The sequence below is a fragment of the Mirounga angustirostris genome, unplaced genomic scaffold (assembly GCF_029215605.1).
Source record: "Mirounga angustirostris isolate CCGP_5_RB_7025 unplaced genomic scaffold, mMirAng1.0.hap1 SCAF_3, whole genome shotgun sequence".
Classification (NCBI taxonomy): Eukaryota; Metazoa; Chordata; class Mammalia; order Carnivora; family Phocidae; genus Mirounga; species Mirounga angustirostris.
In genome coordinates this window covers 122,752,973-122,879,626 of record NW_026991711.1, presented here as the reverse complement: position 1 = coordinate 122,879,626, position 126,654 = coordinate 122,752,973, and the positions used below count along the sequence as shown (strand labels likewise).

Genomic DNA, 126,654 nt, shown 5'->3' with positions numbered 1-126,654 from the left:
GAAATATTTGGCCTACGAAGCCAAAGACACACAAATATGGCACTCTTTTTAGTAAATTTGTTTCTCACAGAGGTTTGTATTAGTAATTCTGAAACTAGATATATTCGAAAATTGAATAAATAAGTAAATTGTGGGTAGTGAGAGCCAATTTATTACTGTCAGAGAAAGGAGTTACAAATGAAGAAAGAGGGAAAGCTAGAATGAACTCTGTGGATTAGGAGCATAGGGATGAGTTTTAACTAGTGGTGTTCAGTATGTCTATAGAGAGGGAGATACAGAGATATACAGATGTGCATGTATTGGTGTATACTTGTATATATTTCCTGGCTCTGTTCAATTAGAGGACCTAGAAACAATGAAACCCCAGCAGCAATGAGTACACCTAATGCCCAAAATTTGGTTTCTAAGTACTATTTTTCAATGAAATAGCTGAGTCCAGGGCTGAGTGCCAGGTAAGCCTGGATCACCTTGTGGTGCCAGAAAGTGAATGTTCAGAAAATGATGGAAGCATATTGAAAAGGTCAGATACCAACCTGAAGTAGTTCCCAATTGCCAAAGCTGGGAATATTGGATTATAATTCAGAGGATAAAATAAATAGCCAAGTCTGTACTGATAAATCAGGTAATTGAACAAATAACTAAATACATATAAAAGAAAGGGCTGTTTTTCCTTACAGTGGAATTCCAATGAGTAAATGTAAAAGGAACAGTGGAAATATAAAATCACCATTTGGCAAATGCCACTGTAATAATTGTTTTAGGGAAGCCTCAATGGATGCTAAAATTAGTGGGCAAACATATAATTAGAAACAAGATATTTGCATAATCTCAGAATATCTCACCACAAGATACTAATTACAAAGAAAAAAGTAGTATCCTTACAGTGGAGAAACTTGGCAGACACTAACTTCACCAAGTAATCAAAATGAACGTCACCAACAGGGTGACACATTGACATCCTGGACTTCCTAATAGGATGGCCTGGGAAGGGCATGACATCATTTCTGTGGTTTCTTGTAAAAAATACATAACTTTCATTTAAACATGAAGAGACATCAGACAAACCCAAACTGAAGAACATTTTACAAAACAACTGACCAGTACTCTTCAGAAGTGTCAAGGTCATGAAAGACAAAGGAAAAGAGATTGAGGGCCTGTCCCAGACGGGAGGAGACTGAGAAGACGTAAGGGCCAAATGCAATGTGGGATCCTCAATTATGTCTTGTTTGGGGTTTGGGGAGGCTCTCTGGAGAGCCAGGCAGGACTCGGTGCTTTTGGAATAGGTGATTGCTTGAGTAATGGAAGAGATAGGGCCAAATGCACAATCCAGGATGTGGTACGAGTCATAGAGTTTAAGAATGGTCTTGTGTCACCCTGTACTTTTCCAGTGTAGCATTTATCAAACTATAATCACATGCCTGTTTCCCCTATAAGAATATAAGCTCCATGAACAGATAGGTGCCCATCTATCTCATTCACCACTCTGTCCTGGGGCTGAATCCATTATTCAATAAATGTGCAGAAAAACATACCCTTAATCTTCCTTTGCTGGTCAGGTCCCTGCAAGCACGTTCATCTCTCACCTTTGCTCCGAGTACCTCCAGCGGTTGGAATGCTCTGTTCATAGGTGAGTGAGGGCTCTATCCCTTTATTTAATGCCTCTCCTTCTTTTGGATTCAATGCAAGCCCCATTTTTATTGGGAAGCATCTTGGGCTTTGGAGACTAGATATAAGTATTCAGGTGCCTGTTCTTTCGTACTCCAGCCTACAGTCCACCTCAGGTCTTTCCCCCTTTCCAGGCTCAGTTATTCAACAGTAAGCAATGATTTTTGAGCAGTGATTTTCAAACTGCTTTTAAAATTTGTTCTTTTGTAATTATTGATGAGTAGATTGTTTATGTTTACAGGCCCCTTTTCTTTAAAAAAAAAAAATCATTGTATAATACCCAGAGTATACATAAGTAATACAGGTAAAAATGGAACTGCTTTCATCTGGTTGGAGGAGGGGGGGAAAGGAGGGGAGGGGAGTGGGGAATAATGCAGAACGTTCCCAACTGACCACCCCATTCCCAGCCGCCACTCCACTCTCGGAGCCTCTGAGGTATGGGTGACAAACATTTTGTCCATAGTTTGAAAACTCTGGGATAGGAGATTGCTACAGTTTCTCTGCCATCTTTAGAAGCACTGGTTGGGGTCTCCTGTGAACTCAGGCACTCATCCTGCTCCCTTCCATTTTGTATTTACTACACTACAACCTGGACTAGAAAGAACGTGTGTATCTTTTTAGACCCAAGACCTGGCACAAAGCCTTTACCTCTTGATTCACTTGGTGAAAATTTCTTGATGATGGTCGCAAGACCAGGATTTCCAGAAATTTTCCTGAGATGGCCCCAAAATCTGGCCTGGGGACAGAGAGAGGATTTGAATTAGTGGGCAGAGCTCACTTTCTTTCTTTCTTTCTTTTTTTTTTTTTTTTTTTTAAGATTTTATTTATTTATTTGACAGAGAGAGACACAGCGAGAGAGGGAACACAAGCAGGGGGAGTGGGAGAGGGAGATGCGGGACTCGATCCCAGGACCCCAGGATCATGACCTGAGCCATAGGCAGTTGCTTAACCGACTGAGCCATCCAGGCGCCCCAGAGCTCACTTTCTTTTATCAGTGGGGGCTGTGCAGTAATGTCAGACAGAGGAGGCCATTAAGTGAGGAACCATTAGGAGTTTCGGAGGACACAGGGAGACATCATAGGTGCAGGATGGGCTGGAGTGGGGGAGGGGCGCTGACAAGGCCCATGAGTGTAATGGCCCACTGCAACCCAAGATGGCCTAAATCTAGAAACAGAAATGCTCACGCTCTGTCTTACATTAATTCCCTACGGCGGCCTCTTCAGCGGGTTATTCCAGGAAGGTAATTGGAACTGGCTAGTTTCCAGGTACCTTAAAGATCAAATCCCAGCAAAACGTGGGCAGACTCCAAAGCAAAACTTTCCCCGACATTCCCCAGTCTTCATCCCGCAGCCCCTATCCTCGGCTCAAGCCCGAACTCTTTCTCAGATCCAGATGAGAAAATGACCGCGACTCTAATGCTGAGCACTCTCCGCTAGGTAGTTGTGCGGGCTTGATGGGCGGCGCCGGCGGCTCCCGGGCTGTTGGTGGGAGCATCCTGCCCTCTGCTGGATTTGGCAGGAAGAATGAATTTGCATTGCCTGCTAAGGAATTAATTAGATGGAAAGTTTTTGATTTTCTCTGAAAGCAAATATTTGCTTGCATGTTGATGAGGTCTAATTAATCAGGGAGCACATCCTTTAAATGATACGGTTTCTTAGGGGATTTCCAGGTATCCAGGACAAAATCATTTTCGAACGTCTACTTTCTGCTCAGTAAGCAGGGGTGTAAAATATGCAGTGCAGACATTTTTAAAGAACTGTGAAGAATCAAAGCCACGTCTCTAATAATTTTTAATGTATGCATATGGTCTGATGTGATAGAAAGAACTTCGGGAGTACCGTCAGATTGCTTGGGTTTAATTCTATAAGATACTAAATCTCCCTGAGACTGAGTCTCTTCATGTGTCAGGCGTCGAACCCACTTTGAAAGGTTGTCGTGAGGATCGAGTGAGCTAATCACATATGTGAAGGGACTTGACTGCGCCCACTAATGCTGTGGTATTTTATACGTATGCACTATGCACAGGTTTGCACAAGAGGACACAAGTGTGCACGCACACAAGCACACACACACACAGACACACACAAACGAGGTTCACACAAAAGTACCAGGCGACATTGTTTGATTATTGACTTCTATTGACTTCCTGAAATTGATTCTGGGTAAAACTAGAAAACAGACCAATATTTCAAATCTAGAGAATGAAAGCAGCCTTCTTAAACATATTGAAAGAAAGCAGGATGCCCTTAACATAACTTTTGCAAGAGGGCCGGGAGACAGAGCAATATTTTACTGAGTAGTATTTACCTTCGAGGGCCTATCGTCATGTTCTGTACAACCCATAAGAATGCCAGTATTTCTCACTTTCATAAACAGAAAAATGGCCAAAATGAATTCTAAGGAGAATCTTGTACAGGAATCCAATCCCCCCCTTCCCCCCTTCCTTCTTTTGTTCTGGGTCCTTCCCTATTCCTCTCTGTCCTGTTCTCCTCCTGTTTGATTTGAAACCAGAAATAAGTTGTGTCCACTAGCATTGTCATTGCTGGTGAGGCTGAGCCTTTTCTTATCCCCTATAGCCATTCCATAAGCATACCTACCCTTTTCTCTTCGGTGCTATTATTACCATTGGAGTAGAATATGGCCCCAGCTCTTAAGTCGTTGGTCATCCATAGGGTGAAAAGTTGAACGACAGTGATGTTGTAGTAGCTTTTTAATAAAAAAAAAGATTTCAACTGAAAATTTCTTGATTTTATCCTATTCATCAGCAGCTCTGCTTAATAAAGGGTTTTAAAACCTCCCATTTGTGCTTGCAGCTGAAGACTAAACCCAAGTGTAATTGATCTCCTTGCCAGCCTCAGTAAGTGCTCTACTGATGTTTTATAGAAAATTTAACTTCAAGAAAAATGTAATACTAGTTGCTGAAGATACAAAGGAATAAGATACGATCTTGATACATGAGATATTCAGGCTTTAGATACCTATATGAATAAGTATGTGATAAGGTGGTGATGTGGGAATTGAGGAAGAAATAACCAGAAGAAGTCATCTAATCTTGAAGAATGAAAAATTTTCCAGATGGGCAAAGTGTGTGCATGTGTGCGTGTGTGTGTGCGTGTGTGTGTGTGTGGTTGGAGTAGTAGGCAAGGAGCAGCCTTCAAGGCAGAGTGTACCAGAGAAGTATGATATAGTATTATGGAAATCTGTGCTGTCGCTAGAATAACAGGGAGGGTGTGCCTGAGGCCAGAAAGGTAGTTTGGGGCCAAATGAAAACCCTATTTAAGGGCTGAGATACGGAGCTTGAATCTCACTGGGTATGTGTGTTAACGAATACACGTGAGTGGCAAATCAATATTATAGCTCTATAATATTCTGTTAGTCAGAGAAATGTTTACTAGGGAGGAAAGTTGGGTTTAAAGTGGTATTATAATTCCCTAGTCTTTAAACACATGTGTAAGTTGCTGACTGAGAACTGCACTAGCCTCTATGTTCCGTGCAAACTGGGTTGAGTTAGTGACTCCCAGAACAGACTAGAATCCTTACTTAGCATCTTTAGAACACAACAGCTTAAATCCCTTCCGATGCATCAGAGAGTCATGCATTTTTAAGAAGTAGTTATGTCTAGTTAGTCTTAGATAACCATATACTCTAAAATATCTGGAATCCAGTGCCTGAAGAAAAGGGTTTACAATGGCATGTGTCATTTCCTATACCCGACCTGCCATTTTTTTTTTTCACATAAAATAAAAGAGAGGTCAGGAAAAGACCTGTGGATAAAGGCTCTCTGCTCCACCAAACATGCTTGCTCACCTGACTAATCATTTTTAAAAAGCCGGATTATTTATATAAACTGCTTGGCGTGATATTACTGATCTTAACTCTCCTTGTCTGACTATAGTAATCCCATAAACATCGCAAGAGACAGGATTGCTCCCAATAAAGCTTTGTTTATGGCATCTTAGGAGAAAGCACTTTGAATTGATATTCCCAGTCCCTATCCTCATAATGAGATTTACGTGTAACCTAAAAAATTTTTCTTTTGTGTGTTTGCTCAGCACTTAGCACGTTATAGACATTCTGAAGAATGGAGCACATTCCATTAAACTATTTGGACAAAAATAACGTGCAAATAAATGTAAGTAGTGTAGCCTGGAGCTTAGTGCCCCCACCGTGGCTGTAGGAGCACAGATCATGTCTGTCTTGTTTGTTCTTCTTCCTCTAGTACCTGGCACACAGCGGGTGCTCAACAAACATCTGAGGGATAACGAACACAATGCCTAGACTCCCTTTCCTCGTGACTTTGCTTGCTGTGGTTATCCTAAGGGCGCAATAAAGTAATACTCCCTCCATGACTGCTGGGGCTCATGAGTTAATGTTTGCAAAGCACTTTGAACTTCTTGGGAAAAAGAATGGTGTTTTTGTTGGCACTGTATCATGTTTGCAGTGGCACATGAATTACCCCTCCTTCTCTTCCTCCAGGTGCTCGCTCGGTGCCCTCCCCCAGCTCTATGCTAGGCCAGGATCTCGCCGAGGACAGCTGCATTGCTCCTCCAGCCACCTCCAGCCCTCCAGCCCTCCAGCAGAGGTAGGGGCAGAGCAAACACTGGAAAGATTTCTCTCAGGCCTCCTAAGAGACTCCGGGGAACTGGAATTCGGGTGGATCCTAAGGATTCTTAGGGCAATTGGGATTGAGAGGGATGCAGCTTCTTGGCCCACCATGGAGGGAGCTGTTAGGTTAGACAGGCTGATCCCTGAGGCCTAGATTCTTTTTTTTTTTTTTTTAAGATTTTATTTATTTTTTAGAGAGCGAGCGAGAGAGAAACAGCATGAGAGGGGAGAGGGTCAGAGGGAGAAGCAGGCTCCCTGCTGAGCCGGGAGCCCGATGTGGGACTCGATCCCAGGACCCTGGGATCATGACCTGAGCCGAAGGCAGTCGCTTAACCATCTGAGCCACCCAGGCGCCCTGAGGCCTAGATTCTGAAGGAGAACTAGAGGGCATCATACGGGCAACTGGGAGTATGTGCACAGGTGGTTTCTTTCGTGTATATAATTTTGTTTACGTTGGAATGATACCCATTTTTTTCAAGGATTTTATTTATCTGACAGAGAGAGAGCACAAGCAGGGAAAGCGGCAGGCAGAGGGAGAGGGAGAAGCAGGCACCCTGCAGAGCAAGGGAGCCCGATGCGGGGCTCGATCCCAGGATCCCGGGATCATGACTCGAGCCTAAGGCAGACGCTTAACCAACTGCACCACCCAGGCGCCCTTTTGTGAATATAATTTTTAAACACATAATACAAAGCCTTGACTAGTAACTGGCAGAAAATACAGTTTCATTACAAGGAACTCCTAAGACAAGCCCGATTGCTTTTACATGGGTAAAACTTTCAACTATTAGTACTCCTTTCTCCATAATTTTTAAATATTCGATAGTGGCACATAGAAGGGTTCTATTTCACAACAGATACAGGCTTCAATGTTTTCCAATGTATTTATGACTACAAAAATTGCCTTTATTTTTAGAAACTCAATAATTAAGCAGTTCAAGGTTGATTTGGGAAACAAGAATTTTTGTTTTCATTTTGTTTTGTTTTATTAAGAATGGCTGTCCCTTATGACCAAATTCGAGAAAGAGGTTTGTGTTTTTTTCAGGTTACAATATATTGACTTTCAGCTGATCACACACAACAAATATCTCAAAGTAATGCAGGGAGAGCTGGTTACAGGCAGAATAACCAAACTGACCATCAGCAGCAGCTTTTGCCTTAAAGGCAGGAACAGGTCCTATTTTCCACAACGTTGAAGTGACTTGTTTTCCAAACCAACTCATGAAGTTTCCTCTGTGTGTGGAAAATTTTCCACGATGTATATTTATTTTTTTCCATGATACACATTTATATGCTTGTTTCTGTACATGTAGCAAATATGTTCTCTCTATATATTGTTCCTAGGGCCTGGAAATGAATGTTATGTGGACAAAAACTAACCTGGTTTCCTGTTAAAAAAGAACACATAAACAATGACTGTTTTGCTTCAGAGAAAAATCTCAGGTAAGTCTGGTTTTAGTTGACAGCATGAAGTTAACCAAAAGTCTTACATTTTGTTTAAAAAAATTATGGCAGGAAACTTCTCTCCAATTAAATTAGGCTCATTAATCTGAAAACAAACACAAGCAGAGGATATTTTATAGTTACAGTAAGCAGCATTTGAAACTCTGAGAGCTTAGTGTACCCATAAAAGCCACATGTGAAACATTTATTTGGGAGTGACTCCAGATAAGAAATGGTTTCTTTCTCTACTTGATTCATTATAAAATGAAGAACGCTGGTTTTCCATTTGTTTGGGGCTTGAAAATCACATAGGTGTTATTGACTTTTTATTGTCCCCCCCCCCTTTATTTGTAAGTTATTTGATACTAGGCAGTTTGCCCAGGTCCTAAAATAAACAGATGGGATCCCCCTTCAGGAAAGAGGAGGAGGGCAGTATGAATTAGGGAGAGATCAAATTTCTTTTTCAGAACGTCAGTGTCCTGTGGTATTGCAGGGGACTGTAAGTTCATGTAGAGAAGACAGCAGGAAAACTCGGGTGCCCCGGCTCAGAGACCAGGAGGAGTCACTGCCTGAGATTTGCCAACCAAAGTTCTATGGTAAGTTTGAGTTTGGAATGTGTGGGTTGATTCTCATTTTGCGTTATTTTCTTGCGTTTGGGAGGGGAGGAAGTGAACAAGTTTTAATGAAGTGTTATATATTAAGGTAAATAAAATATTGAGGGAATTATTGCTGGGAATTCCTCATTCAAGTGTTTAATGAGTAAGCCGATTGGCTCTTTCTGGTTTCTCTCCTAAATATCTTGGACTTCTACTTTTTGTTACTCAGTCTCTCTTTTTTGTTTTTGTTATTCTTCTTACTAGAATTCTACTTTTTCTGTACTAATGGGGTCAGTGGATTTGGTGGTGGGAATGTCTTCTGTGAAAGGCAGATGTTGAGTTTGTGACAAACTGGACTATTTTTGGTCATAGCCGGAAGGTCCAATAAGTATGGGAGTGTGACATTACAGCAAGGAAAAGGGAAAAGAGAAAAGAATGGACTAGAACGTTGAAAGTTCTTATTAAGAGGAAAGAAAAGAAAGAGCTGGTTAGGAGCCAAGTTTAAGTTGGCTAAGCACTGGAGCTCAAGCCTGATACCGCCGTGATAAAAACAGTGTAGGACTGCTCATGGAAATTCACCGTGTGTGAGTGTGTGTGTGTGCGCGTCTCCTCAGCTCTGTATCATCTGCAAAGAATAAACAATCAAAATATTCATTGAACAAAAAGCCATCTCTTTTCGTAGCTGTGACAAGAAAAAAAAGGTCAGCAAACTAGTTGCTCTCAGGTCCTTTTTGTGTGATGGGCCTGAAGAAGGTAAGCAGAACTCAGACAGAGGCAGCTGAAGCTCAGTTGAATAAGTTGCAGCCAGAAGGTGAGCCGTGAGCAGATCACCAAGTGTTCCCTCAAATCGTCATGATGGCAGTCACCCTTTTGGGTTAGACCACCAGGGGTCAGCGCATTGTCGCCAGGACTGGGTGTCAAAGGTACAGGGCAATGGATCCCAAACTTTTAAGAATGACAAGTGTTCGAGTACTGGTTCCTGGGTCTTACCTGTAGCGATACTGACAGGAAGTCGGGGTGGGAGGTGGGGGAATATCCCTGGGAACGTTCATCTGGTAAAAGATGCAGGTATCGAAGGACCTTACCTTTGAGAAAGATGTGTCGGGTTTCTCTAGTTTGTTAATCTCATTAGAGGACTCTTGGTTTGGAGGACACCAGGAGCCTGGTTCTGAGAGAGACTCACGGCAGCTGAGATGAAGAGGAAGTGCCTTTGTCACACGGACCTGGGTTTGAATCCCTTGTAGCTTTGCACAAAGTGCTTTTCTTGTCTGAAATTCAGGTTTCTCCTTTCTAAAAGAGGACAACCATATGTCTACCTCTGGGATTTACAGAAATAATGCACACAAGGCGCTTAGGAGAGTGGCACAAAATAAGGCAATTAGTAAATACTACACTTGCGGTGGGGAGAGAAGGGAAATGTCAGTGCTAAGCCCTCTGTGGCCAGGAAAATGGTCTGGGGCAGACAGAGCTAAGGTGTGACCAACCAGGAGGCTAGTTCTTGGATCTTGGGGGACAACGTCTGAAGATAGATCGTAGACCAGAAAATGCATAAACATGAGGGTGGGAGACACACTTTCTCACCTTTACAAATGTTTCCCAAGAGTGGTAATAAGCAACCCAGATGGCACAGTTAATTGGAATTGTCATTGATCCCCAAATAGTATTTAAGTCAATAGTTAATTGATTTTCCTCAGGAAAACCTTTATAAGAACTTCTAGAAGGGAACAAAGAGAAATGCATCAAATTCAGTGATTTGTTCATATCTGCCACCCACTCCTCATGAAAGGAGTAATGAATGAGGAGAAAAATGGAAAGGAACAGGGACCACAAATCATAAGGCTGTAATGAAATGAAATCCTTTTCTGGTAATTCAGTGCGATGTCAGGTCGTACTGAACCGGCTGGCTCGCTTGCACCTGACTGTTGCCAGGTACTCTCCCAAGATGAAGCAGGAAGGGTAGAGGAAGCAGGCTGATACCTTAGTTAGGTGCCTTTCTTCAAAGACAAAGATAAAATTTAGAGGCACTTAAATGTATGCTGTAACTGAAACAGCTAACAAATTAATGGATGGGGGATATGAAGGACCGGTGGGGGTGGGATGCGACCAGACTGTCCCTAGGCAAATTAGTTAGCCTCTTTGGACCTTACTTTCCTCCCTAAGTGCCCTTCTGATCCTGATGCACTGTGATAAGGCATAGATGGTGGGACAAATCTCAATGCTTTCATATTTTCACCTGGGAAGTAGTCCCTAAACTAGGGTACCTAAGTTATTGCCGAACGCTAGCTATTTTGAAGATTTTTGTTTACTCTGAAATAGAAATTTTTCAGTGATTTTCCATAAACCCAAATTTCAACTTAAATATATTTTGACCAGTGCTGTTATTTCTCTGGATGCTACTGAGTATCTTCTCAGTAAATAACCCTGATAATGCATGGTAAGGACAAATAAATGATGAAGAAAGAAATGCTAACAGTAGCTACCGTTTTTTGAGCACTTAATGATCTCCTAGGTATTAGGCTTGGTATATTTCCTCTTTGATCCTTATACTGACTCTGTTAGGAGGCATCATTGTGGTGATTTTCTATGAGGATTTTAAGAAGTCACAGAGGTAGCAAATAGTAGAGTTGGGATTTGAATCCAGGTCTTTCTAACTCTAAAATCCATGTTTCCAGTCCTGTAATATACCACAAATCTGATATTCTAAGTGCATTCTTTTACTTTTCACTTGTGAGCACTTTAGGGGAGCACTTTTCCTAACAACAATATCATATACTGATATATATATATGTACATATACATATATATATGTATTTTTTTTTTTTTTTTTACTTTGAGCAGTGAGTTTACTGACTAGTGTGAACTTGCCTGTGGGCATATACATGAAAGTAACAATTTTTTCTTCTCCAGTTACTTAAGCTTGGTCAAATTTCCTTTTTCCTTGGGCAGATACCATGGTCTTTGTTTTTTCTATAAAAAAATGAAAACAAAACACTACTGACTCTGTGTTATAAAAATTCAATCTCAATCCAATTTAAAAGTATCTCCTTTGACATTATCCATTCATATAAGGTCTTAGAATGGAAGGATAGGCTGTGGTATGTCCCTGGGATACCATCTCTCTCTCCCTCTCCCAGGCTACTACAATTGGAGGAGATCTGGGGTAGGGAAGAAGGAGAAGAAAAGGACAAGTTTTTCACATTTCATGGTGAAGTTTTCATCCTTCCTCTAGTCAAGATTTTGATTCTTTTTCTGGTTAATGTTGAGTGGCGGGCTGAGGTCTGTGTATGGTAGGCATCCACATGACAGTTTTCAGAGTGTTCTTTGGGGGCCTCTCCAAATTATTGAGATGGGAGGTCCAGCTCCAGTAAGATCTTATCCATGTAACACCGCCCTTCCCCAACACTACCACCCAGCCTCTTGGGGCTGGGTCTGCTCAGTCAGCAGCCTGCGCTTGCTCATGGAATATGACAAGGTAACACAAACTGGCTTCTTCCCCTGAGTTTGCTTGCAAGTTGCCCCAGCGCTGTGCCCTCTCTCCACGGCTCTTTTTTCCCCTCAGTTCCAATAGATACAGTAAGTGAACTGGCAAGGCCACTGTCTATGCAGATGTCAAAGTTAGCCAGGACACGCTGGAACCCCCTTCCCACAGCCCCTAGCCCTGGCTTGAAGAATGCTTCTCTGGGTGGCCCCTGCACTGGGCTCAGTGGTGACAGGTGTGTCCTTGGGGAGTGGATGAAAAACCAGCAGAGTCACTCTCTTCCACCCTCGTCAAGGGCGCCTCACAGCTTTGAGGACTTGCTGCTTCTCTTTCCCTGCTCCAGTCGTGCTTTTAGACTTCCCCGGGGAAAGGGGGGGAGCACAGTTTGGGGTGGCAGTTGAGAGCAGCAGAGCCACTTACTCTTCCCTCAGGGAGCCTGGAAGGACATGGACACCACACTTGTTCTCCAGTTTCTTTATCCCAATATTGGGGCCCCCAGTGGCTCATTGCGGGGTGGCAGAAAAACTTGCACTTAACAGCTTTGTTACATTTGTGCACTTCTGGGAGCAAAAATTAATTGATATAAAATGAAAAACTTCTTCTTCGTAGAAGGCACTGTCAAGAGAATGAAGAGGCAAGCCACAGAATGGTAGAAAATACTGGCAAAAGACATATCTAATGATAAATTGTTATCCCTAAAGTACAGAGAACACTTAAAACTCAACAATAAGAAAATGAACAAACTGATGAAATAAGTGTGCAAAAGATTTGAACAGACTCCTGATCATGGAAGATATACAGATGGTGGATAAGCATTTGTATGATGCCCAATATCATATGTCATTAGGGAATTGCAAATTAAAACAACAATGAAATACTGCTACATACCCATTAGTACAATGAAATCCCAAATATTGACAACACTGAATGCTGGCCAGGATACGGAACAACAGGAACTCTCATTCATTGCTAGTGGGAATGCAAAATGGTACAGCCACTTTGGAAGACAGTTTGGCAGTTTTTTACAAAATTAAAAATACTCTTACCCTAAAAGACAATGATTTCACTCTTTGATATTTACCTAAATGAGTTAAAAAAAAACCTTATGTCCATAAAAAAAACCTGCATAAAGGTGTTTATAACAGTTTTATTCATAATTTTCAAAGCTTGGATACAACTAAGATGTCCTTTAGTGGGTGAATAGATAAACTGTGGTATGTCCGCACAATAGAATATTATTCAGTACTAAAAATAAATGAGCCATCAAATCATGAAAAGAAATGGAGGAACTATAAATGCATATTACTGAGTGAAAGAACCCAGTCTGAGAGGTTACATACTGTATGATTCTAACTCTATGACATTTTAAAAAGGCAAAACTATGGGGACCGTAAAGAGATCAGTGGTTTAGGAGGAGGGAAGGGTGAGTAGGTAGAGTGCAGAGGATATTTAGGGCAATGAAACTAATCCGTACTTATTACAATGGTGAATACATGTCATTATGTATTTTTTCCAACTCACAGAACATACAACAGCAAGCGTGAACCCTAATGTAAACTATGGACTTTCAGTGATAATGATGTGTCAGTGTAGGTTCAATAATTCTAACAAAGCCCCTGGTGTGGGATGTTGATAGTGGGAGACACTGCGCATGTGCAGGGGTAAGAGGAATGTGAGAACTCTATACCTCCTGTTCCGCTTTGCTGTAAACCTAAAACTGCTCTAAAAAGTAAAGTTTATTAAAAATTAATTTATATTAAAACTATTCTTTTTAAAAAGATTTTTGTTTATTTATTTATTTGAGAGAGAGTGGGTGTGAGAATGAGAGAGCAGGAGTGGGGAGAGAGGCAGAAGGAGAGGGAGAAGCAGACTTCCCGCCCAGCAGGGAGCCCGACCCAGGGCTCAATCCCAAGACCCTGGGATCATGACCTGAGCCGAAGGCAGATGCTCAACCGACTGAGCCACCGAGGTGCCCTATTGAAACTATTCTTATAAAGAGTCACAGGTAGCCAAAATAGAGAAATCTGCTTTCCAAATGGATAACAGATTTCTTCACATCTGTGTGGGACCAAGTAATCTGTTCTATGTTTGTCCATCCCTTGGACAGAGAATGCCTAGCAAATGATAGATGCAGTTTCATCTTCTACCTCCTGTCTGTATTTTATGCTAGGAGATACTGATCCTGAGATGACTAGACAGCAGCCCAGGTGGAGGGGTACAGATACCTCTTCCTGGAAGCCTTCTCCTAGATAGTGCAGCCACCTCAAGTCTGCAGAGAACTCTGCATCAGTTACGGTTCGGCATGATGTAACTCTATAGTGAGTCATTATTACCTAAAAAAACGACAGCTGGGATTCTGTTTTCTTAGAACACTCTTTTCTCTGTTCACGACTTTGGTTGGTCTTTAGTTGGTAGAAGAAGCAGAGAAAGACAAAACTGAAGCTGTCAAGTCAGACATGGAATAGCTCTGAGACATTTAGTCTCAGAGGGCAAAACCGGCATTTGGCTACTGTAGTGTCATTTGACGTTTAGTGTGGACATCCATTCTGTGCCTTGGTCTCTCAGACACCCGCTACCCACATAAGACGTCACACACAACTAACGAAGAGTTAATATTTGGCATTTTTCTCCCATGTGTTTCTAGGTGATGGGGTTATAAGTGATTTTAAATTACATTTATGCACTTTCTGAAAGTTGTTCTTATAATGAGTATGCATTGTTTATCATCAGAAAAAAATAAATCTATTTCCATATGAAAACTTGGATTACTCCCAAGAAAAATAGAGTAGTTATGAAAGCGTTGAAAGATGAGGGTTACATGGGCTTGTCCTGTTAACACAGAAGAAGGACGACAAATAGCCTGCACTTCTGTGGCACTCTGTATGTGCCCAGCACTGGTTCGAGCTCATTATTTTACAAACTAATGTAAGCTTCAGAACCTCATGAGGGAACTAACATTGATAGGCCCATTTTACAGAGAAGGAAACTGAATCACAGAAAGGCCATAACCAGCCCATTGTTAGATAGCTAGTCAGGGGTAGAGTTAAAATCTGAGAACAAGCGCTTAGCTTAGCTTAGCTTAGCTTTATCACTCTGCTGGGTTACAAAAAAACAAAATAGTAAGAACGACATTGCATTAGCTAAAGATCAGAGCTCTTAATGTAATAAAAATAAATAGACTGGAAATAGAATATAGAAAAGCTTAATAGGAAAAATGAAGCACCATAAATCAGTGAAACAGAAGGTGGGTAGTTTTACAGTGCTATTTGGGGAAAGTAGTTATTTAGACTTTAAAAATTCAGTTTAGCATACCCCCTCCATAAAAATAATTACCCATTTTATTCCACATAAATTCAGAAGTTAAATCTAAATAGTTAAGCCAAAATAACTCGGAAGAAATATAGATGGGTATCATCTGATCTCTGGATGAAGAAAGATTTTCTAAACTTAAAAGCAATTAAGAAAATCACAGAGGAAAATACTGATGGATAAAATAAAAATTTTCTGTATATCCTAAGACAAGAAAAATAAGATAAACAGTGAACGTATTTAAGAAATTGTTATTTTTCACACATACCTATAAGAAGACCACAAAAGAGGAATGGAAGTGGCTAGGAAATATTAAACATACTCTCTAATAATACAAGAGAGACAAATTTTCAAAAATTCAAATTACAGCAAAAATTAGGTGGCATTTTTCACAGAGCAAGTTTTAACTGGGAATAATCAAGGTTGTCAGGAGCTCTGCAGGGTGGATGGATGTACAACCTTTCTAAAAATAATTCACCAATAGCCACAGAAAGTTTGAAAACAGCCGTGTTTTTCAAATCAATATTTTTATATAAGGATTTATCCTAAGAAAATGGTTATGTGGACAAATATTTGTGTTCAAGTTTTCATCACATCATTATTTCTAATAGTGAGCTGTTAGAAACTACTTAATATTTAATAAAATTGGATTAGTTGGTAATAACTGGAAAATATGGCATAGCTTTAGGGTGGACTATCCCACCACAATTAAAATCATGTCATGAATAGTTCTTAGTGAGAAGAGAACATGGCTATTAGATAGTGCTTTATTTATTTATTTTAAGGATTTTATTTATTTATTTAACAGAGAGAGACACAGCGAGAGAGGGAACACAAGCAGGGGGAGTGGGAGAGGGAGAAGCAGGGGGAGTGGGAGAGGGAGAAGTAGACTCCCCGCTGAGCAGGGAGCCCGATGTGGGGCTCGATCCCAGGACCCTGGGATCATGACCTGAGCCGAAGACAGACGCTTAACGACTGAGCCACCCAGGCGCCCCTAGATAGTGCTTTAAGTGTAACCAAAGGGGATATATAATTATTTATGTATCTAGTTAAAAATAATAACAATGAAAAAGGACTTGAAAGATCATGACAAATGTTCACCATGGTTATAAGTAGTGGTAGGGATTTCTATCTCTTATAAGCTGCCTAAAACAGATAATAATGGAAAAAAGCTTATTTTCAATAAAAAGATAAAAAGTATAGGGGCAATACAGAGACAAAGGAAAAAGGGCAGATCATTGAAAATGGTGAGAGACACACAAATATGATCCTAAATCAGGGATGATGGCAGAGTGGGAGGAATTCTAGAATGAATAAAAATAATGAAACCATTAACGCTCTTGGACAACCCCTTCAAAGCAAGAGAGTCAATAGAAAAACTGCAAGGATAGTTGCCTCTCTCTCTAACTGTGGGAAGAGCTGCCAATCCATCTCCTGGGATATGTTGATAGAAGCCGATTTTTCTCTAAAACAAACCAGTTCTCTGCCCAAACTCATGTTTTTACAGATGTCACGTAGATTCTCAATGTTACCTCTAAAATGTCTGGCTAAGATGTTTTCAAAGGAATGAGTCTTGGAATTCAGTCGGTAGCATTTCTCTTTAAGTCTGTGAACTTTCCAATTCATACTCTATTATAAATTGGGGAGGGGTCAGCAACAAAGGTATATGTAATTGGTCTATTAGCTGTTGCCTTTATTTTTCTATAAATACACACGGAATTGTCCAACTTTTCCCACTGTCATTTCAACTGGACTTTCTAAAATGTCTTAGAGAAATTTGAAGCTCTGATTATTTTCTTCAAACGCTTGTCTCTCCCGGGAAGTTGGACATATCTATCTCTTGTAGGCTCTGCTCCTTGTCCAGGAGGATTTATTTCCCTGCATTTTTAGTTCTCATCTTGACCTCTTGGTTCCAATCAAACCCTTCCAGAATTGGGCCCTAACATGCTTGTCTTCAGCATACCAGATCCCTGGTCCACACTCAAGTTTATGCTCTCAGTTTCTGTCTCCTCAAATTACTCTGGGATCTCTTCCTATGTTCCCTTGCACTAGCCTGCCTACCACCACCTAATCCCAGATGTCCAAAGTGAGTGGCCATGTAGGTCGGCATTGTAGAAAAGAATATTGTTTTCTCATTCCTTTTTGGGAGGTATCAATGCATTTGGTTCAAACATGAATGTAATCATTTCTAATAAACTTGAACAGAAATTAGGTGCATTTCAAGCTGTATTTTCCATTGAGTCATCACTGTTTTATATAGAGAAGAACATTTTTTCTCCCTTCTCTTAGTAACATCCCGTGGGCTTCGCCATCAGCCCACAATAGGAGATTCTGGCTGTTGGATCTCAAAAGGTGATGTCACCGATTCCAGAGCCTGAATCATCATGGTATGTTCATTGTGTCACTGCTTTGTTCTGTGACTTCAAGCAGATGATGTGTGTGAATTCACACTCCGCCATGCTCTCTTTCTTTCCTCTCTCATCTCTCCTTTCTCTCTAAGGGCAGTTTTGGCTGTCACCAAACACTGTCCCCCAAGTGCCAAATTTTCAAATGCCTATTTATAGGAACATCTTGTCACTTGGGCCAGGTCATCTTTCAGCGAGCACATGCCTACTGGTAGTATAGCTATGATTTTAGCTGCTGTTTTGTAAATATAGAAGTCAGGAACAGAATTGTAAAATGCTAATTTAAAATCAGAATGTCTATAGGTAGGTTGAAATGCCCGTGGAGTCACTCAGTGTCTTCAGAAGTGTGGAGCCTGTTTAGTCTGGGGTTGTACTCCACGTCACATAAGCCCCTTTGTTTCCTCTTAGAAATCCTGGTGCTGTTAACCTCTCAGGTAACCCTGCCACTGCGTCTATCTCTAGCACTCAGTAACTCGTTTAGCAAATCTAAGGAGAGCACCAATCGCCAGGCATTCTGGTAGGTGTTACAGACACAAGTGAAAAAGAGTTGAGACCCTGCCCTGAGGGAGGGGCAACCTACTAGAAAATATGGAAAAGAAAGAGCCAGTTAATAATATGGTGTGGTAAGAAAAATCCCCCATGCTGTAGGACCATGAGTTCAAAAGAGGGATGCTCAGAATGGCTTTGGAGAGGGTTGGTCAGGGAAAATTTCCTGGAGAGGCAGTCTAGAATCTGAAGGAGAGAGGCAAAAACTGTGTGGGTCTGATGCTTTCAGGTCCCTCCTCCACGGGAGGCACCTTCCTGATGCGTGTGACCCAGGCACACACAGGGATTCCAGAAGCACTAGGGGGAGAGGGCAGTAAATCATGCAAACCAAACTTGGCCAAGCTCTGGGAAAATAACAACCATTCATCTCTGGTTCTGGGGATGTCTTGGTTTGTTAAAATTTGGGGGCGTTTTCTCAGTGTTACTAAATACACGTTCTACAAAAACTATATATAAATGGTGATTTCTTTTTTGTGAACAAAAATCTTGAATGTGTCTTGCTGGATCCCAGGGTTCTTCTGGTGCCCGACTGCAGATCTAACTTTCCTGGAAGTTAGCGTGAGGCCCAGACTGAGCTCTGAGGATGGACCCATCTCGTGAATAACCCATTTGAGAGGATCTGTGCCGGCAAGGCTGAAGCGACGCTGCCAGTTCCCCAGGATGCCCTCCATAAAGTTTTCTTTGTTCCCCTCATTTTCTTTGAACCTTTGTATCCTAACGCTGGCCACGACCGCTCTTCAACTTGATCTGCCTGTGATGTCCAGGGTCTCCACTTAACTCCTCCCTCCTCCTCATTCTCCCTGCAGCGTCCCGATATCCTTATTCATGTTATGACTAACCCCGCCCCCCCACTGCTATGACTTGCACAACTACAACCACCACCACCACGGTTTTTACTACTACTGCTGTTTGTACTTCTACTCCTCCCACTGCTGCTACTGCTAGTAAACTACTACTTGCACTACTACTACTACGACTACAGCTCGTACAGCAATAGCCACTTCTTCCGCTACTGCTTAGACTCCTACGCCTTCTACTTCTCCCCCTCCTCCTCCTATTGCTATTTGTACGTTTTAAAGATTTTTTAAATTTATTCATTTGAAACAGAGAGAGAGAGAGAGAGAGTGAACATGAGCAGGGGAGGAGCAAGGACAGAGAGAGAAGCAGACTCCCCGCTGAGCAGGGAGCCCGATGTGGGGCTCGATCCCAGGACCCTGGGATCATGCCTGAGCCAAAGGCAGACGCTTAATGACTGAGCCACCCAGGTGCCCCCACTTGTCTTTTCTTACAAAGGCACTAATCCCGTCACTAGGGTTCCACCCTTATGACGAAATTACCTCCCAAAGACTTCATCATCAACTACCACCTCGTTGCGTGTTAGGGTTTCAATATATGAATTTGGCGGGGGTGGGGATGTAAACACGCAGTTCATAATCCAAGGCAAACAAAGGGTCTTCTTGGGGGCAAGTGGGCCTCATTAGAGGAGAAACACAGTCCGGAGGACTCCAGAATCAGCAGTCAGTGAGGAGCCCTGAAGACTCCATCCTGACACTCCGGGAGTGTCCCTAGGCGTTCCTTTCCTGTTTTGTTCTCTTTTTGTTTTTGTTTGTACTGTCTGCTGAGTGCTGGTTGTCATGGGCTTAGAGATGTTATTTCTTGGCCAAAAAGATACCCTGAGGTACTGTAGTTGAAACCCCCCCCCACCCCCCACCCCCGCCTTGGGGACAGGGAAAGAGGTGCCTGGACTATGAGATCATTGTTAACATCAGCAATTCCTATGTAACCCAGCAAATATATGGACTCTTTGACATACTCTACAAGTTTTATTATTTTTTAAAAACCACTTTTTTTTTTATGGAAAAAATCTTACTTATTGTAAGACTACATAAAATAAAGAACACATAAACTAATTACAACGTTTTTGTCTATGCTAGTTGAGGGGCTGTGTGCGCGTGCGCACTTTAACAAATGGGTCAGAGAATGTAGAAATTCCTTACCTAGAGGGCATGAAGATAGAGCAGGTGTCAGATTGGTCTTAATCAGACCACTGAAGAGGCACTTTTAGTGATGGAGAAAGAGGTATGGCCTGTGTGGCTAAGAATAGAAGGTGTGTTCAGCCTCAGGCCATGAGTTAGTGGGGCTCTCTCTCTTGTTGTTTTGAAGTAATGTCAACCTCAGTAGACACCTTCCCCCCCAAATTTATTGAGGTAAAATTGACAAAATTGTAAGATATTTAAAATGTATAACACGACGATTTGACATATGTACACATTGTGAAAGGCTTTCCCTCCTTGAGTTAATTATCACATCCATCACCTCACCTCTTTATCCCTTTCTTTGGTGTGGGAGAACATTTAAGTTCTATTCTCCTGGCAAATTTCAATTATATAATATGGTGTTAGCAACTAGAGTCCCATGGAATATATGAGATCCTCAGACCTTATTCATCTTAGACAGAGAGCCTTCTTGTTGAGGCACCCTTTGTGCTAAAGACCTGTGATAAAAGGGTACTTAGGAGATAAAAAAGAGAATCACTGACTATTGATTACTATCTGAACATGACCTTCCTTTCACTTCCTTTTCCAGAATGTTGCCATAGACAGAGACAATGAAAAGCAGGGGAAAATGGTCTGGAGGAGGGCTGGGGATGACTGGGGTATCACACCAATCCCGTGTACAATGACTATTATTATTATTTTTGCTGGCAGCTTGAACCAACTTTCAGAAGTCCCTGCTAAGTGTTGCCACCAAATCTTTGTAGGTAATGCTTTTCCCCTTCAAGAACTTCAGATAGAGCTAATTAGGGATGCTTCGTGTCCCTATCCAATCCCGCCCTATGTGCTAGGGAGCACTCCGAGTATGCAGTTTGTACAGTCTGTATATTCATTACAATTCACGCGGACATTTGTTCATATTCGCTACCCAGTGATGGAATCAGCAAGATTTGTTTGTTACATAGTCATTCTCTTGGCTTATTTAATTTTATCCCTGTTTATACCAAAAGGGATTTAAAGTGGCTACATTTTAGTAAAATTGAATAAGCTGGCTCTTGACCACATTTAGCGTGATTTCTCTTTTCTTTTACTATTTTTGTTGTTGCTTAATTCATTGTGAGCATAGAGAGTTCTCTTGCGTTTGAGAAGCTGGTATCATCCCTAAGTAAGGAAAGGAAAATGGAGTTTTAAAACTGTGCCTGAAATGCCAGAAATTTGGAAGAGACGAAACACCAGATTCATAAGAAAAGACATCAAGCCCCGCCACCTTTAAGGAGCTGAAATAATAGTTCATCTGTTTCTAAGATACCGGGGGAAGTTAAATCAAACAGGAAACAACAGAAGTTTCTGAGTCAGAGAGGAACTGCTCGTTACTCATTTGACTCCGCAAGCATAATGATGATGCCATTGCCCTGAAACACACAGCACTTAAGATAACTCACTGTCGATTATGAAAATACTATGGTGATACTCTCGCATCATGTCATCTCATGGGCAACTTCGCCTTCTCCATTTCTTTTTGAGTCCGCCAACCCTTCATACCTTGAGAACTAGACTGTGTTTTCACAAACGTTTTAGAACATGGGGCACTCTGAGGAAGAAGGAGTTAGTTAACTTAACCCTCTCTGTCTTTGGGGTGACCTACCTCATCCTGTGTAACTCGAATGGGGAAACTACACAGAACAAATGGAAAGATCAGTATTCCTCTGGCATAACTGAGATGATGCCCAGCTTCTTAAAATACAGGCTAAAAATGAACGTTAGATGCAAAAGTGCTGTAAACACTAATCTTGGCCTCCTGCGGACGGCAGTCATCTGTAAGACGCAGACAACTTGTTACACCCGATGAAAACCGTGAAGGGGAAGCCAAATGGGGAAGTGGGATGGAAGGTTTTAAGTTAGTGGTCTCTTCACATTTTGGAAAAGGAGTAAGTCAGTGTGGGATTGGCAGAAGTCACACTGTAATCACTGCTGTCATATGCTCTCTTATAATGTACCTAAGAATGCTGGTTCCTTTTTACCCTTTAATCTTCATACGAGAGAGAAGGTCTCTCTTCCTAAAGCAACAGTCTGATTATTCTGTCCACACGCCACGGCAACGCTCAGCAGCTCAGGAATGCTTGGATCTTTGTATTCATGTTTGTTGAGGGCTTCCTCGTGGCAGGGACTTGTGCAGTGCTTGACTATCCACAGAATCCTACAAGGCTGGTACTATGTCCTACAGAGGTGAACACTGAGGCAGAGAGAGAAGATGAAGTTCTTCCTGATAGCTTTCATTGCTTCATTGCATTCGGACCCCATAAAGTGCATGTAGCACTCATTTATCTCCCCCCCCCACTTTATCATTATTTTAGACACTTAAACTGTTTTTGAAGTTACAGAAGTATGTGTATAAATAAGGCAAGGCGTAAAGCATACGCGGAGATAGACAAAAAGGAGTCTTCCCTCCCTTACACCTAAGGGCTACTCCACAGAGGTAACTACTATTAATTTTAATGTATTCAGAAATTGACTCTGCATAAACCAGGATGTACACACATAGGTGTGCACATTCATTTTCATTTGTGGCTCTCTTAAGGTCCTTGTGTTATACCTTGACATATTATGGTCATTTGTGAACGTGTTTATTTCCCTAAATTGACTGTGAGCGCTCTGAGGTCATGCTATGCCTGCTGTTCTGGTTATCTATTATGAAGTAACAAGTGATCCCAAGACTTAGAGGTTAAAACTAATGACAACATTTTTTTTTTTTCTTTTTGCTCATGGATCTGCAATTTGAGCAAGGCTAGGAGGGGGCATCATCTTTGCTCCACTCAGCATCGGTGGGGATGGCTCAGAGGCTAAGGCTGGAATGTGAAGGCTCACTTGCTCATTTGTGGGTGTTTGTGATGGCTTCCAGCGGGGACCTCAAGTGAGATGGTGGCCAGGACACCCACACATGGTCTTTCCGTGGAGCTGCTTGGCATCCTCAGAATATGGTGGCTGGGTTGCATACATCCCCAGAGAACAGGGCAGAAACTATATATTTTTTTATAATGTACCCTTGGATGTCACAGAGCCTCATTTCTGCAGTAGCCACAGCCTTACCCAGACTCAAGGGGATAGAATGTATAGCCTGCCTCTCAAAAATCACATTGTAAGGAAGCGTGTGGGATAGACTGTATCGATGAGGCCATCTTTAAAAAATACAACTTGCCTCAAGTAGCTTTCCATGCTAGGCTCATCCCTCTACTGTCCTGATTTATCTCATAGCTTTGTATATAGTAGATGCTCAGTTAATGTCCATGAAATTGAATTGTTGAATCCCAGTTAGGAAGAGGAAGAGGAAGAAGTTTTCTGCACTGAGCTGGGCTAACAAGGGTGGAGAGGTGGTGGCTGGTCCTTGTAAAGATACTTCCCCATTACCTCAAAAGGAAGATTCAGGTACAAAATCTCACTGGAGACAATTGTTAGGGGTTGCTGAAAAGGTGTTTATAAAATGACTCCCCTGTGGTAACCGGCAGATGCCTTTGAGCTGTCTTCTTTGTCCAAAAGGCGTGTGAAAAGTGTCATTTGACTGTGCAGGAGAAAATGGGACTAGTGTTGTGCTGAGTTTCATGTGAGCAGGTGCACTGGACCTGCATCCTCTAGGGACCACTGGCAGTGCATAAAGCCCTGCCCCTTCCTAGTGAAGCTCACCTGAATTGCTCAAAAGCCTGAGCAATGGTTTGGCAGTGGTTAAATGAGGATGAAAGTGAAAGTCTGGGTAGAAAAGATGAGGCCCAAGGTCCCGGCTATGTCCTACTGGCTCTTAGACTCCGTGAAAAGAGTTATTATAGGTGCCCATGAGAGAAAAGCCTGGACACGATGGTATCTCTGTTGGCCTTCTGGTACCAACACTAGGTCTATAACACCCACTGAGGTCTGGCATCAGAGAACACATCTCTTGACCAAGCAAAGCAGAGTAAGCTATGCATAGAGAGGTGTGGACACAAGAGGAATGTCCCTATTCACATAATTTGTTTCAAAACCCATTCCTATTATGTCTTATTTTGTCTTTTTTGTTTCTCTATCTTCTCCTCTGTCCCGCCCTTCATCCTCTCACACATGGCTTCCTCATTCAGCTCTCTACCTCGTCTGCTCACTAGACATTGACATGTTTATTGTCTCTTGGTGTCACATCACTCAAACCAAAACCCCCAAATGAGACCAGCGTGACCCCGGGGAATAATCTTTCTCCCACCTCCCGCCACGTTCACACGTACACCTGCAATACACATACTTGTAGTCTCTCTCATAGGGGTCTAATTGGGGCATTCAAGCTCCAAGTGTTCTGCTCTTCTTCCTAGTTTGAACTTGGTAGAGTGGGAGCATAGAATCATTAAGGTTCTGTGATGATGTGCTTATAAGAACTTAGACCCAGAGATATAACTTTAAAAGAGTTTGTGCTCATATTTAAGTGCATTTAGAAAAAATCTATCAGAGAGACAAGGGCAATATCTTTGGCCAAATGTTTCTGGCTACCTGTAGGAGCTTTCTGACATATTGCCTACGCTGAGTTCCCACCCATACGGGTACCCATTGTATTGTTTGACTCCATTTCCCCTTTAGTTTATTATTATTTTTAACATTTAAACTACTTTAATAAAACATTATTTTTGAATAGGTCATTAAAGGCCAACCTTCAGTTGCCTACCAATCACTGTCCACATTCTTCCTCTACTGATAAGATTCACTAGTAGAGTATGACTTCTTGGTAACCACTGGGAGTTGTCTCACATAGAAAGAGGAAGCAACTGAAACAAATTCAATGACAGTCTTTGGATGCTCAGGTCAGATTCTCTGGTTGGACAGTAGTCTGAAGGGATATACTATTATCTAGTATAGTTATTATACTATCTCTTGGCGTCAGTTATCAGTATAGTTATATACTAGATATCTAGTATAGTTATTATACTAGATAATAACTAGAATTATCTAGTGGAGTTCAAGACATATATTTAGGGTAGTTTTCAGAACTATTGTTTTTAGAAAACTACAGAATTTTAATACTTGTTGACCTCCAGAAATGGCTTCTGTAGTGTGGGATAAAGAGAGAATTAGATTTCCCAATGTGATTTAATTTTTGGACCTCAGAGTTTGAGCTGGAATTTACTGTTTACTGGAGTTTGGCTGCAGCGGTGGCAGTGAAATTGGAATCAGACAGTGGAGCAAAATCATTAGGCTCCTTACCATCACTGTCCATGTATCATCATCCTTCCTATCACCCAGTAGGTCTCAGAATTCAACTCTCACTCCCATTGCGCCTTACATCTAAGAGTCACTATGTAAGTCCTATTCCTATCCTTCTCCTGTGCTTCTGGCTTCTACTCTTTCCCCCTTTTCTCTATGGGCACTGCTCTAGTTCAAGACTTTATTGCCTATTTCTAAGATTATGGCAATAGTCAAACTGGACTTCAGCTTTCTCCCTTCCAATTATCTTATAATCAAGTCAATTTTCCTAAAATTTCCATTTAGTTGATGTATGCCTCTGCTCAAAAAATTAGTGATTCTCCTTTGATTATTGAGTCAAGTCCGAAGTATTTAGCATAGTTAATAGAGCCCTCACCCATCCAGTCTCGGTAAGGTGTTTGGTAGCTATCTCTTACCCAGCAGCCCACACTTCTGAAACACCAGCCTTGTTACCAGTCTCTGATCAATTCTCTGTGTTTTCTCCTCCTGACGACTCTCTTTGTACTCTCATCCATAAGCAGAATGTTGATTCTCCCATGACCACCATATCTAACTGTTGAAATTATACTAATATGTCTAAACTTGTCTTCCTCCTTCAAAGACAACTCCTGCCCCATCCCAAGGAGAAATTAATCCCTTGGCTTTGTCTTCTTGAAATTCTTTGTACCATTCTCTGTCTTTTATTCTGTGGAAGTGAGTATGTTGATCTCTCACTAGATTATAGGCTCATTCTGGGCAGAGATGATGCTTTAAAAACTTCAGCATCACTTTTCCTTAGCTTAGAGCCAGATATATAGTAGGCCTTTCCTAAAGGTTGTTGTTTTAAATTGAATTTTCACAGATTCTCTCTGGGGATAAAAGTTAAATTTAATCCCGACTATCAACTCAAGTTTTTCTCTATACAAAGTGTGTAAGGCAAGTGTGATGAAAATGTACAATTGGTTTGTTTTCTTATTACTATGATTATATGTTCCAAGTTAAAAATTTTAAATATGGTTGAGTAAAGAATGCTTAAGGGATATAATTGTTGAAGGACAATAGGGACAATAGGACTGTTTCCTCAAACCCTGGATGTACAGTGACTGCACTTGCGTGGTAGAATTGATCAACTCTTGTAGATACAAACTCCCAATATATAGTAATACCAATAGTTGCTCACCGGACATGCTGATATGGGAAGTCCTTAAATATCTTGGTATATATGCATATCTTATGCCTTTATTTTCCTCATCTCTTTTTAGAGGTGACTCTATTGTGTGGTGTGCTTATGAGACATGAGACCACCAATGTGTCTTTCCATCTTCAACTACACTATCAAGATCTAACTGATGTGTGAGCTAGCCTGAGAATTAGGGTCACAGAAAATTGCATACTAAAATTGCATAAAACTGCTATTTTTAAAGAAAAGCTGTTTTTGTGATTTGTTGTTCCGAATCTTTCTTCCCTTGCATTAAAAAAATGATCACTTTCAGAACTGATTCTCTTTGCACCTTGTAATAATATTTAGTTATCCTCTTTTCAGTTTTGAATAGTGCATCATTTTTCCATCACTACCTCCAGGTAATGTATACTTTCTTGGGGGTAATGTTATTCATAATGGACTTGCTTTTTCAGTCCCCACCACACATTTAACTATTTCTCTTGGGCACAGATCTTTTTTTTGAAGCCAGTGGGAACTTTGTTCACAGATGAAATATGTGGCAGGAAGGGGGACATTTCCCACCTTCCTCTCTCTCTCTGACTCTTTCATCATGTGTAACAATGTTTTCCACTCCTCTGTAGATAAGAATCTTTTTGTGAATTTTCTATATTTAACACCAACACTAAATGCTGTTAAGCAGCATCAGCCATTCTCACCACACCCACCCAGATTAAAAGTGAGTCAAAGACTATTAGGTTACTCTAGCAGGAACTGTCATGCCACAAACTGATAATTTTTGACAGTATCCTCCAGTCCTTATAGATGCAAACAACGTGCTCTCTTCTGCAAAGAGACAGACTAAGGCAATTTCCTTTTTTACCACTTAAAAAAAAAATGTTTTTTAAAAGAGAATAGAATATATTTTCTTTATTTTGCATTCTTGATCCTTTGCTTGACTTGTTAGGGCAAGAAAGGTACTTGATGATACTCAGTTCTTATGTGTAATCACTGTATTTCATCCAACCGCCTTCCCTAGATGTCTTGCCTAATTTTGTAAAGCTTCAGAAAAAGAGACTTCACAAATTCCTTGACGGTACATGCTAATGTTGAGTGCTCTTTCCTTTCTGGAAAATGTCACCTCAAGTAGTCACTTGAAGAGTAGTAATAACCAGATTGCTCTTGTCTGGACATCTGAGGATGTCAAGTCTAGTCCTCTTTTAGTCAATTGAAAGGCTAATATCAGGTCAGCTCTTGTGCTTTATCCAAACGGTGTCATTCAAGTCTTCGCTTCTTCCTGACTTCTTCTCTGCTTCTTCTTCCAAATATCCACAACTTAGGACAGGCTAAACCTGGGGCTTTCTTTACTCTAAAGTTAATCTCCATATTTAAGTATCTTCTTTATGAAATAAACCAAGTGGGGGAAGTTTGCTTTTCACCAACCAGTTCAACTCTGGCTCTTCTGGATAAGGAACTCAAGGCCCAGGAAGAATTACTCCTGTGACAAGTTTTAATAAAGGACATCCTTGGTCCTACAATTTAAGTGTTTTCATATGCATAAACACTTGAGGGCAGGCCATATATCTTTTCTGAATATTCAGCTGTAAATTACTGTTAAACTGATTTTAAAGCCCAGTGCCACCACTCTCTTACCCTGAGTAATTTTGTTTTGGAATTAATTTGTTTCTTCTAATTTATTTAGAATAATATTCTGTGTTCTTGGGCAAATCTAATACCGGATATGCTGACATGGGAAGTCCTTAAAAATTTTGATATATATACATATCTTATGCCTTTATTTTCCTCCTCTCTTTTACAGGCAAATTTCCTTGTCTGTAAAATGTAGCAGAGGAAGGGGATGTCCTGAGGACATTTTTGCTCTAATAACATTTTTTAAATTTTGTGACTTTAGGTGAACTTTAGTGTGGATAGAAGGGTGATTGGAAAGGATGGCGGGGTAGAAAGAGAAGAATTCTAAAGTTAAAAAAGATTTGGGTGTCAGGCAGAACCATCTTCCTCCCTCTGCGAGAGTCTTCCCATAACTCAGGAAGAGTCTGTGACTTCTCCTCTTCCTGCTGCTTTCTTTCTTATTCTTCTTTGTTTCCTATTTTCCTTCTCTTTCCCATTATGTTCTGCTTTCTCTTTCTTTCTTTTCATTTTATTCTTCCAGAGGTAAAAAGGCATAATTTTCCAAGCAGCACACTCGGAACATTTTGGGAATGACCACCCCAAGTTCTTATTCTTGTGTAGACTCATGTTGAACAAAAAGACTGTGGCAGTGTCCATGTGTATTTTTTACACTTTACTACTAGTATATTAAATTGAGTTTGCATTTCCCTAGTTTTCCACCTGAGACAAGAAAGGCTTTGGAGAGAGAATATTTATTAGAGCACGAGACGCCTTCCGTAGGCATAGCCTTTTTCCTTCTCATGAAGAAACGGCATGCTAATTCAGTGTGCACATTTAGTTCAATGGATTTTTATTGCTTTAATATGTTCATCTTATTTTCTAATGAAATTCCAGTTACCGTGGTTGAATCTATATTCTATCTCTTTTCCTACCCCACGTCAAATAATCAAGTACAAAAAGTATTTTAGTTTATTTAACTTAAAAGAACAGGCAAAAAGAAAATCAACATTTTATTTAGTGTTGTCTTATCTCAGACTTTTTCCAGGTACCAGAGGAGTGAATTTTTTTTTTTTTGCTTTCCTATAATTATGTTTTAGTATTGAGGGTTATTTTTTGTCAGAGTATATTTCTAACAATTTGGTTAAATGTTGTAAATCAGTCAGAGTCTTTAAAAAATTTGTCCTGCCAAGACTGTGAGATACATTCCTACATATTCATTTTTGAATTGATGGACGGCTGACAGGCCGTAGGCAGCAGGATTGAGTACTGAACGACTCTTGTGTCAGGCTTCAGAAATCGTAGCAGTCTGATCGGTAGCACATGAGAAGGAGTAGGAAAAGAGCAAAAACAGAAATACATATGAGAGTTTAAAGTCAGAAAATAGCAGTGAAGAACTATTTTTATTAAGAGGAACAGAAAAATAGTAAGGTTAGAGAGCTGGAACATTAGATACCATTATGAGCAAATGAGCTGATTGTTTTATAGTTTGTTGAAAAGTTACCTGCTCTCTTATGCCATGTCAGAGTCTTAGAGATTAGTTGAAAGACCGTAAAAATGGTGGAAGGTTTAGAATGCTAGACTTATGGGGAAAGAAGAGAAGAAGGTAAAGTAGGTTCTAATGATGATCTTCCCGTAAAAGGTGGTGCAGTTTGGCAGAAAGAACACTGGTCTGAGAAGTGGAAGGCCTGCGCCTTACTCTGTAGCTACGCCCAGGGGTCCACGTGTCTCTAGGCAAGTGGGTTTCAACTCTTTGGTCAAATTGTCCATAGCAGTGAAACGAGGGCATTTTACTGAGTTACTCTGAAGGTACCCCCAGCTCAAATTTTCTAATGGCTTTTCATCTACCAGGAATACAGAAGAAATGTGCAGAGTGTATGAAGTTAGCCTTGGTAACAAAAAATGTACAACATTTTTAAAGCTAGGGATGAAAGAGTCATAAAATTGGGGAAAATTTTATTCAATCCATGATGTCAGCATTTGGGTGCAATGCTTATCTTCTTTTCTTTCCCTTTGCAAAGCCCATTGTGTCTTGCTTATTCTTAGCAGTTTTCAAATACCAGCTGTAAAAAAAAAAAATAAAATAAAATAAAAAAAGAATGTAAATAGAAAAATTAATGCCAAGTGCAATTTCTTCTGGGGAGTCCACTGGTTTCCTCTCAGCCTGCCCCACTTTTTCTCAAAACTTGTTTGCATGCCAATTTTGTGTTTCTTTGTAAACCTTGTTAGAGTTTTTGCAAAAAAGTGGAGGCAAAAGGAAAAGACAGACAATTACAAAATTAAATAAAACTAGCAGACTACCAGTACTTAAAAGCAAAATAACACAGAATTACATTCCTCTCTGTACCTAAATCTGTCAGGCGCCCATGGAATTAAGTAAATAATTAACTTCTGCTTATTTGGGGACTGACAAAGAGGACCTCAGAGTTTGGTAAGCAAGGACTAGATGATCTTCAAAATCCCATTTAGTTCATAGTTTCCACGACAGGGAAATCACATTTCAAAAGTGGTGGAAAAGGGAAATTTACACTAAGCCAGGTGGTTCACCTGAAAAGGACTAAAGCCATATTACCTCCCAGTATGTCCCCAAACACTCCCAGAATTTTCAAGTACATTGTTTTTCCTGGGCAGTTCACTGATTTAGGCAGTTTGATTTTCCATTTGTTCCTTGGGAGAGTGAACCATGTTCTGAAAGCTAAACCATTAAGCAAAGGAGAGCAAACAGCAAACAAGGGATACAGTAGAGAGTGACAAATCTATAATGGTGTGCACTTGTGAACCATTTACTCTTTTTTTTTTTTTTAAGATTTTATTTATTTATTTGACAGAGAGAGATATAGCGAGAACAGGAACATAAGCGGGGGGAGTGGGAGAGGGAGAAGCAGGCTTCCTGCTGAGCAGGGAGCCCGATGTGGGGCTCGATCCCAGGACCCTGGGATCACGACCTGAGCCGAAGGCAGATGCTTAACGACTGAGCCACCCAGGCGCCCCAAGTGAATCATTTACTCCTGAAGGGAATTTTTACCCTTAGAAAAATTCAGAGACATATGTTTAATAAAGTCATCAGTTAGCAATTACTGGAAAACAAATCAAAGTTAATTGGAGTGAATACCATTGCTCATGTGATCCCTTCATTTTGGAAAGAATATTTCAAAAGCATTTATTCTAAAAAATCTCTTAGAGAAGTCAACTAGTAAACCAACTCTCTAGGCCAGGGGAAGGTGGGAGTGAACAGCCTGGCCAAAAAAACCCACCTTGTAATCCCTGGTTCTGGGAGTAAAACCTTGAGTCTGTTTTCTAGAGTGAAGAGGGAAGGAAAACATTCCATTTTTGACTACGTATCACTGTGGAACATGTACAGAATTTTTTTGCCAGGTGTATGAATGAGGCAAATATGTAACGCAAACCAAGTTTACCCCTGTGATTGCTATTATTTAGGAAGATGAAATGCAGCAGCATGAGAAAGACCTAGGGAATATTAACAATCTACTTACAGGCAGGGAAAGCGCTGTCCTACACACTGATTATGGAGTTGAATATCGTATCAGAGATAGCGACAGATCGATACAATCTGGCTCTTCCTTCATTCACTTTCTTAGCTTGTGGCTAGAAGCCAGTGATATATTTTGCTGTCTTTGTTCCTCACTCCACACGTGCTCTGGGAAGCAGTAACGATGCTTTCTTTCCTTTCTTTGCTGAGCCATGATCAGTGCTTCTCTGAGGTCCTAGTGAGAATTTTAATCAGTCCTGGCCAGTAATTACTGTCTCTCTCCAGATGCATCTCGAATACAAACTTCATTTTTATTCTTCTCCAGTGTTACAGAGGAGGGTGGTGCTGAAATTCTCCATGTTATAGAGCTTGTCGGCTGAAGTTGAACCACTAGCAGGGAAGACAGAAAAATGCTTCCTTTGCTTTTCCCATTAAATGGCATATTTTTTCTTCCTTTTCTCTTTTCTGTAAAATAGTGACATCTTTTTTCTGACATGGCTAAACTAAAGCAGGTATTTTGGTGATTACATACACTTTAGTGTTCCCCCTCCATGATCCAAGAATTTTTAATATTTTATCTCTTCTACTTTACATTTTTTCTACTTAGTCTGAACAAAAGAAATTGGTCAGGAACTATGGCTATTTTACCATGTAGTGCATCCTTAAGCATGTCAACTGTTCTACCACACTTCTGAGTGCCCCACCAAATGAACACATATGAGATAGCGTGAAATAAAATTCTTATTTTGAGTCATTTTTATCTGCTCTGACTCCCTCCATGTCACCTCAGAAACCTCCATGTGACATCCAATCAACTGAATTATCTGTTCTAAAAATCTTATTATCTCATTTGACATGTATTCGTTCAATTTTTACTAAACTAACATGTTGTTTAAGCCTATGAAGGTGACATATATATAATACGGGGTTCTCATCCTAATAGGAGGATGACTACTCAAATAAATACCTAGAATATATGGTGATGTGTCAAGGGCTGTGCGAATGGGGCAGACACTAAATTTTCGAGGAGTTCAGTAGTAGCAGTGAGGTATGCTGGCTGCCCTTATCAGGGAATATGTCACAGAGGACGTGGCAGTGGGGGAAATTTCAATGACTAGAAATGGGGATTGGGTTTTAGGAAGAGAGGGCACTTTGAACAAAGATGCAGAGGTATGACAGTGCTAGGTGTATTCTCAGGAGGAAGGCTTTTATGTCTTGGGGCCTCTAAATTTATTTAGATTAAAAGTTAAGACTGGAAAATTAGGTAAGAATTAGATTGTGAGTGATTTTAATGCAAGACGAAGAAGTCTAAACTCAAATTCAGTAGGACTGTGCTATGACACAGTTGGATAGGAATGGTTAGATTGGGAAGACTGTATATAGGGAGACCAGTTGCCTGCCTTTTGTTGTGTTGAGGGTTGAACCCAGGGCCTGGCTTGGAAGAGGCAGATAGGGAGTCAGATGTTAGACATTCTAGAGGCAGAAATGACAAAATATAAGGTTCAAGCAAGTAGAAAAAGAGAAGTCTGAGACAAATGAAATGAGAGGCTGTGTTCTGCAGCCTCTAGGCTAGGTGAGTCTAGTTTAACATGTGTCTAGCATGGAGCACTGAGGGGGCTATGTTGGGAGAAAAGAGCCCTAGCTGCACTTCTTCAGTTCTAATGCATATCTTTTCCATAGTTTACAATTCTGATATTAGGATGCTTCTTACCATCTATGGGTACATTTAAGGTGGAAGTTTTCCTTGAAAAGTATAGTAAATCAATGGTACATACTGTGGTTGATGGCACCTTATCATCATAGAAATAAGGTATAATATGTATATTATTGCTGTATTAAGTTTCCCCTTCAAACTACCGAATTATTTCATACTCATTACAATTAAGCCAAACAATTCAGAAAACCTAAATTACATTTGAATAATAAAAACACAGTAAATATTATTCATCAAATACCTACATTGCCCAAAGTAAAGAATCACCAGGAGAATAAATCAACTGCCAGAGCTTTGGGCAGGTTATGAATGTATTCATCAAATGCTTACTGAGAAGCTCTTATGAGAAAGTCACTCTTCCAAGTGCTAGGAGGTTACAAAGATGAATGAGGAAAGAACTCTGTCTTGGGGTTGCGGGTGGGGAGGGGAGCTCACAACTTATTAAGGGAGAAGAGAAAATGTGATTCATCATAAGAGAGATCCCCAAGTTGTGTTTTGGATGCCCTAGGGAGGTGGTGCTCATATATGCTTGGGGCTATCAGCAAGGCTTCATGAAGGATATGGCATTTAAGTCAGACCTGGGAAAATGGGTAGGAGTCTATCCTCCAGATAGAGCTAGAATAGATAAATTCAGGTGAACAATGCGTTGTGAACAAAGCCACCTAAGAAGGTGGAGAGAAACTATTTGTATAAAAGGAACACAGCAGCACAGGGTGGCTGGATGGCAAATATGAGTAACAATAATAACGATTGCAAGAAGCATTTATTGGGCAATATTATGTGCTGGGTACTCTTATGTTTTACTTGGTGATATGTGGTATACTTGGTCCTGTTTTATGGGTGAGGACAATAAAGCACAGATCAGTTCAGTAACTTGCCTAGGGGCCAAGAGCTCAAGCTGAACAGGCTGGCCTTACTCCTTTCATAGCAGTATACCTGTAGGGTCACACACAGGGATACACAGCTGGGAAAGGGTGCTAGACACAGGCCAAGGAAGGTGCTACAAACTACGTGAAGGACTCTGAAGTTTACTCTGTGGCTGATGTGATGGCATTCATACAACATCTCCACTGCAATGGTGAGTGTAATGGGATTGGACCAAAATGGTTTTTAGAAATATGGTACCAGAAGAGTGTAGGTTGTGTGTCAAAAGCCAGCACCCTCCAGGGAACTTTAAGATGCTTAAATTTTTACAAGACTATAATCTCATAGATCTTTTCCATTTCCTATGTCATTTATTTCAAACCTCATAATGATGTGGCCTTTCTCCCTGCGTTGGGTCCATGGAGAAACATACCCCAAATTGGCACTGGTTTTGCCAAAGCCCTAAAGCTGGTAAGTGGTAGAGCTGGGGAAGGAAACAAGATCTTCTGGAGCCTAGATCATTGCTATTGTCCTTACTCAGTCCTTGCTTACTTTTATCTTAACAATTCCTCTTTACAATCAGAGATGCAAATGGGCATACATATAGTAATTGATGGGCTTGCTCAACACTGGAAATCAGTACTGTTTTAAGTAGATTGTATCCTTGCCCAACAAGAGAAGTGGGCCCCTTTTTGGCTGCCACTAGCATGACCACATGATCATGTGCTCATCCAGAGAAGCAGTAGCTTCTGTATTTTTCCACTGGTGAGGAGGGAAAAGCCCTAGCTGGATGCCTCAGGAGACTTAGTGTCTAGACTTCATGGCAATTTCCCAAGGCTTTTGTTTTGGGAACTAGGCCAGCTGTCCACCTATCTTAGGTTAAATCATTCATTTCCACAACCTTCCTGCTGGCCCCACCCAGCTCATTAGTAAAAAAGAATGTTCAGTGCTTGGCTAAAGAGTAAGTATCATTGTTTCCAAGTTCTGCATAATTCTTTGTCATGAATTTGTGTATAAAATTTCAATACTTGTGACTTCAAAGACCTTTCACTGTGTTCTGAGTCAATATCCAGACCAAAGAGGTGCTGAATGATCACCTTTTCTTGAGATTGACAGCAATTTCACCTTTGATATTGTTATACGATCTCTAAATATAAGGAAGAATGGATGTGTAGGAATTTCCTAGGGCTGCCATGACAAATTACCACAAACTTAGTGGCTTAGCTCAGAATTTTTTTCTTTCGTATTTCTAGAAACTAGAAGTCTGAAGTCAAGGTGTCATCAGGGCCATGCACCCTCTGAGACTCTGGGTAGAATCCTTCCTTGCCTCTTCCCAGCTTCTGCTGTGGCCATTCATCCCTGTATTCATTGACTTGCAACTACAAAGCTTACTGTCTGAAATCTGCCTTTGTCACATTGTTTGATTCCTGTGTGTCTCCCTTCAACATGATGTTTTCTTCCTATAAGGACACCAGTCATAACAAGGGATTAGGGACCACCCTAAATCCTTATTTTATCTTGATTATATCTGCAAAGACCCTATTTTTTTAAAAATTTTTAATTGTTATGTTAATCCCCATACATTACATCATTAGGTTTAGATGTAGTGTTCCATGATTCATTGTTTGTGCATAACACCCAGTGCTCCATGCAGAACGTGCCCTCTTTAATACCCATCACCAGGCTAACCCATCCTCCCCCCCTCCCCTCTAGAACCCTCAGTTTGTTTTTCAGAGTCCATCGTCTCTCATGGTTCGTCTACCCCTCCAATTTCCCCCCCTTCATTCTTCCCCTCCTGCTATCTTCTTCTTTTTTTTTTTTCTTAACACATATTGCATTATTTGTTTCAGAGGTACAGATCTGAGATTCAACAGTCTTGCATAATTCACAGCACTTACCAGAGCACATACCCTCCCCAGTGTCTATCACCCAGTCACCCCATCCCTCCCCCCCCCACTCCAGCAACCCTCAGTTTGTTTCCTGAGATTAAGAATTCCTCATATCAGTGAGGTGCAAAGACCCTATTTTTAAATAAGGTCACAGGTACCAAAGGTTAGGACTTCAACATATCATTTTGGGAGACACAATTCAACCCATAACCAACAATCGGCACTCTTCCTTTTATTATGGTTAATATATACAAGTCATATCACTTTATCTGATTGTAAATTTCTTGGGGGAATGAGCTGAGCTATAGTAGAGGAAATACTTGGCCCCTCTTTGGTAAATCCATAGTATTTTTTAAAATTATTGTCTTAATTTCTATCATACTGAGACTTTTTTCTCTTAGCTACCTGGATTCTGATCTCCACGAGGGCAGAGGTCATATCTAGCTCATCTTTATGTCCTCACAGTGTTAGAGCAATTTTGCAGAAGCAATACTGCACAGTGGTTAACACTGTTGTCATTGGAAATGCATGATGTGGATTTTAATCCTGGGTGTCCTAGTTATTAGCTGTGTAACATTACACAAGTATGTTAGCTTCAGTATCTTCATCTGAAAGAGGATGACAAATATAATACTATTCTTATGGTTTTATGAGAGTGACTACTTTAGGACATCACTTAGCTGTTACTATGATTATATACTCAGTAAATGCTTGAGAATTGAAGGAGAGCAAGTAGTCTAGTCATAGTTCTTCTATGGAAATTACTCTGTCTCTTCAGTGAGGCTTACACATATGTTCTAGGCCTTCATGGGGTTTTGTTTGTTTTGTTGGTTGACTGTTTTTGTTTTTTTACCTGAAAACTGAGGGAGTTAGATGAGATGGCTCTGAGGTTCTTCCTATGACTTCAAGGGTATGTATTTTTCACTTCTGTATTTAGTTGATTGTATATTGAAGATTCTAACAAATACTATGGATTTACCAAAGAGGGATGCATTGTTATTGGTTTGTCTCCTATGCTCACTACCTTGTAGTATCTACTTGACTTTATTGTTTTAATTAAATAAAGCTAGGAAAAATGTATCAGTGCCCATTGTTAGGCTCTGTGCTAGATTATGGGCACATAGAAAGAAATGACTAATATATTGTTCTTCCCTATATTACATTTGAATCTCAGAGAAATTAAGATTTCATGTCTTTTCCTCTTATTGTAAGTAGACAGGGATAGAAGTAAGATAGAGGGTTCTGATATTCCAAGAGGCTACCTTATCTCTCTTCTGTGGTTCCTTCTTCTGCTCACATACACACACGTACACCCCACCTCTCAAGACTCTAAAGACAAAAATGGAGAAGGTGAGGAACATTCCATTAAGTTGCTTCCTTCTAGCTTTTCTCTGCTGACTTTCTTCCTCTTGTCAAAGGCAAGTCCCTTACAGGTGGCAGGGTGAATCCAGATGGCTCTGGGTGTTCAGTAGATTGGAGAGGTGTTACTTAGGGAACTCCAAGGTGAACACTGTCCCCAGAGTTATTCCATTTGGATGTGGCTTATTTAACTCCTTTATCCATTCAGTTGGGAATAGTTGGGGCCTCTCCAGTAGGTGATATTTGAGCTGACATTTGGAGAGAGAAAGAGAGAGAGAGAGAAGGACAAGACACTTGAAGTTTGGTGGGGAGAGCACTGTTTCAGGCAGAGGGAAGAGTGAGTGCAAAAAGCCCTGAGGAGAAACTGCTTTCTGTTAGAGGGTCAGAGGAAAGGCCCCTGTAACCAGGATGTGGTATGATATGAGGTCACAGGACCTACTAGAACGTACACGACCTCAAAGGACAGGCTAACGAGTTTGGATTTTATTCAAAGGCCAGGAGGAAATTACCTACCTGTCAGGTAGATATTTTATTGTTCTAAGTAGTACACAAAATTCCAGTCCCAAACAGGTTTCTGGTTTCCTAAGAAGCTCCTTTCTAAAACCCCCCAACCCCTCCCAACTCTGCGGGGGTGGCACTGCCCGCAGGCCCTGGGCAAGAGAAGAAGCTGAGCACCGAGGGTGACGCAGAGTGTTAGCTAAGGAAAGAGGAAGGAACACTGTCACTTGTTTACCTTGAATTTTGATGAAAGATTTGGATTTTGAAATGGAACTCTGCTTGTGTGGGGGGGGGAGGGGAGGGGTCATAAATGACTAATGAGAACTGAACTAGGCAGCTGAGAACTGCCGCTTCAGCATGCGTTTCCATAGGACAAACCAACGCCCTTTACCTGCATAACAATTAGTGGCCTGTGATTGTGTTCCTCTCCTTTGCCACACTGTTGTGGGGACTTTGGCAGTCCTTTCTGAGGGGGAAGTCTACTTGGTTGAAACAAAATGATAAAGAAATATGAAAGAATTTTCTAACTGGGTAAAAAAAAACCCATTAAGCAAAATGTTAGCTTCTTTTAAATGTTAGCCTATGAACAAACAGCAAACATCCAATAATTCTCATTGATAAGCATAAACAAGTAGGAGGACCTAGAAAATGCAAAGATATTATCAACAAAATGTGATTGGCTTCTTAAAATTCTCTGTGAATTATTGGTATTCTTAAAGCTGACTGACTAATATATGAATACATACTTATTATAAAAGGTTCATACCATACGTAGACTAAATTTTGTCAGTCCTGCTTCGCACCCCTCCCCACCTGTCCCCACTACTCCTTCTCCAGAGGTAACTACTACTCACAGGTTGATATATATCTGTGCAGTTTTTTAGGTTTATACATGTTAGAGTACATATACATACATGATCTTTCTTTAAGGAAAAAGCATGGGATTCTATTATGCACATTGTTCTTTCTCTTGCTTTATTTGCCTTAAAGATCTTTATGCATATGGATGTCTCTTTCATATTTTCTAACAGGTGCAGAATATTCCATCGAATTACCATCAGTTACTTAGACACTTCTCAATTGATAATACATTTAAAACTCCAGTTTTTCACAATTACAAACAATGCCACAAGAACCATTCTTGCACTGTTTTCTGCACATGTAAGAGTACTTCTGTAGGGTAAATTCTTAGAAGTAGAATTCCTAGTATGTATATTTTAATTTCAAAACTGTCAAATTACTAATAAAGCTTTATTGATTTATATTCCTACAAAGTGTGAAAAGCCCACTTAATTGTAACTTTACCTGTGACCCATTTTTATTTTTTGTTCATCTGGTGGGCAAAAATTTGTATCTCTTATTTCAAGTTTTACTTTCCTGCTTGCTAATATGTTTGAATATCCTTTAATAAATGTGTCGATGCTTTGTATTTCTTTTACAAATTATCTGTTCACAGCCTTTGCTCATTTAAAAGTACTTTTTTGTAAAGTGTAACTGTAAGCACTCTTTATATATTATGGCCTTAATCAATTGTACATCACAAGAAATTTCTTGTTATCTGCCACTTAGCTTTAACTTATGTACATTATAGCTTTCATTGAACACAAATTTTTAATCTTTATGTTGCTAATGCTGTCTGGACTTTTGTATTGTTAGAAAAACCATTCCCAACCTAATCTTACTAAAATATTCTATATTTTCTGCTATTATTTCATCTATGTAAAATTACTTTTACACTTAACTGTTTAAGCCATCTGGAATTTATTATTGTATTGTAATAAAAGACTATGACTTAATTTTTTTCCAGGTGGGTACCATCCCCATTTATTGAAAGGTCTATTTTTTCCTAATGAAATAAATTACCTGGATGATATGATACATTTCTGAATATACATGGATAAGTTTTGGGAATCTCTATTCATTTGACAATATTGTATTTGTTAATATTCTTTTTATTGACCTTTTCTATTCGACAGTTTTAACTCTTATAATATCTTTTGATACCCAAGTGGGGCAGTTTTCTCAATGCCCATACTCACCCACTACTATTATTTTCAAATTCTTTTTGGCTAGTCTTGTGCACTTTCTTGTTCAGATGAGTGTAAGAATGTATGTCAAATGTGATAAAGAAGCTAACCAAACCTGTGGGGATTTTGATTTGCAGTACACTGGATACCTTAGGAAATTTGGGGATAATAGCTTTACAAGAAGGACTCTTCTCATATAGGAATATGGTATTTCTTTTCCTTAGTTTGGAGTTTATAATGTTCTTCATCAAATCTTAAACATGTTAGGTTCATTCCTATTTTATGGCTTTTGGCTATTTTGATTATGTTTCTTTCCCCCATTAATACAGTTCTTTTCATCCATTGCTGCAGTATGATAAATTCATTTCTCTTTATATGTTGTCCTTTGAAACCTACACTTAAGAAAATCACTTCCTAAGTCTGTTCTTCAATGGATTGTGGATTGTCTTGGATATTCTAGTTATGCAACCATATCATCAATAAAGCTTACAGTTTTGTCTTTTTACACATTTTCTACCTCCTATCTGTGAAGCAGGGCACAACAGGGACAGGCATGAAGGCTATTGTCATCACTGTCTTCTTTCTCACTCCAGTTGAAATACAGGTCAACATTGAGGATGATATTTGGTGGCTGTTTCTGGCAGATACCCTTATGTTAAAAAAAAGTTTTCCTCCTATTCCTACTTGGATTTTTCAAATCCCTACTTGGGATTTTTCAAAGCAAAGATTAATCTTGATAGCTTTGGCATCTATTACATTGAAATTTTCTTTCATCCAGAAACTTAGTGATTTCTGTTAAAATTTTATGTCCTAAGGTTGAACAATCCTCATTTTCCTGGGATACAGCCTACTTGGTTGAGAGGCATTATTTTTCATTCACTAGTGGACTCAATTTGACTTAATTTCCTCCCTCCCCTTCATCCCTTCTGTTTTTTCCCCCTTCTTTCCCTCCTGTCTGTCCTTTCCTCCTTCCATTCTTCCTTACTTTTCACCCTCTATATCTAGTTTAAACTATATCTAGTTTAGATGCATTCTATAGCATCTTCTTTTATGCTCTGTGACAATTAAAATAAAGCTTATCCCTATCTTGGTAAGAGGTCGGTAACCTACAATGGCAGAAACATTAAATTGGCAGAGGACCTATTCACAGAAACCTGGCAGGCCAGAAAGGACTGGCATGATATATTCAGAGCACTAAATGAGAAAAATATGCAGCCAAGACTACTATATCCAGCTAGGCTGTCATTGAAAATAGAAGGAGAGATAAAAAGCTTCCAGGACAAACAAAAACTAAAAGAATTTGCAAACACCAAACCAGCCCTTCAAGAAATATTGAAAGGGGTCCTCTAAGCAAAGAGAGAGCCTAAAAGTAGCATAGACCAGAAAGGAATAGAGACAATATACAGTAACAGTCACCCTACAGGCAATACAATGGCACTAAATTCGTATCTTTCAATAGTTAACCTGAATGTAAATGGGCTAAATGCTCCAATCAAATGACACAGGGTATCAGATTGGATTAAAAAAACCAAGATTCATCGATATGCTGCCTGCAAGAGACTCATTTTAGGCCCAAAGACACCTCCAGATTGAAAGTGAGAGGGTAGAAAACAATTTACCATGCTAATGGACATCAAAAGCAAGCTGGGGGTGGCAATCCTTATATCAGACAAATTAGATTTTAAACCAAAGACTATAATAAGAGTTGAGGAAGGACACTATATCATATTTAAAGGGTCTATGTTTAAAGGGTCTATGTTATTAATTGGCTATGTTTAAAGGGTCTATGTTATTAATTGGCTTATATAATTGGCTGCTCCCATTTTGTTATTAATTGGCTTATATAACTGGCTGCTCCCATGTTAGGGGCATAGATATTCAAAATTGTTAGATCTAACAAACACATCGACAACAATACTATAATATTAGGGGACTTTAACACCCTCCTCACTGATATGGACAGATCATCTAAGCAAAAGATCAACAAGGAAATAAAGGCTTTAAGTGACAGACTGGACTGTATGGACTTCACAGTTATATTCAGAACATTCCATCTCAAAGCAAAAGATACACATTCTTCTCTAGTGCCCATGGAACATTCTCCAGAATAGATCACATCCTAGGTCACAAATCAGGTCTCAACTGGTACCAAAAGATTGGGATCATTCCCTGCATCTTTTGGACCACAATGCTTTGAAACTAGAACTCAATCACAGGAAGAAAGTCGGAAAGAACTCAAATAAATGGAGGTTGAAGAGCATCCTACTAAAGAATGAATGGGTCAACCAGGAAATTAAAGAAGAATTTAAAAAATTCATGGAAACCAATGAAAATGAAAACACAACTGTTCAAAATCTTTGGGATACAGCAAAGGCAGTCCTAAGAAGAAAGTATATAGCAATACAAGCCTTTCTCAAGAAGCAAGAAAGGTCTCAAATACACAACCCAACCCTACACCTAAAGGAGCTGGAGAAAGAACAGCAAATAAAGCCTAGACCCAGTAGGAGAAGAGAAATAATAAAGATCAAAGCAGAAATCAATGAAATAGAAACCAAAAGAACAGTAGAACAGAACCACAAAACTAGGAGCTGTTTCTTTGAAAGAATTAATAAGATTGATAAACCCCTGGCCAGACTTATCCAAAAGAAAAGAGAAAGGACCCAATAAATAAAATCATGAATGAAAGAGGAGGGATCACAACCAACATATTATGAGCAACTCTATACCAGCAAATTAGATAATCTGGAAGAAATGGGTGCATTTCTAGAGATCTATAAACAATCAAAACTGAACCAGAAAGAAATAAAAATCCTGAACAGACACATAACCAGTAAGGAAATTTAAGCAGTAATCATAACTCTCCCAACAAACAAGAGCCCAGGGCCAGATGGCTTCCCAGGAGAATTCTACCAAACATTTAAAGAAGAATTAATACCTCTTCTTCTGAAACTGTTCCAAGAAATAGAAATGGAAGGAAAATTTCATTTTATGAGGCCATCATGACCTTCATCCCAAAACCAGACAAAGACCCCATCAAAAAGGAGACTTACAGACCAATATCCCTGATGAACATGGATACAAAAATTCTCACCAAAATACTAGCCAATAGGCCCCAACAGTACATTAAAAGGATTATTCACCATGACCAAGTGGGATTTATCACTAGGTGGCAAAGTCGGTTCAACATCTGCAAATCAATCAATGTGATATAATACCTTAATAAAAGAAAGGACAAGAACCATATGATCCTCTCAATAGATGCAGAAAAAGCATCTGACAAAGTACAGCATCAGTTCTTGATTAAAACTCTTTACAGTGTAGAGATAGAGGGTACATATCTCAATATCATAAAATCCATCTACGAAAAACCCACAGCAAATATCATTCTCAATGGGGAAAAACTGAGAGCTTTTCCCCTAAGGCCAGGAACATGGCAGGATGTCCACTATCACCACTGCTATTCAACATATACTAGAAATCCTAGCCACAGCAATCAGACAACAAAAAGAAATAAAAGGCATCTAAATCAGCAAAGAAGAAGTCAAACTCTCACTCTTTGCAGATGATATGATACTTTATGTAGAAAACCCAAAAGGCTCCACCCCAAAACTGCTAGAACTCATACAGGAATTCAGTAAAGTGGCAGGATATAAAATCAATGCACAGAAATGAGTTGCATTTTTATACACCAACAACAAGATAGAAGAAAGAGAAATTAAGGAGTCAATCCCATTTACAGTTGCACCCTAAACCATAAGATACATAGGAATAAATCTAACCAAAGAGGCAAAGAATCTGTACTCAGAAAACTATAGAATACTCATGAAAGAAATTGAGGAAAACACAAAGAAATGGAAAAACTTTCCATGCTTATAGATTGGAAGAACAAATATTGTGAAGATGTCAATGCTACCTAGAGCAATCTACACATTTAATGCAATCCCTATCAAAATACCATCCACTTTTTTCAAAGAAATGGAACAAATAATCCTAAAATTTGTATGGAACCAGAAAAGACCCTGAATAGCCAGAGGGATGTTGAAAAAGAAAAGCAAAGCTGGTGGCATCACAATTCCAGATTTCAAGCTCTATTACAAAGCTGTCATCATCAAGACAATATGGTACTGGCACAAAAACAGACACATAGATCAATGGAACAGAATAGAGTGCCCAGAAATGGACCCTCAACTCTGTGGTCAACTAATCTTTGACAAATCAGGAAAGAATGTCCAATGGAAAAAAGACAGTCTTTTCAACAAATGGCATTGGGAAAATTGGACAGCTACATGCAGAAGAATGAAACTGGACCATTTCCTTACATCACACACAAAAATAGACTTAAAATGGATGAAAGACCTAAATGTGAGCCAGGAATCCATCAAAATCCTAGAGGAGAAAACAGACAGCAACCTCTTTGAGCTCAGCCACAGGAACTTCTTCCTAGAAACATTGCCAAAGACAAGGGAAGCAAGGGCAAAAATGAACTCTTGGGACTTCATCAAGCTAAAAAGCTTTTGCACAGCAAAGGAAATAGTCAACAAAACCAGAAACAACTGACAAAATGGGAGAAGATATTTGCAAATGACCTATCAGATAAAGGGCTAGTATCCAAAACCTATAAAGAACTTATCAAACTCAACACCCAAAGAACAACTAATCCAGTCAAGAAATGGGCAGAAGACATGAACAGACATTTTCCCAAAGAAGACATCCAAATGGCCAACAGACACATGAAAAAGTGCTCAACATCACTTGGCATCAGGGAAATCCAAATCAAAACCTCAATGAGATACCACCTCACACCAGTCAGAAAGGCTAAAATTAACAAGTCAGGAAATGACAGGTATTGGCGAGGATGCAGAGAAAGGGGAACCCTCCTCCACTGTGGGTGGGAATGCAAGCTGGTGCATCCACTCTGGAAAACAGTATGGAGGTTCCTCAAAAAGTTGAAAATAGAGCTACCTTATGACCCAGCAATTGCACTACTGGGAATTTACCCCAAAGATACAAATGTAGTGATCGGAAGGGGTATGTGCACCGCAATGTTTATAGCAGCAATATGCACAATAGCCAAACTATGGAATGAGCCAAAATGTCCATCAACAGATGAATGGATAAAGAAGAGGTGGTACACATACACAATGGAATATTATGCAGCCCAAAAAACCCCGAAATCTTGCCATTTGCAATGACGTGGATGGAACTAGAAGGTATTATGCTAAGCGAAATAAGTCAATCAGAGAAAGACAAGTATCATATGATCTCACTGATATGAGGAATTCTTAATCTCAGGGAACAAACTGAGGGTTGCTGGAGGGTGGGGGGTGGGAGGGATGGGGAGGCTGATTGATGGACACTGGGGAGGGTATATGGTATGGTGAGTGCTGTGAATTGTGTAAGACTGTTGAATCACAGACCTGTACCTCTGAAAGAAGATAGTAGGAAGGGAAAAATGAAGGGGGGGGGAATTGGAGGGGGAGACGAACCATGAGAGACTATGGACTCTGAGAAACAAACTGAGGGTTTTAGAGGGGAGGGGGTGGGGGGATGGGTTAGCACTGTGATGGGTATTAAGGAGGGCATGTATTGAATTTAGCACCGGGTGTTATATGCAAACAATGAATCATGGAACACTACATCAAAAACTAATGATGCAATGTATGGTGACTAACATAATAAAATAAAATAAAAAATAAATTATCCTTATCTTGAAAATTTTGCATTGCACTGATAATCACCTGGATCTCAATATTTTTTAAAGGACAGACCTCTGACTACTTTTCCAATTTCTCTGATTTTTGGTCTATTTATGATTTCTACTTCATCTCTCTCTCTTCCTCTCTCACACACACACACACACATATATATGTATATGTATATACACATATGTATATATTATCTATTTATAAATATTTTATCTTCTTGCCCAAATGCTTAAGGTCCTGCTCTTTGACTGAAATGGATTTGAATAAACTCATTTCAATGAATTACTCCTATATTCAAATGGAAACCACCCACTTTATTGATGTAATTTTTTGCTAGGTGTAGCTGATATTATTCATTTATTTTATGGTTATTAGAGCAATTATATATATTTCGTGATATATACATACATATGTATGTATGAAGATATCTATATCTTGATCTTTAAACTTGGTTGGCTGTATGCCTACTTTACGAGTTACCAAGTAACTTTAAAAGAAAAATAGCAACCTGTTTTTGCTTGTTTTTGTTTTGGGTAAGATAATAGCCCTCAAGCAAAGAAAACACTCTTATAATAGGTGGCCACTCTATTTCTCTTAGAGACTTAATATTTCTCAGAAAGTCATCTTCATTTCGTAGAATGATTTCTTGGGGGATGCAAACGTACCTCAGTTTGGTTAAACCTTCTCCACCTTTGTCTTAATTCATGAAGAAAAATTGTTTAAAAACTGTTTTCAACCAAAAAAAGTAGGAATCTTTTGACTACTGATTATGCTTTTTTTAAAAATTTTATTACGTTATGTTAGTCACCATACAGAACATCATTAGTTTTAGATGTAGTGTTCCATGATTCATTGTTTGCATATAACACCCAGTGCTCCATGCAGAATGTGCCCTCCTTAATACCCATCACCGGGCTAACCCATCCCCCACCCCCCTCCCCTCTAGAACCCTCACTTTGTTTCTCAGACTCCATAGTCTCTCGTGGTTCGTCTCCCCCTCCGATTTCCCCCCTCCATTGTGTTTATGCTTAAAGAGAGTTTTTACTGTTGTTACAGCAGCAACAGCACCTACCCGCAGTTGCTAGGCAGGGATCCCCAAACCCAGAGCTGGCCTGGCTTAGGTGGAGAAAATGCCTCCTTCCTAACCAGCTGGAAGAGCCTCGTCCTGATTGGTTGAAAGGACCTAGTTCTGATTGTTTGGAAGAGCCTTGTCCTAATTGGTCAATATTGGCAGGAGACCCAGGAAGCTCATTGGTGCTTTTTGGAGCCAGGGTCCTCTGTTTTTAAGTCTGGCTTGCATATGAGGCTGCCTCCCGGCCACGTCCCGGTTCTGTTCCGTAACAGAAGCAGTTAAACAACAGCAGAGAACAGAAAGCGCCTAGGTGCCCAGTGTTTTTCATCTGGAGCTCGTTCCCATGGACCCTGTCTCACAATTAGGGCTTTTCCCTCCAAAAGGGAGCCATGTCTTGGATTTTGAGAAACTCATTTGTGGACTGACACTTTCTTTTAGAGTGTACTTCAAAGGCTACTGTTCTTTGCACAGTATGTGTTGATTCTTTTCTCTCTTCTATAAGCCTGTTGTTTTCACTCAATTTTTATCTTTTAACCCAAGGAAACCATGTGGTATAAGGAGGAACACTGTCTAAAGCAAGTAACAGCAGAACTACTGTGGTTAAAGTCAGGGCTGGAAATCTCAGAAGCTGTCACCTTTACTTTCTTCTCCAGGTAACGCAAAGGATCTGCTTACATTTGGAGGAGTACAGCCTTAAACTTATCATAGAGACTGTCTCCTGAAGACTTAACTCTTCTGTATCTACAGAGCATTTTGTATAGATAACATTGACACGTCCACAAAGATCCCGTAAAAACCCTACACACATACCTATCATCTCTAAGTGGCCCACATATAACTTTATATCTTTAACATGGACCCTCCCAGAGATACATCTTTGGCATGTTTCACCATGCTCAGAGGACTCTCCCTAAACCTGAAGAGGGTTAAAAAAAAAATGAAAAAAAATGCAGTTAATGATTTTTCTGTGATAAATACACAAAATGGATGTATCAAGATCATGTACTTTTACATTTAAAAGAAGGCTGGAAATTATCTTACTTAGTGGATTCATGAAACACTGATCTAGATAACCTGGTTAAGGCCCCAGAGGAATTCAGTGGCTAAATCTCTTGGCTGATACTCTAATCTACCCATAGCTTCACGATTTGATTGGATTAAGCTTTAATAGGTCAGCAAATTGTTTCCTTGAACTTCTAGTAAAGCATAATGGATATGCTCTATTGTTAGCTATTATTTATATTAGATTTAATGTTGTGTGCATGTGTATGTGTGGTTTTAAATACATACGTCACAACTCTAAGCTAATATTTGGTTTGTACCCACATTAAGATTTTCAATATAGGGACTTCATGACCTCTTTTTCTCTTATTTCCCTTTTCTGAGCTTGCTATTTTTCAGAACCAGGCCTGACTGTAATTTACCCTTTTCTGAAAAAGGCTCCTCCTCTTTTGGGAATGCTCTCAGAATCCCAGTGACCCACACTGAGTGTTTGGGGAAGATAGAGACACCCATCCACCCAGTTCAGTCACTCAAATAAGGTGAGAAATAGGAAAAAACAGTTGTCACTGTTGGTTGGCTCTCAGATATGAGAGTAACCTTACCAAACTAAATCTACTTTATATAAATTCAAACATAAAAGAATCAAATATTGTCTGGATGACTTTATCCTGTCTCTTATGTCAGTCCATGTAGCCAAATATGGGCTCCCTGTACAGATAAAGACAAAATGCTGAAATAAAACAAATAAGCAAAATGAAAAACCCAAACAAAACAAAACCCTATGGTTCCAGGAAGCAAATAAAGGCTTCCTGTGCAAATAAAGGCAAAGGGCCAAAATAAAGCAAAAAACTCAACAGCTGTCTTAAAATCTGAAGGACACAGAGGAATTCTTTTTTTTTTTTTTTTTTTTAAGAACCACTTAAACTCCTCTCCCATATCCACACTAATGAATAGAGTAGTTGGGCTAATGGTAATCCAGAAATTTCAGACATTGGCTCTGCCAATGCTTCAGAGGCATAACCTGCCTGGTATACGACAGTGAGGATCTTCACATGTAGTCTAGCCTCTAGACTGCTCTTGGATGGATGAGGTCATTCTGGCTACATATATGAGCGTTTGGTAGTAAATAAGGCAGTTCGTAGAGAATTCAAGTAATGTCCTTTGAAGTTTTTCCTTTGAATTCTTATTACTTAAAACTCAATAGTAATACTTTACTTTGTACCAAGTGCTATGCTTGGACTATTTGATCTGTTTCTCCCTAAAATTTTTAGTTTAGATATGTAAAAACTGAGGTTTAGAGAGCATATTAGTCAGCTTGGACCGATACCACAGACTGGGTGGCTTAAACAACAGAAATTTATTATAGTTACTATAGTTTATTACAGCTGGGAAGTCAAAGATCAAGGTGCCAGTAATTGGGTTCCTTGTGAGAGCTCTCTTTCTGGCTTGCAGACAGCTACCTCCTCTCTATGTCCTCACGTGGCAGAGAAACAGAGAGCAAGCTAGCAAACACTAGCTCTCTGATGTCTCTTCTAGAAAGACATTAATCCTATGGGATCATGAGTCCACCCTATGACTTTATTTAATTTTAATTACTTCCTTAATTACAGGTCCTGTGTCCAAATACAGTCACCTTGGGGTTTGGAGCTTCAACATACGAGTGTAGAGGGACACAACTCAGGCCAAAGCAGAAAGATTAAGTGACTTTTACAAGGTCACGGTACTGTTGAACAGTAGAGCCAGGATTTGAGGAGTTAGGCACTGAAGCCCCTGTAGCTTCCTATAGCTGTCTATGAGTCTCATGGAGGTCCCAGAGTTGGCCAAGCTTGTCTTCTAGACCCTTCGGCCTTTCTGTGTTCTGTACTTTTGTCATACCCTTCTCACCTGCTCCAGCACATCATCCCCACGTTCCAGCTCCTCAGGATTCATCTAATTTGTACTAAAGGTTGATTCATTCCAAGAGTATTTGCATATTTATGAACAAAATGCCTCATATAAGAATAACCCCCCCCCAATAATGGGATGTTAGCTTTCTGAATACATAACAGACATATTTTAAAAGAGATTCTTTCCTCATCTCTCAGATTACTCCTTACAGAAGACTGTTGTACTTTGGCATATGGGTGCGTAATACAAACATTTTCTACTAGTTTAGAAATATGCTTTGATGCTTTAGAAGAATATTGTTTAATTCATTTTGTTAAATATCTACTTCCCTGCCCTTTTCTTTTTATTAACAAATATTTCTAGCCCTGCATCGGGCTCCCTTCTCAGCAGGGGAGTCTGCTTTTCCCTCTTCCTCTGTCCCTGCTCGCTCTCTTTCTCTCTCTCACTTTCTCTCTCAAATAAATAAATAAAATCTTTAAGAACAACAACAACAACACAAAAACCCAAACATTTCTCGAACACTTTCTACACATAGAACATGAATGTAAATTTAAAGATACAAAATGGCCCTTGCTTTCTAGGTATAATTTAAGTATAATATGTTAAATGTCAAAAGAAATATCTGAGAAAAAAAGATGATATGACATTTCAGAGAATAAAGTTAGCTAAGAACTGCAATTTTTAGAAGTTTTATTTTATTTTATTTTATTTTATGAACAATGAGGCATTTCTGAAATCTTTTGAGTAGGTAGATAGCTTGATCAGATTCACTTTTAGAATCTCCTTAATAAAATAAAGGGGAGGATGAAGAGGAAGAGAGTTCAGAATAGTGTAATTGCCCTGAGGTAAATTCTATAAAAAAAAAAGAAGTTGTAAATAGTAGAACACCTTTGTGAATCAAGGGTTTGAGGCTTGAAGTCATATTTGTATGAAAAGATTAGTGTTTTCCCACATTTTTATCACAAAGGATGTTTGATCAGGGATGTTATTCAAAATATTTAATAACCAGTATGACATAAGACTTTAACAATCAGAACAGGGAACTGGCCAATCAAAATAGACCAGGTCCTAAATATATAATTAACAGATGTGATCATACTGTTATGAACTGGCTGAATGTCAGATCTGCCTTTGTCTCTGGTGGTACAGCCAGGGATCTCATGATTTGAAAGATTCTACTCCTTAAACACATTTCATAAATTAAGTAAAAAAAATTATTTTCCGATTTCTTAATTTAATAACAGACTTCTGTAATTTATATTAGTTTAATATCAGTATAACATACAAAACTGATACAACTTTAGCATTCGTCTGTAACACTTGGTTGTCACCTGGCCTATATGGCCTTATATCAGGCAAATGTGTAATTTCCACTTGGCATTTTGAAATATAAAAATAATTACCTAACTCATAAAATTCCTAGGGGACAGGTGGACTGCTGTCCTCAATTAATAGTGTTGATTTAAATCATGTACCTCACAGCCTAGAGATGTTTTAAAATGTCTCTCACACACACACACTACATAAATATTTTCATAATTGACATATTATTTAGTTGCCAAAGTCTCTACCACTCTCTTTTGTTTTACACATTTATGTTATATTATTTTACCCACCTGGCCCCTGAAGGCAAATGCATTTATAATCCCTGATTTAGATATTTTTATGTTTTTATTTTTATTTTTTGTTAAAGATTTTATTTATTTATTTGACAGAGAGAGACACAGCGAGAGAGGGAGAGGCAGGCTTCCTGCTGGGCAGGGAGCCTGATGCAGGGCTCGATCCCAGCACTCTGGGATCATGAGCTGAGCTGAAGGCAGACTCCCCTATTTTAATGTTTTTAGAGACATCATTTTGTTCATGTCATAATCCAATTCCAATTGTAGTGAATTATGCTGTGATCAGGTTTTAAAAATTCCTGAAGTAGTTCTATCTCGTGAAGCACTGTTAACTCAGAAGATTTTACCATTTATATTTGTCAGGTTCTGCTTGAGCTGAATTCACCCTGACTTCCATTTTAGTTCACAACTTTCTACTCCTTTATATTCTACTCTTGACCTTCAAAATTATTTTGAAAGTCACAGTTGACTTTTTGTAGTATGTAAAACTTCTCTTTTTGATTTTTGTTTTGAATCTTTCCTCTACTTACATCCCCTGCTCCTCCTCTGAAACCAGTTCTCTTGAAACTACATGTGCCAATCCCCCACTAAAAAAAGTGTATGTGATCTTGTGTACTTCATGATGGTGCCCTTGGCCCATCTGAGCATGCAGGGACCAACAGGTAACATTCTTATGCCACCTTGGTTTGCCTGATACCTTCCTGTCCTTTCCATTCCTCCCCCAGGACCACACGCTGATGCTGCAATAAAGTGCAGTCTAAGATAGGGCCAACTTTGAGCTCTGAATGTGCTGGTCTTCTCTTCCCGTTGTTCCTTGTAAAGATGATGGATCATTTTAGTCAGGACAGAGTAGTAGAAGGGCAAGCAGAAGAATGCTGAATGGTTACAGACCAAGTGGCAGATACAATGTCTTTTTGATGAACATTAATGAGCTAGGGTATACTTCAGGGAAAGTACATTAAAAGGACTTTGTGAGACATGACTGGACCCTGTAATTCTTGCTTATATCCACAAGAACTCAATGTCTGCATATCCTGACTTTGACATTGCACTGCCCATAGTGAGTAGGAGAATGGGTGGGTAACACATGGCAGAACTTGGGGAAATTTTTCTTTCTTCCTTTAAAAAAAAAAAAGGCAGATGGTGTTTTGAACAAAACTTGCTGTAGAACATAAAAGCATGAGAGTTCTGGCTGTTTGAAAGAGAAAAAAAATAAGTTGATTTTTTTTTTTTTTTAAATGGTAAAACTAGTTTCTTCCAGGGGCTTAAAGAAAAAAGCACTGAGAAATGGGAGAGAACTGCAAGATAGGGTTTGTGTAACAAGTACCTAAAACCACAGAAGTCACATGGGCTTTTTCTGCTTTGCTACTTTTGATTACTCGTCAGAGAGTTTTTAGCTTCCCCCATCCTGCAAGGCCACTCAACCATGTATGAGCTGGAGTAATCTTTATTCACAATGTCTTTACAAAGACTCATGCAACAGAGCTGCAATGGCAATTTGGTGGACTACTGCGCTGGTCCAGCATATAACTCTTACTCCCCGCTCACGGGCAGCTTCCGAATGGATGATAATAGAAGGATTCAAATGCTGGCAGACACTGTGGCTACTTTGCCTCGGGGACGAAAGCAGGTATGATTACTGTTTTGTACTTTCAGAGTGTTCATGTTCTCTTGAGAGCAGAGTTGATGTGTTTGTCTGACTTCACACCGAAATTGTATTTTAGAGGCTTTGGAATTAGTCACTAAGAGTATGGGTGAGGAAGGAGACAGGGAGCCCAAAGAGCTTGTGGACTAGTCCAAAAGATTTAAGACCATAATAAAAAAAAAAAATTTCAAGGCAAAACTTAAAAGAAGATTGTTTTTCTCATTTGAAGAGGTGTTGAAGTAAAATGAAAATCATTAAGTGCATCGAACTTAGTTCATATAGACATGGCCAGTTTGAGAATTATTGATTCCCCCCCCACCCCTACGTGTCTCATTGATTCCTTCCTCCCGGCTTCACTCCTTGATAGTCATTTCCAATCCAAGGAGAGCACTTTTTCTTCAGGACAAATTTTGTTGACTAAATTATTTTCAGGGCTGGGGTACAGGCACATTCCTAATGCTATTAGGAATTAAGGCTTTTATTAGATAAGTGAATGGCTGATGGAATACCAGCGCAGTCACTTCTTAGCTGTGGGACCTTGGACAATTCATTTGCCCCTCTAAGATTTAGTTTTCTTTTTTCTATAATGGAGATAACAACAGACCCACCCTAAGGAGCTCTTCTGTGGCTTAAGTGAGGAAGTGGGCAGTGCTTAACACAGTGACTGACATGTAGTATGTGCTTAAAAATTATGTTATCGTTTTTATTTGTACTGCAAGATATTTCCCTAGAGATGAAAACTTATTTAGAAAAATCCATGTCCAGTTGAGTTAGTTTCTTTCATTCTATGATTTCCAATGTTTAAAACAATTTTTTAACCTCTTCAGGTTTTGGTTCTATAACTTGCTATCATGCTCCAAGTACATATCTGAATTTAGAATTAGAATTGCTTTAAAGCATGAGGTTTTGCCCTTAAATCCTACTGCACATCACGGGCTCCTCTTAAACCTTCTAATTTCAGGATTAGAGAGTTAAAGCATAGAGGGAGAGTCGTGATCTTTTCTCAGTGATGTATATAGCTGATTCCTCATTATTTTTCACAATGAAGATAAGGGCATAATTTGCCATGGTTCGGATTTTTGATCTTTTTAATCCCAAATGCTTTTATGACATTAAGCTTAATCAAATGATGAACACTTCTATCAATTTACTACTTGCCTGAAAATAAAGCAGCTGTGGGAAGCACCAAGATCTTTATTCAGGTTTCAGATATAGAGCAGTGTAGGAGGTACAGACATGAGAAGAACACATTTCCTGGCCTTGTAGGGTTATCAATTCAGTAGGCAGAACAAATGAATAGGCATTATACAACATAAATGCTCTAATCCAGGGACACGCCTTTTAATATAACCTTGAAGGACAGATATTCCAGTGATTGAGGGGTATTCTAGAGCAAGGCAATAATTAATGCTGAGGCACAGATTTGGGGACCTTTGGGGCACGTTGAGATAACAGCACATTATTGTGTCCAGAGTGTCTGTGGGAAGGGAGGGGAGACCTTGGAGCTGGGCTGCTTTATGAAACACTTGAGCACTTCCCCCGAGGATGCAGTCATTTGACCAGCACAGGAAGCCACGGGGTGTGTTTGAGCAGGAGAGGGTTTTAGGAACCTCACTCTAGAAATGTGGTGTGTCGGTAAGTGGGTAGGGATGAGTGGCGAGGGAGCAACTTTTGCAGTAGTTGGAGAAAGAGGAAATGGACGGAATGGAGAGGAGACCCAGAGACTTGGCTGTGAAAGGCAGTGAAGATGGAGGAGCCACATCTGGTTTTAAGCATGGGTTAAGACAGCGTGGACTAAGAGAAGGCAGTCAGTAGTAGGTTATTGGAAGGAGACTGTGAGAGGGATGGAGGGAGATGGAACACACTCATCGTGCATATGTAGATAACATATACTCGTGAACATGCACATGCACACATTCCCACACCAATGAATTTATCTGATGTTCTCTTTTTAGGTCCTCTCTTCTCCCTTTTCTCATGTTCTTTCCCATAGTAAACTCCTATTCGAAGAGCTTTTTCTTCCTGTTGTGAGAATTACTGTAAGGAAAAAAAAAAAAAACAACCAAAACCAAAACCTCTTCTACATGATACTTAGGGTTCTGTACAATTCTCATCAATGAGACTTGATGTAAGTTTATCCCAACATTTCAGAATTTTCCAAATTGATGTTCATTTCTTTTAAGTGGTTTTTAGAGAATAATCACCCATTTTGCACTGACCGAATTGCAGGCAAGAAGATCCCTGTGAGGCAATCCCACGAGCAGGTGTCTCTCTGCCCACTGTTATTTTCAACACTTTCAGGGCTGACGTCAACAATTCATACTTCTCGTTATTGCTGGCTTTGGCTTCTGCAAAGCTGTATCTGGTGAGCCTGTAGTTTCAGATTAATTTTCAGAGCATTTGGGTGTTTACACTCAGAATTGCTTAAAAATAGACTTCTGTGTGTGCATATTACCTCTATACCTGTATTTGCAGGAGGTGACAGACACTGCAGTGCAGCTTCTACCTCTGAACATAATTTTAGGGGAAAAAAAATCCCTGCAATGGAAAACACGGTGGAAAGGAGACCAGAGGAAATAAGGAGAGGCTTTATAAATGTGGTGATGGCAAAGGAGTAGTGCTTGTGCCTGATAAGCCCCGAGGGTAGTAAGTTGCATTTGGAAGACAGAGTTCACCAAAAGCTGCGACGAGAGCCAGGGACCTGCGGACCAGGCAGGAAGCTGGACTGTGCCTCAGTGGTAGCACAGACTGCCTTTGCCTGACAGTCTTCCCGTTACCGAATTATTGCTCAACAGGCACCTTCTGAAAGGGCGATTTCACTTAAAAGCTCAGATACAGAATTTTGCAAAGCGTGTATTTCTGGGGTGGATTCTGCCCTTCGGGGGCTTTCACCTGATTTCTGGCCGCACGCCCATCTGTTACCGAAGCTCCCAAGTGTTCCTAACTACAACAAGGTATTTGGATCATCTAATGAATACTTCAGGTAGAAAACTATTAATTTCACTACTAAAGAATTCGAGAAGTGTCCTCTAATCCGTATTGTGACATGCTTGGAATCAATAGCCCACAGTTTTTCTTGAAAAAGGAGCTCATGAATCCACAATGAGACTTTCTCGGGAAGCTGGGACTTTTATTTGGGTTCCTTGAGGGCACTTACAAGTTAGGAAACTGAAGTCAGCTCCATTAAGCAAGTATCTTAGAATAGTCTGCAGAGCCCTGCTATCCCAAGGCTCCTGGCTTAAAAGGGAAACAGGGACAAAAAAAGCCATATTCATGGAAGAATCAGGGAGAGGGAGGCAGGGACTCGAAAGTGAGCAGGGCACATAATTTGTGGAGGCTTGACACAATAAAAGCAAAAGAAACACCTTCCCTGTTAGTAAGTATCCCCTCCCCACCCCCGATACTTTCAGGAAGTGAGTTCACTGAGTGGGGACCAGGAAGTAACAATCTGTTACTTAGCAGCTGAAGTGGCTACAATACTGAACTTGGAGCTCCTCCCGGCCTGCTAGCTCTCTGAGCTACAGATGACCCATATCTTTTGCAAACTGACAGCTGAAATATTTGGTCTTCGCGTCCTACTAAAGAGGGGCACTGTGAATCACTGCATAACAGCAAAAATTACATTTTGAATATTAATGCCTGATCTTTTAAGTCATCTGACTAAAAACAAAAAGAAGAGGAATCGTAAGCTCACCCCCAGGCATCTTTCTATTAGTGGCAGCAAGGGGTTAAGGAGCTTTGTCTTAATCAGCAGTGGTAATTGAATGTGTAGTTTGCAGGCCTGCCAAATCGCCAAACCTGGATTTCTCATATTAGATAATGTGTAATAAAAGACAGCTGTTGCCAGCATATACCATTCGTTCACACACCAGCTCCTTCATTCGTGCGTCTCGCACTGCCATCCTGAGAAGACGCTCTGGCTGGGAGGGCACTCGGGAGCGCGGCCTCCACTGGTTGGATCTGAGAACAGGACAGCTCACTCTAGGAGAAGGGCTGTGGGCAATACATTTTCCAAAGCGTGAGTCCTTCCATAAGGCCTTAGGCATACTTCCTCCCACTTCGGCAGATAAGTTTGGTGTGTGAGCAAGGTGGAACCCTGAGAACCTTCCTTTCCACTTCGCCTGAGTCTGACAGCCCAGATCAAAGACGAGTAGGCTTTGTGTCAAGATGTGGCACGTGTCAGAGAATTTGATGGTACCTAATTTATTTAAATTCTTTTTTATTTAAATATTAGGTGCCGAAGAGAGGTTCATCGCTCATCCAGGGTAGAAACTAATTTATACTTTGACTTGGTCTGATTTTTTTGTGTGTCACTGATAACCCAAATCAGTCAGTCCACAGGAATTGAGTCTCTGCCATGCATCTTGCATTGTGCTAGGCAAATATTTTCAACTAGTCAATTAGCTAGATAGAAAGGTTAGCAGGAGAAGGGTGGGGCAGTTTCCTTCTGTGTGGAGGTCTTGGATTTGTCTTGTGGACTTAAAAGATTTTAGATTTGAATTTAAATATAATTTTTTTTTTTTATTATTTAGAAGGCAGATTGCAGGTGGGCCAGATGGAATCCTGAGGTTCCCCTCAATATTGTGATTATTTGCCTGGCAAAAGGGCATTTAAAATTGCTGAGGAAAGGTTGGAAATTTTAATAACTCATTAATCCTTGCTACCATTTATTCATTTGGTGGTGATGTATTAAAGCATTACTAACTTCCTTTGCTTTCTGTTAGTCCTTTCTCTGTGGTTCTTGTTGTTTTTGGATTGAGATTTTTTTTTTTGATCTTATTTTTTGACTTGATTTTCATTTTTAATGTTGCCACATGTTTTGGATTTTTTAAATTTAATTCTGTATTTTTAATGATTACCCTTGAGATTTTCCCGTGAATATTTAAAATTTGCTGAAGGACAAAGTTGAAAAGTATTTTAACACATTCCTCCTGCATTTGATCTTTCACCACTACTTAGTTACTTATACTGGTGTTTGGTAGTTTACTTCTGTTTGTCTGTTTAGCTATTTTTAAGTTTCCTCTCTATTCCAGGCCCTGCACTAGGCACAGGGGAATAACAAGTACATTCCCCAAGAGGCCCAAAGGATACGGATAATTATGTTCAGAACTGAGGTATTTGATCCAGCATACCCTGTATATAAACACACATACATGTCTCCTCATATATGAATATCTGAATGATATGATGAATATTGAAAGTCAAGAGTAGTATTTTTTAAATAGAAACCCTAGTTAACAATAACAGATAACATAAGTAGATATGACCTACCTAAGTACCTTAAAATTGGAAATAAGAGTAAAAGCCAGGCAGATACAAATAATGAAAACAGATTAAGACAATGTGAGTACAGTATACTGGAGAGATGAGAATGCTTGGGAATGTCAAGTTTATCACTCTCCTCCATACGAAGGTGGCCCCATTGCATAGCTGAGTGGTCCCCGCCCATGTCTGTGGTAGGTAAGACAAATCAGGCTAAAACAAACCATACAAATTGTTGGAGGCCTTCTACAGTTAGTCCTTACAAATTGAAAATAAATAATACTTTTTAGCAAAACTAGAGACTCTTTTTTGGGGCTGAGCCTTCCTAGTGCAGTCTTCAGGATGATATAAATGGTCTGAGGTCCAGAACTGAAAAGACAAGGAATTACAAAATGTAATTAATTTACATCAAATCAATGAGAGAAGACCAGCTCCTCTTTACAGTAGCTTTATTGATCAATAGGTGAATTCTGAACTCTGAGCCATTCCAGAAAGTTTGTGAGAATGCTGGCATTTGCTACTTGGTAACTCAAATTCATTAACAGTGATACAGGCTTCTCTCCAAACAAATGCCTTAATAAGGATTTTTTTTGTGTGCAGTAATTACTTTTATGCGTTTTTATCCTGTTTTTCATGCTCTATTTGTCTTATTTGTATTTGTTTGGACTATGTATTGAGAGTATATATTTGTATGTGTTTGGACTATGTGTTCATCTCCTGACATTTTTTTAATGTACTCACTGATCGATGACAAGCATATCAGAGTGACAGTGAAACACCATGGTTTAGCTAGTACTGTAAGCTGACATTTTGGGTCCCTGGACCAAGACTTGAGAAAGGGTTAATTAACTTGTGTTAATTCCTAAAGGAATGAAATAAAAACACACACACTCACAGCAATCACCTGAAAAACAAGATGCTTCCTTTTGCTTATTTTTCCTACTTACAGGGGTAGAATATATCCTGGGAGTTTATGTCTATATGATCTTTTTCCAAAGCATGCAGGAGAGTGAAGGTGATAGTATTCATACGGTTTATACCATTTTGAGGTTCCTTTCCTTTCTTGGCTGGAAATCTCATTGCACTTTTCCAAAACTATTGCAAAGATAAATCATAAAACAGAATTGAGGTTTTGAGTCCCTGGTTTCACCTCAGTTGTATTTCTGTGTATGTGTTGGTTCTTTACAGATTATTATATCCTCCTAAAAACAGCAACACATTGAACTATTATAGTAAATACAGTCCTTTCATCAGTATCTCAAAAAACTATCAAGTATTTTATATGCCATTCTATGGGTGTTGTTTTCTTTGGATTTCCGTGTGATTATAAATTGCTCTGGTTAATCTTTCAGGGGCTCTTTTCAATACAGATTAGATATGACATTCTTTTTGGAAGCTTTGGAGTTTTGCCACATTACACGAACTCTTTTGCCACGGTGTATTATTATCTGAGCCTCTTTTTAGCTTTTTAATGCTCGAATGTTCCCTGTCCGGGCTCTCCTTTGCTACCAACAGAGAATGGAAATTACCACTTTTACGTAACGATTTCCCAGAGCTGGGCCGAAGAAGGTGATAAAGAACAAAGTCCTTTGTGATTTAGAACATTTTATAAATGTGTCTTAGGACCTTTTGATAACTGTGTGCTTGTTATATTTTTCAGCTTGCTTTGACAAGATCAAGTTCTTTAGGTGACTTTTCCTGGTCTCAAAGGTAAAGAGATTCATGAATTTTTTTGGTCTCCTAGCAGCATGCACTAACACACACACACACACACACGTGCACACCCACACCCACACAAACACACAGTCTTACAAATTACAGTTTACCTGAATGTCAGTCATCTGTAATTGTGATAGTTATTTCATGATAAGAATGTGCCAAATGTGATGCTTTGATCTTCATGCATATTTTTAATGTTTTATTACAGAAAGCTCATTACCGTGGAAAAGCAAGATAATGGAATGTTTGGATTTGAAATTCAGGTGGGCAGTTTTCAATTTTCCAGACTTTTAATGAAGAAAGTGGTGCTGGTAGTGTGATATTTGCTAGGCAAGGGTGAAGTCAGGATTAGAGAGTGATGAACACTGTGACTTTTATTCAATGTGCAGTGGTTTGTTTGGGGTAGTGTTTCAGTAGGCTAGGTACCATCAAGGAAAGAAAACATTGAAGCAGTTAAAATAAAACCCCTGAGACATGCTCAGCAACTTGCTCTTAGTTGCTTTAGTTTTCCTGTAAGTCTGAGACTGACCAGAAATACTTGATATCAGCCAGGTCTCAAATAAGAAAATGAAATACTCTTTACAGATGTGCATTTTTATATATTTGCATTTCAGATGTGTTTTGCATAATCATTTTTATACTGTATATCAGATTTTAAATCTATACTTTGGTATTCAAGAAATACTTGAAAACATGCAGATTTGTGTGTATGGGACTGCATGTATTCATATATAACTCCTGTTACATTTTGAAATACTAAAGATATCATCTCAGATATAAAGAAGAAATTAGGACTTTTATCTTTTTTTAAGGTTTATTTATTTTGAGAGATAGACAGAGAGCATGTGTGTGCATGAGCAGGGGGAAGGGCAGAGGGAGAGGGAGAGAGAATCCCAAGCAGACCATCCTGAGCATGGAGCCCCACGTGGAGCTCGATCTCACAACCCTAAGATCATGATCTGAGCTGAAACCAAGAGTCAGAGGCTTAATGGACTGAGCCCCCCAGGCGCCGCTGGACTTTTTTCTTAATGACAACATCTTATAATTATTATTTGAAACATTTTAGAAAAGTTGGATCTACTTGCATATTATCTCATGCTCTAGGAAATTTCTAAGAGTCTTTATAGGTTTCTATTTCTTTCTTTTTTTTAAATTTTTTATTGTTATGTTAATCACCATACATTACATCATTAGTTTTTGATGTAGTGTTCCATGATTCATTGTTTGCATGTAACACCCAGTGCTCCAGTCAATATGTGCCCTCTTTAATACCCATTACCAGGCTAATCCAACCTCCAACCCCCCTCCGCTCTAGAATCTTCAGTTTGTTTTTTAGAGTCCATCGTCTCTCATGGTTCTTCTCCCCCTCCGACTCCCCCCCTCCCATAGGTTTCTATTTCTAATAACCTAAGAATTTCATTTCTCATTTGCTGTCTGCTCTTCCATGGCCATATTTGTAAAGATGGTGAGTTAGGCCAAATGAAGTCTAATCCAATTAAGTCCAACAGTAATAGCTTAAGTATTATTGTTTTTTTTTCTTCCATCACACTTTTGCATTTCTTTTTTTATGTCTTTTGCATAATCATACTTTTACACTGCACATCAGCTTTTAGGTCTTAGCTTTGGTGCTGCTTTTAGAAAAGTTTGGTGACCAAATATCAACCCCCATATTGGAAAGTCAGTGTGTATTTGAAGATTAGGAACAGGAAACTGCCAAGTAAAACATGCTTTCTGAATAAAGAAACAAAACAAAATGGAACTCTAGCTATAATGACTAGGGAGAAGGCTATAGGAGGAAGAAAGATACTTTCTACTTTCTGAATTATTCTACTTTTAAATTTGGTGAAATCTATAATTTTTCTATCAGGCTTTAGAAGCATAGTACTCTCACTTCTTCCCCATTCACACGAAACACTCCCTTTCTGTTGTGGAGACATGGTGCTTTTTGTGACTGCTTCTTTTTAAATGAGAATTACCCACAGGAGGTGTAGCAGTTGCTACTGGAAACAGGATCAATGACTACTCACTTACCCTATTTAGTGCAACAAATGGGGATCTTTTTTCTGGCTCTTCTATGATATAGGTCACTGTTTCCCCCGTGTTTCTCCCCCATACCATGAATGCCAACTCTACGTGAAGCAAGGGTCAAAACTATCAGTACTGGACAGCAGGCTACAGCACCTTGAACCTTTGTAGATCAACACGAGCCAAGGATTTCCCTTCTGAACTGCAGCCTGTTCCAGGGAAGTAGGAACCCATTCTCCTGCCGATTCCCATTTAGTGTATGCTTTCCATTGCCACCTCCACCCCCTAATCTATCCTTTAGCAGTAGTCACCAAATAGGGGAAATGCCCTGGGAACTTTTTGAAGACCAGATAGAGCCTCAGGTCCCCCTACTGTGTGCCCATTGTTAACGTGTATTTGGGGCCTGGTCTCCCGAGTGAAGGGCATGTTGGAAAAGAAACAAGTCCACCTCCTTTTTGGATTTCCACGGGTGCTAATTTTATACTGCTAGTGAGAATCATGCTGTATGGGAGCAAGACAAACATTAGATTCATACATACTAAGGTCATGCTCTCTCAGTGCTGCCTTGTGGGGTTTTTAGGAGTTTCAAATGAAATAACACATCTTATAAAGTACTTAGTAACGTGCCCGGTATCAGTAGATCAGCCAATGGAAGGCGTTAGCATTAAAGTCACTGGGCCTGAGAGAGCATAGTGTGACTTTTGTATCTCTCAGAAATGCCGGGGATTATTTTGTCATTGGCTTCTAAAAATGGGACCTGGAAGACCGGGTGAGAGAGAGAAATATTTGACTATTTCCATCCATAACGTTGGGGCCTCTGCCTTTTCTTCTCTATCCCCAACCCACGTGTTTTACACTGGTTGCAAACATATATCCCGGCTGTGTAAATCAACACGTTTCCCCCTCACTGGACTCACTTTGGTCACTGTACCTGGAGAGTAGATGCTCACCGATAATAAAAATTGTTCTAACAGTGGTTTCCCAGAGGAATGACTGTTAGAGCTTTGGCCCATGTACCACATGAACCAGATCACCTTTCCATTCCTGGAAGGGTCCAGGCTCTAGCAAGAAGACTTCCCGGCAGAAAAGCTGTTAAAGAGGTCTCTGCCATAGATGGGAAGGATGTTAAATGATCTTTAAAAGGTCCCTTCTACATTTACCATACGGGGATTCCAAATGCCTCGCAGAGAGAATAGAAATTCCTTAGATATTAACAAAGTCAAGTTTCTAGGAGTTGCTTGCACGTGACTGACTTCTGGGTTCTGGAGCCTGTGTGTCCGTAAAGTAAGAAAGAATGAACATCAGACATTAACTTCTCCACAAGGAAGCTGTGCTGTAATGTGGTTTAACTTTAGGAATCAGATTACTTAACTCAGGTGCTGATTTTGATTCTAAATGGAACTAGGCTTCATAACTTAGATGTGTGAAAAATACAAATCTGTTTGTTATAGGTCATTGGGCCACTCTCTCTAGCAATATTTATGCAGTATTCTTAGTACAATTTGACACAAAAATAAAAACAAAAACAAAACCAAGCTGCTTTTGCCAAACTGAGGCGAGAGATGAAGCATAAGTTTTTCTAATTTGGTTGGGTGACTAATGAACCGATGCGTATTCAGGGCAGGCACAGCAGAGAGCACTTAGACAAGAAGGTGATCGCGTCGATTATAGTACTTTTGAAAAAATGCAGGGCAGATTGTCATTATTTGCAGAGCTCTGATTTAAAATAATTATTGTTGGCATATCTCCCTTCCTGGATGTGTACTGTTCCGTATGCTGCTGTAATGAGTGCTTTAGCTTGGGAGAACTACACAGAGATTTTTCTCTTTGCTTTTGGCTACTATTGTTATATCCCATTGGGAAATAAGAGACCTGATTTTTCTTAATAGATATGTAATAATGAGAGCATCAGGTGGTCTCTTAGGCTTGAACATACAAAATCTTAAAGCAGTCTTATTCCTACTTTCTCCCGCAAGCTGGGATTTTTTTTTTTTTTTAAAGATTTTACTTACTTATTTGAGAGAGAGAGGGAGAGAGCATGAGTGGGGGCGGAGGGAGCTGCAGGCAGAGGGAGAGGGAGAAGCAGGCTCCCTGCTGAGCAGGGAACCCATGGGGTTGGATCCCAGGACTCTGGGATCAGGACCAAAGCCGAAGGCAGATGCTTAACCGACTGAACCACTCCGGTGCACCCTCCCGCCCCCTTCTTTTTTAATGGTTGGGGTTGGCTACAGATTGCATCATTGAATTTCCCGATTGGTATCTTTGATTCAGTTCATATTCAAGAAAGCCTTTCCAAATTGTTCTTTGTACTTACCTACTATACTGCTTAAGGTAATCAACACATTTTATTCTTTGACACATGGATTTTGAGGCTTTTGAGTAGTAATTATGTATCACTTTAATTTTTACAGACGTACAGGCTGCAGAACCAGAACCTGTGCTCCTCAGAGATGTGCACTCTGATTTGCAAAATCCAGGAGGACAGCCCAGCACACTATGCTGGCCTGCAAACTGGTAATTTGTAACTTTGCTTGTGTTAGGAATTCCTTAAATAGCAAGAAAAGAAAACTTTATGATGTCAAAGGTTGAGATATGATTGCTGCTGTGAATTTTCTTAGCTCCTTTATGTTGCTAAGGTTTGGGGCTTGTTTTTTTTTTTGCATGTCAGGAGGGATTATTTAAGCAACTATCTTAACAGCTCACTTTTCTTGGCATCTCCCAGGTGATGTCCTTGCAAATATCAATGGCGTGAACACGGAAGGCTTTACCCACAAACAAGTTGTTGACCTGATCAGATCGTCAGGCAACCTGTTAACGTAACTATCCATCTGCTTCCCGTCGGGGCTTCAAAAATGTTACCGTCTTTCATAATGCCTGTTGAGTGAATGAATAGGCTTTTTGTTCAGGACCGCAAGAAGGAAGGCAGTGCACCATAGCTTTGGGATTGGGTACAGACATTGTTTATCAGTTCCTTTTGTTTCTCAAGGTTTCCTCAAATTTGAACATACTGTCAACATCTGAAGTCAGAGGACATCAATAACTCAAATGTCTGTGTGGGAGGGATAGCATTTAGAAAATTTATTTTTTTTTATGTCAAATTCAATGAAACTGGCACATATTCTCTTTGGTCAGAGAGGAACTGGTCCCATTTCCATGGTTGATATAATCTTGTGGTTAGAACAAATGAAAGGTCAGAAGGGCTGAAGTTTTTCTCTTATACCACAAGCCAATTGTTTTTCTTTTCTAGTGTCCTATTTGGAAGGAAGAAAAAAGTCTGCTCAATCCTCTCTGCCCTGCAACACACACACTCACACTTACTAATATTCCAGACTTACTAATGGGAGAGTGGCCTCCTCAACCAGAGATTTGACTGACCTTTCCACCATACCATCCTTAGAACCTAGTAAGACTTCAGTAATTAGTTGAAAGATGGAATTTGCTCAGTCATTTTAATGATATTTATTGAGCAAATATGTTTCCAGCTTTGCAATAGGCTTAGGAGAGACATAGACAAAGACTCTTATAGTGCTTTATTGATTGTGGGAGGAGATGGACAAGGAGAGCCTCCAAAAGAAGTAATTTTGATATTTCAATTATTGATAACTGCTGTTAAGAAAATAAAATAAGGAATGGGATAGAATACTGAGTAAGAGGACTGCTCTGTAGCTTAGGTGTTGAAAGAGATCTCTGAGGAGGGGAAATCTGAGCTGAGACTTAGAGAAGGGATGGTCATATGAACTCCTGGTGAAAGCATTTCATGCAAAGAGAGAGGTGTCTGAATTCTCAAAATGGACTTGGCATGTCCAAGAGATAGAGAGACAACCAGTGTGATGGGTGGTTGGTAGATTAGGGAGAGTATAAGAAGTAAAGGCAGGGAGTTTGCCAGGGGGCAGAGCATGGGTCTTATCAGGCTAAGTAGTTTAGGATTTATTCCGACCAAGTTGGGTCTTACATTACCTCCTTCATTCTTCACAGCTACCTTGTGAGGTTAGTTTTATTTCTATTTATAGATAAAGTGACTGAAGCTTAAATTAGGTGGAGTGAAGATCAATGATCTAGTAAGTGACTGGGCTAGGATTTGACCATCTGCTCTGGATGCCAGGATCCATTCTCTTCGGCTACCCCACAGCTGCTCATTGCAAGTTGCCAGTAGAAAATCCACGGGATGCTCTTCAGTGATTCTAGTCTAAAACTTCAAAGATGTTCTGGATGTGTGCGAGAGTAGTTTTAAAAGACGACTCCCGATGGTAGAGGACTTAGTCCAACTCTGTGGATCTTGTGAGTTCAGGGTAGAGGATCGGGGTGCTCTTTACTCCAGAGAAACTTGAATCTATGAGGTTGGAGCCATATAGAATCCAAGGGGGAAAGGTGGCAGTGAGAATCAGAAAGCTACGTTCCAAATGGGTGAAGTGGGCAGAATGCAGGGATATAATTAAGAAGTAATGGGTGGAGACAAATGGAGATCCAGAAATCAGGAAAATGAGAGACATCTGTCTAAACACTGAAGAGAACAACCAATGTATGCCTGTGGTTTTGCACATAGACACCTATTGCTTGGGCAGGTCAGATGGGCATTAAGAGTTCTGTTGAAACAGATTCATAGGATCCTCACTAATGCCCAGAGACGAGGCCACCCTAATGAGAAAGCAGACAACATCCTGGCTTGCATTACTATCTCATTATCTTGGGAATGATGCTATTAGAAATAGAGAAAAATAGGTCTTCATATTTAATGCTATTGTTTAACTATGACTTGAAAAATTTCTGCATCTGAATACAATAGTTACAGCTTACTTATCAGAAGGAATTTGAACCAATATTTTAAATACTTAGGTGTGTGACTCACACATGAAATTTGTTATCTTATTCAGATTGCTGACTTAGTAGTCAAAATACAGGTGTCAACATGAGCCCACAAAACAAATCAAATGAGTCAGGATAGAACAAGTCTTTTTATTTTTAGAAAGGCATTTGGTATAGGGAGAAATGGAACACCATTAAACTGATAATTCTAGGACTGAAGTTTATAAACTTAAAAGGTTCTGAGATGTGAGAGTCATATGAAGGCTATTATCTCATAGTGGTTCTGGCTCTGTTTTTTTTAGCTGAAAAATTAAGGCAATTTACAGAGGTACAGTTTCCTAGAATCCTGGGAAAGAAAGGACTTTTCCCTTTTCCAAGAAATGGCATGTCTATTCCACTGTTTGAAGATCCCTATTACATGTTTTATTGCTGGACACCTCATGCTTAGCATGGTGTCTAAAGTCTGGCACGTGGTAAATGCCCAATAAGCACTGACCAAATAAAATAGGTGATTCAGCCAGAGCCCATAAGAATGAATTCCAGTGGAGAACGATAGTCATTGTCATACAGTGGCGTCTATAAAATAAGCTACAGCTTACAAGTGAACCAATATCTTTTCTTTCAACCACCCTCTCGAGGGGATTTTTGTTCTTGTTTTTGTTTTTTTTCCCACTTCCTTTCCCTGAATAGTGTCAGAAGATTCAGCCTAGGTCCAGATACTTGAAGTGCCATGAGAATCATAATAACATTTATATTGCTTTTTTAAGTATAGTCTGTGCTCAAAGTGTAGTACTCCATAAGGATGGTACTTGTTTGAAAGGATCACTCATGCTGTTCTCCTCCCCCCTCCCTTTCTTTCTTAAAACAGGATAGAGACTCTTAATGGAACAATGATTCTCAAAAGAGCAGAGCTTGAAGCAAAGCTGCAAGTTTTAAAGGTAATTTAATTTAATACAGTGAGGCACATTTTTCATCCTTGAATGTGTGAGTGGTAGAATAAAAATCTATTTGAGGGATTGAAATAGCCCTTGAAGATGAAATGTCGTGATGAGTCTAAACTGCTGAATTATCAAGAGCCACACAATTACCTTTACAGGATTATTAAACTCCACAAACCAGTGCAAATCACTTTCTTCCTTCCTCCTTCTGTGTTTCTATGAGGCTCAGGAAGGCAACAGGAAGGCACATCACTTGAAGAACTTTTCACTAATGCACCTGTGATCTCTCTTGATTTACATTTTGTTCAGGGGATGGGGGAAACAAAGGAGGAGTTGCTGGTCTTTTCCTCATTTTTCCAAGTGCTGCATGTGTGCAGGAGGGCCTGGAAGCTTTGCTTTTCCACACTTGATCTTAGCCAAAAGGCTGAGAAGCGATAGCTTTGCTTTTCCATTGTCCTCTTCTGTGTCCTTCTGTTCTGCTTCATTCTTCCTACAAAAATCATCTCCCTCTGCTCCTGTGGCCGTCCTTGAATCTACTTTCATTGGCAAACACACAATCAGCTTTTAAGTGGGAAAAAAAAATAAAAGTTTCCAGGAGATAGTACACAATGCAGAGTTCAGAGAAAATTCCCTGGGATGGCTCTTTGAGGGTCTTGAAAATCTCAGTTTGCTAGACTGGTGAGGCTCTGCCAGGCCATGAAGTGCAGACCCTCATCCGTGTGCATTTGAGTCATGGTCCTGCAGACCGCACTGACCTCTTTCTCTCAGAGATCTCCCCTGCGTGGCAGTGAGGTGGCGGGTCTGAGCAGAGACCACATGGCTTACAGGCAGGTTGCTCACTTGCACTGTGTTTGGCAATAGCTGGCTTTTATGAATTTTCTTTATGAAGTATGTACTTCTTAATTACTGAGCCCATGACTGTAGAGGAGTTACTATGTTTATCTTTTATCTTGTATTCTCCCCCCCCATATCTAATTCATCAATGAACCCTGTTTCCTTCTGTGTTCACACTGGTTTTATACTCTTGTCATTTTACTTGTCGTTATGATATTTTGAATTAATTTGTATAATTCCTTGAAATATTCCTCTGTTCAGATTATGATAGGAATTGACATTTATAGAATAAATATCAATTGACATCTTTATGGTTTTCACCTTTCCTACTTCAAACACAGGCTCTTGACCTTTTAATTCAGGTCTTTTATGTACTTCAAAAACATTTTCTCATTTCTTCATACACTTTTATATAGCTTTTATTATATTTATTCTTAGGTGCCTTCTAAGTTTTCTTGTTATAATAAACATGATTTTTTAATTTTAAAAGATCTTTTAATTTGTTGCTATTGATTTTTGTGTAAATTTTCAACTCCGATAGTCTTGCTGAACTCTCTTTATTCCAACGTTTGTAGATTTTTTATATAGGCATAATATCATCTGCAGATACTGAAAGTTTTGCCCCTTTGCCCTGGTTATTCAACTGTAGTTGAATAACCTTGAACAATGCAGGTTTGAACTGCATGGATCCACTTACATGCAGGGTTTTTTGTTTTTTGTTTTTTTATAAGTAAGATACAATATTGTAAATGTATTTTCTCTTCCTTGTGATTTGCTTGAAAACATTTTCCTTTCTCTAGCTTACTTTATTGTAGGAATACAGTGTATAATATACAAAATCTGTTCATCAACTATTGATGTTATCGGTAAGGCTTCCAGTCAACCCTAGGCTATATTAGTAGTTGAGTTTTTAGGGAGGCAAAGTTATATGTGGATTTTTGACTGTGCAGGGGTCAGCACCCCAACCCCTGTATTATTCAAGGGTCAATACATAATTTATTTTTCTTCTTTTACAACATTGGCTAGGACTCTTGTAAATAGTGATAATCTTTTAAAGGGAATGCCTCTAACATTTTATCATTAAGTTCTTGTATGGAATAAACAGTGATTCATAGTACAGTTAGGTTTTAAAACTGTCAAAACTTAATTTGTTTTTATAAAAAAGAGAGTATTAGTGAGGATCATTTTTTAAAGTAAACATGGCTTTTTTATCTTTTTGTAGAAAAAGGAAAAAAATGTACAAAATAAACTGGTGGTGTTAATTAAAACATAACCGAACAAATAGGTCTATATTTCATGGAATAAAGCCTTCTCCAGCAAAAAGCACATTTCATGTTTCTAAGCAATTTCTGCTCCTTCAGTGTTTTCTCTTGAAGTTTTAATATTCACACCTACCACTTTTTTTAAATGAAGTATACATTTTTCAATATACCCATCCTCTTCTAGAACACCATGAGGACCTTAACATATTTAAATGTTCATCTCAAGGAACCATCTTTCTTATTATTGCTTTACTTTGGAGAATCTATCAATTTTTGGAATAAAAATTGTTGTTCTGAGGTAACACATAGGCTAATGTGTTGAATTGATGTGCTTGCTGTTTTCTCTTCCTTCCCTCTGGGTTTACTTTCTTTCTTGCTGTAGTACTTCCTTTAGCAAGGGTAAGTAGGGCTTTCATTGTCCAAACAAATCTTTCACTGCTAATGTTGAAGGAGAGTTTTGTTAGGTGATTAAATTATTCTCAGTTGATGTTTTGTCTCCTTAGTATTTTAAATGTATTGTGTCTTTGATATTTTGCTTATGTAAGAGCTCTTATTGTTTATCCTTTGTAGGTAATCTGCATTTTCTATATTTTCTTCCAAAAGTTTTAAAGTTTTTCCTTTTTACACTTAAGTCTGAATTCACCCAGAATTAATTTGTATATGTGGTATGAGATAGGATTCTAATTTTCTTTAATTTCCATATGAATACCCAGTTCTTTCAGTACCATTTCTTTTAGTCCTTCTTTTCCCCCCTGAAATGACCTGCAGTGAAGCCTTTATTTTTAAGCAAGTTTCATATATGCATGGATTTTGTTATAGGCTCCGTGTTCTGATCCATTGTTTCTCTCAAACTCAGTTATTATACCTTTGTAATAAATATTGATATCTGGTTGAACAAACCTTCCAGGTTATTCTTGGTTCTTCTGATCATCTATATAAATTTTAGAATCAGATTATCAAGTTCTATAAATAAACTTTGGACTTTTGATTGGTATTAAATTTTATGTAGATAGCTCAATTTGAAAAGACTTAACATCTCCATAGTTTTGAGTTTTCTTAGTGATAGATGATCTCACCATCTTTTTTTTTTTTTTTTTGCCCATTCCCCCACTCCCTTCCCCTCCTGCAACCACCAGTTCTTCCTATTTATGAATCTGTTTCTGCTTTTTTGTTTGTTTGATTGTGGGTGTTTTTGCATTCCACATATAAGTGAAATCATATGGTATTTGTCTTTCTCTCTGACTTATTTCATTTAGCATAATACCGTCTAGGCCCATTCCTGTGGTCACAAATGACAAGATTTTATTCCTTTTTATGGTTGAATAATATTCCATTGTGTATGTATACCACATCTTTATCCCTTCCTCTATTGATGGACACTTAGGTTGCTTATATATCTTGGCTATTTTTTTAAATGCTACAATAAACTAGGAGTGCATATATCTTTTTAAGTTAGTGTTTCTGTTTTCTTTGGATAAATACTCAGTAGTGGAATTACTAGATCATATGGTGTTTCTACTTTTAATTTTTTGAGGAAACTCCATACTGTTTTCCACAGTGCTGCATAAATTTGCATTCCCACCAACAGTGCATGAGGGTTCTTTTTCTCCACATTCTTGTCAACACTTGTTATTTCTTGTTTTTGATATTAGCCATCCTGACAGGTATAAGGTGATATCTCATTGTGGTTGTGCTTTACATTTCCCCGATGATGAGTGATATTGAATGTCTTTTCATGTGTCTGTTGGCCATCTGGATGTCTTCTTTGGAAAAACGCCTATTTAGGTCCTCTACCCATTTTTAATGAGATTATGTGGGGTGTTTTGATGTTGAGTGGTGTAAGTTCTTTATATATTTTGGATATTAACCCTTTATTGGGTATCTCCTCCCGTTCAATAGGTTCCTTTTTTCTTCAGGGATGTGCAAAAGCTTTTAATTTTGTTGTAGTCCCATAGTTTATTTTTGCTTTTGTTTCCCTTGCCTGAGGAGACATATCCAAAAATATGTCCAGTGTCTAAGAGATTGCTGCCTATGTTTTCTTTTAGGAGTTTTATGGTTTCATGTCTCACACTTAGGTCTTTAATCCATTTTGAATTTATTTTTGTGTATGGTGTAAGAAAGTAGTCCAGTTTCATACTTTTGCATGTAGCTGTCCAGTATTCCCAATGAATGAAAAGACTGTTTTTCCCTCATTGTATGTTATTAACTCCTTTGTCATAGATTGATGATCCATATAAGTGTGGGTTTGTTTCTGAGCTCTCTATCCTATTCATTGATCTATGTATCTATTTTTGTGCCAGTACCATACTGTTTTGAATACTTTGGCTTTGAGTATATCTTGAAATCTGAGATTGTGATACTTCCAGTTTTGTTGTTCTTTCTCAAGATTGTTTGGCCATTTGGGGTCTTTTGTGGTTTCATACAAATTTTAAGATTATTTGTTCTAGTTCTGTAAAAAGTACTATTTGGATTTTGATAGAGATTACATTGACTCTGTAGATTGCTTTGGGTAGTATGGACTTTTTAATGATATTAATCCTTCCAAACCATGGACATGGGTATATCTTTCCATTTGTTTGTGTTGTCTTCAGTTTCTTTCATCAGTGTCTTCTATTTCTCCGAGTATAGGTCTTTCACCTCCTTGGGTAAAGTTATTCCTAGATATTTTATATTTTTTGATGCAATTATAAATGTGATTGTCTTCTTAATTTCTCTTTCTGCTACTTCATTATTAGTGTATAGAAATGCAATAGATTTCTGTATCTTAATTTTGTATCCTGCAAATTCACTAAGTTTATTTATTAGTTCTAATAGTTTTTTGGTGGACTCTTTAGGGTTTTCTATGCATAGTATCACATCATCTACAAAAATTGACAGTTTTACTTTTTCCTTAACCTATTTGGATTCCTTTTATTTCTTTTTCTTGGTTGACTGCTGTGGCTAGGACGTCTAGTACTATGCTGAGTAAAAGTGGTGAAAGTGGACATCCTTGTCTTCTTCCTGATCTTAGAGGAAAAGTTTTCATAATCTTAACCATTTTTAATTGTTTTTTATGTCTTTCAATAAAGTGTTATACTTTTATGCAGATAGATCCTATACATTTTTCACTAGATATATTCCTTTCTACTTACGATTTTTGTTCATATTATAGTTTCTTTATGAAAACAATAAGTGTTTTGATTGAGGTTGATGGGTAGATTTGTAAAACCAATTTTATGCTGTCATTCAAACTATATAATTCAAACTATTTCTAAACTATATAATTTCTAACAAATTATCTGTAGATTATTTTGGGTTTTCTGTGAAGATAATAACTGTTAAGGATGACATAAAGTTCTCTTTCTTCACTACACTGGGTAGGGCTTACTATACAGTGATGAATAGAAACTATAATAATAAGTATCCTTGTTTTGCTCTTGATTTTAAAGGGAATTTCCACTTTTTCCCATCAGGAATGAACTCTCTCTATGAATATACTTTTCAGATTTGGGATACTCCCTTCCATACTAAATTTTCTAGTAGTTTTTATAGTGCTTGTGTATTAAATTTTATCAAACACTTTTTTCTGTAAGCGCTATTCTCGCTTATTTATTTTAAAAATATCTGTCAATATGGTGAATGACATTTAAAGATTTTCTAATGTAGAACCACCCTTGCATTTCTAGAATAATCCAACCTGGTCATAATTTATAATCATTTTTATATAAATATAGATTTGATTTGCTAAAATTTTCTGTAGGATATTTGAAAGTAACTTCATTTTATAGGTAGAATGGCCTGCAATTTTCTTTTCTCAAACTATCTTTCTTTAGTTTTTGGTATCATGTTTACTGGACTCTTAGCATGAGCTGGGGAGAATCTTCCCCTTTTTCTTCTCTGGTAGAATTCTTGTAGCTATCTGAATCATCTGGGCTTAGGGTTCTTTTTTGGTGGGAATACTTCTAAACTCTGTTTCAGTTTCTTTATTAATTATAGGATATCTCAGGCTTTCTGTTTTGTTTGTTTTGCTTGAGCCAGTTTTATTGAATTAATGTTTTTGTTAATAAATTTTTAAGATTTTCAAATTTATTGTATGTGTTGATAATGAAAATTCTGTTCCCATATTTTTCTTTTCTTCACAAAGATTATGTCCCCATTTTTATTTGTATTACTTTTTATGCCTTCTCTCTCTCGCTCTCTCTCTTTTTCTTGGTAATTCTATCTAGAGGATTTTCTATTTTTGAGTCTTTTCAAAAACCAGTATTTCAATTTGTGGCAATATTTTTTCTGTTTCTGGTTACTTTTAAGATGTTCTTTTGTCTTACTGATCTAAAGATACACTGAAATGTGATTAGGTCTAGATTCACTTCTAAACTTATACTGCTTAGAAATTGCAGTACCTTTTCAATCCAAGGACTTGTGAATTTCTTCAGTTTTGGAAAACTAACAGCTTGAGCTCTTTGAATATACCTTCTTCACCATTCCTTGAATTATCTTCTGGAATTCCTGTTAGACATATTTTTAGAGTCTTTTGATTTATTTTCCTTGCTTCCTAACCATTCTTTCATATTTTGTATCACTTTATCTTTTTTGTTATGTTCCGGTTGAGTTCTTCAGTAATGTCTTTATTCTGTATAGAATGAGTTGTTTCCATTGAGTTTTAAGAGTGAATTCAGATCGGGCGCCTGGGTGGCTCAGTTGGTTAAGCGACTGCCTTCGGCTCAGGTCATGATCCTGGAGTCCCGGGATCGAGTCCCACATCAGGCTCCCTGCTTAGCAGGGAGTCTGCTTCTCCCTCTGACCCTCCTCCCTCTCATGCTCTCTGTCTCTCATTCTCTCTCTCGCAAATAAATAAAATCTTAAAAAAATAATAAATTAATTAATTAAAAAAAAAGAGTGAATTCAGATCATTCTTTTTCATGTCTATCTGTTCTTGTTTTATTTCTTTGTTTCAGATTTCTTGTTCTGATCAACATTGATCTCATTTCTTCCTCTGAAGATTATAAATATTTTTGTTTTAAAGTCTTCTTTGGACACTGTTCTGTTTTCATTTTTTTTTTTTTTGAGAGAATCCATGCTGACCATCAATTTTGTTGTCTTTCATACCTTTTTTGAGTTTATATTGCTCACTTCCCATGCATAGTGGTCTTTCCCTTCCACTCAGTATTGTACTTGGGTTGCCTCCACCTTGCATTTTTTTTTTCTTTTTAAAAGATTTTATTTATTTATTTGACAGAGAGAGACACAGCAAGAGAGGGAACACAAGCAGGGGGAATGGGAGAGGGAGAAGCAGGCCTCCCGCAGAGCAGGGAGCCCGATGTGGGGCTCGATCCCAAACCAGAGCCAGGTCCTTCCTCGAGGATTCGTGTGCTGTTTGGCTCAGGTCATAGGCTGCATTTATGTACTCCGACTCTCCAGGCATGAGCCCCACATGAGCCATAGACATCAGCAGCAGCTTTTCTCACCCTGCTTTTCATGGTAGTAGAGCTTAGCCAAGGTTCAAGGAAGAAACTTGTCTCTGACTTCTGTCTCAGATAAATAAGTGCATTTGAACTATATATTGCCACAGGATCCAAATTCCTAGCTACCTGTTTCTGCTTCTCCAGGTCCGACAGATCTTTGGGTTCATTCTTGCTTATCTTCTTGCATTTCTTTTCCTTTTCTAATCTTGAAAGTATGTGATTTCCAGTTCACCTCTTGAACCAGAAATGTCTGGATCTGACCTATAACCAGGGTCAAGTTGGCTCCCCCTTCACACAATGACATTTAATTTGTGTGTCCTATGTAATTATGCATTCATATTTCAAAGACTCCATGAGGCCACAAGCTCTTCCTTAGAAATGGTGGTCTTTTCTGAGTCATGTTTTCAAGGATTTCCTTTCTCATAACCTATGATTCAGATGTTTAACATGAAAACAGCACATCCACTGTGCTAGCTGGAGGAGCTACTTTTCAATCTAGCTCTGCTTTTTACTGGGTTGGTAGTCCTTGGGAAGTATTTTGCTACATTTCACCTTTATTTTCTAATCTGGAACTCTGTAGGAATGTTAGGAAAATTAAACAGCATGTTATCCATGAAAGCACTGTAAAAGTATTAAAGATGGAAATGTGTAGCTATATGTCTCATGTATATTGAAAACATTGGAAATATATCCAACTCAAAATATCCATCTGTGTAGTTGAGTTTTATTTCAGGAAGCCATTCTTTGATATATTCATTCAACCAATATTTACTGAGCAGCTGCTATGTACCAGGCTCTGAGCTAGGTACAATGAGATGATAGGGCCCGGTATGGTTAGATCTCCCACATGTTTTAATTTTCTTCTAATGGGGAGACATCTCATTTGTCTAAATATACAACTGTATTGTTAATAACAGGCAGAAACAGATTGTGAGGAAAACGGGGAAGCTGAGATAGAGACTAAAAACTCTTAGTCACTTTGGCACATCTGCTCTTTACACTGGTGTTTTCTTGGTTTAAGTGATGACGTACTTAAATGACTGGGCCAAGTCAACAGATTAGATATTTTAAAACCTTTATTTTCACAAAAATTAGCTATCTGGCACAGCATGACTTTGTATTTCTGTATAGTGAGTGCAACAATACAATCTCCTCTTCTCTCTGTATTTAGTTTTGACTGTCAACCTATACTTACGCTCCTCTCCTGGATTCTATTCTCTTGCAGGAGATAGACCCCTTTCAGAGAGAAGGAAGGGGTTAGATCCTTGTTAGTTCTGTGCTCTGTGGGTCCTTAACTCTGACCTTCATAGGACCACAGTTGACACAGATGAAAGGAGCTGTGGCCCGGATAGCCAAGCAATCTTGCAGCCATACTGACTATCCTATAGGGCAGAAGGAACGAGAAATTAACTGAGCCAGGCATCTTATGGCTTTGATTTAGTGCTTGCATATTATATAGGTAACCGTAAGGGTTGATGCTAAATGTTACTGTGATCAAGGCTTGGAAAATCCCGCCCAGTGATTGTTCAGCCCCCGAAATGAGGAACCAACCATTCTTCCCTTAAGCAGTTGATGACGTTCTTGTAATTTTATGATTTTCTTTTCCTTAAGCCTTCTCCTTCCAAATGTACTTTTTCCCCCTTTTCCTTTTTAGCCTGCATCTACCTTTCCCAGACTGCTTCTTGCAAAGGAGTGCTTGTTTCCAATGAGGCTGCCTTTCCTTGGGATTAAGTGTCCATAGGCAAAGCTGAGCTGTGCCTGCCTGCTGGGCCGCCATGGGGATCTGAGTGGGCAGGGAAAGGGGCAGGGCAAAGGCCAGAGGGCAGGAGGGAGAGTGAGCCTCTACCTGTCCTTGACAGATGGCCTCAGCCTGGTTGCTTTGTTTCTCATCACCTCAGCCCCTTTGAAGGGTTGGGTCAGGCCTCATGAGCAGTCTTGACCGTGACAGCAACCACTTCGTTGCCACCCTGGGCCACTGCTTGCATGTGCTGCGCAGTAGAGGAAGGAAGCAGTTAAGAAGTCAGGGTGCTTAGCAGTGTTCTAAGTTTAGCCCTCCAAGGAAGCCTTTCAGACAGTCTGGCTTCCCCTTTTTGCTGTGACAAATACATAGGTGTACAGCAATAAACACAGCTTTAATGCCCCAGGCTTACAGAATGATGCTGTTTGCTAAACATTTACTAAGCTCTAGTCACTGTTCTGAACATTTTACATCTACTAACTCTCCTAATTCTGAGGAAAATCCCAGGGTTTCGATTCTGTTATTGCCTTCATCTTACACATGGGTGGGGTAGGGGGGAGAAGCCTGGAGTGTAACTCCTTCCCTCAACAGCTAGTAAATGGACACAAACCCAAACAATTGGGTTCTCTACTATTTTAATAAATAAATAAATAAATAAATAAATAAATAAATAAATAAATGTCATGGTTTCTATTGTCTGTTGTTTCTATTGAAACGAAGTCATTGTTTCAACGTTTTGGCGCCACTAGATTATTTCTTGAGAAAGTAGTATTCCCAGTATCTCCCTTTTGTGTAAAAGATAATCTTTCCAATGAATGGGAGGGGTTGCTACTGCTAGAAAGAAAGGAAAAAAAGAAATTAATGACAAATCTCATCACCTAGAGGTGATCTTCACTGGGGATTCCCAATTATCAACACTTTTTTTTTTCTTTTTTATCAGCAAACCTTGAAGAAAAAATGGGTGGAGTTCAGATCGCTGCAGTTACAGGAACAGCGTCTGCTTCATGGTAAATGTGATTTCCTGTTCAGAAACCGCAGTAACATTCATCTTTTTGGTATTTCTGCCTCTAAGTTGTTGTAAGATTATCATCATTATAAGAAAAAATTGTCTAGCGTGGATCAAGAATACTAGTCTGTGTTTTTGGCATGACCTTTGGAGTGACCTTTGTTTTCGGAGGGTGAGTAGGTCAAGTCATATCCCCTCCATGTATATACCACATATACACATGAAAACATGCACACACTCCCACGTGTGCACACATTTACAAGAGGCACCTGGAGATTTTAGGAGAGCAGTAAGAGTGATAGATAGCTTGATTTTCCTACCACTACAGTAGATGAATTCAATTTCTGAGAACGTTTGTGGCTCAAGGGTTGTGTAGTTCTCAGAAATTACTGAGGCTGGAATGGGAGCATGTTTCTTGGGTAGAGATCCTATCATTTGTTCATATTATCCAAGTTACATGAGTGCAGAGAAATGCCTCTTCATGGCCTGCAAACCTAAGACAGAAATACCAATGATCATTCTAACAGTAAATGCATGGCTCTTGCTGTTGTGTGAATTCTGAAGGGAATGGTTGAGTTTAAAATTTGTTGATTTGGGGTCACCTGGGTCGATCAGTCAGTTGAGTGTCCAACTCTTGATCTTGGCTCAGGTCTTGATCTCAGGTCTCACGTCATGAGTTCGAGCCCCGTGTCAAGCTCCATGCTGGGTACGGAGCCTGCTTAAAAAAATAAAATAAAAATTTGTTGATCTGACATTTGCTACGTGTCTGGTGTAGCCTAAGGAATGAACTTGTTTGTACAAATAATTCACTGAAACCACTAGCTATGTGGGTGTGAAATGTAGGTTATACCTTCTTAACACTGAGCTAAAGTCTCTATTTATAACCTAGAATGTTTGTTTCAAGTAATAATTTATTTACAGGAAAAAAAGATACATTTAATTCATAATTAAGCACTAATGTATGGCTTAGAGGTTTGTGTTTAAATTCTGTTTTTTTTTTAAATGAAACTTCTATATAAGTTACTTCTCTTTTGTATATTTTTAAATTAATATGCTAAAAAATTCTTAGTAGATTTTTGAGGGGTCTGAAGTTTCCTAGCCAGACAAAGGTATAAAATCCAGCCACTCCTGGATTTCTGTAGACCTGAGGGTGTTTGGGAAAACTTTTCCCCCATTTCTGGAACATTCTGGAGTGGAGATGGGGTTTGGCCTAATATATATAGGCAGTCCTGGGGTTCTATAGGAATAGCTTGTATAGACAAGGTCTTTAGTTCAAGATTAAGGGGAATGACTCTTCATTAAAGCCATTGTTGTACCCATTTTTTTGAGAGATTGAAGGAGTTCTGTAGTTTACTTTTCCTAGACGCAGAATAAATATACAGGGCATGAGATTCTTAATTGCTTTCCAATCAAAGGAATTCATCAACTCGTTGCCAGATGAAATAAGTAGGTTTTATTAGTAAAAAGGAAAGCATTCTGACTAGTCAGTGCAGAGCTGGCCGAATTTAACCTTGCAGATTAAGTGAAAAATCTGTCTCTTTTTGTATTGCTATTCAAGGACAAAGGAGAGCAACAATAGAGAAATAATCAGCACAAAGTAAAACCATTTCTGAGTGTGCAATGTTCTATTACTTTTCCTGAAGCAGAGTCACCTTCTAGACTGTCGTTCTCAGACTGGTATAACAAATAATTCCCTTCCTTTTAGTAGCATACCAGCCAGCTCAGATAGTACACAAGCATGTGGGGTAGGGACAGGATGTTGGTGTGCGATTAAAATTTGAGTTTGGGGAGCCCAGATATAGGTTATGAAAGGTTGATGAAAAAATTCAGCTAAGCAGATAAAACTCAACTTCCACAAATGAATTGTTATTTATTTGAGGACAGGGCTGTTTTCTGGGTATGGTACCATTCCAGAACATTTGAGTATTAAAGTATTCTAGGAAGAAGCATGGAATATTGAGGCTGGAAGATATCCTCTCTGTTTTAAACACCTTTGAATTCTCTATAATCAGCTTACGGGTGCAAGTTATATAACTGTGTTTCCCATACACTTCGAGTGATGTTATAATAATTTTATAATTATTTAAAAAATACAGTAACTGAAAATCAGAGGAACTTAATGGAGTAAGACGGCATTTTCTCAAGTATATTCTTTATTTTTTTTCCCAAGTATGTAGTTTAGAATGCAATTTCTGTGAGCACATTAATAGAAGGTTGCAGGGTCACTTCCGTTTAAGAAATGATACGTTTGGAGATTGACAAGTCACACTGGCATACTCTCAGAGGAGTTGACTGTTCTTATGTGAAGAATCTATTTACATTTATTTGATTTAGCATGACTATTTGTGACCGTGGAACAGTTTTACATGGAAGCCAGCCCATGAACAATGGTTTGGGAAACACCACTCTAAGGTTTTATCAAATGACCTCATAAAGAGTCATTTATTCATACGGGCGAAGCTCAGTGAAAAATATTCTTCACTTTTACTCTTTCTTTCCTGCACCGTTTAAAGAGAAATTTTGGTGTGTTTGCTTGTAGGGAGTGATACTCATATCCATTCCACAGTGGACTTTGTTTTCTGCCTTCCAGGTGACATAGGTAACTGCCCAAGTTTGGAAAACATGGACATAGATGAGTCGGTTTTGTTTGGAACTCTGCCGGGGCCAGGCCCAGCCCTCCTGGACCGGAATCGCCTATCCAGTGAGAGCAGCTGTCTGAGCTCCATGACGATGGACAGCGAGGACGGCTACCACACATGTGTGTCTGAGGACTCCAGCAGGGGAGGCTTCAGTCGACAGACGAGCACAGATGATGAGTGCTTTGTCCCCAAGGATGGGGACGATTTCCTGAAGAGGTCTTCTTCGAGGAGGAACCGGAGTGTTAGTACGGCCAGCAGTGGGTCCATGTCCCCCTTGTGGGAGGGCAACTTCTCAAACATGTTTGGGACCCTGCCCCGGAAAAGCAGAAGGGGAAGTGTCCGGAAACAGCTCTTAAAATTCATCCCTGGCCTTCACCGTGCAGTGGAAGAGGAAGAGAGTCGCTTTTGATGGGTTGTCCTGACCTTTCTTATTTCGTAAATATCTCTAGACTTGGTTAGACTAACTCCACCCAGCCTGGTGGGAAATTGCAGTTGGATTGCAAAACTGAAACCCCATACCATGACGATAGTGACCTTTATTTAAATTTTTGTATCATAAGGTTTGCTTCTTAAGTCATTTTTTGTAACCAGAAAAGCGCAGGTGATAAACAGAAAGTAGGGGAACTAGGTAATAAGTTGGATAAGATGACAAATTAAGCACATCCTTGCTTATCCTAATGCTGCCTGTGAAGACCAGGGTAATATTTATTTTCTAGATTGTGTGAGAATTGAGAACTTTTCAGTCAAGTGTAAATAAAAGAGTGATGGAATATAATTATTTGGGATACCTTCCGTAGGTTCATTGGTAGGTCATAAAACTTTGCTTAAGGTCAGTAGCCTCCAGGGAGGCTTAATAATAGGTCATTTTGAATGTTTCTGTTTCCATCTGTGAAGGATTATAAACAAAGAGGATCATCAGCTATTTTTCACATCCACAGCAACAATAAAGCAGGAAGTATGAGATACAATAAAGCAGGAAGTATAAGATTCAATATGAGGGTTTGGGATCCATGGGAACATGTTGTCTAAGATGGGTGCTGAGCAAGATTATGATAAGGGCTTTTTAATAGACAGCCTAAACAAAGTGGGTGAGAATGTCATTCTTACTTAATTCAATTTTTGTTCTGCCTAAACATTGATGGCAAGTCTAGAATTCTCAAGATCCTGCATACAGCTTTGTAAATTTTTTTTGGAGCAGATGTCTGAAATTTGAAAAATTAGAGCCAGGGAAAGGATTTTCCTCCTGTAGATTTTTTCACATTACTCCTCACTTTATGTTATATATTCCCAACAGTTATTGCCTCAGCACTCTTTTGCCTGTTGGTTATGTTGGTACCACATTACTTCTAGCCTTTCAATCACATTTTTATTCAGTACCCATTCCAGCCCATGATTTCTGTTCTGGTGATACAGCTGCTCATGACCTATATTCTAGAGTAGATAATGCAGACAATGTAATAAATAGTCCTTACTGATTTAAAGCTGTGTGTGTGTGTGTGTGTGTGTGTGTGTTTGGGAGAAATACAGACATTTGATAGGTGACTTTGAGTGTTACCACATTTAAATAAATTGAGTAAAGAATGAGTCATTTTGAGAAAAAAAAGGGGAGAGTAAGGAAGCTTGTAGGGTAAGAAATGAATATTAAAATAAAATATAAAAAGATTGCTAATTGCTACCTGCTGTCTTTTAATTATTTCAACTCCAAATTATCCAGTGCGCTCAGCTTTGGCATCATTCATATGAAAAGCAGGGTGAGGTGTTTTGAAGGAACAATAACAATGCTATCTACCGTTTACTGAATACCTAGCAGGTTAAAGATGCTTCCCGTTGATCCTAAAACAACCCTGTTAGGTGGGTGTTAACCATACATAAGGAGCAGGAGTTTGGAGAAGTTCCCACGGCCAGTGGCATGGCTGAAATTGGAAACCAGTTCTTTCCGACTCTGGCCTAGTCTCAGTCTCTCTAGATACTGTTTACTCTTTCGCGGGTTCTGTGTGGTCATCCCTACAGGACTTCCTCCCATCCCCCACCCCCCCACCCGTCATGGAATACTTAAAACACACAATTGTAGATACTGCATGGATAAAAAATGTCTTTGGTTAATAAGGGAACAAACAGACATTTAGAATGACTCTTTCTCTTGGCCCCCACAAGCAAGTTTTCAAATACAGGCACATTAATAACTGCATGATTAACAATACATTTATTTTCAACAAAGCCTTGCAAGTCCAAGTTGTGACTGGACTGACACTGCTTATTTCCCATCTTAGACTAGAATTATCATGTTAAAAATCTGCTTCTGTGAACGCAACATATCTTGTTAATCCCATCTTGCCAAATCCAGGGGAAAGAAAGAATCACATTTATTTGAGGAAAGGTGACTTTAAATTCTTCTACAACATGATCAGGGTTTCGAAAACTTCCACAAGTCATCTGAGAAAGCAGATTATAGGTCATTTGCTTTTCTCATGGCTTGAAGTGTTAAATATAGTGTAATTCTTCCTCCTTACAGTAAATATCAAACTCAAAAAGGTGAAGGGAAGGGACAGAGCAAGTTTCACTGTAGTCTGAGGTAAGAAGCATTAGAGTCAAGAGTTTGAGATGTTCTGGAAAAAAAGAAAAGCAGTTTTTAACCAAAGTACAGGAAGGAAGGGTATGTCATGTTTTGTGTGTTCACAAGTTGTAAGAAAACTAGTTATTGTTAGTGGAAATGTGGGTAAATTTCTCACAGCACAGCTTTTCAGACTATCTGACCTCAGTGGGAGTTGAGAAGATTTCATTTCTCTAATCTTCTGGGGCACAATGACTCACTTTGATGTAACTTACTGGGAAATGAATTGAAAAGTGAAGTGTTTTGTTTTTTGCTTACGCCCAAATTGTCAAATGTGTGATATTGGTGGATTTCATTAATTGACAATTGGCTATGAAAATGCACTTTTGTAGCATGGCATTGATAAACCAAATTCGAATCAAGCGTATTGAGAATTACTCTGTCCTGTGGCTGAAGGAACACCACCCACCATGTCCAACAGGTTGGTGCTCTACTTTTTGAAATGATCTTTTATTCGTCACTTTCTACTTTGCAGTACTTTTATATCTTAGTTGCATGTACAAACAGTATTAAAAATCCTAGTTTGAACTGAAAAAATCAAACTTGGGTACAGTTTGTGTGTACTGATCATGTAAGTATTTATGGATGTATATAATCTAAGTATAGTAAATAATACATAACAACTATATTGAACCCTTCAGATCACAAGATCATTGGTACTTTATATCCATTTCTTTACAGAAATATGGGCAATAAAAAAAGTTGATACCTTTCTGAAATAAAGAATGCTATTTTTCAGTGTCAGATCTCTCTTCTCTCCCTTTCTCTCCCTCTGCCCCATCTCTCTATCTCTCAGTCTCTATCTCTTTACCTACTTATCTTAAATGAAATGATAGTTTTCAAGGCAGATTTTTAAAAAAATCTGGGGCGATATCTTGATACCTCCTCTTTGAGGTTTTTATTTATTTTTTTATTTTTAAAATTTAATTTAATTTTATTATGTTAGTCAAAAAGGCATGACCTATTTAATTGAGGCTTTGCACTTGTATTAGTTTTCTGATGCTTAACAAATTACTACATACTTAGAGGTTTAAAACACATTTATTACCTCAAAGTTTCTGTGGGTGAGGTGTCTGGGCAAATCTTAGCTGGGTCTGCTCAGGGACTCATGAGGCTGCAGTCAAGGCATCACCCAGCGTTGAACTCTCCCCTGGAGGCTTGCCTGGGGAACGATACGCTACCAAGCTCCCTCAGGTTGTGATCAGAATCATTTCCTTGTGCCATAGGATTCGTGGCAGTTTGCTTAGTAAAAGCCAGTAATGGAAAGAGAGAGACTGCAAGCAAGACAGTCTTAAATAATGCCATGTAAACAAACTGACGGTTGCTGGAGTGGGGGGTGGGGTGGGAGAGATGGGTGACTGGGTGATAGACACTGGGGTGGGTATGTGCTCTGGTAAGCGCTGTGAATTGTGCAAGACTGTTGAATCTCAGATCTGTACCTCTGAAACAAATAATGCAATATATGTTAAGAAAAAAAAAAAGAAGAAGAAGATAGCAGGAGGGAAAGGATGAAGGGGGAAATCGGAGGGGTAGACGAACCATGAGAGATGATGGACTCTGAAAAACAAACTGAGGGTTCTAGAGGGGAGGGGGGTGGGAGGATGGGTTAGCCTGGTGATGGGTATTGAGGAGGGCACGATCTGCATGGAGCACTGGGTGTTATGCACAAACAATGAATCATGGAACACTATATCTAAAACTAATGATGTAATGTATGGGGATTAACATAACAATAAAAATAATAATAAAAAGAAAAAGAAAAGAGCAAAAAAAAAAAATAATGCAATGTAACCACAGGAGTGACATCTTCTCAACTTTGCCACATAGCAGAGCATAATGACACAAGTAAGAGCCTACCAACTATGCCATATTCCGTTTGTTAGACACAAATCATAAAATCCATCCACACTCAAGGAGCAGGGATTATGCAAGTTCATGAACATGAAGAGGCAGGGATCAAGGAGGTACCTTAGGATCTGTTCACAACATCATTCAAGGAGTTCACAAACTTGATAATATATTGAGTCTTTTCTAAACTCCTTTGAACAAATATAAATGGTGGATGTTATAATTTTTAATAGAGAAGTAGTAAGATCTCTGATATTAAAGAACCTGGCCAAGATTGTATAACTAGCCAAAATGCTGAGTAGGAAACTGAATCCAGGTCTCCTGACTTTGTCCCTCAAGTGCATGAAATGATAGGAAATTTTAAAAGAATATTAAAGTGTGAGCTAGTTACTTGCCTTAAAATTCTTCTCAGGGAATTTGAGTGTATTTAAGTGAATTAGTGATTGGCATGATGAAATTTATCACTTCTATATGGGTACATCTTTATGAGCACAGGACAGGAATTCCACAGAAAAACAAAATAAAATTCTCATAATCAAAACTACAATGCACAAAAGGAAATGATCAACCATGAGGAAAAATCAGGAGGTAGCACAAATATCAGAATTATCAGAACCAGAGAAAATAAAGCAGTTTGAAAGAATATAGATATGTATTTCTTAGGATAGAGGATAAATAAAGAACATATGCAAAGAACATGTGCAACCCAATAAAGAACATATGCAAATATCATAATGGTGAGAAACAGGCTCCTTTCTCCCCAAGATCAAGTACAAACCCAGGATATCCTCTCACTACTTTTATTTACCATTGTGCTGAAAGTTTTAGCCAGTGTACTAAGATAAGGAGAGGAAACAAAAGTTATACAAAGTGAGAAGGAAGAAATGAAACTGTTTTTGTTTGCTGATGACACTATTGTCCATCTGGAAAATCATGAAGAATCAACAACAAAAAAAAAATCCTGAAAGTAATAAGTGAGTACAACAAGGTCACAATATAAATTACTATACAAGCAATGAACAACTGGGATTTGAAATTAAACAAACAGTAACTTTATAATAGTACCCCCAAAATGAAATGCTTAAATATAAACCTGACAAAATATGTACAGTATCTATATGTGAAAAACCCCAAAACTTTGTCCAAGAAAATCTAAATAAATCGAGAGATATTCTGTGTTCATGGATTGGAGGACTTAAGAGTGTTAAGGTGTGACTTCTTAACTTAATCTATAGATTTAGCGAATCCCAATCAAGATTCCAGTAAACTATTTCATAGACCTTGACAAACTGATTCTAAAGTTTATATGGAAAAGCAAAAGACCTAGAATAGCTAAAGTGAGGAAGAAGAAGGAGAAGGAGGAGGAGGAGGAAAAAGAGGAGGAGAAAGTTGGAGGAATCACAATATTCAATTTCTAGACTTTCTATAAATCTACAATCATTAAGACAGCATGGTATTGGCAAAATACAGCATATAGATCAACAGAACAGAATAGAGTGCCCAGAAATCAACCCATACAAATACAGCCACTGACCTTTGACAAAGGAGTAAAGGAAGTTAAATGGAGAAAGGACAGAGGTTTCAACAAATGGTTCTTGAACAATTGGCCATCCATATGCAAGACCTTACACATTTCACAAATTATAGACCTATCTATAAAACATAAAAGTATAAAACTTCTGGAAGATAACATAAGAGGAATCAAAATCAGTTTGGTTATTGAATATTGGGTTTGGTGATGAATTTTTAGGTACAATAAAAGGATGATTTATGAAAGAAAAGGTTGATATATTGTACTTTATTAAAATTTTAAAAAAATCTGCTTTGGGAAAGATACTGTAAAGAAAATAAAAAGGCATAGATTGAGAGAAAATATTTGCAAAAAGCATATTTGAAAAAGGGCTTGTGTGCAAAATATAAAAAGAACTTCAAAATTCAAAAATAAGAACACAAGCAATGTAAGTAAAACATGTTCAAAATATCTGAACAGACACATCTCCAAAGATAATACATAGATGGCAAATAAGTGCATTGAAAGAATGCAGTATCATTTATCATTTGGGATTTGCAAATTAAAACAACGAGATACCACTATATGGCTGTTAGGATGACTGAAATCCCAAACACTGACAATGACAATTCATAGCAAGGATGTGGAGCAACAGAAATGCTCTTGCATTGCTGGTGGGAATGAAAAATAGTACAGCCACTTTGGAAGAGAGTTTGGCATCTTTTTTTTTTTTTTTTATAAAGTTAAAGATAGCTTTACCATACGGTTCAGCAATTGTGCTCCTAGGTATTAACCCAACTGACCGAAAACATATGTTCACACAAAAATCCCCACACAGTTGTTTGTAGCAGCTTTATTCATAATCACCAAAAATTGGAAGCAACTGACATGTCCTTCAATAGGTTAATGGATAAACTGTGGTATATCCTTATAATGGAATATGATCCAGGTCCAAAAAAATGAGCTATCAAGACAGGAAAAGACATGATGAATCTTAAATGCATGTTGCTAAATTAAAGAAGCTATTTGGAAAGAGTTATTATTATATGATTCCATTTACATGACATTCTGAAAGAGGCAATACTATAGCAATAGTAAATAAACCAGTGGTTTCTGGGGGTCTGGGGGTAGGATGGAATGATGTGTGTTTGGAGAAAGTTGAAGAGATGGAGCCCTGGTGAGTTTTATAGAGTTGTCTAAGTTTAGTTGGTCTACTGATATAAAATACTGCAGACTGAGTGGCTTAAACAATAGAAATTTATTTTCTCACAGTTTTGGAGGCCGGCTGCTCAGCAGCAGAGCTGGGGTGGGGGTGGGGGTGGAATGGCCATTCAAGGACAAAACAGCCATCTGCAAGCCAGGAAGAGAACTCTCTCCAGAAACCAAACCCTGTGGAACCTTAATCTTGGACTGGATCTGGAATCATCATCCGGAACTGTTAGAAAACTATTGTTTAATCCAGGATTGAATGCAGAATGGGACAAGACATTCTCAATGTATTGCTAATATATGAAACAGCCTACTTAAGAAAAATAGAAGGACTTTGGAAATGATTAGAGTCTGTAACTTAAAGGCAAAAGAAACCATACATAAACATTGTCATCCATTTGAGAAAATTGCTTCCCACCGGGGTAGCTGTTAATCATTCTGATACTGCTGTACATATATATTGGAATTGAACTATTAATAAATGACTGACTAATGATGGGAGACAAGGTTTTTTTCTGTTGGAGTGGTAGTTTACAGGTAATTAAGGGAACAGGCTAGGATGATCCATGTGGAAATGGGTTAGAGATAGAGACATCAATATGCACTCAATACTAGCTTAATATAGATACAGATGGTTACATAGAAAAATATTTATAGATACATACAAGGCTTAATATACATACACATATTAATTTGTTGACAGCAGAAAAGATATAGAAGGAATGAGCAAACTTAATACCAAAATCTCAGTTTCTAATACCATTTCCAGTAAAAAAAACCAAGATTCCTTGGGTAAATGATTGATTCCAGGACTATGGCAGGAAATGTATAAGAACCTGGGTTATTTTGCAGCGCCAGAATTTAAAGAAGTATTTAAAATAGAAAATAAAACCTTACAATAAGGGGGATGTATCAAAGGGAGACAGAAGTCAATTGAATGAGACTCCAATCAATGGCCAAATATGGAAGTTTGAGCAAAAAATTAAGTAAAAGAGTATTAGACTGTAGCCAAAGATATAAAATAAATAACCATGGATGGTTCCACACTGATATAAAAAGATGAATATTTATTATATTTGTTTATTCTATAATACTTATTATAAAATAAATAATAAATGGAGTGAGGAGACAAATCTGTGCAGAAGAATTCCAACTAACTTATGTAAGATATTCCACTCTCAAGGAGATGGAGCATAATATCTCACTCCTTAAACATGGTTACTTCCTTGCAAAGAGTACTGCATAGAAAGGGGAGAAAAAAAGTAACTCTATAGCAGAGATACCCTGACAAGCACTATTCAGTCAGGTGATCAAGATCAATATCAGTACTGTCAGGTCATGTTGATTTTATGTATGCTTATATGATGTAGTGAGAAGGGCTACGTATTTGTGGTCTTCCTCCTCAAACCCATAGCTTATAATGAGAAAAACAGACAAATCCTAGTTAAGAGACATTTTACAAAATACCAACTGGTACTTCTCAATATGGTCAAGGTCCTTAAAAACAACTAAAGTCTGAGAAGCTGTCATAGCCTCAGAAGCCAAAGTGGACATGATGACTAAATGTAATGTGGTATCTTGGATGGCACCCTGGAACAAGAAAAGGACACTAAGTAAAAAGAAATTCTGAATAGCGTAGTTAGTAAGAATGTATCCATATTGATTCATTAATTGTAGCAAATGTATGGTGATGACAGTAATGGGGGAAACTGGATGCGGGTATATGGGAACTCTGAAGTATCTCCAGAATTTCTCTATAAATCAAAAGTTGTTCAAAAAATGAAGTTTATTAAAAATAAGTACATGGGGGGGTGGCGCCTGGGTGGCTCAAGTAGTTGGGCTTCTGACTCTTTGGTTTTGGCTCAGGCTTTGATCTCAGGGTTGTGGGAATGAGCCCTGCCTCAGGCTTGATGCTGAGTGGGGAGTCTGCTCAAGATCTCTCTGCCCCTCCCCCTGCTCACCCGCATGCACCTGCTCTTTTCTCTCTAAAATAAATAAATAAATCTTTAAAAAAAAAGTACATGGACACTGATTAACGAGAATAAAAAGAAGGAATAGAAACCATAGTGGAATTTTTAAAATATCAAGATTAACTGGGAAGATTTAAATAAATACAAACACATTTTTATTCTGAAAACATTGTCATTGAAATTAAGTCCTCTAGATGGGAGGGGCAGCACATCCAACATAGATACAGAGAATCTGTGAACTAAAAGATCTAGAAAATTACCTTGATGTAGAGAGAGAAAGAAAAAAAGAGCAAACCTTAAAAACAGGTTACAGATAGGGGGGAGATAATGAAAACATCCATTATACATTGAATGAAACAGAAAATGAGAGAGATGCTATATTTGAAATGCTGATGAATGAGAATTTAACAGAATCCATAAAAAAACCCAAACTTTGAATTATGAGAGTGAGAAAGACTACATTATGATGAACAGGGTAAATAAAATTAACCCACACTCACACATTATGGTGGAACCATTGAGCACTTAAGTCAATGAGAAAATCTTAAAAGCAACTAAAGAGAAAAGATAGATTACAAGGAACAATAACAATGCTGGCAGAATCAAGTTTCTAAATACACACCAGTGAGGACACCCACCACTAACTGAATCCTCCATGATAAAGAATGCCACTTTGTGATATCTTTTGTCAGACTGCTGCTAGCCTTTTGTAGGTACACAACTTAATTTACCTTTGGTGACATGTGCAATTTTCCTTCTTACAATTCTGTAGCCACTAGCTGAAGAAGCTATTTATTAAAGGGAAAAGAATTTTGATTAACAAAAGTGCTTATGTTCAATTTTCATTTGTTTCTTCAATCACTCAAGAAGTCAATGAACAATTGCCCAATTTTAATTACACAATTACACAATTAATAACACAGTTCCCACTGTGTTAGAAACTCAAAACAAATAAAAGTCCCTCACTTCAATACTTAGAGTTGTGTCAGAAGACACATATTAGAGTATGATAAATTCTAAAATAAAGAAGATACCTAATATATTTTAAGAGCCTATTCAAGGGCCACCTAATTCAGTTTGAAGTTAGAAATGTGATCATTTTTGTACATAAACCCTTCAGGGAAGGAGTGCAAAGAGCTTCACTTAAGCTACGACATCAAGTCAGATGTATGATAAGGGAAATTACAAAATTGTTCATCCAAGCAAATAATCTGGATCTGAAGTAAGCTTTCCCTTTACTTTACAATAGTGTCAATTTAGTGATTAGAACCTGAGAGCATTCTGGGCAGATTACAGATTCATTACTGATGTCCATGCTCAAAATGATGAATGTACAAAATACCGCCTGGTACCCACTTCCCTTCTCCACAGATGTTTGAAGACAGTGTCTTCCATTCTTGCCACAACTGTTTATAACCTGGATCTCCAAATGCTAATGAACCCATGGTGCCAGCAAGGAAATGAGAGGAACAGTATTTACACTGGAGAGTAGAAATTTTCTAATTGCTTTTTCCTCAAATGTCCATAATCAAGTAACAGTATCTTTCAACCTCATCACTACCTCAACTAAAGAGTGGAGAAAGATAAACTAATTGACTAGACAATGCAGTTTAATACTATAAAATTACATAATTATGCTTAATTATGGTAACTATCATTCTTGACCATCAATAAATGATGTCTAGGCAAATTTTTAAAGTGTTTTTATTAAATAAATAGGTAAAATACAGAAGAGGATAATGGGTAGGAGTCTGCTCCTAACTAGCTTGAAGACACAGTTGTCATTTCCTCACCACAGTGTGTGACTCTTTTATTTTAGTTTTAAAACTATAGACAGAGCCACTGATTAAAAACAGGATGTGGGTGAGTAGTCATGCACAAGACTTGTTGGACTAGACATGAGCTAAGACAGTGGTTCTAAAACAACAGTCTTCAGACAAGTGCTGGCTTATTGCAAAAGAACCACCTGGGAAACTTGTAAAATGCAGATTCCCAGGCATCCGATCCCAGAAATTCCATCAAATAGGCCTGGGTGGCATCCAGGAATCTTCCTTTTAAACAAGCTCCCTAAAAGATTCTTACACAGATGGCCAAGGAACCATGCTTTGAGAAACAGTGCTCTAGAAACTCATTATTCTCTGCCAGCTCTGTTATTGGTAAAGGGTTGGACTCTGAGTGAAAAAGGAAAAAAAAAGTATAGGAAAAATTATGAAAAATGTCAAAAATTAAGTGTCTTTAGAAGAAAGCTACTCCCTAGTAGTTTCCTATTAGATTTCCCATCATGGTTGTGTGAAATCTTTACTCCTTCTAACCTCAATTTCTCCCTCAATTTTCAACAAGGAGTGATTCTGACTCCTACTTCACTGAAATGGAAGGCATCTGAAAGGAATGCCCTCAATTCTTTGATCCCCAATGATTTCTGTCTCCTTTTCCCTCTGCCCCTGTTTCTGAAAAAAGATACTGACGGATGTGAATCCATGTTTTCCCTACATCTCACATCTTTTTTACTTATCCACAGATTCCTTCCATCAGGCCTATAAATGTTTGCCGTTTTTCTTTGTTTGAATTTAACCATTTGGGCCTGCTTTATCAGCATAGAATAAAAAGAAGGTCATATGTCTTCAACATTGAAATTAATTTTGTGAACCTCTGATTTGCTCAACTTAGCATGAGGAAACTATCATTCATGGATCCTATTCCATCTTCCTTCCCAAATTCCATGAGAATGTTGGGGTCTTAGTTGGTTGTGCTTCCAAACTTCCTGAAAAGAGATATGGAGAATGTGAAAAGTTAGTAGGCAGCCCAGGTTCAATTACTGTTGCTTCTGTTGGTGTCACAAAATGTCATTACTGACATCCTGCCTTCCAGAGTTCAAGGCACTGATATTGTTCCTGGTCCCAAGGCTTCAATATCTTGGGATTTTTTGGAAAGAGGCCAGTCTAGGTCATCTGGTGTTTAATTCAGCCAGGAGAATGTGAGCTCCCAACATGACAGTTCTTTTTTTTTTTTTTTTTTAAAGATTTTATTTATTTATTTGAGAGAGAGAATGAGAGAGAGCACATGAGAGGGAGGAGGGTCAGAGGGAGAAGCAGATTCCCCGCAGAGCAGGGAACCCAATGCGGGACTCGATCCAGGGACTCCAGGATCATGACCTGAGCCGAAGGCAGTTGCCCAACCAACTGAGCCACCCAGGCACCTGACAGTTCTTTTAAGCTTTAATTTGCATGCTTAGTCTTTGTCTTCAAGACCCCTTTCATATTGGGTTGGCTAAATTGGAAGGAGTTATGGTCTAATTTTCACACCAGAGCAACCCTCTTTGCATGTCTAGTAGGGTTCTGGTATTGAGCAAAGACCATCTGTTGAGACTACTCCTTCCCTTGTGTGAAATCTCCTTTGCATACTTTTCCTGTGAGTGGATCTCATGAAGGACAATCTCAATGCATCAGAGGTCTTAAATCACTAATTTTAGAGTCTAAAGAGAGGGATCAGCATTTCTTTCCTGGTTTCTTGACTCACCTGCAACAGCATCCAACTTTGCATACCAGAGACAGCTGTTGTTAGCTGATAAAAGTTTCTATTATTTCTTTACATCTAGGATAGTAGGTTACATTTAGTAACTAAAGAGCCGCTACAGTGGCTTCCCTTAATAACAAAACCATACTCCAAGATAACTTGTCTCCACTCCTAGATTTAGGGAATTCTGTCATAATTTTGTATGTTTTAAATATGTGTGTATATCTAGAGCTGTATGTATATACACAGAACGTAAATGCATGTATATGTATATATCTGTATATATGAATCTCCTCTTGGCTGATTTCCCCTTGAATCTGTTACTGTATCTTCCTTCTCTTAACATAACTCATCTTCTCGGAAAAGTGTAGCACCCATTCACTGTCTTCACAGCTTTCCAACGCAATTACAGAGGCTCATCCTCTGTGATCTAGTTTCTGTCTAGCTTAATGTCATCATTCATTCTTGTCATTGATCACCTTCTAAAGAACAATATTAAGGCTTTTTATTAATCTAGGTCTTTCTCAAACTCTTTGTAACATTTGCTGTCCGCAATCAGACTCTCTCCATTATGAAATACTCTACACCCGCCTTCTTGATTATTCCTTTTCTAATTCCTCTTTCAGAGACCTAAATGGAGTCATTCCTTGAGTTTTATCCTCTGCTTTTCCCTCTCTCTGCTCTTTTCCCTGGGGTTCCCTGTGAAATATCACTTGGGTTCCTCAGCCATTTTCCCAGGCCAGAACTCCTTGCTTCTATTTTTTTTTTTTAAGATTTTATTTATTTATTTGACAGAGAGAGACACAGCGAGAGAGGGAACACAAACAGGGGGAGTGGGAGAGGGAGAAGCAGGCTTCCCGTGGAGAAGGGAGCCCGATGCAGGACTTGATCCCAGGACCCTGGGATCATGACCTGAGCCAAAGGCAGATGCTTAACCGACTGAGCCACCCAGGCACCCCAAATTCCTTGCTTCTAATCTAACCATCTGACCCCATCACTCCCTGTCTCCCGTAGAGATCTTTTCAATTGTATCAAATAGACAAACTTTTCTATAACTACAAAGATTAGGGAGAATACAATACATGAGTGAGTGATGTGGGCAAGGAAAAGACAAATCAGCCTCAGTGTCAGGACAACAGAAAGAGATAGGGACCGCAGGGCTTCTGGCTAGATGGCCAGCTGGTACTCAGCTCCAGTGAACTGTTTTCCGTATTTAATTGAGCCATACATATTCTCCCGGTTTCTAAACACTGACCACTAAATTTTGAATTTTAGAAAACACAGTGCAGTGCAAGCCAAAGAAAATACATTTGTCAGCCATATTCAGCCTCCTGGAAACCAGTTTGCAATTTCTGACCTAAATCTAGATTGTTGAAGAAACTTCTTACACAATCCACACTCTTCCTCCACTCTCTGCCTACTCCTGCTCGCCCTACTCAATTGCTAGATTAATCTTTCCAAGGCTAAAGTGAACTGCAGAGCATGTCATTTCCCAAGTAAAATATTCCACTGTCCATCAGATTAACCACAAAACCTTAGCAGAGCTCTAAATGCCCCCTTCAACATAGTCACGATTTTATTTTCCCCTGCTTCCATACATGCATCTCATGCCTCTGGAGTGAAGTAGAGGCTTTTTAAACATACCTCTGCATACGTGCCTCATCAGACCAACACAAGCTCTCCATGCCCGTGTTAATTCACACTCGGTGTGTTCATGTGACTTCTGCATTCTCTTGTTAAGGTGGTGTACGCTGTCCAAGGTTTCGTTGTGTTCCCAAAAATTGATGAAATGGAAGAAAACAGTAAAAACCCCAAATTCTGCACTTAGATTGCTTCATGAGGGTCTTTTAATTCTCCTCTCACTTTAAAGAAATTAGGGCTGGATATTCTGGATAATGCTTTATACGAAATGATACTGTTGGCATTCCAATTAGCGAGTCCATACTCAAAGGAGAGGGATTGGTTTTAGATCAAAATGTTGGTGAATGAATCTACACCTGTATATTTTAGGTGAAATCTTCAGGTTTTTATGATCACCTGCTTTAGCAAACTTTGTAGATTGATCAAATGGATGTCAAATTATCTTAGGTTAAATCTGGTATTTTGCACCCTCCTTTCACCCCAAGCTTTCTTGATATTGTTGTCTTGTTGATGCTGTTCCCATAGTCTATAGGTCCCCCTCTCTTCATTTCTAATTTTCTCAAATTCAGTGAATTGTTTACAAATTGATTCAGTTGCCACCCTTCCCATCACCCCACAGATGTGCAAATACACACATGCACACACACCCATACATACACCCACAATTTTCCCCTTGATTTGTCCTCCTTGATTGTGAGCTCTCCATCCTTTAGCTTTCTTTGGCTTTACGCTTCCTTTTCCTAATAACTAATTATATTCTTTGTTATACTGTATATAACAGTGTACAATATATAGTGGTTCGTGTTCTTATGCTCCTAAAAATGCCACCTTCTTTAAAGGTAAATTTGTTTACTTATTCATTTTCATGTTTCTCCTAGTACCTAGCATTGTCTATGCAAATGGGAAGTATTGAGACTGGCTTGGTTTCTTGTGCTTCAAAACTCTTCTCTTTCTTACTTGGGATCATGTAATGCTGACGGGCAGGCTCATCTGGGCCTCAGATGGGTGCTCAAACCTACTGTTAATCAGAGGGCTGTGAATGGATTGTATTTGAATACTCAAGAAACTTAGGATCTGTCTCAGAATTTGCAGGCCAGTTATAACAAATGAGTGTCTCCCCTTTTTCTGTCATTGACAGATAAACCAGCCCCTGGTAAAAAGATACACTGAAATTAGAAATGGTATGTTGCCAGACCAATGCTGAGTTCATTGCTTTTAGCAAAATCTTTGGATTTTAGTGTGTGGTTGATCATGTTTGCAGTATATATGTTGATTTTACACTTTGAGGGATTATAAAAGAATGCATGTGCTTTATTTACCTTTGTGTAATTGGAGTGTTTTGATTGTTACTATTTTAGAGGGAAATTTTAATATAATATCCAAATATCCAAAAGATATTTATTGACATTTTTTGCCTTATAAGCAAAAAGATTTTTAAATGTTGTGTATGCATCACTAGGTACGGGACACATGAAAATTTGGCAGTCATTTTAGAAAGCAATAGAAACGTGTGCGCTTTGGGCTTATTTTGGAAACAAAAAAGAATTCAAAAATGTCAGGTTTATAAGAGCAAAATCCCCTGTGAGGTGCCAGAAAAAGGAACAAGCATGGATTACTTACCAGAAGTCAAGCATGGATTGCCAGACTATCCTCAAATGAGAATGTCCACGAGCATAGTTGCTTAGCAGTGACAAAATAATTTTTATGCTTTTATTAAATCAAATTAAAAATGTGTCCAGTTAGCTCCAACTCATGAGTTTTCCTACAGGCCTTTGGGCACTTATAAGTTAAATTGTACCTAAAAATATTTATAATTTATATATTAAATGGTAGTTTTTAATATCTAAAAACCATAAAACATTTAAATGTATCTACATGAACTGAATTTTACTATCTATAATGTTCCACAGCTTTATCTTTAAACTCCATCAGATGCATATTTTTTGAACCTTTGATGTATCAAAACATTTCTGCTTTGCTTTCTCAGGTGAATGCTCTACTAGTGGGATAGTGCTTTAGGATGGCAGCCCTTTCTCAAGATGGTAATATCATTGATCTTTTGTCTTCTCATTTTGCATGTAAACAATCCAAAGCCTGGTTCTTTTTCTTTTACAAAGTATATTCTGCAATACTTATTCTTGGATTCTTGGATACTTATTCTTGGAAAACATTCTTGGAAATATTTTACCTATAAATCAGACTAAGGAGTATGAGTGGTGTGTGTGTGTGTGTGTATTAAACTTGTTTAGATTGATCTTTTGACTTGAAAATTATCTTTTTCGTTCATCTCACTGATAGTTTACTCCTATTTTTGTTCTTTGACTATTGGCTTTAGTCTATCTTTATTTTCTTGAATTCCCACTTTGTATAGTTTAAAAATCCAAATATTCTGTTCTCCAAGTCTTTTCTCTTTTTTTCCCTCTGTATTGCCATTGTTTTTCTTCTTTTTTCTTTATTCGTGATGGTGTTCCTTCAAAATCAAGGTCTATTTTCCCTTTTGGTACATCGACTTATTTTTGTAAAACTCAGAATCAAGTTCTTAATTTCTAGAACCCTTTAAAATTGAATTACTTCACCTTGAAATTACTAATTACCTTTCTAAAAATTCTCTTCTAATTAGTATATTAACTCGACCTTAATAAGTCCTTTGTTCACTGTGATCATTCCTGCACATGCTAATGATTCCTGATTTTCTTATTCCTTGTCTATGCTGCAAATATTCGATCTGTTCCTTGAAAGCTTGGTAGTACTCAACTATAAAGTCATCTGGGTCTGCTATTTACTTCTCTGAAACACCTTTAAATTTTTATTTGACTTTCTTCACTAATTATAGGATTATTCAAGAATTCTGTTTCTTCTTGGGCCACCTGCCTGGCTCAGTTGGTAGAGCATGTGACCCTTGATCTCAGGGTTGTGGGTTCGAACACTGAATTGGGGGGAGATTACTTGAAAAAATAAAATCTTAAAAAAAGAATTCTGTTTCATCTTGAGAGATTTTTAGTAATTTACATACTTCTGGGACTCTGCTCATGTCATGTAAATTTCCAAATCTTTTAGTATAATAATTTTCATAGTATCACTTTATTTTCTTTTTAATCTCTATTAAATATTGAGTTATGTTATCTTTAAAAATCCTAATATTTGTTTATCTCTTTACATTTTCCCCTTTCAATCTTGGATAAGGCTTACCTACTTCAGTAGTCTTTAAAGTATACATTTTATCTTTGTTGTACTTATTGTATTTTGTCTTTTATTTGATTATTTTTGCTTTTTTTAAAAGGTTTTATTTTTATTTATTTGAGAGAGAGAGAGCAAAAGCACAAGTAGGGGGAGGGGCAGAGGGAGAGAGAGAAGCAGGCTCCCCGCTGAGCAAGGAGCCCAATGTGGGACTCGATCCCAGGACCCCGGGATCATGACCTGAGCTGAATGCAGACGCTTAACCGACTGAGCCGCCCAAGCACTCCTTGATATTTGCTTTTTAAAAATTTTCTCCTTTCTGCTACTTTCTTCTGGTCTACTGTTATATTTCTAATTTGTTAGGATGGATTTGTGTTTTTTAAAGTAATCATTTAAGGCTACAGATGTCTTTCTAATTCCTAGTTTGGATGCATCCCATGGGTTTTGACAAATATTGGATATGTATTATTCTTATTATTGTTTAGTTCTAAATATCTTAATTTGCATTATGATTAGTTATTTTGCAAATGAGCTATACAGAATTGTGTTTTATATTTCCAAATGCATGGGATACTTCATTTAACTTTTGTGTTATTTAATCCTTTAATTAATTACAATTCAGATAATACAGTTTGCATGATACTTACTGTTTAGGAATAGCTGGGATTTGTTTTTAGCTTATTACATGGTTGCCTTTTTTGTTGTTGCTCCATGTGCATTTGAGCAGATGTGTAATCTCTAATTTCTGGATGCAGAATTATATATAATTCAATTTTTTATGCTTGGCTATTAAATGGAGGCAAATACTTAGAAGTTTATCACTTTGGATTAGATTTGTCAATTTCTTGTGTTTAAAAAATTTGCTTTACATATTTTGAAGTTATTTTGTAGACCTATAAGTGTAGAATTATTATATTTTTCTGATTACTGGAAACTTCTATCACTATGTAGAGATGTCTTTTTCTCTAATGTTTTTTGGAATAAAGTCCATATTTCTAATATAGAATAGCTATTATGGAATTCTTTTATGGTGGTTATTTATTTGGCACATCCTTCCCACACTTTCAACATATGTGGATCTTTATTTTTCTGATGTGTCTCTTGTAAACAGAACATAGCTGGATTTTTAAAAGTCCATCCTTAAAAAGTCTATCTTTTATTTGGAATACTTAGTTTTAATTTATTTGTTTTGATTATTCATTTTATTAGTATGTGTCCTATTACCTTATATTGTACTATTGATTTGCTTTCTCTATGCTTTCATAAATTCTCCTTTTAAAAAAATAAATTCAGGGGCACCTGGGTGGCTCAATCAGTTAAGCGTTTGCCTTCTGCTCAGGTCATGATTCCAGGGTCTGGGAATTAAGCCCTGCATGGAGCTCCCTGCTCAGCAGGGAGTCTGCTTCTCCCTGTCCCTCTGCCATTCTCCCTGCTCATGCTCTTTCTCTCTCAAATAAATAAATAAAATCTTTAAAAAATATACATAAAAATAAATAAAATAAATAAAAATTCTCTTTTTTAAATGAATGGGTTTTGTTTTTGCTTTTCAGTCTATTAGGCTGGATTTGAGGGTATACATTTCTAGTTTGTTCTTTTAATGGACACACTTGAACTTGTACCGTGTGCACTTAATAACCTAGCAAGGTCTGAAATTAACACACACAGTTAACCTCCTCTTTTGAAGAAAGCAAGGATATTACCCATTAACTGTGATTACCCTTCTCTTGACTTGTATGTTATTGTTTCCCAGCATTTCAATTCTTTCTTCTACCCATACAAAATAAATAATAACAATGATTCTTTTGTGAACATTTACTACTCTCATCTTTATTAATTCCTTACCTTTTCTTCTTATATCTCAGGCAGTCCTTCTGACATCATTTTCTTTCTTCCCAATATTGAATTTTAGTGAAAGTCTAATAACAAACTCTCATTTTTTAATATAAAAAAATCTTTATTTCACATTTTTTGAAATGTGCCTACGTGTTCATTTCTTTTGTTTATCCTGAATGGCATTTATTTCACTTTCCATATCTAAGGCTTCTTATATCTCATCAGATCAGGGATTTTTCAGCCGTATCTCTTGAATATCACCTCTCCTTCAGTCTCTCCATTTCCCCCCTCCGTATATTGAATTAGATGTGTGCTAAAGAATCCCATTCTGTGTTTCTGTGTTTGCATGTCTCTTTTGCATATTCCATTTCTTAGTTTCATTTTGTTTTCATCTTGCTTTCTTCAAAGTTACCAATTCTTGATAATTTCTTCAGATGGTCCTTTTAGCTGTGCTTATCTACTATTTAATTCATCCACTAAATATTTAAGTTCAATGCTTCTATTCTCTAAATTTTCATTACTCTTTTTTCCCTGTACATTAAAAGAGAAGTCAATCTTTTATTTGTAAAAATAACTAGTACACCACTATTTTATATTCTGTATCTGATACCTCCAATATCTGAAGACCTTAATGATACAATCTGTTGCTTCTTGTGACTCTTACTGAGCGTTACTTGTCTTTACAGTGTGTTCTTGATCACTGTAGCTCTTCATTGACTCCCTTTTCAAAATTCATAATCCCTTTGATTTTGTAAGAGCATAGAACATGATAGCTTAATTGTCTTCTATTTCTTAGTGTACGATTTTATTTGTCCTTGTTCTTTTGTTCATTTTAAAAGTTTTTTGTAGCTTCTGGTTGAGGGTTTCATGTTGGAATCTTTATGTTTATTACTGTTCTTGAATGAAAAAATTAATGTTACTGGCACTTAGATTCAGAGCAGTGTGGAAAAGCACCAATGACCTGAGCTGGAGCCATGGACAGCTTCAGATCGGAGTGTTGCCTCACTAATCCGCATCAACTCAACATTGTTTACTGACCTTGTAGCATGATTCTTTTCATGGTGAGCACGTGAACTGGTCCAAGGTCATCCTGGGTTTCAGCAGAGCCTCGTGGCTTACTGTGGTTTTAGAAGTGGTCATTCTGGATTTATTTCTGCTCAGTTGCATTCATCTTTAACTACAAATCTGATCTTTGTTCTCTTTTTATTCTTCTCCTCCTCATGTTACCTCCAGATCGTTTTTTGAGGTCAAATATCCCAGCCTTAGTGTCAATTTCTCCTATGCTATTTGCATAGTGTTGACTTCGACTTTCTTAGGGATATTTCCCAAGTCTTCTGTGGACTGCCATTCCTTTGTTTTTTCTTCTTTTATATAAAATGCCATTGGGGAAAGTCCTTAGCAATCCTCTGGCTTACTTTAAGATGTATTAAGTTTATAGCGTTCTCCTTCATTTTGGCCCACATTTTACAGAAATTGGTAGATTTTGTGTGAGTATGCTCCCATTATTTTTTTTCTATGTTTGTTTGTTTTATAGCTCTTTTCTGAACTTGTAACGTTCTTCCCAATTTAAAAAGTTTTTGGTACTTTTAATAGATTCCAAGGAAAAATACAGAATAAATATGTCATTAATCTGCATTATTTCCTTGAAATTCCTAATCAAACAATTTTAGAAGGATAGGAATAAATATAAGACCTATTTCTTTCTCAATGTAAGCCTGCAGGATAGCCATTTCATGTGGTGTACTATGAAATGCCATCTAAGGTGCTCAACCTGAACAGCAAAGCAAGAGAAAGAGTGCATACACTATTAACTTCTTTCCAGAAAAACATTTTTAGGAGAGTCTCTTTCCTCCATGTTACTTTGATTATAGTGAAGTGGCACCTTGCATTCCTGTTTCTACACCAGAGTCTTATAAATATTTTGAATCACAGAAATAGTATGGAAGCTTTCACTTACAGCCTCCTCTCTCCATAGGAATTGGATACTAGTTGACGTGGAGAGTGGGGTTGGAGGCAAAGTCCTCTTATTAGGACAAGTCCTAGTAAGATTAACCACCACCAACCAACTGTAGCATTTGTTTTTTATTTATTTATTTATTTTTTATTCTTATGTTAATCCCCATACATTACATCATTAATTTCAGATGAAGTGTTCCATGATTCATTGTTTGTGCATAACACCCAGTGCTCCATGCAGAATGTGCCCTCCTCAATACCCACCACCAGGCTAACCCATCCTCCCACCCCCTTCCCCTCTAGAACCCTGTTTGTTTTTCAGAGTCCATCGTCTCTCATGGTTCGTCTACCCCTCCGATTTCCCCCGCTTCATTCTTCCCCTCCCGCTACCTTCTTCTTCTTCTTCTTCTTTTTTTTTTTTCTTAACATATATTGCATTATTTGTTTCCAGCTGTAGCATTTGAACAGCATGTGATCAGGTAAAAGGTCTTTCTAGGAATTTTCACTCTTATTATTGCAACTATGTGCTTCATGGATCTCAAGAAATGACCAAAGATATTTGTATGGAGTTTAGCATTTCTATTCAGAGAACATTGTTGGGTAGAATTAAAATTTTAGTTGGCATTTATTTAATGCTTACTATATGCTCTAGCACTCTGCAAACTCTTACCTGTACATTGTGTCATCTCTGCTCATCTTACTCCAAGAGCCAGTTATATTATTTTTCACAGAAGGACATTGTGGCTCACTGAGGTTATATGTCTTGCCCAAGGTATGTACACCTAGTAAAATGTGATTTTAATTGAATTTTATAATGATTAAGAGTTTGGGTTTGTAGTCAGATAGCTCTGGAATCAAATCCTGCCGCTACTTTTTGCTAGCTTTGTAATATTGGGCAAGGCAGCAACTTATCCCTTCGGGGCCTGTTTCCTCAGCCATACCACGGAGACAATAGCGGCATCTAACTGGAGAGGGCTGTGAAAATTAAATGAGATAAGTTATACAGAGACCTTAACACAATGTCTGACACATACTGAGCTCTCAATAAATGCCAGCTACAGAAACAATAAATAACTCCTATCTCCATTGAAAGCAAGAGGTTACATCACAGGAGGGAATTCCTGTATATCAATCTGAGAATCGGAGTTTACAGAGATTTGTACCTAGTGATAATTTCAAGAGGAAAAGAAAATGGATTATTGTGTTTATAAATCCACTAAAAATAGGAAGCCCAATATGGAGACTTTCACAGGCTCTTAAAGAAAATGACAATGACAAATTGTCAGACTGTACACCATATCATACTGCTCCTTTTGAAGAATTCAATCCCGTAAAGTATGGCTAAATACCAGGAGGCTGTATAAATGGAGATGTTTGAGCAGAGGCTCATGACATTTAACAGTGTTACCAAATGGTGCAGTGGAGTAGTTGAGAGCTAGGACTTTGGAATCAGATGCTCGTATCCTCTGTCTAAAAATTGTATGATCTTGGCTTCTTTTGTTAATTTTAAAATGGATGGCAAAATATTACGTACCTCGCAACATTGTTCGGTGATTAAATGAGATTGTTAATAGAAGCTCTCAGTACAGTGCCTGGTCCACAAAAAAGATTCAGTAAATGTTAATTACGTTAAAAAACTGCCACACTTTGGTATCTGTCTTCCCAATTCTTTTAAAAAGGTGAAAGTTGATAAATTTTTTCATTGCTTCTAGAATTTCTCTTTATTTATGGATAATCCTACTTGAGTTCCCATAACTCAGATCATTACTTTCCAACTAATAAAATTCACCTTAAATAATTCCACATTTGGTGTTCTTCTCTAGAAGTTCTGATCCCCTTTCTAAAAACACCATTGAGAGAGAAGAAATTGCCTATCTTGTTAGCCTCTTACTTTAACTTATTCCTTTGATCCCTAAGCCTGTAAAAAAAGACAAGTCTCCCATTATCTGTTATCTTAAGACTCCAAGATAACAGGAAGAAGTGTACTTATGTAAAGAGGTGGTTAATTCATTGCCACTAATAAAATCCCTCAGTATCATTACAGAGGGAGGATGCAGTATTTTAAAGGACAATGAAAATATGGAATTCTTTTAGTTTTCTTATTTCTTGAATAATGCAGATTTCCTTTAAATACAAATTGATATAGTTTTGCTACCTATACCAGCGAAGACAACTGTGAATTCAGATGTGAATGTGTTTTAGGTATTTTTTTTTTTTTAAGATTTTATTTATTTATTTGACAGAGAGAGACACAGTGAGAGAGGGAACGTAAGCAGGGGGAGTGGGGGAGGGAGAAGCAGGCTTCCCGCCGAGCAGGGAGCCCGATGTGGGACTCGATCCCAGGATCCTGGGATCATGACCTGAGCCAAAGGCAGACGCTTAACGACTGAGCCACCCAGGCGCCCTGTTTTAGGTATTATATACCAAGGGTCAGGCCCTTTTAAGGTGATGTCTCATTTATGTCTTCCAACAGGTCTATGAGATTAATTTTTGAATTTTAATCTTACAGTTAAGGACACTGAAGGTCAGAAAGGTGAAGTAACTAGCCCTAGATCACCTGGCTGGTAAATGTTGGAGTATGGATGCAAACATTTCTTTCTTACTAGATATTCTGTGCTTTTTTTTGCAATACCATATGGTCTTCCTATAAAGTAGCCCAAATATATGCATTAAGCTATAATCTTACTTAAGCATTTTGTTTTTGACATTTTTTTCCCCAAATTTTTCTTTTAGCATTCCAATATGCTAGTTCTTTTTCCTCTGTTGATGGAAAATATTGCTTCTAGAGGAACACGCTGGTACTAAGAAAAAAAAAAAAAGGAATACTTGTTCTCTACTTTTATATCACCAGAAATAATGTGTCTGTACCTCCAGCCCCATTATCCAATTTACCTTGGCCATTTTATTGTTAATAGTTCTATATGCTTATTTTGTGAAGCAATACCTCCATTTTAACTCCAGTACCACTTGGTTTTATTTATTCATGTTGACAAAATATCTTCTGTAACTGTTTAAAAAAATGAGTTAGAAGAGTTTAGAGCTCTGAACCTTTAAAGTTCCCCTCTCTTTATTCCATGGCTAAACGCACCTGACTTATTTCCCAGACGTAATGAACTGATAAAAGTTGGGTGTTTACAATTACCTTGAGACTTACAGAAGTAAAGCTTTATAAAATTTTCTACAACCCAGGTCTACCTTCGTGACATTCATATTGAAATTCCCTTGCATCATTTATAAGGCTATGAAACTAGGTTTACCAAAATACCAAGGACCATGAAGTTCAAAGAAGCAGCTTTCTATGGGAAGCCTTGTGCAATCATATTTGTACTTCAAGGACTTAGCCTGTGATCCCACATTATTCTTCCACTAAGTGCAATGGGTCCTGGTCATTATCCTTGTAATACCCATACAGATTGCTGACTTTTTCTCTTGATCTTTACTGTTTCCCTATTTACAAAGCCTTCACAGACATAATGTGATTATTTCCAAATCCTGTCACAAAGAGTTCAGACCTTTGCATTGCCTGGCAGCCTGACGCAAGGTTTCTAGATGAGCCAACAAAGAGGATTAAAAAAAAAAAAAAAGAGGGGAAAGGCCTAAAATGCAATGGTTTGTAGCCCTAATTCTCTGCAACATTTCCCTTTCAGCTTTTCATGAAAGTTGGTTCACTAGACTCCTCTTTCACTAAGAAAACTAACATACTGAACTTAAAGGATTAGGTTCATATATATATATATATATATATATATATTTTTTTTTTTTTTTTTTGCCACTGAGAAATTCATTAGAGGACTTTGTGATCTGCTTCTCTTGAGTAGATTCAGTTTTAAATTTTTCCATTAACAAAGACACTTTATCTGTCTTGGCCACCTTTTGAACTCGCTCAGTTCAAAACTTCCTCAGTTCAAAAGTACACAGGAACTGATGATCAGAAATGAACTTTCTTTGTATTCCCCAGGCATGTTTCAGGCTTCTCCCCTCTATTTCTTTCATCCTCTTTGCCTTTACATAGTTTTTTCACGGTTATTTTGTTTTCTCTTTTCATTGTCTTCACCTTTGCTGACCAAATCTTACTGAAATTAAGTAGTAGGGTTTTATGCTTAATGTAACATTGTACAAAAGGTATAGTCTTGTGGAAAATGCAAAGACAAAGTAGACTCATCTGTTATTACATAGGAAGGAAGTAGAAAATTCAGAATCTCTGGTCTTCCTACAGTGATCATACAACCAGGCTATGCAATGCAGAAACCAGTATAAAACAAACTGCGGGGCAAGATTCAGAAATTTCTGCCTCCATCCTTCATTTTTCCTTCACATGTCACATCAATTAAAACATCCATTGGCTTTGTCTCCATAACGTGTCCCGAATCTGACCACTCCTCACCATCACCATTTCTTCCCACCTACCTGTCAACAGTAGTCCAAACCCTGAGCTTGTTTTTGGTCTGTGCTACTAAATGTTTCAAAAGCTGAAGTGATTTCCCCAATTCCATTCCTATCCCCCAAATAACCAGAGTAAACTCTTAAAAATGTAAATTAGATCTCATTGCTTCATTACTAAGACTCTCATTGCTTCCCATTGAATTTAGATTCAGTACAAACTCCTCATCACCATGCACACACCCATGTAGAATCTGGCTGTTGTCTGTCACGCTGACCGCATTCTGATTTCTGTGGTCCAGCAACTCTGGCCTGTCTTCCCCAAACGTGTCATGACACTGTCGTTCCCTGTGCTCTGACAATTTTGTCCTCTGATGTTCAAGCGGCAGGCTTCTCATCACTCGGCTCCTCACCTCCGAGGGCCCACCATAATCACCCCATCTAAAGATGTTCTTCCTCATCCCCATCTCTGTTGCTTCTCCTTATTCTGTTATCCATTTTCTTTTCTTTCTAACACTTGATTCCATCTGGAATTATCTATTAATTTATTTCCTTGTTTACAATCTGCCTTCCTAAAACAGATTTGTGTGTATGGGAGCAGAACACTCATCTGTCTTGTCGACTACAGTATCCTCAGCCCCGGAAGAAATGCCTTAACCCAGTGTAGATGCTCAATAAATGTTTGTTGAATGAGTGAATATCTAAAGATGATCATGTATTGAGGAAACAAAAAAAAAAGCAAAGCATCTCCTACTCTGATGTGACTTCCTTAAGAGTTAGCCACAACAAGAAGATTGGTCTCAAACAAACCTATTGTCATGGACATAAAGATGTTTAAATAATCCATGCACTTGTCTTTTTAGTAACCAGAAATTAACTGCACCTGGCAATTTTTTTTAAGATTTTTATTTATTTATTTGAGAGAGAGAGAATGAGAGAGAAAGCACATGAGAGGGGGGAGGGTCAGAGGGAGAAGCAGACTCCCCGCCGAGCAGGGAGCCCGATGCGGGACTCGATCCAGGGACTCCAGGATCATGACCTGAGCCGAAGGCAGTCGCTTAACCAACTGAGCCACCCAGGCGCCCCGCAGTAAGAGAATTCTAACAGTGCTGCACTCTGCTGGATGTTAACAGGCCAATCCGATAAGATGATCTTCTAGGAGGTTTTCAGGTTAAGGCAGAGAGAAAATCATCAGAAAGCACAGATGTCAGAAGCCAAATGACAGAGAAACTAGTGAGGAGAAGCCATGAGGCAGTTGCTCCTGCCTTGAGGTGTGGGAAGCCATGAGAGGGAAAGACGTTTGTGGGTTGTGGGGCAGGTCAATGCAGTTAGAGCAGCAAAGAGGAGAAGCACGGTCTCAAGCATAGTCAATTACTAAAGTTGTCATGGGGTCAAGAGAAACAGTTCTTGGATAAACAAAGGGGCTATTCAGTTCTGGCCACCAGTAAATAAACTTTTATTTCTCTTTTAAACATGGCTATGGCATTTCTGAGACGTCCTTTTTCACTACTACTGAATTTTCAGAGCTCATCCTTATTAAATGAGGCAACTGGAAAAATACTTCTGATCTTTGGTGACTTTCAAGAGACTGTCTAACGAGCCTAATCCTTCATCAGTCTATTTTCTTCTGAGACAGCTTATTGAATCATTTTGTTATCTGACATCTAAACATAATCCCTTATAACTATAAATTGTTACTCCTAGTTCAGGACTCTAAGAAAACACCAAGTAAGTCTATACCATTATTCTTATCACAGTCTTAACTATGGGAAGAATGTTAACTACCACATCTTAGCGACCTCATAACTCCAGTAAAATATTTACAGCAATTAAAATATTCCCAGCTTCCCCAATAAATTCATGTGATACAGTTCCCAGAACTTTAAACTTCACTGTCCATGTCCGATTTTCTTTTAAATTGTCAACATTCTGGGGCGCCTGGGTGGCTCAGTCGTTAAGTGTCTGCCTTCGGCTCAGATCATGATCCCAGGGTCCTGGGATCGAGCCCCACATCGGGCTCCCTGCTCAGCGGGAAGCCTGCTTCTCCCTCTCCCACTCCCCCTGCTTGTGTTCCCTCTCTCGCTGTCTCTCTCTCTGTCAAATGAATAAATAAAATCTTTAAAAAAAAAATTGTCAACATTCTATTTTAAGGTATCATTTAGGGCCAGACATATACCTAATCTCCCTTAATATAGACAGCATACTCCTATTAATGTAGCCTACGATTTCATTGGTTTTTAGCTTTGTCATCATCTTTAGACTTGCAATAGCCCTTCTCTCGGGCATTTTAAAATGCACTGTTGGCCTGAATTTTGTTCTTTTGTCATTGGACTTTTAAAGTACCTAATATCTGATTTAAATTTATCTGTATTAAATTTAGTCTTATTGGTTTAGTTCTATTATAGCCTTTGGCTGTCTTTTCCAAAATGCTTCCAGTGGAACATTCATGTGCTCACAAAGGTAGTAAGAACACAGACACACAGACACACAAAGACACACACACACACACAAATACATTTCCCATCATAAGTTTGAGAAGTCCTGCATTAAAGAGATATTAAAAAGGTTAAAAAGATTGATCTCTGCACGACTTCTTAGAGCTTAATCTCTAGAAGAGAGAAACGGTGGGAGCTTTTTTTTAAAAAAAAATTATTTAATGCCTTAAACTTATGAGTAAGGAAAAAAAAAATTATTTACCATGGAACTCATTTTGTAGAATACTTACCAACATTTGCAGGAACACAAATATCTTTGTGACCTCAGGCATGTTATTAATCTTCTAGAATGAATATAAAGAAAGTGATGTATTTGACCCATAGAGAGAGCTCAAGGTTTCCTGTTGTTTTATTCTCTTTTGTTAAGATTTTTAGCTAGTATCCAAAATCTATAAAGAACTTATCAGACTCAATACCCAAAGAACAATAATCCAATCAAGAAATGGGTCAAAGACATGAACAGATATTTCTGCAAAGAAGACATCCAAATGGCCAACAGACACATGAAAAAGTGCTTTCATGCCTCACAGTTTCCTTTACTGTTTCAGGGCAGACTTTCTTCCTCAATCCTACAAAAGGAAACTATTAGAACCATACTTTCATTCCCATAAGTACACATAACTGGTGTGTGTGTGTGTGTGTGTGTGAAATATGTGGGCAAAATTTGGAGAAGAGAGCACTAATTTTTAACACTCCTTTCTACTCCCCATTTCCTTTATAAAGTGAAGGCTCATCCTGATTTGTCCTCACTTTCTTAGCAAGACCCCAACCTATCCCCGCCTTGTATCCAATCATAGGACTCTTTCTTCCTGTGTGGTGACATGGAAGCTAATGGGGTAATCAATATGTTTCTTTTTCTGTCACTTATAAGATTTCTGTTCATGTTATCACTGTGCCACTTTCTATCTGGCTGATTCTGGCAAGTCTCTTAATAAATCTGGGCCTCAGTTTTTTCATATCTAAGATGAGGGCACTGGATTAGAATGACTCTTAGGTGCTCTCCAGTTCTAAGCTAAACTTTAGTTAGTAACCAAGGAGATGGAAATTTTCTTAACTTCCTAAGTATGCGATTTATTTCTTGGTAGAAAGAGCATGGGGCTCAGAGTCAGATAGCCTAAGTTCTCAATCTCACTTCTTATTAAATTACATCACTGTATCAGTCAAGGTTTAACCAGGACAATAGAAACCTCTGTGGGGGACATAGCGGGCTCCCTATGACTTAGGTCACACTGCTTTCTCTTCAGAGAGATGTGGAAGTCTTTTCTTACTGGAAACTGAAGAGTGGTGGTAATAAGCTGTTCCAATAAATGATGCTAATAGTGGGCTTTCATAAAACTGTGGTCCAAGGACTTCTTGAACTTCATAAAAATATTTTTGGTGTAAGAGATCCTGTTGGGTTTTTTTCTAACAATTGGTTTATTTGAAGACTTCAGGGAAGGGTGGCACAAATGTAAAAGGAGGGTAAATAGAGTTTTGACCTAAGGATATGGTGAAGGAAGAAAACACTATTTAGGAACATGAAGAAATATATGTAAATATAAAATTCATATACTACAGGTTGCTTCTATATGCAATAAACAGGTGCTAACATGCATTCCTGGTCAGAAAATTTGGGAGTCACAGACTTACATATGGACGCTTTCAGAAGGCAGCCAATTGTCCCAAGCTTTGTTTTTCTCTAGCAGAAATCTTGTCTTCTTTGAGAAAGCTGAAGGGAGTATAGAACTTTTCCCAAGGCTTGGTATACATTCATGGGAGGAGTATTATTTGCAGTATTCCATTTCCAAGTGCTATTGTTCTGTTAGAAATGCTGTTAATGAGCTCCAGAGGTATGGCTTTCTTGAATCTGACAAAAAAGAAACAATCAAAAGTTATTCATGGTAAACACACACACACACACACACAGAAGGTAAGTGAAAAAATAGGACTTGAACAGAAGCAGCTTGGGAATCTGAATGACAGACCAATTATAAGCATTAGTAAGATGTGGAAGTCCATTTATTTTCTGTTTTCTGCAGAAGGGACAAGAGCATAGTAGCCATATTTGATTTTAACCACATATATATGAACTAACAATAATAGCATTTTAACAGAGGAACTGTTTCACCATCAAAAGTTGCCAGAGAGGATACTAAATATCTTTTGCGAGTTGAATTTCTGATTGGACAGATGAGGAAGAATAGTTGCTTCTTAAGGCAAATGATAAGCTAATATTGGATGCAAGTCAATTGAAATACTCCTTTTAATATTCTAAGACATTCTTAAGATTGACATTATGAATAACACTATTATGGAGCTGGCTGGTGTGATAGAAAGAGAAGGGATTTTGTATTCAGACAGACCTGGATTTTAACCTTGCTCTGCCCTTCACAAGTTCCATAACCTTGAGTAACTTACTTAAATTTCTAAGCTCAGGTTTCTTACTCCATATAAAGCAGCCAGCAACACTACCTCACTGGGTTGTTGGGAAGATGATGGGAAAAATTGCTTACGGGCAAAATGGAGCTTGATCTTTCACAAAGTTGTTAAACCAGATTCCTACTTGAGGGCAGATGGAAGACTGGTGGAAAGCTTGTTATCAGCAAGCAGTCAGCCAGCCTAATGTTCAGAGGATTCAGAAATCTAGGCTCCAATGAACAACCTAGCATGCCAGACAAATGTCAGAATTTTGGATTCTAGCCAACTATGTTATTTTGGCAGTCATCCATGTCACTTTTTTATTAAGGGCCTTAAGACCAAGAGTCAAAAATAAAGGAAAAACATAGTACTAGTTGAGAGGATTATATAGGCTTAAAGAAGAAGCTAATCAAATGGAATTGGTGTGAACCCTACTAACCTGGCTTAAAGGACAGAGGATTTTAAATCTACCTCTGGCTGGCCTTCCTCTGCAGCTTTTGGATTTCCTTTCAGATATTCTAATGACAAATAATGCTTCTCATGAATATTTAAATATCTTCCACGATGAGGTTCTGGAAACATTTTACATTTCATTTTGGCTTAGGACTTTGAGCAACTTTCCTTGTGATTAGAATGCAGAGGAGGTTACTTTCTCTTTCCTATTGGTTATATAGGATTCAGGTATTTCAGACAATAAAATGTCAGCAGCCCACAAGAATATGGATGTGGATGAGATCCCTGAAGAGTAACATCAAAGGTCTCACCTTCTGACTGTTGATAAAGACCCTCTTTATAAGATACGTGTTGTCATGGTGATGGGGAGCAGGGACTGAATTGGGAAGGAATTAGAGAAGACAGTATAGCATGGTAAAAAGGATTAGCATATATATGAACTATGGAGAAAAGTACACTTCCTTGATCTAGTCTTAGACATCACACAGACTGCCTGCAGGGTCACTGGCACGCTTTAGGGAGGCGACATATAGCTGACGATTCTGTGATCCCAACTGGTTTCTTTCGTCTCCACTTTATCTGAGCTATAATTTCAAATTTGAGAGTGGAAGTTAGGTGTGGAAATTGTCCTGCTTTTTGACATCTGGAGGCACTTTGAGGAGAGCCGAGAGGCACTGATATCTTAAACATAAACTTTCCCTATATGCCTACATGTCAATTCAAACATTTGAAAATTTACTTAGCAACAGTTGTGCACTCAGACTCTGATGGTTACTGTAGGACATGCGAAGGAGGCAGGATATCACCCCTAACTTAAAGGAGATAAAATCAGATATCAATGCAAGTTGTATTTTTATTATTTATTGATTAATCCTTTTAAAATTCTGTGTAAGAAGTTTTGAGAATCAGCCTAAGAAACTGTACCAAGCACTAAAGAACTATTTTTCCTTAGTAATAAGAAATAACTTCAAGATAAAATATAATTTCATTGATAACACTAGTATAATACATTTAGAAATTGAATTATAGAATATTTCCTCACTTTTTTTTACTCTTTTAAAAATTAACATATTATGTATTATTTGTTTCAGGGGTACAGGTCTGTGATTCATCAGTCTTACACAATTCGTATTGCTCACCATAGCACATACCCTCCCCAATGTCCATCACCCAGCAACTCGATCCCTTTTACCCCCTCCACTTCAGCAACCCTCAATTTGTTTCCTGACATTAAGAGTCTCTCATGGTTTGTCTCCCTCTCTGGTTTTGTCTTGTTTCATTTTTCCCTCCCTTCCCCTATGATCCTCTGTCTTGTTTCTCAAATTCCTCATATCGGTGAGATCATATGATAATTATCTTTCTCTGATTGACTTATTTCGCTTAGCATAATACCGTCTAGTTCCATCCACATCATTGCAAATGGCAAGATTTCATTTTCTCTGATGGCTGCATAATATTCCATTATTTATATATATATCTTCTTTATCCATTCATCTGTTGATGGACATCTTGGCTCTTTCCATAGTTTGGCTATTGTGGACATTGCTGCTATAAGCATTGGGGTGCATGTGCCCCTTCAGATCACTACATTGGTATCTTTGGGGGTAAATATCCAGTAGTGCAAATGCTGGGTAATAGGGTAGCTCTATCTTCAACTTTTTGAGGAACCCCCATACTATTTTCCAGAGTGGCTGCACCAGCTTGCATTCCCACCAACAGTGTAGGAGGGTTCCCCTTTCTCTGTATCCTCGCCAACATCTATTGTTTCCTGATTTATTAATTTTAGCCATTCTGACTGGTGTGAGGTGGTAGGTATCTCATTGAGGTTTTGATTTGGATTTCCCTGATGCCGAGCGATGTTGAGCACTTTTTCATGTGTCTGTTGGCCATTTGGGTGTCTTCTTTGCAGAAATATCTGTTCATGTCTTCTGCCCATTTCTTGATTGGATCATTTGTTCTTTAGGTGTTGAGTTTGATAAGTTCTTTATAGATATTGGATATAAGCCCTTTATCTTGATATGTCATTTGCAAATATCTTCTCCCGTTCTGTCAGTTGTCTTTGGTTTTGTTGACTGTTTCCTTTGCTGTGCAAAAGCTTTTTATCTTGATGAAGTCCCAATAGTTCATTTTTGTCCTTGCTTCCCTTGCCTTTGGTGATGTTTCTAGGAAGAAATTGCTGTGGCTGAGGTTGAAGAGGTTGCTGCCTGTGTTCTCCTCAAGGATTTTGATGGGTTCCTGTTTCACACTGAGGTCTTTCATCCATTTTAAGTCTATTTTTGTGTGTGGGGTAAGGAAATGGTCCAGTTTCATTCTTCTGCATGTGGCTGTCCAATTTTCCCAATACCATTTGTTGAAGAGACTGTCTTTTTTCCATCAGACATTCTTTCTTGCTTTGTCGAAGATTAGTTGACCATTGGGTTGAGGGTCCATTTCTGGGCTCTCTATTCTGTTCCATTGATCTATGTGTCTGTTTTTGTGTCAGTACCACACTGTCTTGATGATTACAGCTTTGTAATAGAACTTGAAGTCCGGAATTGTGATGCCACCAGCTTTGCTTTTCTTTTTCAACATTCTTCTGGTTGTTCGGGGTCTTTTCTGGTTCCATACAAATTTTGGGATTATTTGTTCCATTTCTTTGAAAAAAGTGGATGGTATTTTGATAGGGATTGCATTAAATGTGTAGATTGCTCTAGGTAGCATTGACATCTTCACAATATTTGTTCTTCCAATCTATAAGCATGGAAAGGTTTTCCATTTCTTTGTGTCTTCCTCAATTTCTTTCTTTCATGAGCATTCGATAGTTTTCTGAGTACAGATTCTTTGCCTCTTTGGTTAGATTTATTCCTAGGTATCTTATGGTTTGGGGTGCAATTGTAAATGGGATCAACTCCTTAATTTCTCCTTCTTCTGTCTTGTTGTTTGTGTATAAGAATGCCACTGATTTCTGTGCATTGATTTTATATCCTGCCAGTTTACTGAATTCCTGTATGAGTTCTAGAAATTTTGGGGTGGAGTCTTTTGGGTTTTCCACATAAAGTATCATATCATCTGCAAAGAATGAGAGTTTGACTTCTTTGCCAATTTGGATGCCTTTTATTTCTTTTTGTTGTCTGATTGCTGTGGCTAGGACTTCTAATACTATGTTGAATAGCAGTGGTGATAGTGGACATCTCTGCCGTGTTCCTGACCTTAGGGGGAAAGCTCTCAGTTTTTCCCCATTGAGAATGATATTTGCTGTTGGTTTTTCATAGATGGCATTATGATATTGAGGTATGTACCCTCTATCCTTACACTCTGAAGAGTTTTAATCAAGAAAGGATGCTGTACTTTGTCAAATGCTTTTTCTGCATCTATTGAGAGGATCATATGGTTCTTGTCCTTTCTTTTATTAAGGTATTGTATCACATTGCATTATTTGCAGATGTTGAACCAGCTTTGCAGCCCAAGAATAATCCTGCTTGATCATGGTGAATAATCTTTTTAATGTACTGTTGGATCCCATTGGCTGATATTTTGGTGAGAATTTTTGCATCCATGTTCATCAGGGATATTGGTCTGTAAGTCTCCTTTTTGATGGGGTCTTTGTCTAGTTTTGGAATCAAGGTAATGGTGGCCTCATAAAATGAGTTTGGAAGTTTTCCTTCCATTTCTATTTCATGGAACAGTTTCAGAAGAAGAGGTATTAATTCTTCTTTAAATGTTTGGTAGAATTCTCCTGGGAAGCCATCTGGACCTGGGCTCTTGTTTGTTGGAAAATTTTTGATTATTGCTTCAATTTCCTTACTGGTTATGGATCTGTTCAGGTTTTTTATTTCTTCCTGGTCAGTTTTGGTAGTTTATACATCTCTAGGAATGCATCCATTTCTTCCAGATTGTCTACTTTGCTGGCATATAGTTGCTCGTAATATGTTCTTATGATTATTTATATTTCTTTGGCGTTGGTTGTGGTCTCTCCTCTTTGATTCATGATTTTATTTATTTGGGTCCTTTCTCTTTTCTTTTGGATAAGTCTGGCCAGGGGTTTATCAATCTTATTAATTCTTTCAAAGAAACAGCTTCTACTTTCGTTGATCTGTTCTACTGTTCTTTTGGTTTCTATTTCATTGATTTCTGTTCTGATCTTTATTATTTCTCTTCTCCTGCTGGGTTTAGGCTTTATTTGCTGTTCTTTCTCCAGCTCTTTTAGCTGTAAGATTAGGTTGTGTATTTGAGACCTTTCTTATTTCTTGAGAAAGGCTTGTATTGCTATATACTTTCCTCTTAGGACTGCCTTTGCTGTATCGCAAAGATTTTATACAGTTGTGTTTTTATTTTCATTGGTTTCCATGAATTTTTTAAATTCTTCTTTAATTTCCTGGTTGACCCATTCATTCTTTAGTAAGATGCTCTTTAGCCTCCATGTATTTGAGTTCTTTCTGACTTTCTTCTTGTGATTGAGTTCTAGTTTCAAAGCATTGTGGTCTGAAAATATGCAGGGAATGTTCCCAAACTTTTGGTACCAGTTGAGACCTGATTTGTGACCTAGGATATAATCTCTTCTGGAGAATGTTCCATGGGCACTAGAGAAGAATGTATTCTGTTGTTTTGGGATGGAATGTTCTGAATATATCTGTGAAGTTCATCTGGTCCAGTGTGTCATTTAAGGTCTTTATTTCCTTGTTGATCTTTTGCTTAGATGATCTGTCCATTTTGGTGAGGGGGGTGTTAAAGTCTCCTACAATTATTGCATTATTGTCAATGTGTTTCTTTGATTTTGTTATTAATTGGCTTATATAATTGGCTGCTCGCATGTTAGGGGCATAGATATTTAAAATTGTTAGATCTTCTTGTTGGATAGACCATTTAAGTATGATGTAGTGTCCTTCCTCATCTCTTATTATAGTCTTTGGTTTAAAATCTAATTTGTCTGATATAAGGATTGCCACCCCAGCTTTCTTTTGGTGTCCATTAGCATGGTAAATGGTTTTCCACCCTTCACTTTAAATCTGGAGGTGTCTTTGTGTCTAAAATGAGTCTCTTGCAGATAGCATATTGTTGGGTCTTGTTTTTTTATCCAATCTGATAGCCTGTGTCTTTTGATTGGGGCTTTTAGCCCATTTACATTCCGGGCAACTATTGAAAGATATGAATTTAGTGCCACTGTATTGCCTGTAAGGTGACTGTTACTGTATATTGTCTGTGTTCCTTTCTGGTCTATGTTACTTTTCGGCTCTCTCTTTGCTTAGAAGGACCCCTTTCAATATTTCTTGTAGGGCTGGTTTGGTGTTCACAAATTCTCTTAGCTTTTATTTGTCCTGGAAGCTTTTGATCTCTCCTTCTATTTTCAATGACAGCCTAGCTGGATATAGTATTCTTGGCTGCATATTTTTCTTCTTTAGTGCTCTGAATATATCATGCCAGTCTTTTCTGGCCTGCCAGGTCTCTGTGGATAGGTCTGCTGCCAATCTAATGTTTCTACCATTGTAGGTTACAGATCTCTTGTCCCGAGCTGCTTTCAGGATTTTCTCTTTGTCTCTGAGACTTGTAAATTTTACTATTAGATGTCGGGGTGTTGACCTATTTTTATTGATTTTGATGGGAGTTCTCTGTGCCTCCTGGATTTTGATGCCTGTTTCCTTCCCCAAATTAGGGAAGTTCTCCACTATAATTTACTCCAATATACCTTCTGCCCTCTCTTTCTTTCTTCTTCTTCTGGGATCCCACTTATTCTAATATTGTTTCATCTTATGGTATCACTTATCTCTCGAAATCTCCCCTCATGGTGCAGTAGTTGTTTATCTCTCTTTTTCTTAGCTTCTTTATTCTCCATCATTTGGTCTTCTAAATCACTAATTTTTCTGTCTTATTTATCCTAGGAGTTAGAGCCTCCATTTATGATTTCACCTCATTAATAGCCTTTTTGATTTTAGCTTGGTTTGATTTTAGTTGTTTTATTTCTCCAGAAAGGGATTCTCTAGTACATTCTATGCTATTTTCAAGCCCAGCTAGTATCTTTATAATTGTCATTCTGAACTCTAGTTCTGACATCTTACTATTGCCTCTTGTTCTTTTTTTGAGGTGAGTTTTTCCATCTTGTCATTTTGTCCAGAGAAGAATAGATGAATGAGAGAATAAAATGCTAAAAGGGTAACAACGACCTCAGAAAAATATACACTAAACAAATCAGAAGAGACCCAAAGCCAGGGGTAAAAGGAAGAAAGAAAAAAAAAAAGTATATGATCAGGCTGGTGAATAGAACAGAACCACACACAAGATTTTGGGTGTATTTTGGTCTGTTAGAAGAAAGTGCCTTCTAAAATTTTAAAGAAAGAAAAAAATATATATATACAAAAAATAAGGTTAAATACAATGAAGGGATAGAATGTAACTGTAAAAATTAAAATTAAAAAAAGATTTTTAAAAAGGAATTGATAAGATGTTGGTTGAAAAAGGAAAGAAGAAAAATTTAAAAAAAAGAAATAGAAAAAGAAAAAATAAAGTAATTTAAAAAATTAGCTTTGAAAGACTAAAGAATCATGGGAAAAAAGTCATGGATTCTATTTGCTGTGTTCCCCTAGCGCTGGAGTTTTGCCGTTCTCATGGATCGGTAAACTTCGTCTTGGCTGGATGTTCTTGCTGATCTTCTGGGGCAGGGGCTTGTTGCTGTGGTTCTCAAATATCTTTGCCAGGGGCAGAATTGCCCCGCTCTTGCCAGGGGCCAAGCTAAGTAATCTGCTTGGGTTTGCTCTTGGTAGCTTTTGTTCCCTGCAAGCTTTCCTTACAGCTTTGGAGGACGAGAGTGAAAATGGGGGCCCCCCCAATCTCTGGCCCCGGAGGAGGTCATTTCTCAGTGAGCCCTCAGAGAAAAGCAGTCAATCACTGCTGTCTCCCTGGTCTCCAGCTGAACTCCGTGCTCACCTGGCCTATGACCGAGCGTTTCTATCTCTGGCACATGACCACATTTGGAGTCTCCAAACCCAGCAGATTCCTGGCGGAGGAAGGGGAGTCTCCCTGGATCTGCCGCTTGTTGGGTCCCTGCTGGAGGAGCAGTGGCCCGACTGTGCCGTGAATCACTGTTTATGGTGACCCCGAGCTGAGAGCCCACTCCTTGGTTCTGTTTTTGTAACCAGCTTCCCTGCTTCAATACCTGGGAGCTCTGTCACACTCAGGCACCCCTGTCTTTCTGTGACCCTGAGGGTCCTGAGACCACACTGTCCCAGAGAGGGACAGTTCCTCAGTGGAGCAGACTTCTAAAAGTTCCAATTTTTTGCCCTGCTGCTCTATAACTTGCCAGTAGCCAGCTGATAAAGGCTCCCTCCCCCTGTGGTCTATCTTCCCGAATATCGCCTCAGATTCACTTCTCCCCATGCCCTACCTTCCAAAAAGTGGACACTTTTCTGTTCAGAGAGTTGCTGCTATTCTTTTCTTTGATCTCCTGTTGAGTTTGTAGATGCTCAGAATGGTTTGATAACTTTCTAGCTGAATTCCTGGGACCAGATGAAATTTAGGTCTCCATCTTGCTCCACCTCTCCTCAGTCTTTTATATACTGAGTTCATGACTTTTGCCAAAGCTCAACACATCTGTACCAGGTTTTGCTTGTTATTTAAAATAAATCAATGAAAAAAAATGTTTAAATTAGTTTATTTGAAAAAGACATGGGAAATTGAAAACAAATATTGCTTGCCATAAATAGAAGGTAATGTTAAAAATAAATACAATTAAAACAAAATAATGTAATTAAATTGTAGATAAATTCTGTTGCCAGCTGAAAGGAGGCCTGTGACCGTACTAGAACCAAAAAGAGATTTTCTTCTTTATATAATTAGAAAGATTAAAGAGTATTGAAATATTATTCTTACTATGTGATTAGTAATACTATTTAGCTCATGTCCAACAGCCATCTAAAGCATCAGGTCTCACACTTTGGAATTCACTGTCTTGAGGCTCCAAGGTCAAGTTCATGTACACTATTTTATTTAACCATACAAGAACCTTATGAGATTTGCACTAACAGAATATTTATTTATTAACACAATTTTAGAGTTGTGGAAGCAAAGGCACCAAAAGGTTAAAAGACCCCTTCTTTGTTTAGTGGTAGACAACAGACAAGCCCAGATTTTTGAAAAGCAAAGCCCTTTTCATTATGAAATCATTGTATTATCTCATTATGTTATATATTATACAACTATTATTTCCAGCTCCTCCCCCCCCAGCTTTATTGAGCTATAACTGACTTATAACATTGTGCAAGCTTAAGGTATACAATCCGTTGATTTGATACACTTATATATTGAAAAATGATTATCACCATTAGCATTACCTAACACCTGCATCATGTCACATAATTACCTTTTTGTGTGTGTGGTGGGAACATTTAAGATTTATTCTCTTAGCAACTTTAAGTATATAATACAGTATTATTAACTATAATCACCATGCTATACATTAGTTCTCCAGAACGTATTCATCTTATAACTGGAAGTTTGAACTTTTTCACCAATATCCCCCCATTTTTCCCACCCCACAGCCCCTATTAACCATCATTTTGCTCTCTGTTTCTATGAGTTCAGCTTTGTAAAGATCCCATGTATAAGGGATATAATACAGTATTTGCCTTTCTCTGACTTATTTCACTGAGCTCTTTTATTATTAAATATCTCAAATAAGTGAGTAACAATAGAAATTAGCAAATTTTTTTTTATCAAGAAACAAGAAACTGAGTTTCCTTATTTCAATATCTTGATGATAGGCATTTTATTAACCAGAGAGGTAGTCAGCCTCTGCTAGTGATTTATTTCAAGAGGGATCTAGATTGGAAGTAAATTTTTTATTCATCTGCATTTGTATAGAGTGCAATAGATGTATGGAGAAAGAAGATATTTGGTGTGGGTGGCAGCATAGAAAGTGTACTAGACTCTGCAATGACCCCCACTTTAGAGCAATGGAAATAAGGGAGATTAAATACTAAAAATATTAAGAAAATATAAGGTGACAACAGAGCAGAAAGCAAAGATCTGAAGATCAGATTTAGAAAGGCTCAGGTCCAAAATGGGTTGCAACTTATGATAAAACAAAAAATGATCAAAAGATCTTAGTTGCAATTAGGACAATAAGATCACCATAAGAACGGGCTCAGGAATAGGGCAGTATGTCACAATTCAGGGATAAAGCTGATGGTTGACATAGCAGAGTAGTACTCTTAAATTCCTATTTTGCTTTGTCTTTTCTGTGAGAGAGACTAACTTCTACACTAAACTGTATAGAGTAAGCATTGGTATGGAAGAATAAAGATTAATATGAGCTAAAGTAGTTTGATAATCCTGCTGCTAAAAATGAGTTCAAATTTTCTGCTGTGGGGAAAGCAAACCCCAGAGTACAATATCCTGGGGTGCAAATGAGGACAGTGATATATGAAGAAATCTTAAGGACAAAGGGGAAATGGAAGATAGGAAAATGCAAATGTAGATACAAATTTTAAAAAGAGGAACAAAAAAAGAGTGTATTCTAGATTAGTGAACTTTAAATTAATTTTGGGCAAGGTTCCAGAATGAATTATTAAAGAGATGATTCATAAAATCCTAGAAGAGAATTAGCAAAAGTTCACTATGATCAATTCATGGCAGAATTCATCATTTTGATTTTTAGTAAAAAAAAAAATGCCTGCTTTCTAAGTATGTCTGATATTCCACAGGCACATTGCAATTTTTTCATAAAGTGTCTGGGGAAAGGATGGAGAAGTATGTATTTAAAGCAATGGTGAATAATACCTTAGGTAACCATTGCAAGATGGTTCACATATGCCTGAACAAGGGATGCTTAACAGAATGATGTCATCCAAAGAGGTTTTTAGTGTTGTTCCTCAGGATTCTTCCAAGTTTAACATTTCTTGCAGGACAGGTCTGCTGGTGATGATTTGTTTGAGAAAGTCTATTTCCCCTTCACTTTTAAAGGATAACTTCACAGGAATGGAGTTCTAGGTTGATGGCTTTTTCTTCCCCTTTCAGTAATCTATTTCATTCTGCTTTTTTTGCTTGCAGAAGTTTGCATCATTCTTATTCTAGTTCCTCTGTAGACAAGGTGGGCCCCCCCACCAGCTTTTTTCATGACTTCCCCTTTTTGTGTTTAGTTTTCTGCAGTTTGAATATGATATGAAGTGTTTGTTTTGTTTATCTTATTTATCCTGCTTGGTATTCTCTGATCTCCCTGGATCGGTGGTTTGGTGTCTGTCATTAATTTGGAAAATTCATGGCCATTTTTACTTCTAATATTTCTTCTGCTCCATTCTCTTTCTCCTGATATTTTAATTGTACATGTGTTATGGCTTTGGAAATTGTTCCATAGTTTTTACATGTTGTGCTATCTTTTTTATTATTTTTCTCTTTGCATTTCAGTTCAGGAAGTCACTTCTGACCCATCTTTAAATTTGTTGATTTTTTCCTCAGCTGTATTGGGTCTACTGATGAGCACATTAAAGGCATTCTTCATTTCTATTACAGCATTCTTTTCTTTATTTTGATGATTTCCTTTGGATTCTTGGTTCGAGTTTCCATTTTTCTTCTTGCATTGCTCATCTGTTCTTTCATGTTGTATATTTTTTCCATTAAAGCCCCTAACACATTAGCCATTAAAATTATATTATAAAATTCCTTTCTCATTTTCAATATCATTTCAATATCTATGGCATATATGAGTCTGGTTCTGATGATTGCTTTGCCTCTTCAGACTGTGTTTTTTGTTTTCTTTTTGGTATACTTCGTAATTATTTTTTTGAAAGTCAGACAGGTAAATAGGTAATAGGTCTTTCATGTAAGGATTTATGTTAAGCTGGCTAGCAGTTGGGCTGTCTTTAATGTCCACTAGAACTTTAGTTACCAGAGGCTTCAAATTCTTTCTTAAATGTCTCCCCTCCTGATTTGGGCTTCCCTATGTGCTTTTTTTTCAGATAGACTTTGTCTTGCAACTCCTTCGTCTATAATCCATTGTTATTATACCAAAGCCCCGTTGCTGTGGTGGGAAGGTGTGGAGGAGTGGAAGCATTTAATAATTTTATGATTAAATCTCAGTCTTTTCTTTGTGGGGGTGGTGCTGTGTCTGTGGATTGTCACCTTCACAACTGTTTATTCAGTGGCATAACTTTTTAATTTCTTCCTTAGGTTGTACAAGAAAGCAAGAGGGGGCTGGACTGAAGGAATGCCCTCCCTTAGCTGGAATAAGGCTCAGGAAAGTCTCCCCCCTCCCCAAGAGTAGGCCTTTGTTATGGAGAAGACTCTAGGATATTTCACAATGATGCTTCTTCCCCATTTTCTGCCACAGCCAATAGGGAATCTTTCTCAGATCTTCACCAGGAGAACCTGGCTGGGTTTCTGGAGGTAAAGCTCATAAATGTGTGAGAGCACCCCTAAGACTGTGACCCCAGGAATTTTTCCTCTCACATTAATTTTCACTCAGCCTCTAGCAGATTGTCAAAACTACTCTGAAATGTTCCTAGTGGTTTATGATTCCAGTACCTTCTGCTCTAAGTAAACACATATCAGCTATGTCTCTCCAGATTACAGAGTAATGTTTTGTCCTCAAACCTCAGTTCTCTGGTGGGTACAAGAAAAGTCATTGAGTTTTAGTTCATCCAGATATTTTAATCATAAGGCTGGAAGGGATGACTTCCAACTTCATTACACTTTGAAGCTGAAGGTGGAAGTCCTCAATTCTTCTGTTTAACATTTATAATTCTTGGTCTGAAGATGAAGACATGGTCAACCAGTCTGAGGATAGTTATACCAAGAAGAACAGTGACCACACAGGATGACAGAGTTGTGATATTGACAAGCTGAAACAATGGCATGAATTCAACCAAAGGTAATATAGGAGGGATAAAATTAAATTCCTGTCCTTGGGTTCAAATCACATTTTTCAAGGAGGGGAGAGGTGAGATGACCCTTAACAATGACATGAAAAATATGTGGGACTCTGAGTCATCATTTAGATTACCATGACTCAACAGTGAGGATCAGCTTCCAAAATAATTAAAACGTTGGTTCACTAAAGTGTTTTCGGGTATTAAACAAGAAAATGGTCAAACCTCAAACCATTTTCTTTATTGAAGACTGTTTTAGAATCTTTAATGTGCTCAAGTTTATCATGATTTTGCAAGAGGATAAAGAACTGGTAGCATTTCCCAATTTTTTTGACCATTGATCTGTTTTTTAACTCTAACCCTGGCATTTAATAGTTGTGAAACAATGGGTAAAATATGTAACCTCTGAGGCTCTTAGTTTTCACATTTATAGAATAGGAATAATGCTGACTACTTTATAGTCATGCTATAACAACTCAATGAGAATAATGTTTGAAAACACTTGCCATTGTGCTAGGCACAGAAGAATTTCTGAGTAAATGTCAGACTTTTAAATTTGTAATTTTTTTAAATTTCAAGGCATTATCTTTAAAAAGATACTTAAGAATGGGTCATTTTTAAAATATTTAGCAAATAATACAATTTGGTCATTTACCAATCAATAAGACAGTGGTCTATGAACAACCCTTGGTTATTGGTCATAAAGATATCAAGAGGGTCCCAGATGATGGGGAAGGGCGGTGGTGAGCACTCAGAGAGAGACTTAGCATCACAGCTTTTTATAGATCATAGTGAAACTATTTCTATATTTTAATACACTGTATCTGTAACAGTGTATATCTGCCCACTATCAGCTCCATATATGGGCAAATAGGAATATGTCCAGAGAAGAATGTTGAACAGTGTAAACTCAATATAATGTTATAAGAGGAATAGCTAAAGGAGCCAGAGATGATTATTCCAGAAAAGGGAAGACTTGGGGGACAGGGATGGGCATAAAGGCTGTCTTCAAATATCTGAAGAATCGTCATGTGGAAGACAGACTGGATTTGTTCTGTGTGGCTACAAAGGGCTTAATCAAGAACAATAACTGTGTGAAAACTTTAGGGCATGAAAGTTCAGCTCCACACAAGGCTAAGTTTTCAGAACTCAGAGCAGTTCAAAGCATGGATGTCCCCATGAAGTGATGGAAATTTCCATGATTTTCCATGATTTAGAGATTCAAAAAGAAAATAATTAAATGCTGGAACAGAAGTTGTAAAGGACATTAAACTATTGGACAGTACATGACATAGATTCAACTCAAAGTTCCCTTCATCCCTAAGCATCTGGGCAGAAATAAATGAAAGCCAGAGAACCACATAAGCTAGCCAGCAAGTTAAGGTGCCAGTAAGTTGGACTACAATTGAGAACCACTTCATCCCCGAGGGCTACTAACCCAAAGAGAGACAAATAAAAACAGTTTGCTATCTTGAAGATGTACAGAGAAATTCAAGACTGAGGTCAGCTTATTTTTTTAAGAGGTGTGTTTTAATGTTTTAATTTTCCTTAATTTAATACATAAACAACATATTTTAGTTACTGATTAATGCCAGTTAGTTTAATGAACATGGAAGCAAGGGAAGATAAGAAAGATTCAGAGACATAAAGAGAAAAGATGAAAGAGACCTGGAAAAAAGGAGGATGGTTGTTCATTTTTTATTCTCTTTTATTTGCCTGACACTTTTGCCTCTCTCATGCCTTAACTTTTGCTTCATGAAACTTTCCACTTCTATGAAGTTTGAGTTTTTTATTTATAAATGAAGGAATTTGGGTAAGATACTTTGTTTATTTATTCAACAAACATTTGTGAAGTGCATATTTGGTGGCAGGCACTGTGTTAGTTCTCTGTGGGTGATGCAAAACTGCAGGTCTTTGCTCACCCTCAGGTTCTCTCAGCCCATGTCAATTCAGTGACAAGATGTCTGTGATCCTAGGTTGCCAGGCATTGTCTTTGAAAAACTCTTAACTGGACTCAGTCTGAAATGATTTGCTTCAATCATATGAAATGAATGCCTGGGGCGCCTGGGTGGCTCAGTCGTTAAGCGTCTGCCTTCGGCTCAGGTCATGATCCCAGGGCCCTGGGATCGAGTCCCACATCAGGCTCCCTGCTCGGCGGGAAGCCTGCTTCTCCCTCTCCCACTCTCCTCCTGCTTGTGTTCCTGCTCTCGCTGTGTCTCTCTCTGTCAAATAAATAAATAAAATCTTAAAAAAAAAAAAAAAGAAAGAAATGAATGCCTGGTTGGGAAAGACTGTGACCCTGGAATGCTCCATCTATACACACATGATTATTATCCCGAAGCCCGTGCACCGAGCAGGAGGGGTTAGTAATGAGAAAGGGAACAAATCACTGTTGAATTGTCACCATTTCCCCTTAAGGATGACTATGAGTTCTGATTCCTGCCATTTCCTTATTTGTTTTCCTCTTCTGCCTTGGGATTTTGGTTGGAAGAAATGGCAAGTTGCTCCTTAAAATTGGTTGCAAAAGCCAGCCCTATAAATGAATTTCATTCTCAGAGAATCTCTGAAAACATACTTGGGAAACACTACCCATTAAACTATGTTTCTTGCTTGTAGATGGTAAAAATGAGGTATAACCTTTAGGTTTTTAGGTGCACATTAGCTCTTTCCCCCCAAACAGCCTTCTGTAGAGATTGCTAGGACTTCTGCATCCCTTCACCGCTGTGAATCTTGACTTCCAGTAAGGATCAGTTGGTTTTATCAGGCAGCTCATTTCTGAAATTAGAAATGCATACATTGCTGCAAGTCTGTCCATGAACATCAGACTAAGAAATGGTAACGACAGGAATTCAGTGTTGGGATATTGTAAGGTAAAAGAAGTGGAGAACTACTGGAAGAGGAGAAATTAAAAAAAATAATAGTGGTTGAATGCATTAAAAGGCAGTCTGTGATTACAGTATTTGTGACCTATTGTTCTTTTGAAGAAGAGCTCTTTAGTCCACATGATTTGGTTTGGTAAGGAATATTGCTATATTTTAAAAAAAATTTTTTTTTAAGATTTTATTTATTTGCGAGAGAGAGAATGAGAGACAGAGAGCATGAGAGGGAGGAGGGTCAGAGGGAGAAGCAGACTCCCCGCCGAGCAGGGAGCCCGATGTGGGACTCGATCCCGGGACTCCAGGATCACGACCTGAGCCGAAGGCGGTCGCTTAACCGACTGAGCCACCCAGGCGCCCGCTATATTTTTAATAAAGGGTGGATCTGTGTTTAACAGCATAGGCTCTGGAGCTCGATTTTTTTGGTTCAGAACCTGGCTCCTGGCTTTGTCCCTTGTAGAAAAACCTTTTGCGGGGCACCTGGGTGGCTCAGTTGTTAAGCG

At 38.4% G+C, this 126,654-nt stretch overlaps 1 protein-coding gene across 5 annotated transcripts; it reads left to right on the top strand.

Annotated features, from left to right (window-relative positions):
* Positions 1-6,149: 6,149 nt before the first annotated feature.
* Positions 6,150-83,053, top strand: CYTIP (cytohesin 1 interacting protein). 5 transcript variants are annotated; one of them, XM_045868829.3, is made up of 11 exons: positions 6,150-6,247; positions 7,612-7,710; positions 8,204-8,306; positions 52,610-52,769; positions 59,707-59,756; positions 59,974-60,028; positions 64,202-64,304; positions 64,513-64,606; positions 67,462-67,531; positions 77,747-77,813; positions 80,403-83,053. In XM_045868829.3, the coding sequence occupies exons 4-11, from the start codon at positions 52,614-52,616 to the stop codon at positions 80,858-80,860; spliced, it is 1,053 nt and encodes a 350-aa protein (XP_045724785.1). In that variant the 5' UTR covers positions 6,150-6,247; positions 7,612-7,710; positions 8,204-8,306; positions 52,610-52,613; the 3' UTR covers positions 80,861-83,053. The 5 variants fall into 5 exon arrangements, with proteins under 5 accessions (XP_045724785.1, XP_064442636.1, XP_045724789.1 ...); XM_064586566.1 differs by lacking the exon at positions 52,610-52,769 and adding an exon at positions 57,818-57,898 and having other exon boundaries at positions 6,151-6,247; XM_045868833.3 differs by lacking the exon at positions 52,610-52,769 and having other exon boundaries at positions 6,151-6,247.
* The last annotated feature ends 43,601 nt before the right edge of the window (positions 83,054-126,654 follow it).

Excerpts from the sequence above, each read along its gene's own strand:
- CYTIP (XM_045868828.3), top strand. The coding sequence starts at position 52,596 with ATGTCTTTACAAAGACTCATGCAACAGAGCTGCAATGGCAATTTGGTG. Across the intron at positions 59,757-59,973 it reads GACTTTTCCTGGTCTCAAAG|AAAGCTCATTACCGTGGAAA; the intron begins GTAAAGAGATTC and ends GTTTTATTACAG. Across the intron at positions 77,814-80,402 it reads GGAACAGCGTCTGCTTCATG|GTGACATAGGTAACTGCCCA; the intron begins GTAAATGTGATT and ends TCTGCCTTCCAG.